Below are 144,179 nucleotides of genomic sequence, written 5' to 3'. Positions count from 1 at the left end.
TTAAAATATTAAAATAGTTATATGCTTCATTTTGTTAGACTCTGAAAATGGTGGAACGACCTTTAGAAAAGTACTTAACATCTTCATGGATGAATTCTTGTGGTAGGCAACGATCTCTTTCATTTTTTCTTTTTTATTGAGCGTCCATTTTCTTTCATTCGATAATATTTTTTCGGTATTGCTGAGGGATTCTCATTTTCGATACACTTAGAATAATTATAATTTTAAGAAAGCTAAACGTACACATACATGGCAGAATCCTTGAAAAGGATAAGGAAGTTCTATAATTAATATAAATTGTATCTACTGATAAAAATTTGTATTGCTATAAATATTAAGTACCGTTTATGAAAAACTGAATAAGACCAATATGTAAGTAGTTAAGAATTTATTTTAACTAAGAATAGCTTAAGAATTCCGCATAATTAAAAAATATTTTTATAAATAAGTTTTAATATGTCCGCATATATTTATGTTTACTGTGGTGTGTAAATTGACATTTGTAAAGGAATTGATGGTATCCGCGTTGATAAAATTCTTCAAACGCAACGGGCAACAAATTAATATCTACCGTAAAGGGACAAAAGCCAGGGCGAGACAGTGGCATACATTATATTCGCTCTAGTATCTGATTACCGAGTCACCCTCCTGTTTAATCTGATCTGTGGTAAACGTGAAACACTCCTGAAACGTGCCCAAGCAAAGTGGAGCATAAAATTGTTGCCCATTAATAGCCATTGTCTCGAAATTATTAATGATCCCCTCAAGTGCCGAGCATTTACTGACAAGCTGAATGGTAGAAATTATCTTTATCAACGTTATTTTCTTCCTCCATTTGTCTTCATTTCGCTCGCATCAATTTTCCACGGAAACTCACCCCCACGAAGAAAGAAACCAACACATTAACTCCATTAAGACGATGTATGAGCCATAGAATACAGTTTCTCCACGTTATAGATTAAGTTTATTGTACGGGCCTCGTGTTTTCTTCGATACCATAGTGCTTTTGCGTGGGTAATCTAATGTGTGATAATAAAATGTAATATATAACGATATAACGAATGACAATTACGGTACTCTTATGAACATTTTAACGCCGATATTTTAGATAAAGAATATATTAAGAATATATTAATAAAAATATTAAGAACTTCAATTTTTGGTGTATACATAATGATAATATATGAAAAATTGTGCAGAAATACAATAAAAATAAGCTTGTTCCTAAACTGACAGGGAAAGTCTATTTTTAAAGTTAAATATCTACGTTTTAATATACAAAAATAAACCAAAATATATATTAGAATTTCATTAAAATTATTAAAAAGAATACTACATATTTACTTAATTTTTTTTTGTTGACGGTTGACATAGAGAGTCATGATTTGGAATCAAGAGCTGCAGTCTAACGATCTCGAAACATGACGAATTACAAAATGAGAACAATATCGTTATAGTCGCTCAACATTTGGCTTAGTAGATTTCCAAGAATAGTGTAATATTAGAATTAGAAGATACACTCTTAAAATTAAGAAAGATTTAAGCTGAGAAAATTAAAAACTTCATAGAGAGAGCGTTAACGATTTGCAAACAAGACAACAGTAGAGCCTAGTATAAGGCAACAGTCTAGCGATATTATTAAAAAATGAAATGTTTCTAAGTTTGGCTTAGCCTTCCTTCGATTGCAGTTGAAAGGACTGAAGCACGCTCGATGTATCGTCGTGGAATCAATTCGATGCCGTGTCCCTCATGAAATACAAGAAAATCGCACACTAACCCCATTCAAGCGTCGCGTGGGTCGTGGCAAGCTGTTTGTTCTGTTATAAGGACTAAAGGAGAGCACACGTTTCGATAGGAATGCTGTCTGTTAAAGATAAGGGTAGCCACCCCTCGACAGAAAGGATCCTACAATATGCTAGACACCTCACTGGCATATACTGGGTGCTCGTTTTATATCAATCGCTTTTATGATTCGAGTATAACTTGCTTCAGAACATTTACCGAAACTTACATAAAAAAAGAAAGGAAAAATAAACAAATGATCAATTATTATAATTTTGCACGATTTGGTCACGTTATTCTAAAAGTAACACATACCGTACGATGATATTTTCAAGAAAGAATTCGTCAAATGATACTTTCAAAATTGCACTACACTGTATCGTAATTGAAGATTTTAGTAATAGTTTGGTACAAATAGAAATAATATCTTGCATGTAAATTTTTGAATTTATCATGTACAATAAACATGTAAAATGTAATTTAGAATCTTACATGTTTGTGTATTTTTAATCCAAATTGTTACAAGTTAAATTCTCTGTTGTCATTAGACAATATTTCAAAACAAAAATAATATCACTACAGATCTTGTTAAAAGTTTGCATATTTTTATATTTTGTATTAAGTGCTTTAATTTAAGCTATTATTTTATGTATTTGCATCTTACAATATCCATTTATAATATTCAATGTAGATTTCTATATTACAATATTTGCATTACAATAAACAAATACGCGAAGAATGACATATTAAACAGAATGTATTTCTAACGATCTGTCTCTTGGCTACCTTAATTTGTTAATTTATACCATTTGCGTGAAAGCATCGAATAATGCGGTCCCACCAACGCGGCAGATAATTAGGAACGTAAATAATCACGGGCTAGTCAAACATTTAACGATCAGTATCAATAGTCAATAACTGTTTATCTACATTGATGTTTACAATAATGGAAACACACGGAGAATTAATTATCAATGTTTGTATATTATGTATGGACGCTTGTGTACATAGAATCGTGCGCGATGAATATTCGAAGCTGGTATTCATAACAACAAGGATAGCCAGCTGTATGTTCTTACTAGAACAATATTGGTACAGAATATGCGTGTAGTCATAAACAAAGCAATTTGCGAATCCTCGGCTAAACTTCATTAAGTCTCATTAAAATAGAAAATTCTTTCTGAATGTTTTAATAAGAATCTCGATAGTCCATAATTATTTGACAATAATTTTTATATACTTCCACCCTCGAAAAACGAAATTTCTGACAAAAATATAACTTGACATACCTTAATTACTAGATAAAAGACTAGAGAATCAAGTAACAACATTTATATTTGTTTTCCACAATTACGTCAATAGTATAAGACACTATTATTTAAGATATTAAAATATTTTGAAATGATTACTGATTAGTTAACAGTATTATCATGCTACTAAAAATTATTACTGATTATGTACGTAATAGTATTATTATATTTCGTAAATAATAATAATATTAAAATAGTATTAATGATTATGTAAGTAATAGTACTATTATATTTGTTATTTAAAGTTAGTAATGATTACAGTGGAAGTGGTGTATCCAGTATAAATTGTACGTAATAATTATTTTTGTCCAGAATCTGGGGAAATGGATGAATTATAAAATTTAAACATCATACCCAAGTTACAGATTACGCCTTTAATTTCTCCTTTCCTGTTCCTTCTTTCGTATTCCCACACTTCATTTATATTCCATCCTCCCCCTAGTGTTTTCCACTTTTTCTGTCTTCTTAATTGTCTTTCTATTTCTTCCTCTGTTATGTCTGGTATCTCATTTCTATTCCCTCTGTTTTTCTTTTACCGTACTTTTATTTTTCTTTCTACTCCGCCTGATAAGCCCGCGCAGTATTTTCCACGGTCATTCAATTTAATGTTTTCTCTTATGCTCCCGTTTTCACATTCCCGTTTATAAATATACGTCTTTCCCATCTTCGTTCTCGTAATTTTTTAATACTTCATTTGTGTAATTATCGTATGCTCCGCTGGCTGTTAAGATAAACTTTTAAGCTGTGCCCTCTCGTATGTACTGTGATAAATGACGTGTCTGAAGTGATGAGACGAATTTGTTAATAAATACATGTACTGTTAACGCAGCATCGATCGCGCCAATAATCTCAATAATTTCATAAAATTAAAGTATTTTATTCAATTAAATTAAAATTAGAAAACAAAGGCATTGCCATTAGTTTACTTTTTCAATATTCTTATCGGTTGGGAATCTTAATGAAATTAAGAAGTTATTGTAAAAATTAATTTTCTAAGATTAAATTCCAAGTAATTCTGTCGAGGTTATGTCAGTAAACTTATAAGAAAGTGTCATTATGTTAAAAGTGTGATTATGGTAGACTTTTTTCAATAGTACAATAGTAATACACTTTATTAATATAAATAGGATAAATTTTGTTAATAATATAACTGTAACATATATTTTATAAAACTGCGCTAAATCGACTTTTATAATTCAAATTTTCGAGAAAGTCACGTGCACGTGACAGCTGCTGTCAAAGTATTAAAAATAGTATGACAAGTGTTATGAAAATTAATTTAAATTTAAATAAAAGTTGAAAGCTCTCAAGTAACCTATACTATTTAAGAAAAAAGTATTATAATGTCGTGTTTTGCAGTTCTCTTTTTAGATAGTGAAGCGTTTAGAGTCTTCGTTTTTTAATACAAATAAAAACAACGAACGTAAAATTTTCATAGTAGTGAATTATGAAAATTGAAAAAAAATTCTTCCACCTCTTTTTTCGGTACCTCGTACTGAAGTAACGTTTGTTTCTAATTATTTCTTCTTAATTTTGCATTCCTAATTATTTATAGTATTTTACAGTTTGATAATATTTTCGCTGTTATTATTTATACATAAAACTAAAGAGCTTAGACGCGACAACGTCGTGAAAAAAAAGACGACTGCAAAACGTGTTGCTGCAACGTATATTGATTGAATATAATTAAAAATTTCAAAGATTGCTGACGTTAAATGGATTAATTGATAAATGTCAAAAATTGCAGATGCCAATCCTTTTTTCTTTTTTGAGGAGGAACAATTTTTATCGACCAATTTTCTAACTTTCTAAATCAAAACCTGCAATCATTGGTTAATCCATATTTATCGTTTTCAATTAACAACATTAAGGACTCATTTTGAGCGGTACCATTTTTACAGAAGTAATTTCCATAAGTGTAATAATAATTATAACTACAAGTGTAATTCTAAGAGAAAGAATATGTAAGAAATTATTCTATTCCACAGGCGTCCTTTGATTCGGTAATATCTATACAGAATTTGTGCTCTAAATTCTCGCTTCTGCAAGTTATATTCACCTTTTAGCACGTAAAATTAATTTTTTACAGGTATTATTCATAATTTGGCAAATGAAATTCACCCATTCTCAAATTAAATGTACTTATTTGTAATTATTTCTAACAAATTCTATATTCAATTTAAACTTTGCATAACATTTTATCAATACTACTTGAAGACCATTTATTTTATAAACAAATATACCAATTCATCTTGAATGTCAGAATTGAATAAAAACGTTCAGTTTTAAAAAGATGAATATAATCTACAAGAGGATTAATTTAGATTAATTCTTTTAATTAATTATAGAAACATACAATGAAATTCAAAATTTCAGAGCAACGAAATACAATTCTATTTTCATTAAAATAATTTAAGAAAATAATCTGCAAGTACTTAAATCGCAAAAGGCTCTCTTTGATCTGTGAAATGATAAACTCAATTATCGAAATTCGGTTTGCACAGAAATGAGAATAATTCACAAAGGATGAATTTATAATTTAACTGGCTTTGACAGAAAGATCAGCACGACTTCGTAAATGATGAATTCGGATTGCAAAATCTGTATATCCGGTGGAGTCGGAGACGTTGTCATTCGCGAGCGGAAGACTTGTAAATCACCCTGTAGAGGCGTGTAAGCGTGCCCAGGGGGCAGGTTCGAATCGCGGACGCCTTATCAGTTCGCGCCACATTGACTGAACGACGAAATACGATTCCGCACTTTGTTTCCCCCGTGCACCGACTGATAATTGTACGGAAGCCGGGTGGCGGCGGCGGTATTGCGTCGCTTAGATTACGTTCGCTCGGTGCCTTCTTTGAGACCGGGCACGAATGGCCCGCGGCACGGGCGAGGAAATTTGAAGGCGATGAGCGGGAATAATTACTTCGCCAGCCGCGGAACGAAGGGGCCGAGAGAGAAGGATGCTGGGGGAAGCGAATCGGATCCATGCGTGCCACGTAGCGAAAAAATAATTCCGCGTTTGAGAATTCATCCCGATCGCCACGCTCTTTCCACCGCTAATTATGAAAATTGTCTCCGCGAAAATTAACGCCGTCCGTATATTCTTTCATTGGTCTGCACAGACTGATGCGAACGTGCAGTTGCGTAGGAAAGTATGTTAACATCTTTTTAACATATTAGTCAATTTTAGTTTGCAAATGGTTGAAATAATAAGAAAATTAAAAACTTATGTCTTCCGAATTTTTTATCCGTAAAGAAAATTAGAGAATTGTAGTTTGTGAATCTCGGTGACCTTCCACTGAAAAATCATTAGAAGAAATTGAAAATTCCATCAAAAAGAAGTAAAACGATGTTGTTTTCTCTATTGGCTTAGAATATTGGATTAGAGAAAGCTTCGTTTGAGAAATTAATTCATTTATTAATAAGTGGATATTACTTGTCAAATCGTTTCTTAAAATTTTGGTATTACGATTTAAAGTCAGTTCATAGTTAATGAAATTCTATTATAGAAATTCTTTTGTCTACCTAAGTGCCTGAAAAATGCTATACAACGTTTCGAATAATGTCATATTTAATCATATTAATATTATACTCCATTTTGTACTGTAATTTTATACCACATTTTCATAAATCAATATTTTCGTAGGAAAGCTTTCATTTTCTAAATTAAGTACTTTGAATTGGTACAAGATAAAGATATTAATAATATAGTATAAAGGTTAGATAGTTCTATGCTACACATATAAACGAGAACATTTTATTTAGTAAATGATTTCATACATTTGTGTAAAAAATAAACTTCCTTTCATCTAAGAGTTTCTTTCTTCTACTGAATTAAGCTGATTGAAAATATAGTTATATGTTAATAACACTGCGTCAATTATAAATAATTATTCATCATATTACCTTTGTTTCATATTGCTTCAGTATACTTAGGTCATTTTAAGGAACAAAATTTATTTATGTCATTATCTGTTATCATAATATACGTTATGATAATATTATTATTACGATAATATTATTACTATAATAGAATCATTATAATTAGCGACGAATTTATAGATTACATTCGAAGTAACAATTAGGTTGATTATTCGACAAAAAATGTATAACTGTTAATAATGTTTAATAATGAAGTGAAGAATAATCATATTTAATAATATATATAATATATATAATAATATATACAATAATAATTTATATATATATAAATTATGATTATATAAATTATATACATTATAATAATAAAATTGTATTATTATTATAATAATAATATGATTATTCTTCACGAGTGTACTATAATAATATTATGTTATACACTCTACATTATGATACCATCAATACCTATAAACATAATTATTCATTATTAACAGTTACACATTTCTTGTTGAATAGTCAACGTAAATGTACGATGTGACACATGTAAAATCACCGTTACCATATTTTCGCAAAATCTGCGAGACTACTAAATTCAAGCATGAACACTGTCCATCGTGCCTATAAAGTTAACATGGATTCCAGATACCAGGCGATTTATGAAATCCATGAAACCCTGTAATTTCTAGTGCGTGCCATAAAATTCTGGGCAGGGATTTTCATTGTTTACGTTCATGAACGCGATCATAAAAAAAAAACGAAAAAAGAAAAACCGTATTCCGCCGTGCGCCAAACTAGCAAAGCTGCTTGGATTAATGGAAACTTTGAATTATATACATCGTACGTGTCTAACTTCTGAGTGAAACTTTCGAATACGACACTTGCAGTGTTCCACTATTCGCATACAAGCGATGCTTTCAACTTCTGATCCAACAGTTACGCTCGCAGTATGAATATTCCAAGTTTTATGAAATCCTCGTACTTGCGTCTCTTACGGAGGAAATCAAACAGTTTAGGTACGTTCGAAAAACTAACCAGGAGACGTTATAGTATTCAACCTTCTATTAATTAATATTTATAAGAGCGTATAAAAAAAAGAAAGTGTTACGTATAAATTGATGATCCTTTGTTTTATTATGTTGAGCTGTTAATATGTAAGATTGCTAGAGGGATATTAGATTTTTCATATGTTAAGATGTAATATACATTATTTAATTGATACTACAACAGTTCAGAGGGATTTAAGTAGTATGCCTTGTTAAAAATTGTAAGAAACGCTTGCTGAAGATTCTCGTAGAAATTCATTATTTATGATTTATATTAAAAATGTAAAAATATGCGTCATTAGTGTTTTTGCATTTTCGTACCCTCGTGTATATTACATCGTGTAATCGAACCTAATTTAATTTCAATTAATTTTAATTGCAAAGCTCCTGGTATGGTCAGAAACATTTATTTTGTTAAAAACATGATTACATTACTAAATTTTATTATGCAGAAAAATGTTCTCTTTTCTCTTTTCTTAGAGGCATCGCTAACGAGTTATTAACCAGAAACATTGACCAATGGGAGGCGAGTATCGCTAACGCAAGACCGCCTCACGCTAGAAGAGCTTGCTTCATATTGGTCAATGTTTCTTGTTAATAAGTTAACGTTGCCTCGGAGGAAAGGGCATAGCCGATTAAGATGGTCAAAACTGTCATTAGAGGTTTTCGAATGAGTCATATACCGGTCGATAGCTGACCAAAAAAAACCCATCTGTGCAAAATTTTAACCCTGTAACTACTTGTCCGTGAGGGTAGTTGCAGGGTAAATTAGATTTCGCGGATCTCCTGCATTCTTCCCCCTTTAGCGGCTTTCTAAAATTTTGAAAAAAATGTGGCTCATTTTGGACATCAAGCCGCATGGTATAGAATTTTCTCAGATTTTTCAGTTGCAAGTTGGGATTATCAAAAATGGAAAACCAACAAAAAATCGGAAACTAAAATATAGGCTATTTTTATATTAATTCCTGGATAAGGTACTATCACGGCTAGTGTACTCAATTTTTATCAGATTTTCTGCTCGCCTGCAACATTGTCAGATAAAATTAAAACCGAATGTGTCGATGTTTTTGCTGTCAGAAAGAAGCTACTACTTGTCTAGTTTACCGCAAGTGTGAATTAAGTAATTTTAAACGTTATTACATCGAAACAAACAATTTTTTAACCTAGAAAATGAAGGAAAAAATTGCTTGAAATGATCTCAGACGTCCATCGTTGCTTCTACATTCTTTATCTCATATTGCTGTATTATTTGTTCTATATAACTGATCACTTGCCTTTAATTTTACAATTTCATCTCAGTACGAGACATTCGATTGTTTTTAATCTCTTACTTGCGGACTACATGTATCATTATTGTATCAATCGCACTGTTCCCTCTCGAAGGAACTATCACCTGGAGTTTCTGCCGATGGAGTTTATGACACGGACGCGAGGAAGGTTATTTTTGAGAAGAAGACCCTTTTTACATCTGGCGACCAGAAGCATGCTAATTTAATTTCCGTCTTCCTCAATAACCATTACGTGTCATAAAGTTAAGATTTCTAAGAGAACTTCCTGATAGCATTTTTGAAGCCCACAGCTGGGACGAGCCGTAAACCGGGTAATCTGAAGAGTCACACTAATCGAGTACGCGACGGTACCGTAACCGTCGAAGGCTGAGCTGGACGATTTCCCGTAGCACTTTTTAACGCCATAAATTCCATACATGCAAACATCTTCGCACGCGACAAGAGGGTGTCGCCAAGTCAACGAAGGCACTGATTGGTACTATGCAGCAGTAGATAAAACCCAATCAGTGCCCTTCTTACATATTAATTTGGCGGGTAATATATCCCCGACACCGGCATCACGCGTCCTCCAATGGTTCAATCCGGGCCTTACAACCCCGGAAGGGTGGAAAAACACCCACGCGACGATACCGTAGTGTTCGCATCGCAATTCACGCACACAACTTATGGGATATAAAGACTATGTAAGGAATGTAAGGTTATATAAGGAATTATGTAAAAGAATGTATAAGGTTATGTAAAGAATTATGTAAAAGAATGCATAAGGTTGTGTAAAGAATTATGTAAAAGAATGCATGAGATTATGTCAAAGTTATGTCAAGGGCCCAACCAATGTACCACGGGCCAGGCTCATACTAATCAATTTTGGCCAGAATCCCTGACCACGAGTCTATAGAACAAGGGGTTAAAGTACAACTCGATTGCGAGTGCGGTTGTCTCCCGATGCGACCGACGCGGAATTTATTTCGTTGTCATCTGGTAAAACAATTGGCACAGCAATTGTAACTTATAATGTTCGATTTTAAATCTCTTTAATTAAGGTGCATTAAATGGTGCTCTTTTATGTAATAATAATAATAGCTCTCGTAATTAGCAAAGAATTTAGTTTACAGCATCACTGACTTTATTAGCGTAGACTGTTTTTAATTGCAATAGGATCTCCAACTTAGTTTCCAAGAGGGAAAGCAATTTGGTATACGTTCTGCAGTTTTAAAAATAGAAGATTTTGACAATTAATTTTTCAGATATAAATATCAATTAAATTGTATAAGACAGTGCTTAACTTCTGATGTTTTCTCTTAAAGTTATTGTAATTATAAAAGTGACCTCGCGAGAAGTTGTTCGATGAATTTATTTATTAAGCCTTTGTGGTCGTATGTCTACTTTCAGCCACCAAAGCAATTTTTTATCTTTTTCATTTTAACATAAAATTAGAACATATTCCTGTTACATATGTCTAAACATTAAAACGGAGTTAATAAATTTTGTTTTTCCTTCTTTTATTATTGTTATCATATTACTGTCCACTGAAAGAAAATTAATTACGACCAGCATAACTTTTGTATAAATTTAATACGACCGCAAAGGGTTAAAGCACACATCGCAACGTAGATTATACCAAATCTACATAGATGCAAATTTGATATTACTATGTAACAATTCAAGTGTTTTTAGGGTTGATTTTCAAAAAGATAACATCACTATCAAGCATAGAACGAATAAAATTGAACGTTCGAATTACAATCTGTTGCGAAAATACGATGCAATCTAAATTCTCGTTGAAATATGTGCGAACTTTGATAGTGAAATTAACAGAGCTAATTAATTTTAAGTCGGCGAATGATTGAATTCGAATGTAACTAGTTTGTCATTTGGATCTTAAATCCTATAGACCGTGACACCGTGGATACTAGGATTATCGCCTAACAGTTTAATTATGTTTTCGTCTTGCGAATTAAATCCCTTGCGAAATACTCCGGCAAGTTTTCAAGGATTAAGAGACTCCTGCTCCCTACTGGCAGTATCCTTGACATCGAGGGCCCTTGACATGAGACTTTAAACTGAGGGTCCTAAGCTATATCGATTCTTTCGACGAATTGAAAGTGAAACGTCGTAATTAAAATTATCGACTGAGAAAAATATAACGTCGGTCATTTTTACAAACTCGTTTAACAAAAACAGCCTCGAATTACGTAAATTTGAAAATTCTGAAATATTGAAAATAATTCAAGATTTTAATTATTATCATAGTCCTAAACAATACTTGCCAACTTATAAATATTAAATAACTGTCGAACGAAAGATAAAGTTAACGCAAACAAATTTATACCATTTTATCTATAATATATTTCTGTATAAGAGTTTCTGCTGGCTATAGACCATTAAATATAATATTTTCTTGTTTTCTGATAAAAGTCATGTGTATTGATCGTCGTTTAAATAAATTTTCTCTTATTATTTGATTTATAGCTTTGACATAATTTTTTTATAATTAATAATACTAATAATAATAATGATGGAAAAAATGAATGTTATCATGCTTTGACGAACGAGTAACAAAACAGGATAACTTATTACAGGAAAACAATCAAATTGATGAGGAATAAACACTGTAAAAGTCGGAGGAAAGAATGATAAACTTTATCGTCGTAGGAAGTTCGTGAAACCGGATAGAATTTTCCAGTAGACGAAGCAAAACATTCGCGAACTTTGATAGTGAAATTAGACTGTTCGGACAATAGTCACGCGCAGCCGTTCCGGACAATAAAAATGGAACGGTCCGTTTGCATAATGCGCGAGTTCATTCAATTTCGCCGGGGGAAAAAATATGTTTCACCAGAAGTTTCGCGGTACTTTTTTTTTTCCACGGCGGCGGCGGCGGTGGCCGCGTTTCGATAGAATGAAAAGCGAGCGAAAAGCGGAGTAGTCGGCACTGCGAATTCGCGGATGGTTCCGATATTTTCTGGTTCGACGAGCCGAGGACAAGTTTCCGCTGTCGCATTGCATCACGAAGTTGTTTAGAGGGAAAACAAAGCGATCTCGCGGCATTAAATTAATAGATCCGACGGACGGGGAAGCTGTTCGTGACTTAAGCCCCCCTACGTGACTTTCGTTAAGACCGTCAGCTCACTTTCTTCTCTTGCCGATCGCGTTGGACAAACAATCGCATTGGAATCTCTCGGGAATCGCTCCTCTCTATGTCTTCTTTCGCGCGATGCTGTTAAGAAAATTTTACACGCATTAGCTCGTTTAGAGAATTTAATACGTATCAGCTGGTTGAACCTTTTCATGTTTCTGGCAAATATAATTAATGTAAGCGACGGTCGTTTATTTAATGGCAAGAATGCCCATGATTGCAAGGTGATAATTATTTGTTCAACTAGGACTATACCTGTCAAAAAGTGAACAAATCGGACTTTGCTGTTTCAAGTAAAATTTACGGGAAACAAAAAATATCTTCGCAATTTTGACTAGGTTTCATATGATAACAGATTAGATATTAGTGAACAAAATGAGTACATGAATCATACAATGATTATGTATATACATAACCGTATAATGATTATGTATACACGGAATCATACAATGGCTATGTATACACAAAATGACACGATGATTATGTATACATCAAATAATGTATAAAATAATACCTGAATTTGTTAATGTCTGTATTCTCTTATTTCCATGAATATGTACTTAAAAAAGGCATTAATGTCCGTTAAAATTTGACAAATTCCGCAGTAAAGTAATCCTCTAATTAACAACATATTATTGTCGAATACTCAAATCGATTTATATTTGCAAATAATAACTTCCACTATTCCCTCAAACGACATTATTTGTGTATCTTTTATTGTCTCCCGTCCACCGTTAGAATAAATATATCCCTGGACCGCGGCTAGCGGTTTGTTTTGTAATGCAATCGACATCGTAAAATAGCTTTCGTACGAGAATAAACGTTTCCAATAAAAGCGTGCCGTTACGGAAAACCGAATTGAATGGCATAATTCCTATACGTTTTTATGCGTGCATAAAGTTTGCCGGAGTGCTTTACCACACGCCATCATCGGATACGTTTATCTTCCTGGATATTTGTCCGCACGATGGGGGAGACGGTCTTTTATTGTGAAACTTTCGGACTGGTTTTGCAGCGAGTTAAAAAAAATATATATATATCGGAAGACGGGAGTAGGGGGGTGAATTTATTATTAGCTTCGAGCCAACTAGGAGGCAGACTATTGGGCAAAGTCCATTGAAGCTATCCTGCCTTCGGGGGTAATAAAAAAATGTCTGGCAAAAGAAAGAGAGAAGGGAGAGAGAAAGAGAAAGAAACAAAGAGGGAGAGAGAGAGAGAGAGAGAGAGAGAGAGAGAGAGAGAGAGAGAGAAAGAAAGAGGAGGAAGGAGAGAGAAGTCAGGGCAAGAACTAAAAAATGAAAGGGAAAGCTGCACATAAGAGACGGGAAGAGCTCGTACAGAGCGACGTTGGAAATCGCACGGGAACCAAGGTATTGTTCTGAGAACGTTTCGGATAGATATAAGCAAGGCTAACGCATTCACGAATTTTCCCTCTGTGCACCTAAACTGCAAAACGCAGATAGTAAATGGTACCGCGTTTGTTTTAATATTATTTCGAATACCCTACAGTTGTTATAATAATACTATTTTTAAAAAATCGAATGAATATTGTTGAAGACATCGTATTAATTGTATGAAATAAAATTAAGACATTGTATAAAATATTATTAAAGATATTGTATAAATTATATGAGACGTTTCTGATGGCATAACAAATGTCGAATGTAAAAAAAAGAAAAATTCACTAGATTGATCGATTGATAACAGAATGTTTAATATTCTACTTAGTTTACAAAACAGATTAGTAAATTATACAAGTGGAAATCGAATTGATTAAACATTGATTTTAGAGTTGCAAGATTTATTAACTATTTAATAAATGTATGGTTGGAAGATACCGAAATTTTCTAAAAAATCAACGATAGACAAAATTCAGATAATATAAATTTGAATTTTAATTGGATTAAAGTTAAAAAAACAAACATTAATTGTTGCGAATTTGATATGTTTATGAACTTTAACTTCGTAAAGTTAATTAATTAATTCGTCATTTTTGAAGTAAACTTCTTGTTCTTTTAATTCCAAATAAATTAAATTCTAATGTTTACCAAACAGAGATCATTTTAACCAAAGATGGTACGAAAGCATTTTCATCAGCATTTTATGAATGACGGTGCAACAAATTACCGAACAAATATGTGTTAATATAAAGACACGTCTCATCCGCAATCCAGTTTTTATTTCTAAGATGACGTCAAACAATCTCGTAAGAATAAACTAACGTCTGGCAAAAGAAAAAGAAAAGGTAGAGAGAGAAAGAAAAATAGAGGAAAAGAGAAAGGGAAAGAATGAAAAATAGAGGAAAAGAGAGAGAGAGAGAGAAGGAAAGAAAAATAGAGGATGAGAAAGGAAAAGAAAGACAGAGAAAGAAGAAGAAGAGAGGAATCGGTGCAAGAATTAAAAATCTTCCTTCAAACATTAATTTCCCATAGACTTTATCTTTTACACAAAGATTCAGTTCTACGGTGAAACCGCAGTACGATTGCAGCGACGTGGTCATAATTGCGAGAAACATCGATGGAGCCTAGGTCCATCCCCCCACGAGATTTTATTCTCCCGTGTAAAGGTGGAAATGGAGTGAAAATGGCGGTCGGCCAAATTTTATATATTCCGTACGCCGGTTCGTGGACAGCAATTTGCAGCTCTTTACGACGTCCGCAGGGCCGAAGCTCGCTGTTCCAAAGAAGGTACAGGATTGGGCCAAACACGTTGACGGACACCCCCGTCCCCGTGTCATTGAAACACGCCCCGCCGGATCACATTCACTCCCGATGGGCTTAGATGCCAGGGGTTGTTCGGATAGCAGGCCCAGCTTTTACGAGCTCTTGGCTCGCTGGAAATTTGTCTGGTTGCCATCTGACTACCCCGAAGGATTCTCCTTAGCCCCGTTCTGCCTCCCAGCGAGACTAAGGGGTAAATCAAGAGACAGCCGGCAATAAAAGCGTTGAGTCACCCTTTCTATCGTTCGTCGTTCTTTTATTCCTCGATCTGTCATCCTTCGCGAAAGTAACCGTTCCCGTTTAGCCTCCCGTTCCACCGTTTGGATAACTAATTATTAGCGACATCGTCGAGTTTAATCGCGCGAATTCGGATGCAGGACAAAGGGCGCCTATTACTGCGGTGACTAATTTTACTCGCATTGTTTTCAACTATTTCTATTTTAACCTCAATTTCCTTAAAATCAATTTTTATAATAGGGAACAATATATTTAATTGTTTCTTTTTTATTTATTATCCATCTCATTTCGTTCGATGAGGTTTTGTTAGTGCTGCTGAGGTATTCGATGGCGAAGATTCTGTAAAATAATCATCATCTTAAGAAAATTAAACTAAAGACATACGTGGCCAAGGGAGCAAAGAGGTTAACTGTTACATACAGTTTTTCAAGCGCGTTAATTTAACATTAAAAATGGTTAAGACGAAAGTTTATCGATTTCTTGTTGGAAATATTTCTTTGCTGGATAAGTAGAAGCGCTCGAAAAAAGTGAGCAAAAATTAGGGGAACAAACTAAATATAAAAACTCCAGAAGGGTAAAAACGTAGAAAACTGATAAAGATAATGGAATGGAACAGTTTTTAACTGCATGCTAGATATAAATTGTTTATTGTGCAAAAGTAAACACGGAATATTAAAGTCTTTATATTCTTATTAATTATTTATCACATCATTAATTAATTGTCATGTTTGTAACCAACACAAAGTTGTTTATCACAGAAGATACGTTCTCGATTTATTGTTAATTAACTATTAATTTTTTAATTATAAATTAATTGTTTAAAGTCTCTATTTATGACTCACTCCAACCTCCAAACCAATATTTTCTATACATTTGCTTCTTTAAATTTCTATAATTTTTAGTCTACACAAATGGAAAAAAAGAGATTTCTTTACGTTCCATAATTTATGATGACGACTCTGTGAACTCCGATTCAGTTCTGAACATAAACAACAGATAATAGAAATTCGTTTCATCACATTTTATCGTGAGCTTCACTTCTCTGTTAAAGTTCAGTAACATTTTCGCTTTCTTGCATAACCGGGAATTACCAGACATTAACCTCTTTAGAGATACTTTTTCTTGAAATTATAATTATTCTAAGTGCGAAGAAAATAAGAATCAGTTGAAAAACTATTCGCTACAGAATACTTTAGCAATACTAACAAAACCTCATCGAATGAAATGAAATGGATGATCAATAAAGAGGAACAAAATTAAATAGATTATTCCGTACTACATATAAATATTCATCCCTGGCGAGGTTAAGTTGATAAACGGGTAACCTACAGATGTAGGTAAGAAAGTTTTACGCTAATGAATCGGATTGGTAATTGGTCCGAATGATCCTCAAGGAAGGGCCACGTGTATTTCTACGAGCGGCTGAGGAAGACAAAGGGATGTCCTTACTCCGAATCGTGACTTCTCGACCCGAAAACGTTTTGTCATAGTGACGACTTCTGAAACATTTATCACCGGGCTTTTTTCCCCTCCTTCTTTCCCTGTTCCTCGGCCCCGGAAGTATTTCTTCGTCTTCGCGAACGCGCAGGAAGGGGAGATCCACTCGAAATCCTTTCTTTTGTCCCTTTTATCCATCTCTTTCTCTTAGTCCGCTCTCGTAGAGACCATTTCTTTCGACTTCTCGGTGACAAGAAGTAAACGAGAAAGTACATGTCGCAGAAATATGAGCCGGCTGGAAATATAAGTTCATGAGCGTATTGTCAAATGCAACAACTTTCATTACGTTCACCTTTTACGACTAGAATATATTGCGGACTTTCTGGAATATTGAAACAACGGAACAAAATTGTGTCTTACTTCATGGCAAATGTCTAAAAACGACAAAATAACTGGAATAACGAAACAGATCGTATAGTTGCTAAAATCGAAGCAAATCATGTTTAAATAAATCCTGGGAAAGAAGCAATTCATTTGTAATTTACTTACTTGTATTATCGAAAAGGAACGATGAAATAAAACGTGAAAATTAGTTCTTGGATAATGTTACCATAGTTAGCATATTTCATTTTGAATGTTAAAAAATTATTTCGTAAAAATATTTTTCAATGTTAACCTGTTCAGAGTAATGATTATCATGTGAAAGTAATAATGGGAAAAATATCTATTGTATTACTTCTATTCTATACTATTATAAATATCTATTCTATTACTTACATTTTAGATCATTTCTATGTACTATGCTTTCAGATTACGTCACTTGTACTCACAATGTATTCATATTAAAAATTACATAAACAATATGATTAAATTGTTGAGTCTTATTAACACTTTACCAACCGGTTATTCAGTCATTAAACATTTACATTGTTATAGGGTAATAAAATCTACTAACATTTTTATATTTCCATAACATTGTCGTCACACAATTCATTATATTTCTCTTTTATTCATCACGAAATACATCTAAAATTTCTAAAATTATATAACAATATTACAGCTCACAGAGATAAGATTACGTAGCTAATAAATTATTGGTTGCCAAAATATAATGCCGATTTATAGGCTACCGGTCAGTAAAGTGTTAAAATAAATAATAGAACAGTTTATTAAATTGTTTGTAGAATCTGACATAAAATTATTCTTTTCCCAAATTGAAGTTTTAGAGGATACCACTTTATAATTAGGATGAAGATCGGCAAAGAAGACGCTGCAAACAGAAGTGATAAATAAACAAAAGATAAATAAGAAATAATACAAAGCCGCTTGAGACTTTATCAGTAAACCGTTAATCTTTATGCTAATAAAAATTCGACCTCTCCGGTGCAACAAATAGAAGTTAAATAAAATTTCATTCTCAACAATTTATAGTTAAAAAAAGTCCAACATTATTAAAATTGCATTTACCGTCTCATACACCGCTTACATGCCTTTGTCGCAAACGCATCAAATCCGCAATCCGATCAGAAAAAGTATAAATGATCTCCAATACCTTCGGCAGCATAATCTCAAAAGCCTGATTAATAAAACTGGAAAGAAACGCCTGAATATCTGGAGCAACAATGGTTCCAAAATCGAAATTGCGGGGAGCTAGAAGTCCGAGATTTACGTTAATGGGCGTCGTGGCTCGGCGTCGGGACCAGTTATCAATAAAATTAGGTGCAATTAACGTATCGATTAAATTATCGAGCGATGAAATTCTCGTTGATTTACAAGCACCTGGTCCCGGGGTGTAGCCGCGCACAATCGGCCATTGTTCCGGCATAAATATTGCGCCGCTAGTTTGGCATAAACGGCGAACAAAACCCGCGGATAATCGGCGTGCCTGCGACATTATCAAAATCCATGATAATGACGCGCGCGGCGGTAATTCGGCGGCGCGTCCACCGCCGATAAAATTAGCATGAACGAGGCTTTCGTGCTAGCGCGTTTCGCACCTGCAGTTCAAGAGTAACGGGCCATGAATGAGCGCGCGGCCAGAGACGCGCGGGAAATGGTGCATGAATGGACGCCTCGAAAATACGGTAACGACGACGAGCGCCGCGTATTCCGTCTGACGATTCCCGGCGAATTGAGGCAAGACCGGCTCGACGTCGTTGCTCCTTTAAAAAAATTATTTCGAGCGACTAAGTTTTATTATCTCGTCACATGCACGCTGCGTCCACCGGCGCGCCGGTACGTACCGATATTTTCACATAACTTCTCGATTATATTGCCCGAGATAAATGAAATAAATTTCTGTTTGAAGCAGGTGATATTTGTTAATTAATGCTATTTGTTCGTATCGACTTTTTCATTATACCGAAATTCAAAGTACACTTGCGCAAGTGTACGAAAGTGCACTTAAGCCAGTGTACGAAAGTACATTTAAGCAAGTGTACGAAAGTGCACTTAAGCCAGTGTACGAAAGTACATTTAAGCAAGTGTACGAAAGTACATTTTGCGAATTTATTATAAATAGAACGTTTAAAAGATACAATTGTCACGATTAATTGTGTTTACGACAGAAAAATGCGAAAGGAACGACAGAAGTTATAGTCTCGAGATGTGGAGCGCAAATTGCAAGCCTCGTGGTATACAGTTTTAGCAATAACATCTGCGTGTGCCGTGCTTTTAAGTTCTTTATGTTTCCTCTTGCATTTATGAGCGCTCTTGAGCAAACGGGGCCGCGTAATGAGAAGATTCTTAAGAATGAACAGCTTTTCGACTATGTTATCAAAGCAAGCGTCAAGCACTGCATTTGCAATTATACTTCTAGCAGCAATTCCAGTGTTTTTATTTGTTGCCGTTAATATTTCACCGGTTACAGTCGTTTTGCCAGGAATGAAAGTTGCGTTTACAGTTGTTAACAAGATAGTCCGTGTCGGACTTATGACAAAATGATTGTGAAATTATTATCACGAATTTTAAATTGAATTGAGAGATTATGAAATATGTTAGATCAACATCATAATTAAATTAAATATAAATATATATATAATTATGTACCTGCATGTTATAATATTTATATAACTTTGTTAACTAACTATATTATGCTAAAATATATACGATATTTCTAAAGTACGTGCAACATCATTATCATTTTGTAATTAATGTACAAAATACTATTGTAAGTATACATAAAGGATGTCAAATGATGCCATCAATTTATTATGATACTCATTGGAGATAATTCAACTATTTTCGAGCAACATTTATCAGAATTAATAGTAATAGCTCGACGGTACTGAAACTATCCAGGTTTTTACTATTGTTGCAATATTATTTCATCAACAGTATCATTAATTTCAACTAATAGAATTATCTTTTCAATTTCTGTTTCGGAAAGTTTGACTATAAAACGAGTGGAATATATTTCAATTCAATCTATCTTTATTAGAATGATATATTAATTACTGTTCCATCTCGGAACAACAATTCTGCACAAATATCATATTCTCTCAATAGAAAATATTCGACACGAAGACTCTGCGAGTACAAGAAATGTTAAAGCCATAAAACGGTCGAAGACGCTCCTCCTCGGAAAACCCATCGGGCGACCGACCGACCGACCACCACACGGGCCTACAAGCGCCTTTCAAACAATCAATCGTGATTGGTTCTTTACCGGATCACCAAAATCATATAAATATGAGGCATTTTTCAGAAATCAGTTAGTCAAGAATTCTTCATTCGCTGTCAAGCGTTCATGCGTGACAGTCGGTTCGCAGTATTTTGTTACGATTTGTACTCTACTTTTCGGTGTTTCAATTTAATTTTTACTCTTTTACCTTCTATTTTCTATTTCTTACTTTTATTCTAAATTTATTGAGTAGTGTGGTAAAATCGTCTAGCCGTCCTTCTAACCGTGTTTTTCTGTATCGTCTGTTATTGTGCTTCGTCCTATTAATGTTCCGGTTAAGGCCTCTCCTTGAACAGTGCGGAAAATTCAAAAATTCATAATCCTGGAGTCCACTACCAAACAGTCAACCAGGAAAAGAAATTCTACCCAAAGGAGATCTCCAAGCTTGGAGGCCATCGAGCACTTTCTGGGATCACCTACGTTTAAGGGCCCTGGTAGCCCCCCTCCCGAGGACTTTTCCGATCCTCCGGTTGCCGGCGCTGATGAAGAGGAAGACACTGAAGGTGCTCAATCAGCACGGTGAGTACGCCATGCTGGTCCACTGAGCATAATTTAAATTTTCCGGTCAGGATGAGCATGCCGGACCTCGGCCCAGCTACCTTGCCTACAAGACCTTCAGTCTCGCTAGGGTTAAAACCGTTAAAAACTCCCAAACTGGGACCTCCAGCTGCGTCAAGTAAAACTCGCGCGAAACCTAAAATCGCGTCCGACGTTGTTCAAGAAAAGAAACTAAAAGCCAAACGAGCGAAAATTTCCGCTAGCCCTGAAAATAAATCTCTTAAATCCACCAAGATTGCAAAAATGGCTGCAGCCGATATTGCTATTACAAATGATTCCAACAAATTTCCAGCTCTTTCTGTTTTTCCCACAAGAAATCGTTTTGATTTTTTTTCGTCCTTCACGGCTGATACCGTTGACGCCTCAACAAAAACAAAAGTCCCCTTGCCCGAGACCGCTCCCGTGGTCACTCCAGGCATTAGCGCGACGGGTAAAATAGTTCCCACTGCTGGTGTAAGCAGTGGGATCCGTTGACACCGGACACGTCAATGATCCATTGCCTATCAAACCGCCACCCATATACATTCACAACTTCAAATATTCCTTACCTAGGTTCCAAAGGGAACTCGCAGCTACCTATGGAAACCGCTTCCAACTTAAATTCAACAATAACAATGTACGGATTCAGTTATTCAATTCAACTGATTTTAAGGAGCTCAAAGCTGAATTGGTCGCCAAAAACATACCTCATTACAGCTTTTCCCTTAAAAACGAAAAGACATTGCCAATGGTCCTTAAGGGCTTAGTCCAGGTTACTTCCGATGAAGTCCTATCTGAGATCCGGGCGTGCGGCCTGGATCCTGTTTCCTGCTTCTCCATCAAGGAGACTGGTCTATTTAGGGTAAACTTTCCCTCAGGCACCACCATATCCGAGGTCAATAAAATCAGATTCTTATTTAATACCAAAATATACTGGGATAAGTTCATGTCGAGATCTCGACACACTCAGTGTTTCCGGTGCCAGGCATTTGGTCATTCCTCTGCAAACTGCAATTTACCTCCGAATTGTATTAAATGCACGGGGGCTTACATCTCCAGGGACTGCACCAAGCCATTCAATGTCACTCCTAAATGTGCGAACTGTAAAGGTTCGCACACAGCTAATTACCATGCTTGCCCTGCTTTGGAAAGATATTTGAATCGCAGAAACAACGTAAACCATCCGGGCCTGAAGGACCCATTCTCCGTTGACTACATCCCGGGTGCATCCAACACCATGCCCCCCAGGCGTCCCCAGATACGGCGGGCTGATCTAAGCACAGGTCGAATCTCAAACATACGTATCGAGGAACCTTTAAATATCCCTCCCCCTGGAGCGATGCCATAAGCTCGTGCCGCTTCATCTCAGGCCGAACTCTTGTCCCGGCCTCCGCAGCCGAGTAATAGCGAATGATCTCAACTTTCTTAAGGTTGAACAAAGCGCTCAGATCCTGTACATCTGACTCGGAAAAATTTCAGGCTTACCATCAAGTCCTGTCCACTCTTGACTAAGCCTTCCCAAGGATCTTAGTCTGGAACGCAGGGTCAGTTGTCCAAAAAAGGGCTGAGCTAATTCACATTCTTCAAACCGAAAAAATTCACATTGCCCTTTTAGCAAAAACGTGGCTGAACAGAAACATTAATTTCTCTATTCCTGATTACCACATAGTTCGCAAAAATCGACTCACACGGGGAGGAGGAGTAGCTTTTTTTATAAAAAATCCCTACTTCTACAATGTCTTGGACACGTCCCAAATATATAATATAGAGTCAGTGGCTGTTACCATCCCTGACTTAAATATTACCTGCTGTGCAGTTTACTGTCCACCCTCCACAACCAAACTAGATTCGACTGACTTGGATCGACTCGTCAGGATTGGGGCCGGCGGAACCTACGCAATCGGCGGAGACCTAAATGCCTGGCACCGCGTTTAGAATAATTTCAAGGCCAATCCTGCAGGAAACAGCCTATTCAGGCACATGCTCGGGTCATCCTACAGGAAACAGCCTATTCAGGCACATGCTCGGGTCATCCTACAGGATCATAACCCCGCCTAATCCAACCTGCTATGCCTCGAACCGTTCGAGACCATCCACCATCGACATGCTGCTCACTAACTGCAGCCTTGACTTGGCTAGTTATACTACGGATCATTTCTCCACTATCCACAGACTGGTGATAATTTATCCCACCGCAGCTCAACATGCGACCCCCTACATCTCTGAGATCGACTGGAAATTATACCTCGGCCTTGCGTCCAAATGTTTCCTGGAAACAGCTCTGACCACCCGTCCCTCAATAGACTCGACCCTAGAGGCCTTAAACGCCTTCTTACACGCCTGTCGCAAAAAGGCCACGGTGGCAGTCACAAAACCTTGTAGGCGCAACCCTGACTTGTCCTTAGACAAGCTCCTACAAGCTTTAATGAAGCAGCGTCGAGCCTGTAGGAGAAGCTGGCAAACCACTGGATGCATCACCTTCCGCAATCAAATCAAGTACCTGACCATAGAAATAAAAGCCCGGATTCACTTACTCAGAAACTCCGCCTGGAAAAGAAAAATTGCCAAGTTTAAAAAAGCGGATCCTACATTTTGGGCCACTTACAATATTCTGTCTCGAGGGAAATCTCGCCTCATTCCTCCCTTCGTGGACGGGTCATCATACATTAATGATGATCGTATCAAGGCCGAGGCGCTAGCCAACGTCTTCGAGAGGATACACGCCCACACCTCGACTCTCAACTCTTAACGTAACGGGAAATATCATTGTCTCTAGGATATTTCCCGTTACGTCCTCAGCCTCGAGGGTATGAACGAGGTTGAAATCCTTCTTTTCCGTCATAAATCCCAAATTCATTTATAACACCATAAAGGGAATGAAAAATAAGAAGGCTCCTGGCCCGGATCGAGTAGCAGTTCCTATGCTGAAATTCGCAGCTCCCAAGGTCATTCTGCAAATTTTCCATATAATAAAATCAGCTTATCTCCTCTCCTACTTTCCTGCAGACTGGAAAATAGCTAAGGTAGCCCCGATTCACAAAACTGGTAAACCAACAGATCTCCCGACCAGTCACAGGCCGATAAGTCTCCTCCCGATCTGTGGCAAAATCATGGAGAAGTATCTCTTACGGCTTATACTGAATCATATTGAATCAAGGGACATAATTATTAATCAACAGTTTGGTTTTCGAAGGGGCCACTCCACCACTCTCCAAATCCTACGCATCTCCCAACAAATATCTCAGGAAATTAACACCAAAAGACTCACCGCCATGGTTCTGCTCGATCTGGCCAAGGCCTTCGATTCGGTGTGGCATGATGCACTCCTCTTCAAGCTGCACAGCTACGGCTTCCATTCCCATATCATACGCTTAATACAATCTTACCTACATAAACGTCAGTTCTTCGTCAACCTTAATGGGTCTCATTCTGAGATGCATCTCATAGCTGCAGGAGTCCCCCAAGGCTCAGTACTTGGCCAGGTCCTTTTCAAAATTTTTATTAATGACATACCTTCTCATCCTAGCTGCACCATAGCCCTATTTACCGATGACACTGCTCTCCTATCCTCCTCATGGCAACTTCGTACTCTCATGGCTAGAATGCAGGCGTACCTTAATATCACTGTCCAATACTTTCTCTCTTGAAAGCGCCAGTTAAATCCAACCAAAACACAAGCAATTTTATTCACCCACAGAGTAGGATGTCCTTACACCAAACTTCCTCCACTTCACATTAACCAATCACCTATCCAGTGGTCTGACTCGGTGACCTACCTCGGGATCAAACTCAATACCAGACCGAATTGGAACGTATCGGCAGAGGATAGAATCCAAAAAACTCTCGAGGCAGCTTTTGCCATTCACTGTATTCTTTCGCCTAAATCACTCCTCTCACAAAGCCTAAGAATTACTCTCTATAAAGTCTGTCTCCGCCCAATAACATTGTATGGAGCAGCCGTATGGTGGTCGGCTTATCCAAGTTCGCAAGCCTTATTTCAAAGGCTAAAAGCTACCCAGAATAAAATACTTAAAACTATCACTGGTTGTGGTGCAAGGTTTCCTACAAGCGAACTCTATCGTCGCACGAATGTTCCAAATATCAACATATATATATATATATATATTTAATAGTATAAACGAAATGCAAATTGCGGGTCATCGGAACCCTCTCGTTTCCCAAACAGGCACCTACGATAGGTTAAAAATGCCCTATCGAACTAAGGTTGACTTTCCTCTCTCTTACATACATGATCCAGCAGCCAGGTCGAGATTTACTCTGGATAATCAATGGGCTGCATATGTTTAACCCAGAAGCTTGCCGAGGTCAGGATTGTCGATACAAATTTTTTTGTTTTATTTCGTGGTGTTGTCTCCTCCTCAGCGGTTGGCAAACCTTAATTTTTTGATCGAGTGACACTAAATGTGGAAATGTTTCAGCTTGGCCCTCAATATTGGGGGCTCTCCTGTACGTTGTGATAGCTGCATCGGCGCTCACACATCCTGAGCTATTCCTCACTGTGCAACAATTATTAGCCTTATAGCGGTGGCACCTAGAGGACTGTGCCCCTTACGTCTGGCCCCCTTAATTGTAAACCTCTTGCCACTGTGAACGTTGCCCTGCATTAAAATCGTGATAACTGTTCTGTGTTTATGTTTTCCGTTGTTCAACTCCTCACACGTCAACGTTTCAGTTCCCCTTCCCTACACTTGTCTCGTACTGTTTACCTCATTGGTCATTACTCCCTGCTCATCACAATAACCTCATGTCTGCTGGCATAGCTTAAAATATTACCCCCCTTCTCCTTTATAAACAAGTTCCTCGTTGTATTGTCCTCGTATTGTACCAGCCATATGTCCTCCACCTCTCAAATTTCACGAAGTTTTTTGCAACTTTTCTTCAAAGACATCAATCATTAATAAAGAATATGACTTCATGTTGTTGACGACAATTACATTGTTTGCCCGGTAAGCCAGTTTGTTCTGGCAGGTACGGGCCTCCCCTACCTCATTATTAATAATATAAAAAGAAAAAAAAGAAATCAGTTAGCCAAGAATAAGAGTCAATAGTCAACATTCAAAAGGCAGTTAGCAAGGAGTTGGCGGACAAACAGTGACGCAGAAGGAAACAAAGGTGATCGGCAGTGACGGAGTGACGAACGAGCAGTATCCAAAGGAAACAACCACCAAAGGCAACGAAGAGCAGCGGGAAGAAGGCATCGCTACAGCCCATCTATCCAACATCCGCTCCGTCACATCCGAAACATATCCCATATGAAACATCATTAAATTTCAATAAATTGTTAATTACAAAAACCCGTTGATTCCTCAATTCTCACTACATACGCGCCCTTCGAGTGATCTGCGGCAATTGCGTACGCGGACTCGACGCAACAATTACCCTCTATTAAAATATTTTTATAATTCTACATAAATAGTTATGAGGATACATAAATTATATTATATTATATTATGCAGGTAAAAAATGTTGCTTCAAGGTTGTATATTTTAAGACTTCAAGTTAAATCAATCTTTTATTGCATCTGTTTTTATTACAATTATTTCGATACACTATTAAAGTCAATAAAGAAACAGGCTTCTTCTTTTCTGGAAAAAATATTATAATACACAGGAAGAACAATAGGGAAAATATACATATATTAATTACGATACGCACTTCAAGCAACTTTTTATTTACGCGTTCCATGAAAATTGTTGCATACAGAAGTCGCACGGTTTAAAATATTGCAAATGTACCTAACTATAGTAAATACTCCTCAGTATATACATATCACAATAAATATATGTATCAAATATGTTTTTAAATCTTATTTATTATGTATATATATTTATATATATAAATGTAGCAATACACGCAAACGTTAATACGTACCTCGGCTGGCGAATCAGGACGAGGAGACGACATTATTTACGAAATAACTTGACTCGCAACACACTTGTCGACCATGATCCCTTAATTCATGCTGAAACGTGCCACAAGCAGCCGACGATGCGAATAACCGGATAGCGGATAGAAAGTGTAGCCGATAGCGGGTGAGCCAAAGAGGAAATACGAGGGAGGGGTTGTCTCCGCTTTAATAAGACGCATCGCCCGTTGAACGGTTTCGAACTTTGGATCGACTTTGATTAGAGCATCCTGCTAATGACAGGGGATCGACCGGCGTTTAATCTAATATTCAAAACTGTCTGGGTTAACTCATCAGGAACAGAATATTGGCCCGTCGGGGTTCGAGGGCGTCGGCAAACCTATCCGTGGTTGAATTCACCGATCCTTGACGCGATCACGCGCGTATCGCCGTTCCCAGGCGTTAACAATGTTAAGCGGAATATTAGAACGATTCACCGATCCTACTTTCAATTACAGAAAGTCACGGCTCGTTTCGCGAACTTCCGCAACCGGAAATGGAAGCTCCGACACCATACAGCTCGCAGGGGTAGCTGGGGTATGGCGAGCCTTTGGGGCGCACAGAACTTTGTTGCACATTTATTCGTACAATTAAAATTCGTCCGATATAAGGTTATGGATTAAAAATGATTTATCAATATATTATAATAATATATTTAATATAATATAATATATATTGTAGTATCATACAATACAATGCAATACAACACAATATAACAATATACAACACAATACAACACATATATTATGCAATATATATGTTATAATAATACTTTTATCTAATAAATAAATAAAGTAACAAGGTATCAGTATCTTCGATTAATAATTGTCTAGAAATTGGGTGTTGATAAATAAGATATTTATTTGAAATTTGACTATAAATCATTATAAATAGTAATATATTTATTAGTAAATGTAAAATGACTCAAAAATGAAGAAACTGGTCATTTAATGAGAAAAATTACTAAAAAATAAAGGAAATAAAAGAATACAAAATTGAATATATGTATATCATAATGAGACATATTCAATTTTTGTATTCCTGTATTTCCTTTATATATGGATATTAAACCTTTATATGTATATAATTAATATAAATATTTCCTTAAACTATAATTAAAGCCTGAAAACTTACTACCCTATCCTAGCCGCATTTTTCACATAATCCCAATGTGAGCTATTTTGTATTTTACAAACTCTCTTTCACCATAAATATATGTATACATGAAATCCATAGTTCGCTAATATTATTTCACTGCTGATAAATCTTATCGTTCGAGGATACAGAAATCGTGGCTGACTGTCGACAGCCTTTTACCCAAGCGAACGCGACGGTAGAAAGCCAAATTTTCCATAAAAATTACAGAGTAATTCAAGAGCGTCCTCAACTTGCATAGAGGGCAAAAAGACCTGTCGGCGATCGTTTTTTTCAGCATCGCCGCTGCGAGCTTTCTCCGGCTAAATTGCAGAAAACTCGAGGAATACGTGGGTTTATTAAAACTATTCTCCAAGCACGGCAAAAGAAAAATATGGCGTCCCCGCGGCGGGACGCAAACGTGTTTAATTTTAACGGGGGCTGCTCGCGCAATTTTTCGACTGAATTTACCCGGTCTCCTCCACGCGAAGACTTTTTTAAATTAGATCCTTCAAATTTGCATCATCCGTTGCACTTAGTTATCAACGGTCTCTCTGTTCATGCCGTTGAACCGTGAATCACTTGAAAACGACGCGGCGCTGTGGGAAAGATATATTTCCGAAATGAAGCTTTAACACCGTAGAACCGCCGAGATCAGTTAAACTGACAAGGGAGATGCTCGCGAATAATAAGTAAGACGCTATTATTAATAATGTACGAAATATGAATACACTAACGCGAGATAGCTGAGATCAATAAATCTTTACCTGACTTCGGTGGAGTGAAATAAAAGTGTGAATGCTGTATCTGGATAAAGTTAATATGGAAATAAATTTTGACGAATTAACGTACTAAAGCGACGAGTAAATGTAAAAACAGTTAATAATTCTATAATGTGAAGAAGTTTAATCATCGCAACCATGTGTTTAAAGATAATAATTAACGAAGAGATTTTACTTCATGAAATCTTCGCAATCATTTCTTTAACTCCTTGCCGTGCTATTTTTTTTAGAAATTGCACAATTAGAATTTCTTCGATCGCACTAAATTCTTAGATAAAAAAGGAAATTTTATATTCATCGTGTGCTTATATCTACTTGAATGTTTAAATATTGGTAATAGGGGAATAAAATTTTATTCCCAGTTAAAGGAACGGATGAATATTCATACCTAAGGGATTCCCCTATCGCGAGAACGGATATCTCGGTTGAAGAATCACTCAATTTAATAAATAAAGGAATAGATATATTTAAATTAATAACAGTATAAACGATGTTTAACGATTCGGAAGACTCGCGATAGGGGAATCCCACATTTGGGGGCTCGTCCGGGATATATTGAATGAGAGCTACCTCTTCGATATTACCTTGAGCCGCGATTTCTTGCATACTATAAATATACTTACGACTACTTTCGGTCTGTTGTTGTCGGCGTTTGGATAACTGCGCCTGAACCGTTGCTGAATTTACCTCGGTTTTAAATTCTTTAATTACGCTACGCTTTAAACTGTTCCATGACTTTGCTTTTCTTTCAAAGGTGATGAACTGTTTCGCCGATCCTCTCAGCATACGTTTCGCATAGATGAATTTCTGCAACTCGTTCCAACCCAACAATGCACTGGTATCTTCAAAGTCGCCGATCCAGTGATCGATCGATAATTTGTCATCTCCGTTAAAATGGGATAAGCTGTCCTCCACATCTTTTATCGTAAATGACGCGACTGTAAGCTCATAATTATTTCAGATAATTATAAAATAAAATAATATGTTATTTCGGAAAGAACTACAGGAATAAATGTAACGATGAAATAAAATATCATGCTGTTTGAAACTATGACAAATTTGCCTTATAATATAATTCTGTTTACTGTAAAGATTGTCTCTAAAGTGCAGTTTTCATTAAAAAGATGCTGCAAATAAAACACAATCTTGTTTTTATCTTAATTTGAATCACTTATCTAGCGATGGTTACCAAAAATGTTTATTTTTGGCATGTTGTAGTTTAATACTACAGAAAATGTTTTGGTGAACATCTATGAACTTTAGTCCATGTTAAAACAGTTCATTTGTTTATTGTTGACTTTGGTTTTCTGATAATGTTCAGGTTATTGGTTTAATGATTCGTGAGACTTAAAAAGAAGTTAATGTAGAGGCTCCCTTATCTAAAATTTTATGTTTGTACCATCCTGATACTAAACCATTCTATTCTCTAAAAGATATTCAATATATCAAATTCAATTCTCTAAAAAATATTTAATAATATAAAAACATCTATTCTCTACTAGCTGATAATGTTTCTAACAATAATAAGTAATATAATAATTGCATAATGGAATGTTTGGTTACTGCAGTATCGTAAACATAAATTTTATACACTACTATAATTTTACCAGTTAACTATTTGTTAATAGTATAACTGGTATAACTTCTACACCACATATTTAAATAAATATACATTGAAAGGAAGAAACCTTTTACGCTATATTAAAGTAAATATATTTTGAAAGGAAAAATCCTTCATCCTATATAAAACGTTACCTACATAATTAAAAACATATAAAAAAGCTTCGAATCTTTTATGTTTCTATTTTACACAATTTCATGATTGGTTTATAGTATGTATTTTTCTTGTTACAATTTATGTTACCGAATTCACTTTATGGCGATGAATAGTCAAGGTTATGTCACGGTGAATTCGAAATTTATACACGTGGCGTGGAAATCTAAGTTATACTTGTGTCTGGCAGACACTGTACATAATTTATCACAAAAATATGAATCAGATGTCATCTTAAAATGTTTAGGTGAAGTTTATGATAAATAGACCGATTATGCAAAACACAAATATTGTGCATCAATTACAAGAAACAGAAATTCAACAGAAACGTAATCATTTATTTTCACCCTGAATAATATTGATAACTCATAAACAATACAATCAAATCGTTCTGCAATATTGTTACAGCTTTGTATGCCATTTATCCATTTTTGTCGTAAACGCATAAAACCCACGGTCTAATAATAAACAATAATAATAAAAAGAGCATGAATTTGACGCTTTTGACAGGTCAAGAAAATATAATCGAACGTAAACAATAGAAACGTTTCCTTCGGGATCACGGCTCGCATTGTCTAGTTAGGCTTTCCAGATGCTTTAAGCATCTTAATAGCTCGCTGTTACAGACAAGTCCGCGACTCCCATAAACGTACCGGTTATAGGTAAATCGGCGTGCACCAAGGGAACAATGAGTCCGCGGCATATGTCTCGGAATGGGTCACGTTCGGCTCTAATTTGATGAAAAGCGATAAAGGCGACCAGGATTCCGTGGTACATGTATCTCCGTGTTATTCCGGAAACGTACTCCGACGTGTCGGGATCTTTGCAATTTTCGCCGAAGCTTCCCGGCCCGCAAAAGCTCATCTCGTGTAAGTGCTGTCCCGTAGCTTTGATGTTCAACCGTACGGTTCGCATAAGTGTTCGCCGCAGGATCCCGTTGAGAAGACCGCGGGAAAACTGTTCAGCCCGACAGTTAGATTTTACGTTTACCTTTATCGAGACTGCCGGCCCGGGGTACGTAGAATTGCCGCCCATTTAATCGGAGACAAATCAAACCGACCATGTCAAAGGATTTGCCGCGGCAAGTGGGGGGCGATTCGTGTAACTCCTTTCTGGCGAAAATGACGCTTATTCGACTCATCGATCTATCGATCGTTCGCTTTTCTATCGACGTTCGCAAGTACAGCAAATATTTATGCCTTAACCGTTGAAAAATATATTATTTTGTAACAATACGATTGACGAGGTTTGCGATCATTTACAACTTTAAACGTTAATTTTCGAAAATATCTTGTAATAAAACTTTGATCGTCGAGGAATGATTAATTAGACAACGCCGAGTCAAAATGATCAGGTACCTGCAGTCTGAAGGTTAATATGAGGTACGTTAACTAATATTTAAATCCAGCGTATAGATTATTTCTTCTCTTTTTAATAACGAAAGTAAACAGTATACAATATTATTATATTACACAATGCTTTTCTGTGTGAAATTATGTTTAACAAATACTTGAAAATTAAGAAATTCTTGTGACTGTATTCGTTCATTTACTACGATCACTTCAAATTAGGGGCGAGATTGACCTTAATTACGCGAAGCGAGTTCACGTTCTTTGTTATCTTTCGATATAAATAATAGCGAAGTGAAAGAAATAAATGGTCGCAATATAGAATAAACAAACATAAAATGGATTATTCTTGTCGATATATGACAAATGTAGAAGTCCAGTTTTCGATGAGAATGCGTTACGCAGTGCAAACACATCTTTATTTAACTTATATATAATAATATATATATATATAAATAGCATAACACGTCATATATCATCTCTCTGCCGATAAATCAATAAATTCGATTTCTTCCTAAATACAAAATAGGTAGGAGCACTTACATTAATCACGAAATAACAATAAATAAATAAAAGTTATTAAAAAAAAACTAAGGAAGTTAAATAAGAAAATTAATTTTCCTTTCGTTTAATTATAAACAAAATTATCCTTTGCATTATCAGTGGCACTATTATCGTTTTACAGCTAATTTATAAAATCCTTATTCAACTCAATTTTACGATTATGAAATTATGTATGACGTTTACGAATAAATATTATAAATCAACAGTTTTGTTGAAACTTTCTTGTTTCCTGAACATTCAAAGAGTTCACAGATACCGTTTGTGAAACGACACTGATATTTATAGTATACCAAGCGTAAGTTTCTATTTTATTAATAATTATTCATATTATTGCATTAGTTTGTATTCATTTAACCATCTTCGCAGTTGTGTCAAGTTTGCATTGTGATAATTATTAATGTAATTGCATCAGTTTGTACTCATTTAATCATAATTCCAGTTATGTCAAGGTTATGTTTGGATTATATCGAGACTGGGTCATTAGATAGATTTTTTCGAAGACATATTTCTGCATTATTTCTATTTAGCACGGCGTGAGGCGAGGTCCATTTACATCCCCGTTTGGCGCGGCGTTTAAACACATCCGGGGACAGAGATACCTGCAATCAGGGAGGGAATCAGGTTCAAAGAGCCGCTCGCAGAATTTCCTCGCTTTCAGAACGACTGGCTGAACACCCCCTGAGTCGAGCAACGACACGTCCTTTATGCGTCAACTTCTGGGGGAGGGCGGAATTTCTCGGGTCCGTCACCGTTAATTGCTGAAAGATTCAAGGCGAATCATTCTCAAAGATACCCAGAAGCAATAACCGACCAATTTACGCGGCCTTAAACGCATTTTTAAATACGAATCTCCCTGTAATTACGATGGTCTGGAGACTTCTTTCATCAGGCGCCACGCTTTAAGGGATTAGGCTTTATTAGTTAATTAGAAGTTCTTTCTTAAAGAAACTACAAAACTGTCGAAAAGATATTTTCAATAATATGAAAGAATTGTTTCAAAATATGAATCATAAAAGAAATTTTTATGTTTCATATTTTGTATCTTCGTTTGTATGTCGTAGTTCATTGAGACCGCTAACGGTATTTACTTATTTATTTATTAATACTTTAAACCAGATGATTTTGTTACAAAATACAGAGTTGTTGCATGTACACGTGTTCAATATTACTAACTGTTGGTTTTTATATTCTTTCAGAACATCGTTTAAGAAAATTGTAAATTATTTGTAGTCAATTTATTTTATGTTTACACATAAATAGTAGTATTTGTTCTTGAGATCCTTTGATCTAGCGTAATATTAGCATAATACATACATTTCTTTTTATAGTGTGGACCTTCCCGCGTGACATGGTTCAGTTCTTGGCATCTTATTCAAGTATTTAAATTGCAATGTGAATTATAATAGTATTTACAGTATTTTTTTTATATTTATTTTCTACGGAATCAGTAAATCTTTGGAAATCTCTTTAATTAGCCTTAAAATGGGATAGCATGATTCTTGACATTGATCCGATCATTCAACGAGCCTTCAAATTTCGAGGAAACGTAATGAAATATTACAAGTAATATTATGAAATTATCTATTATATAAAAATAAGTCGGGTTTTCCTTCCTGACGCTATAACTCCAGAACGCACGAACCGATTTCCACGGTTTTGCATTCGTTGGAAAGGTCTCGGGCTCCGTGAGGTTTATAGCAACCAAAATTCTGGAAAAATTTCAACAAAAAAGCAGGAAAACAGGGAAAATCATTTTTCACATACAGCGCCATCTCTGATACATAGCATGTACTACAAACCAATATGGTTTATAAAACGAAAAAAATAACTTTTCTTCATCTTTTAATCCCCAAACGAAATGTTACAAAAAACGAAGCCGAAAACGGTGGCGAAACGGAGTTCGCCGGGTTTGCTAGTAGTATATAATTCTTATAAAATATAGAGAAGTCGTTTGAAGACATTTACATTAACAATGAAAATGAAACCGAACTTCGAAATATTTCTTGCGATAATGAGTCTATGCCAATTAAAAAGAAAAGGTAGATTGTCTTAAATTGTAGTAATGATGATGACATTCTTGATTATTTCACTCTTATTGTATGCTTTTCGCGGAGACTATTTTTTATTTTGCTAGCTACGATCGCAAACTTATAGTGTTCGAGTCTATAAGTCATCATGAGTCATCAAAACGAAGAAGGCGGACCCTCCAGCATATAATTATCCAAAATAGTAATCATATTTTAGAGTGTCATGCATTTTCATTCAAAAATTATAATAACACAATTTTGCATGGAAGCTAAGTTAAATTTTGAAGCAAGCCTAGAGTCTAAATATAATTCTACCAATTTTTTTAATTATTATTATTTTAAAGCTGTCGCTGAATCAATAGCATTGTCAATCACATTGAATAAAAGCCCTAATAGCACAATACGCATGTTAGAAGCAATCTACTATAATTGAGAATGCATTAGAATTAACATACGTTCGATTAGTGCATAAACTTGCAGCAGCCTTTCGAACAGATGTGGTTTTGTGCACCTGCAATTACTGGATTGGTTGCTGATTGGTTTAAAGGAGGGGATCGATACGGGACTAAAGAGTGAAATACATACATAGAGCATTTCAACGACTCATGTCAAACGTTTGAATTCAACAGTGCCATAAGAGGACCAGTTAACGAGCCACTTTGTATTTAATGACATCAATACTTTTAATTACGCGTAGTTTGATACACACGTTTTATTTTACGCTCGGGAACATATTCTACGTTCCTGCGACCGGCTGAATTCGTATTTCTTCGTATGAATCGTGTCGGAATTCAAAGATATTCCTCCGATACTCCGCTTTTACACAAATTCAATATTTCTATCAATATGATTCAAGAGCTACGAAAACTATCACGTTCAACATGTACAAACTACTATGTGAAATTCTAATCAATATACAGTATGAGTCACTTTTTTATATCAATGTACAGTAAACTACACGTATAGAAAATGTTTTAAACGAAAGTTGTTTGGTATAAACAGGAGCATACACAGAGTTAATTATTTTTTTGGTAACTTGCGTTGCTTAATCGTCCGCGTACTTGTTTTTTTTGCAATGGGCAATATTTTAAACATTTCTTGAATTGAAAATCAACTAAAGAACCTTAATACTTTTTATTTTGTATTTTATTAACTGTTGTATGATAAAATTAAACGCTCTACACATTATAGTTATAAAACTGAAGGTGGCCTAAATATGTCGATAGAATATGTTAGAAACCTTTTGTTGTTCAACAACGTGTGGTTAACGAAAAAAATTAAGGTGAAAATGTTTGATGCAAATGTATAAATGCAAACTATAGGAAGTTCTAAATATATATTTGTAAATATAATGCATTACATTAATATTTACGTATCCTCGAAATTGTGCTATAAATTATTAAATCATACAAAATTGTGTATTAATATGCCATAATAGTAAATGAAATAAATCTTCAAAAACAGTTAGACTCGAATAAAAGATTGTGCATTGGTGTAGAATATTATAGTCTTCTATCCCGTTGCTAATACTGAAATATATATTAATACTTTTCTTAAATTAAGATTCGATCGATTACATCAGCGATTCAAATACTTCCGCTCGGGTGTTATGCTAACAATTTCAGTAAATATTTATTGGCATCTTTCCGCGTGAAGTAAAGAATCTCTTTGGAATACTTCATTGAAAAATTCTTTTTAAACGCTCTGTAGAAATATTCATCGAATCTTAGTTATTTAATATCCATGATATTGTAAAACTATGACAATCAGAAAATTGATCATATTGTGAGGTAAATACACGACATCGTTACGAGGACGTACATCAACTAATTATTTATTTCATATAATTTTACAAATTGTGTTAGAAAAATATATCGATCATTACATCCGGTTTGTTAAGTAACTAATATCTTCATTTATGATAAACCCTTAAGTCAATATAATAATAATCACTGCACTAAGAATGTTACGCAATTTACGTCAAATAATTGAAACTTTATGTGTTTACTTTAATGTACTTATAAGGTAATATATTTACAACTTTAAATGTATTATAATGTAATGTATTTATAACTTTAAATGTATTATAATATAATGAATTTATAACTTTAATTGTATTTAAATAGACGAAGGATCGTGAAAGTTGAAATATTGTCAATATATTACTCTTAATCCACTAGAATTATTTAAAAAAAGATAAAGAACATACAATTTAATTTCTATTTCTCGCAGTCGATGCAGACAATTTGTATAATTCACAAAAATCCACACTGTAACGATCATAATTATATCACATTTCATCATATTGTATCATCTACATTTTTTTTTCGGAAATCAATAATTCAATTATCAAAAAGCAATCGACTGGCTAACAATGACAGCGCTTAAGAAAAAGAGAGCGCGTGAAAGCCGCCAGAATTAATGGTTCGAGGACCCCGCCTCCTCGAAACAATCCATTAAAACGAATATAATCCTCACCGACGCGAGCCACTTTGTCACCAACAAGATTAGTAAAATAGTTTCATAAACATCGCCGTAGCGCACTCCCAGGAAGTGGGGAGGACGACGGGGTGGAAGGTTGGGGGAGGGGCTTCTGGAGCCGAACAAAGTCACTATTTCAAGCCCGATTGGACGTGTAATAAAGTCTAATGCAATTTCATATTCGCGAAGAATTACCCAGAAGCCATCAGTTCGTGAATCTAATCAACTGGTGTTACTCATCCTCCGTAGCCGGGCGCGTCGGGGAGGGGGGTCGAAGAGGGGTCGGCGGGGGACTTATCCAACTTCTGGCAAATCTCACCGCGGCTCGGAACTTGCTATTCCGTGGTGTCCGTTAACCATATTCGCGGCGCACAGTGTATTATTTCGATAATCCTGGGGGACTTAATTCTCAATAACTGTCTTTTTGGTTTCTTCGGTGCGTATTTGTTTATAATTATTTGGTAGTAATACATACATTTGTTATACAATATATTATTATAATATATACATTAATTATTTCGTATGAGTAAAATTGTGTTATACTATAATTGTATTATTTCGATAGTCTAAGTAACTTAATTCTCAATAACTGTCTTTTTGATTCCTTTAGTATGCATTTGTTTATAATTATTTGGAATGGCAATCCGGAATCATTTTTAACGTGACTTACTAGCTTTCTGTAATACATACATTTATTATTTTGTATGAATAAAATTGTTTTTTCTTACTGCTTTAAAACTATGATATAAATGATTTTTTAAGAAATATATTCATCCTTCTTGTTTTAAATCTCCAATTTGATATGTAGTCAAGAAATACTAATAGTCACTTTGCACTAATAAGCACGTTGTTAATAACAATTTATAATTAAAGTTTGAAAATTACAATCAGGATCGACCACAAGAGATTTCTAGACATAATTTTCTTCACCTTATGATTTAAATCAGTATCTACGGTTATCAATGTTAACTACTAAATTTAAAATTGCTACAATTTAATATCCTAATTAAATTTTTAGAATGCTTCGCACACAAATTAGAAAACCTAATGAAAGATACAAAAATGGCTAGGAATCTTACAGCTTCCCATATTTCATTGATTCTTTACCATTTTCATTAATATCCAAAAATTTCAGATACGCATAAATAAATAATATCAGATAAGAGATTCGTCGTCGTTGTAAATACAATAATTATCATTATAAATACAATTGTTTATATATAATCATGTTCTAAAATGAAAGAATGCGTAATTCACTAATTTTGTACTCAGATAATTCTTCAATCATTTTGTCACTCTTTTACAAATTAGACTTCATACCTAAATGTATTAATTAATCTATCCAAACTTGCGCGTTTCTTAAGCAATACAAAACCTTAAAACTGTTTATATTGCAATTCGTATAAATCCTTAATGTGGCAACAACCAGTGCATCTACCCTAAGTTAGAAATTTTCTAAAGGAACATTGAATTTCGAAATAAAATTCTCCTATGTTGCCGAAGTATCACACTCCAGAACGAAAAGAGTAATGGCGGGAACAGAAGGTGAGGGGCAGGGAGGGTTGAGATGTGTTCCGACTAAAATTCAGATTCCCGATGATAATGCCCCCTTCTTCCTCTGGCAACGGTATTTGCCTTAAAAACCGGCTGAGCGTGGAATATTTAAATTCCTGCCGTCGGAAATTGTTCCAGCATCGCATACTGACGCGCACGGTGCCCTGCTTCGTTACCGCTCACGATTATTGCGTGATGGGAAGGGGACACAGCAGAGACGGCTCATATGGCGCATACCGAGCCGCTGCACACTCGCGACGATATTAATATTTCGCGACGCGGTGTTATATTAATACAGAGCACGTATGGAGTGCCGCGCTCCCGGGCCTACGCTGCTCCTCGGAAGGATATCGTAAATCGTGGACAACTTTCTCCCGCTGTTATGACCAATCCCTTCGTCCGGGAAGGGCAACACGAACTTGCCCAGTCGCGTCGAGACGCGCGACGAGGAAACAAGCGGAGGAGTCTCGAGACGGTTGTCACGTAAAATGATGAAGTAAAAATAAAATAAAATGAGAGCTGCTGAACTCGTTTATTATAAAAAAAATTGTGCAACGTGTGACACTCGTAACTTCACTCACTACAGACACAACTCTTCGGTACTGTTACACAGTATCCCAAACGTTTTCCGTGAGTCACCGATTAGGCTGACCTGTGTGTCATTTTTAGAGCTTCCGTAATATTCTGAGTAGCGTTCGAAATAATGGACAAGGAGAGAATTTTGACATGATGTGAAATAATAGCTTGAAATTTAAATATTTTGCCAATTTATAGTCAATTTAATATCTGAAAAACCAATCGCCACAGATATACCACCACCAACCATGTATACGACCACAAAATCAAAGTCAACTTAATACTTAAAATAAACCCATCGCCACAGCCGTTAGCCCAATATAATCGTCGATTTCGAATTAGTTGCAAACGAATTTACAGCTGATTAGAAATCGAAAATTACATCGATTGTCCGAGTCTCACCACGTGGATGTTGCTGGAGTGGAGACCCGAAAGGGAGTGAGAACGAAACCAAAATTTGTTATGGCTCCCTTCCTTTTACCGATGAAACAATATGTCGAGTATTATTGCGGACCAAAAGTGGATCAATGGAGAAACCACTTATCCACGGGGACCAAAATGAATCAGAGCAGAAGACTCTGATTCTTTGAAAGGGAGACTCAAAAACGAGCCGGAGCAGAAGGCCCCGACTCGAGAGTGACGCGACGCGAACAATACTTGCGCAAGTCTCAGAGCCTCGCAGATCTCAATATACGACTTTTTATCAATTGGAATGAAGATCCAAAAGTAACACCCACACCTACGCCCGGTTGGACACTTCCTCTCTGCGCCTGCCCCCCTCAGTAAGGAGGTAGAGGACGTCTTACATGCCGAAAAGCAATAAGGAGAAGTGTCTCCCGTTGCAGGAGGGTGCCACGTTTGGATGCCCACGCCGCATGATAATTCGCCGAATATGAGATCTACGAAACTCCGAGAGATTGCGCAGGCAAGACCACCATGGTTGATCCGAAAATTGACAACGAATAACGAACAAGTGAAGCTAAGGCAATAATATTCGACATACTCTTAGCGATTCTGGTAACTCCGGGACGCTACACCCCGTGCCTCCGATGGCGAATGCACCCGTGGGACGGAGACCCCTGGGTGATCTTAATACTACTTAAATAAGACGCACTTATTAATAAGTCGCACGCATCCCTTGGCGAACGATGATCCCACGGCAGCTGATGATCCTACGGCAGATGACCTGTAATAATCTAAAATAAATTATTAATTAGTTAGAACATATACAATTATACAAGCTAACCCGCACACGAGTGCAATTTGAAAGGGAAATCCAACGCTGAACAACCGAATCACATCGGAAACCGAACCAACATTCAAAAACCAACCGAAATCTAATAAACTTAAATTAAGAACCCTAACGAACTATAGACGCCTCGGGTACTACGGGGACGCTACGTCCCGTACTCACTCAAGGGCCCCTCCCATGAGTGAGTCCCTGAAGGACTTCCCGATCGGAGGTATACCAAGTTCGACAATCTTTGAAGGACAAATTATTTCCAATACTGATTTAAAGTATTACTAAAATTACGCATCCATCGATGAACGAGGCGATGATATTCCTCAATATAAGTCCAATTTGAGAATCATATAATATATTTGTTACAGCCTTATACACTACTTTACGATTTAGAAAAGAATTTGTAATCTACAGCTTTTAGCTCGACAACATTCTCGACTGAAAACGCATTACAGTTCGTAAGGTATCCTGAGTCGAGGATGGTACCGATTGCCCGGGTCTCGCCACGAGGAGGTTGCTGCTTTTAGAGACTCACGAGAAAGTCAGAGCGAATAATTATATTTTTCATGTAGAGAGGAATGGAAAATCAATAGGGTGAAGGTAACACAGATCATTTGTTTCTATCACTGATTTATAAAATTTTATGTTAAATATCTCAAATGAAACGAGACAGTACACTGTTAACGTCGATATTAATTTCTTAGATCCAAAAGTGACGATTCCCGTGCACTTTGATCTTTTCGTACGGCTATTCGAAGCGTGGCATTTATTTATTTCGCAACTCTAACGCAAGATGCAACGTGTTGATAATTTTCGCAAAACTGATATAACCATCATTAATTCTTTCTGCAGCAGTAAGAAAAATAGCAAATGCTACACTGCGAAGGGTTGCAGTTGCAGCATGGGCCTTGGAAGACGAAAAGCAGACGAGATCCAAAACGAGTGGATTTTAAAAATCTACAAAATTTTCCAACCCGATACGCGATCGTATTTTTTCGCTACGCTATCTTCGAAACAAATGAGCATCAATCAAAATGGGATCGTGATTATTTTATTCGAAACACTATGCTTTAAACAATTAATTTCAATACTAGCGATAATCGCGTCTTTTTCATTCGAGAAGTATTCTAGTCATTCTTATACAGTGAATTATAATAGTTCCTCTAATATTTCCAAAAGGATCAAGTCATTTAGATCGGTTTCAAAAAAGTTATACCATTTTAAAAGGTATGTGGTCATTTTTACACCTTCCTGTACATATTTACACAATCTGGCAATATATTATGGTGATCTCTTTCATGTGAAACAACTTGTAGTATAAAACGGTTTTCGGGTGCGAGAACGACAAATGAATCGCTATAGTAGCGTATCGTTCAAAAAGGTGACATAAATGGAAGACATTACAGCGGCACATTTTATAATCGATTCGAAGTAACCCCTTAAAGTCCAATCAGTCTTCTCCAAGCTATCAATCGCGATTTATCAATCTTTCGACATAATTCCGAATTTCCCTTCAAACTTTAATGGATCGATCATACATGGCGATTCTTCAGCTCTCCTTCGAACCCTCGACAGGTCAAGAGCTACTACAGAAAAATATTTACAAATTAATTCGTAACAGTATCTCATAAACCAATCATTATACCTCTTTGTGGTCTTAAATCTTTCTTCAAACATTAAGACCACTACGTCAGTTGTATATGTTGTATCTACCTTTATTCTGATCTATGCTGTGAAATCAAACTTTGTTAAAGCCTACGAAGTATAAAAAAGATTACGAAAGCTGATGCTTTAACAAGGTTTATCTTTTTCATTCGAGCATAGATAATTAAGCAGACCTGTACTTGTACTTTGTTTTATGGATACTGGTATGACAGTTTTTATGTAAAAAACAGTATATTTTTGCAATTTATAGTCTGTAAAATTTTGTTTCAGTTTAGCGAAATTTGCCATACCTTATTTATTATTGGGCTTACATCATTTCAGTTGTATATTGAGATCTTTGTTCGTTATTGTTAATTTGAAGTTATGAAACACGTAAGCATGTTATTGTTAACGTTTTATTACTTCCTATTATAATTTTTCGCTTTTACTTGTTTAAGATACTATTTTCTATTTGCATTGTATATCACGTATCAACCAGAAACAAAGCAATGTTTAAATAAAATATTAATCAACTTGTTCTGTTGATATCCTCTGATTGGTGATATTCTAACATCTTTGCAAAGCTTGTACAATATTTGGCATCAGAAAAAATATTATTATTGAATATCCAATTTTATACATATTTCTAGTACAGCTATCTTAACACATTAAAGGCGGGGGATCTTGACGAAAGTATGCTAGGTAACGTTTCAAACCACAAAACATACTAAATACAAATGTAAAGTGGCGCATGAATTGCGCGATATGGTTGCAAACCGTACTAATACGACCTCCGCCTTTAAGCTACAGTCGAGATAAATCGTATTACATACTACGACTCCCGCCTTTAAGCTACAGTCGAGATGAATCGTAGTATTACGACTCCCGCCTTTAATGTGTTAATATGTTCATATTCAAATTAATGAAAGAATCGATCACTTCTATTTCCAAAAATGTTGTTCTAGTGATCTATTAGATCTTTTCTAATAAAATCGAATAAAATCTAATATCGAATCGCTCAAAGAGAAGAAAAATTGTTTCCTTTTATTTAAATGAACATTTTATTGACTAAAATATAGCTGATCACTTAAACAATTAATTTGTAACCGTTAAGGAACCCAACATATTAGTTAGCGAGAAAGTTCTGCCTTATTTTACTACCTGCAGGTAATTTTACCTGCTAGGTTATGTCACTGTGAACGTTATGTCAAGATCATTTCATAAGTTCATTACGGAGGGTGAAAAGCGGATCTTTTGCCATAATATAAAGAGAAAAAAAGTTTACTGTAAACCTGAAACATCCACCACAATTATTTCAAAACAAGATCTTCATCAATGAAAGACAATCTCTGTTCATGGTGGTGGATGGAAGAGGTTCAGCATATTACGAGCTACTTAAACAGACGCAAACCATCAAATCGGATACTTATTGTAACCAGCTTGATGAATTGAATGTAACTATCAAGGAAAAGCTGCCGGATTAGAGAACGGAAAAGGAATTCTATTCCATCAAGATAATGCAGAACTACATATTGCAATGGTGACGCAAGAAAAGTTGAATGAGCTTGGATGGGAAGTTCGTAGTCACTGATCATATTCACCTCATATAACTTTATGGGATTACTATCTATTTTGATCCCTTCAGAATTATCTGGCGGGAAAGAAGCTTCTTTCGAAGCTGTGTCCATGGCAGTTGCTAAATATTATGAGTCTATGGCAATTTCTGAATATTTTGGGTCTACAGGTGAGAACTTCGTTAAGAAAATCAATAAGTTATTGAAAAATGTGATTGAGTGATTACAATTAGTGGATATTATATTACACAAATTGCAATAATTATATTACTGAAATATTCAGTGGGCCGCATTAATATTCGGAAGTCATCGTATTCGAGAAATTTTTACTCTGTATCTTTACTGTTTGTTGAATTAATGAATTTATAGGTTTTTAATAAGTCAGAACACTTACTTTAGATTCTACAAACATAAGTTTTATTTACATAATTTGTATAGTTTTATTGTTAATTGATATTAAATGAACTAGTGCTTAATTTTCACGTCGCAAAAATATTCGGACACTTTACAAATTATAATCTGGTCATTAAGGATATACGTATACTGTAACAAAAATAAATCGATGTTAATACTTTGTTGGATTGCCCTTTTGCCGAATTACATGGTTTAATCGTTTAGACATACTAGAAATAATTTTATTTAAATATTCTAATGGAATACGTGACCATTCTCCGGTTATTCGCAATTTTAATTCTTCTTCAGACTTAATTGGCGACATTCTGATTCGAAGATCTATGTAATCCCTTAAATTTTCAATTGGATTTAGATCTGGAGATTGTGGAGGAGTTTACAATACGTTTGGGCAATTAATAAATACTCTTGAACTATACGAGATTTATGTTTGGGGTCATTATCTTGGTAAAATTTAAAATTGTTACGAATGTTCATATTAATAGCTCTTTTTAGTAAATTTGGTTTCAAAATATTTAAATATTTATTTCTGTCTAAAATTCTATCAAAAACTAATTCACCCACTCCAGCAGCTGAGACACAACCCCACACTATTACACTTCCTCCACCGTGTTTCAACGTTGGTTTAAGATTCTTAATAAGAAGTTCTTTATTAGCTTTACGCCATATATGTAAGTTTGTGCCCATCAGACCCGAAAATATTATATTTGCTTTTGTCTGCAAAAATTACATTTTTCCACCATGTTTCTTCTTTAGAAGTGTATTCTTTAGCGAAGGGTAATCGCTTCTTTCGATTAATATCGTTAATACATGGCATTTTTCGGGCGACTCTGCCATGATATCCATTTTCATGAAGCATCCGACGAACTGTTTCGGGATGAATCTTCTTGCCGGTCTCCTCAAAAAACTCTGCTGTCAATTTTGTGGTACTTAACACGTTGACGACGGCTTGACTCACCGGTGGGTCATACGTGTCAGACCCGTGGGCTGCGGTACATTTGTTTATTTTCCTTGTATTTCACAAAATAGATACTACAAAATAGGTTCATGTTATTTTATCTGAACATTATAAACAGATATTTAATAGTAAAAACATAGAAATTCAATATTATAAACTTAACATAATTATTTAATTTTTTTAAATTTCGGGCGCCAACTCACAGCGAAAATCGTGAATATCGGCGCCGGCGTCAACGCGTTAAACTAGGGTCTACTTTTATTTTCCTAATAATATTATGTTTATCGCGATCGTTAAGTAACTTTGAGCGACCTTTTTGAGGGATTTCTCTATACGATTTTCCTTATTCGCGATGATAAATAACAAGTTGGCGTACATTAAACGAGGTACTATTCCCTTTACGTGGCACATTCGCAGCTAATATGTGCAACACGAACAAAATTTGAAGTGGAACTAATTCTATGAGGTAGTGCTTACATCATATGTTTACAAACGTTGCTATCAAGCGAAGTATTCATCTTAACAGGGCACTTAAACTACGAAGCGTATGGAACATTCGAATATTTTTGCGACGTCAAAATTAAGCACTAGTTCATTTAATATCAATTAATAATAAAACTATACAAATTATCTAAATAAAACTTATGTTTGTAGAATCTAAAGTAAGTTTTCTGACTTAATAAAAACCTATAAATTCATTAATTCAACAAACAGTAAAGATACGGAGTAAAAATTTCTCAAATATGATGATGTCCGAATATGAATGCGGCCCACTGTAAGTAAACGTTATTAAAACTGATTGAAATGTTTTATTTTGAAATACGGCGACCTAATACCATTTCACGCGGCTTAATGCTCATTTCCGTCGCATTATTGCAAAATGGTACGCGGAATATGTTCTCACGCGAAGATTCACAGTCCGATGGTAACGAGATTCTAAAAGTAGCGTTTATAATGCCAAGTCGAGCGAATAAACTTTTTACAACGTCTGAAAATGGACGACGCTCGTTCCGGAAGTATGGTCGCGCGAGTAAAAAGACAATGCGGCCGCCGGTAAAGTGTCGTGAATATTGGCATGAAACATCGATGGAAGGCGACTCTAACGCTACATGCTACCCATGCTCTCTGCGTGTATATCTCGTGTAACATAACGCGTGTCAGTTGTTAACTGTCGGCCATGCGATGAAAACTGTCAGGAGCGCTGATGATTTACCGCAGCGCTTGATGTCGGCGCGCATGGAAACAAATGGACTGATTCTACAAAGAGATTTCACGTGCGAGGTGTGATTATCGAAAGTGCTTAAAAATTTATCCGGTTCATCGAGCACCATCATTAGCGATTTCCCCCGGGGGGGAGGGAGGGGGGGGGGGCTTTGACTTCCACGCTTCTGTTAATTAAACTGTTTTACCCACCGATTTAAACACACCGGCCGACCGGCGTTCCCTCTACACAAACTTTCGGCTCGCGATGTAATTTTGTGAAACACGCACCGAAGAATCGAAATAATTGCTTGTCTGTCTAATGGCTCGTGCTGGTCGGTTCTGTATCGCGTATCCACGTGTACGCGGAAATTTTCAGATATTCTGAAACAAGTTGCAAAAAACCGTTGATACAACTTTATTAAAACTTTCGCAGTTTGCTAACATCTACCTGTACTGAACGTTTCGTTTTATAGTAATAAATGATTAGAATTTCCATTATACGATTAAACAATTTATATGCTGTCGGATAATATCTTTTTAATTTTCCTATTCGCGAAATTACTTGAAATAATTTTAACTCGTAATTATAATGGGATATTATTACTACTCTTGATCTATGAAAGGAAAGTCTTAATAAATTCATAATCAGTTTTATATTACAATAAAAATTGTAATGAAATAATATTTGAAGAAAGGCATAATCGAGCTATGGTCAAATATTTCAGGATTCATCTAATTTATTATAATTAATCAAATTATTCAAAATTCCAACTCAAAGATATTTCATTCACCGTTTAAATAGAAAAGAAAAATCTAGATTATTTACGCCGAGTCTGATTATTTTAGGAACTAAATATATAATTGAATTTTAGGGAGGAGATCAGTAATCTCCATTACAATGGCAAACAGGACGTTCTGCGTGCGAACAGACGAATTAAAGGATGACGAGGAATGGCTAGGCTATTCCTTGGAGATCTTCTCGAGAGCTTTTCATTTATTGAAAAATTTTACGGAGCTTTACAAGTACGTTTCACTTGCAATTAATTACTTTGTATACAATATAGAAGCCGCACAACATTACCATCACAATTATGATTAAATATTCAATGAGAATTAAAATTGTATATGATAGTATTTTTTAGGACTGTGATACAAATGACGATTATGTTTAGAACTATTTATTTTGCACGATAAAAATAGATCGCGTATGGGCAACCGCTGTGGGCTAGATCATGATAGGATGCATCTGTTCGGAGCATTGAGCGTGGTAACCGGCGCAATGAAATACAAACGACCTGATTTATTTCGCGACATCTGCGGCTGTGTACGACAAGATGAACAAAATGTCATACCTGATTGCATAATTCAACACGTAAGATTTGTTACACGGGCGTGAAACACATCTTTATACGTCTACAGACAAATGAAACAAAAACATATGTTTAATCTATCATTAAAGAAATTCTTAATTAAATCAATTTTAATTCCGATTCATAGAATATTAATTTCGATTAATATTTCTCTATTCCTTTAATGCCGGATCACTTAATACAAATCAACTTGCCATTAAATCATTCGACTTATACAGCACGAATTAAAATGATGTATACGTGCATTAGGTCGAGTCATAAATAACTTCCAATGCAGCTAGGTAGAATCTATTGTTCGTTTCTATGCACAATGAGTCACCGGGACAAATGAATTTTTGCTTTTACTAAATAGAGGATTAAAATTAAAAAAGGGTTTCAAGTAAATAAAATAAAAGAAACAAACTAGATAAATAAGGGGAAAATAAAATAAATGTCTGATAAAAGAGGAAGTTATTTACGAATCGACGTAATGGTTAACTGAAATTTATTAACAATATTTTGTTGTTTATGGTTGAAGTATGACTAAGTTTCAATACAAAAGATGTGAAATTCATGTACATAGAGTGGCTTCAGCTTTGTCATTAAGCACAATTAATACTAAAAATAATGTTTAGTAGAAAATGACTATCGAGTGGTATAACTGGTTCTTCAAATAGATAAATAAAGTGTTGACCAACCTGCAAAAATGTTGCGTGATCGAAAACATCGTCGGCGATTTGAAAGGCATGATGGGGGTCCTCGAGGAAATTCTGATCCATTCAACGTCGGTAGAGCTAGGGATATTGTCCAATCTGCTCCATGAAATAATGAAAAAACTGATATCTTGTCGTGACACTTCGTCAGGTAATTGCGCAATGACTGCGAATAACAAACAATGTATTCGTTATTCATTTTCAGATTAATTACTTGAGCGCTCACTGTAACGAAAATGAAAACTAGAACGTTACCTACGATTTTACAACTTTTATTGCAGCAACATTTGTTTATTTGCGCCGAGTATATTATTTTTATTATAGATCAACTCACCCACGCTGACGCAACCGGGGTGCTGCGCTCTGTAAACAATTTCATTCGAGATTGGAGCATGAGAAACTCGCTTTGCAGATTTTGCGGCCGTGGTGCTAGTAAAGTGGCTCAGCAATGGGTAAGCAATATCTACAATAATTTAGCAAATCGTCGAATATATCTAATCAAAGTAGCGCAACAGAATTTTTTTCAAAGTCAATTTTTATATCCGATTTTTTTTCAGGGTACATACTGCTGCAAAAGTCTTGAATCGTATTACAATATTTGCGAAGAATGGTGGCAACAGCAATCGATATCTGTGAGTCTTTTAAAACTATGTCGTTCGAGCGTTATTAATTTAAAATTTGCAGTGTCATATTGCGAATTTTAACGTAAACATTCTTTTTATTCTGTCAACACATTCCATGATTTCTCAACGCTTCTCATAACCTTTTTAATATTTTAAAAATTATATATTTAATTTAAATATATAATGGTATGAATGTAAGCTAATATATTTTAATAAGAATTTCGTGAAGAATAATTTTGCAATTTCTTAATTGATATGTTGGGTAATTTAATTTGTAACAAGAAATATTCGACAATGTAAAACCATGTTGCAATACATCTCGAATGGATTGTTAGCTCCATATTATTTTTAATTACAACAAATGCCTAGAAGCAACCTTCTTTTGTATCAGTATATTGAAAGAGTACATAATTAACTATATTCAATAAATCCAGTGTTACTTCTAAATAAAACATCGGAATAATATTAGATTGCAGTAACATACATTGCGTAAAAATTTTTAGCCTATATCATTACTAAACTAAATTAGTAAAATGTTTCATGAACTAAATTAATAAAAATGTTTTATTCTTAGTATAATAAAAGGCCACACAATCCGCTATAGTAAGTTGAACAAATTAAATGTTACATCATAATCAAAGATAGTACAAATAGTATTTCACCTAAATATCATCTAGTATTCCACCATTAAATGACCAATTAATGCTGAATTATTATAAAAATGATCAATTCATGCTGCGACTCTATTAGAAAGCTACGCCTTAATTAACTGCAGTAGATACAACAAATCAATTGTTACTTTCTAAACAAAAATTTGATCCACTCTAATAATCAGTACAGACAGTATTTCACCTAAATCATCGCTTATTTCATCGGCACAAGAATTCCTGAAAATATTCTAATTTATTTTCGCTGCCGAAACGTCTGATCGACAGAGCGCTTGGAAAGCAGAACACAGCGACGCCCGAATGAAGCAGTCGAAGAGCGACGGCGATTGCACGGGGTTCTTTTCCCGAGTAGCCGAGGAGAGACGAGTTGCGGGTAATGAATCCGACGTCGAAGACGTAAGGTGGACTGCATGTGTTCCGCGGAAGCCCGGAGTCGTCGACCGTACCGTAAACCGCTGGGACGCCGATGGGCCAATCTCGACGTTTGGAAAAGTGGCCGGATCTTCGCCGAGGAAAACAGAGGCGGGAGATTGCGGTGGTGCAGCTGGACGAGGACCGGATAAATTCGAGGGAATCGAGGGCGGAGATTTAAGAACGGCATCGTGCCGTACGATCGACGGGGACCGTGCTCCGGCGAGGTGTCGCAGACGGGTGAAACGTGACGGTGCTCTTTACGAAGAGCGCGCCGAGTCACGGGCAGCCTTGGACACGGACGTAGAAGGAACAGCTGTTGGAAAAATGAGCGAAATTAAAAGCGACAAGATCTCGGCTCGCGACCGTAGAAGAGACAGACTGTTCAAGAGAGACGGCGAGGCAAATGGGGTCGACCAATCACCCGGGAAGAAGCCCGGGGATCTATCAAGGTCGTCGGAGCTCGAACGAGGCTATCGGAAAGCTGATTCGCCGAGAGGCATACGATCGAGGAAGATGAAGCCAAAAGCAGGAGATTATGAGGACGGTGGTCGATCGGACCGAGACGAAAGGACGCCGAAAGGTAAGAAGTCGAAAGCGAAGAAGCTGAGCTCTAGGGATGACGAAGAGTACGAGGAGCCGTCGCGCAGCAAGAAGAAGTCGAAGAGGGCGCAAAGTTTGGAACCGATCGACGAGGAATATGATAAAGGTGCTAGTTCTAGGAAGCGATTATCGGGAAGGTCGAGAGAAAAAGGAGATACGAATGACGAAGGGAAAACCGAACGGCGTGGCGCGAAGAGGGTGGGAATAAAGAAGAACCACGAATTCGATGGGAAGTTGGGCGCTGGCGAGGACATAAGCGCTCGGGAACAAAAGATGAAAAAAAAGGGTGCACTTGACAGCACGGAGGGAGGAGAAAGTGTTCGTAAACGTGATGGGAAACGGAGTGGTCGATCGAGCGACGACGAAGCCGATTCGGACGTAATGAAGAGGGGCAAGCCCGGTAGGTACGATTTGTAAGAATTTGATAGTGTCAGCGGGGGGTGCTGGGGGAACTTGAACGTCCCTGCGACGATTTTTAATGACAAATGGTCCGGGTACTCGGTATATAGTTCATTGTCTCTTTTTATGGAAGGTTAATGTGATTTGAATTTCGCGCTTCTTTTTACCAATTTACTAAATTAAAAATGACACGTGGTATGAGATCGATGTTACATATTTCTCTGTTTTAAAGTGGGAAGATAATATCCGTAATAATTATTAATAAATTTAAATAGTTACAGGTAATATATCATTCTGTTTGATTCTTTATACAAAATAAAATGCTTCTCGAATTTTAGTATTCGAGATAACTAGTACGTGTATATAGATTAAAGATTAGAAATATGATTGATTAACTTTTATCATAATAATATGTAATACATAATATTGTTATATAATAATAATCCAATAATACGTAATATAATATTGTTATAGCATAATAGTCTAATTCAGGCCTATAGAGAATACCTTTCAAAATTTAAAAGCTTGGTGAAGATTACTTATTGTCGTTTAAATCATTATTATTGACTAAGTTGACTATTATACGAGAACTAAATTCACGTTACATATAAAAAAATTAATATCGGATAATAAAAGTAAAGTCTCCATAATTGTTATGCCAAGATCTATGATTTTTAATAAACATTACACCTAGAAATAAATATATAAATAAATAAATAAATATATATGTACATATATATATTTATTTATTTATTATGTATATATGTATATATATAAATGTTATAAAAAAGTTATTAACCGTAGCATTAAAAGAAAAGGGCTAACATTTATTTATTTATTAAAAGCATAAAAGATTCGTATTATCTAAACCATAAAGTGATTAAACATAGTTGACAAACAACTATTATGCAAGTAAATAGGTGTATTTTGAACTTAGTTTGTCCAGAATGAACTTTCCAGCCATCGGATGAGATTTTTCCCTGGAAAATGTAATTTCCATGATAATCCACGGTATAATAATTATACGAAACAGTAATCTACAAAACCAATGACGGTTTGTCACGAACCCAACGGCACATAATAACAACCCGTCTGCGTTCTCGTCGCGAAACAGACGTCGAAAAAAAAAGATGAGAATTAACGCGATACCAAATTTGTTCGCGGTGATAGGAAATTATGTGCGGGACGCGCAGAGTAATAAGCAGAACGTCGAAATAAAGTTTTTTCTCTTCCGTGCAAAGGGAAAATACGTGGCGGCAGAACAAGAGATAAATCAACGGCCGATTCGGAGGGCAAAAGTAAGAAAGAGACGAGCGAAGCCGGCACCGAGGGACGCGGCAAAGGTGGCCCGAGTAAAACGGACGGCGATTACAGCAAGATAAATGGATCGCGTTACCACGGCGATACGACAAAACCGTCGGATCTTTACCGAACAGGTAAACGAAAAATATTTCAAATACTCAAAACCGAAAACAAATCGATTCCGTCGATTCTTCGTTCGCGCGTCGAACAGTTAACTTCCGATTTATGGGAGCATCGATGCAAACATACGAACGACGGATCTTTTTTTGACATGTAACCGAATATGAGTGGGGATCGTTTTTGATCTTATTTAATCATTCTTTTTAACATGGTGTTTTGAGATACTCTTCTTGTTTTATACCTTATTTTTTCTATGAATTTTGAAAAATATATAGATTTTAATTAATTACCATACCAGGTGACGAAACAACGATCTTTACGTTGTTGGTTAAAATTCGTTTAGATCTCGATGTCAGAGTTTTAATTATACTTTATATAATGTTTATTTTATTGTTGTTTATTTCATGTGCGGAAAGAGTAAATTTCAAGTGTAGTGTAAGAGCATAAGATCCGACATAAAAATATATAGTATATATAGCAATAAAGTCAGATATCAAATTTTGGACATAAAAAGCATAAGATCTGTTTTGTTTTATTAAACTCATAAGTTGTATACGATTTAGTTACTGCGTTCTTTCTGAAATTTGTTCACATTGTACGAGTTATGTTTAAGTACTGTCTAGTATTAAAATACTGCACGTGATCTTACGAACTTGAACGGTGAAGTAGAACAAAATGGAAATTTCTAAACGAGGTAATTGATGCTATTTTATTGTTAAACACTAGTTGTAACGACAACAAATGCTAGGAAATGCTCTTTCATGATGCTTATTCATCTAATACAGCTTCAATTAATTATTGTTTCTTTAAGCTTCAGTTGAGGATATTCGACGAATATTCAACGAATTTATAAATTAAACGTCGTCGATTGAAGTTGCCACAAGCCTTTCTAATTAGTTTTTAATATTTAATTTTAGTCTTTTCATATTCTAGTATATAAAATCAGAACTGCATAAAAAATTTAGTTATAAATAAAACAAAATTTATAATAAAATTTCTACGCATCGTTACGTTCGTCAACAATGCAGAAAAGAATCCATACAATTTCTAGACTGGTTAATAACTACTGTAAATATCCTTTATAACCAACATGGTATTAATCATGAAATGATAAAAAATCCTTTAATCGAACTGTATATTTATTTCAGTCTAACAAATATTATATTTAAAAAGCTGCTTCACTAAGTCAGAAGAATACTTTTGACTTAGTATGGATAATAATCCATACATTGTCAATTTATAATTTTACTATATATTCTTCAATAATTTCGTAATGAAATGAAACTGTTAAAAGTCAGTGAACTTCAACATTTTACTTTTATATTATTTTGAAGTCGGTACAGTCTATTATTTATTGTTATACCCGGACAACAAGAAGAATAAGAAACAGTCGAACAGGTTTCGTTCGACCAGTTACGTATACATATAGCCAACATGGAATCATTATCGAGTCCCCTGTGATTCCACAGAGGCTGACTGAAACTCGATATCAGATCATCATTAATCGGGAACACTTGAAGCTCGGGAATGTTTGGTCATCATTATCGGATCGCATCCAAATAATGCGGTCTACGCATGTACGCCAAGTTAGACGTCCTTGTGAAATTCCTTCGTTACAGAAGACCGCCGCTTGATCGAGTACCAATTATCCAACCAGAGCTTTGTGAAGCAGGGCTGGACCACGATGCCGATCCCTAAAACCATGAGGAAAGTCTCCCACTATCAGGCCAAGTCGGCAAAACCCCACATGAATTGGTACATCGAGATTGCACATATTACGTAATGGTTATAGCTACATTTTAATTATTATATATTAATTAATCGTCAAATCAGGTGTTGAAATAACGATTTTTACACAGTTAGTTAAAATTCGTCCAGATCTCGTTGTCGTAGTCGCTAATTATACTTTATATAATGTTTATTTTATTGTTGTTTATTCCATGCGCGGAAAGAGTAAATTTAAAATTAAAGAAGTAAGAATAAGATCTCACATAAAAATATGTAGAATGGATTACGAAGGCAAAGTCTGCAACACCTCACGTGGATTAGTACATTGAGATTTCACATACTACATAATAGTTATAGTTACATTTTTATTAATATATTTGAAATAATCGTTAAATTAGGTGTTGAAATAATGATATTTATGCTGTTGATTAAAATTCGTCTAGATCGTCTAGATTATATAATGTTTAATTCATCGTTTATTTTATTGTTGCTTATTTCATGTGCAGAAACAGTAAATTTTAAATAAAATAATTAAGGTCTGACATAATACTATATCACATATGCGGCTGGACCATAATGCTTAAAACCACGAGTTGTATTATGCATGAGACAGTTATATTTCATATAGGTTGGAAATAAGCCGATCACTTTTATCAGTCAAACAAACTGTGAATGATTAACGCAAATTACCATACAGAAACTTCGCTCCTTAGATTTCAGTCCGTATTCCATTTAAATACTTTTGTTACAAAAATATACAATTTTGCAAAGATTTTATCTTATTTTTGTGAAATACGAAATTCATGTTTAACAAAAGAATTCAGTAAAAAATAAACGGTACTGATTACTATTATTATTAAAAAGATTTATCGTTAACAACGAAACTCCATATAACAGTATAGGAAGTTTAAGATAAGGAATTCGAATCACTTAAATAACAATGGACTGTGCAACCAACTTTCTCATTGCTAAAAATATTTTTATAATAATTATTTTATGCATAGCTTAAGAAATGTTGGCTTCTTTTATAAAGTAGAATATAATTTATTATTATATTTGAAACATTGAGCGATAACCGAAAAATAAGGGAAGCTTGCGTGTTACGAGGAAATGTTTATGCGTATTTTTATTCGCGCGTGCCGTATGAACGATAAGCAAAGTGGATTAGTTGGATGTGCATAAATCCTTTACGTGTTCAAAATTGCGAAGCTGGGCGCCTTAATTGAATTAGGTATGGCGCATCGACTATAAAATTGGATCATGTAAAGTAGCTCGTTATATTTCATGCATCAACGAATCGTCGACCCGATACTACCATAGGGTTCTCTCCTAATGGTAACGGTATAAACGCGCGTCGATTTTCTAAGCAAATAGTTCGTGACTGTTAAAGCGAATAATTACCTTTTCGTTTGCAACACGTTCGAATTAATAATTCGGATAATATTTATTTATTGTTGTTTTATAATAAACCGCTGAAATATTTTTTAGCCTTTTTTCTAACCTATAATTTAATACTTTTGCTAAAATCGCTTATTTAATGTTTCTGTTCATGAATTTTTGTACCACTTTCGTATTCATGTTTATAAATAATTTCGTATTCACAAATATATTCATATTCTTATATTTTTTCATATTCTCAAATGTTTTTATATTCGTAGATATTTTCATATCGTCAGATATTTTTATATTCATAAATATTTTCATATTCTAAAATATTTATATATTCAGAAATATTTCTATATCTTCATATATTTTTACATTTATAAATATTTTTATATCCTGAAATATTTATATATTCAGAAATACATATATCCATAGTTGCAAATATTTTCATATTCAGCAATTATTTCAATACTTTCATATTCTTAAATATTTTCATATTTTCATACTAAATTCAAAGAAACTATAATATTTCCTCAATTCGTGTAAACTGTTAGATTCGTTAACATATTTTAATTAAAACTTATATATAACTAACTATAATAATATAGCTAACTTATATTATTTCAATGTAATATTTGGATTAGTGTCGTATTAGATAAATGCAATGCAATTGTTAAGATATCTAAATATATCCGATCGCTAAGATACGTGAATAATTACTGCGTGTCGATATTACAGAATCCCTTCGTAGTAACGTGTTATTAAACTGAACTCGCGCTATAAAATATTCGTTAGTTGGCATAGTAGGTAACGGAAGGGCAAACTTCGAGATTAGTTGCTAACAAGCTAACGATTAAGTCGAAGCGTAAAGCTAACAAGACACTATTGTAGACGGTGTCGTGTTCTAGTTCGCCCCGGAAACTAACTTATATAATTTATTACGCCGAAACATTAATCTCCTTGAACGACCCCAGGTTCGAAAGGCACAAGCACCACGGAAAAATATATTACGACGACGGCGCCAGTATATTCGTGAATTTCCATCCCGACGGAACGGTGGACGTTTTCTATCCGAACGGGAAACTGGCCATTGCGTTTCGCAAATCATCAAACCGAAAATGTAATCGTAAAAGCCGAATATCAATTTAATGTAAATGCTATCGATGCTCTATTTCACACGCCATGACAGAACCACCACGGACAGTTGCTATCGCCTTTACAACCGATTTAATTTCAAATCAACAACATTTGTGGTTGATCAAATTTTTAATATAATTAAACGATCGATGTTGCGATATTAATATTTCTCTTATAAGGTCTTTATTTTATATAAATTAATGTTTCGTGCAGATATACTATCGAATATTGCATGTTATTGTCTGCAATTGCATCATTAAAATTAAGAATAAACGCTAATGATATAAAAGTTATTAAATTTCATTTTTTTATATTATCTTTTATGAGATAACCACGACATAACTTCTTTATTATTCATTTCATTTATTACACCTTATAAATACTCCCGAGCTCGTAACATTTTAAAGTTATTACATCTAATTTTTTTCAATAATTTATATATTACTTAAAACTCTTTTACAATTAAATTATTTAATGTCGCGACAGTAAAAATTCATCCAAATGCAAATATTAAACGACACGATTTTACGACTGCTTGAAAATAAGATAATTCAAAAGACATATTTCAAATTCCAATTTCATTGTATTATGTATATATATGAATTACACTTAAATAACAAATTCACAATTATTAAGTTATATCTTTTCTCTTAAATATTGAAATATTATTCTATATTAACAATTGTTACCTCAAAACTTTGCACAAAATTCTACCGCACACAAAATGTATCTGTCTCGTACGCAAATTAGCGATATTAGTGAAATAAAAATTTCATCAACCTTAAAATTAAATAAGTCGACTGCTATGCCAGAGATCGTGTTTGAATTTAATGAAACGTAGTTTTCCAGTTCAAGTATCTGACTGTTGTTCGGAAAAATTTCTTGTTCGCGTCTGTCGCCGAAAAAGTCGATGTGACATAGTACTGAAAGCGTTTGCAGAAAACAATTCACAGTCGTCGCGGGCCCGGTCGAAGCATGTAAAAATTGTTCGAATCAATTTCAAGATGGTATGTATACTGTGTTCACCCCAGGAGGCAAAGATTGCATGGGAGTGGAAAGAAAGTCGCAGATAGTCGGGGTGTTCGACACCGTGGGCAACGGCGCGGTCTTTGACGAGGACGGCGCGACAAGGTACGTGACGGAAAAGAATTTCCCAGGAATTTTTAATTACTGTCGCCGCCCCGAGACACCTCCAGTTCAAGTTTCCAATTATTTCTGCAGGCTGTCCTACAATCAGATTGGAGGAATTTGGGGGGATAATCCTGCTGGCCCGTCGCTGGTCTGGAAATGGGACGCCGACGAAAAGAACTTGCTCGTGGAAACTGTATATCTGGTGGGTCGCCAGTGTTCATGTCTCCCCTAACTTCGCCATTTGAACTTTTCGAAAGTCCCGGCTGATTTCACGTGTACTCGAAATCTGTCTAAAATGACAATAATGTTAAGAACTGCATTATTAGATCTTCATGCGCAGATTTTTCGAAAGCAAGGAACCGTATGAATTAATAAAGTCTGATAGCATTTTCACATTACTTTCACTGTGAACAATATTTTAATTATCCAGGAAAATTGTTCCTTAATTCTAATTTATGTAAAGTTATTTTTATACGTTATTTGTTATTTATTATACGTTATTTGTCATTTATCATACGTTATTTATCATTTTTTACCAAATTTCTAACAAGATCTTCTTTTTTCTAACAATTTTCTCATTGTGAAAAATAAGAAATATTATTGTTTAATAGCATGTCTTTTTATCATTTTATATACATATATGTATATATACGTATAGATTTTTCTGTTATCACTTATTCTGACTAAAGTTTTATATTTATTCTTTTATATATTTAACCCTGTTAACCGGTGATTAAAATGAATTAATTTACGAAATATTTATCTTTTATTTCTTTTTATAATTTCATACTATATTTTTATTCTACAAATGTCATTCAGATAATTGTTTTTCCCGATTCATTTCAACGATTCTGACATCATTGCAGTTTTGAGTGAATTTAGTGATTCAAATTCCGATTATCACGACTTGTTTTATAAAAATCTAAGAGAAGAAAAGATTCCTAAAAAGTTCTTCGCGACAACACAATATTTATTTATTAATATGCATGTTTCGTTAAAGTTTGCTGCATACCATAGATGCATAAAAATGTTCCACATTCATTGAAGTAATTTTATAGTCATTTATTTCTCCTCTTCGTAACCTTGTTAACCTTGTATCTATATTATTTTGCAATCTTTTCTTAACAGTATTTCTCGAACGTAATTTGGTATCGGATACAATAAAAAAATGTATTCATTTTATAAAAACTCGTCGATATATTTTCTTCAATATCATCCTATATTATACCTATATTATTTTTTAATCTTTTATTAACACTATTTCTCGAACGTAATTTGGTATCGGATACAATAAAAAAAAAGTATTCATTTTATAATAGCTCTTCAATATATTTTTCGTCAAAATCAACATCTCTCTTCGTTTAAAGTTTCCTGCCCAATTTTACGATTTTATTGATTTTTGCCGCTTATGCGGTGGCATTCTGCCGTTAACCGAAGGCCGATTAAACTGGGTTTATTTTGCCACGAATTGTTTACGTGACTCGAAAACTTAAGAGCGACTGTAACTTCTGTATACAGCGAGAAGAAGTAATATAATAGTTATGTCTAAGATTACTCCATATTCACAAATAGATCACGTGATAAAATTAACGTATCTTTTGTTTCCTTTTCATCCATTCACTATAATATAATATCGTACTTTTTTAGAGAAGAACTTACATATTCAAATATAAATCTGACGAAATGTTTGATGCACAAATAAAAAAAAAATTTCTTCTGGGTGAATTATGACCCGGTTTCGGCTTTCGATCACTAAATCTACAGTCACACTGCGATTATGCGTAGTATAACTACGCCTAAGAGTTGTGCGAAATTACATATAAATTGTTTAAGAAATTATAATTACAAAGTAATTCAATTGCATTGTAATTTAATTATATTATAATTCGTAATTCAGATCTCCATTCAATTAAATTACTGAGTAATACAATTCTATTATAAATTACAACGTAACTGAATTAAATTTACGATTCAAAAACTAATAATAGATAAAAGGAGATTGAAAACGCCATCTAAAAGTTTCAAACAGATAAACATTATATCATAATAGATCAGAAGAGATTGAAAACACCATCTCAAGGTTTCAAACAGATAAATATTATCAGAATTGTGCCAATTCAATTACACAACTCGATTTCATTCTACTTCAATTACATTGTAATTCAACTACAGTCCAATTCAATAATAAAATTCAAACCTATCTGTTAATTTAATCACCAACTGTTTGAATCTTAAGTTATATGTTTAGTCGTGTAAAAAATCTAATTATTACTTGTAAATAAAAGTTAACTTTTAATTTGTTACTTATGAGTGTTGTTGCACACAGTGCGGTGATTTTATGTTTCAAACCGATTGAACGTTTCAGGAGAAACCGGTAAATCGGATAGAGAGGTTCCTACCACGGCCGACGCGATCGTTGCAGAGGTAAGAATGATTTTCGCTCGTTCAATTGATTCGTTCGGCAACACCTGTAACGCACAACGCGCCCATTGTCAGTTCCGGAAGTGGAAAAGCACCGGCGTCGCCGGCGAGCTCGCGGAATAAGGAGAAGAAGGTCGTGGAACAGAAACCTGTTGTCGCGGTGCACGACACCGAAGAAGAGGCCACGTCCGGGTACGCCGATGAAAAAAGTAGTACAATTGTAACCCGAGCGAGGGTTACTAATTACAACGGGATCGTCCCACTGCGCGTAACGTTAATAATCAGGTTTTTCAATTAACGACCTCGGTGACCGCGGGCCGCGAAGCCCGCCGCGTCACCGCTAAATAGTTTAATGAACGCTGTTGCGCCGATGGCCAGCGATTTGTTTCGATAAACTAATATAACCATGCGCTCCGAAATTCGACGCTTGACAAAGGATTTTCACAATTGAAATGCATCCAACGTGATTTAAATCACCGATGCGATATCGATTCTCATTACAATGAAACTCTGTTTATTTACCCCGTTGATGATATGTTATTAAATGTACTGTTTCATATTCCAGCCAATGTACTCTAATAAGTGATTCGTTTTTTTTTTTAATCATGTTTCGAATTGTAAAAGGGTTTCGTGGAAAAATGTTGAATCCTTTACCACGCTTAATTTATGAGTATACATATGAGTATATCACGATTATATATTAATATATGATTAATTTTTCTTCCTTAGTGTATTTTATCTGCTATAAAAATCTTTTTTAGAGAAATTTGGGTCCACGTTTCGATACAATTTTATTATAAAATGCAGTAACGCAGAATTCACTATTTTTTTTATTTATGAACAATGTAGAGTAACGTGTGATTATTTTCTCCTGAAAATAATGCTTTTTAACTGTAACAAACTATTTCAGTAGACTGTTTACTTGAACACAAGCTGATAGAGGCGATTTACTATTTCTCCACTTATAAGTAGAACAAATAAGCAAAGTATTTTCCATGCATTTTTCGTAGAACTAATTAGGTATATTTCAAGAATGAAATAGAATATTGCTTTTAATGGAGTGTCTGAGAAAATGAACAATTCCTATATTGATATTGTTGTTCGAAGACTTATTTGATAGTACATACTAGTTCATTAATAAGTCACTTTATTGATAAGACATTTTATTCGATTCATTAATAGTTATTAGGAAAATCCACAGATATTTCAGAATTAATTTGGTATTTGGTATCAGAAGAAATTAGCGAAAGTAATTGTTCTTTACGAATATACCCGGTGCAGTTTCATATATTTTTACGTACGAGATTGGTTTCTTTATTCAACTTACAAAGTTTAATTTATAATGATCGTTTGCATCCTATTCGTTAACTCTTTCAAAGTCACTAAGGGAAATATTATAAACAATATATTTCAGATACTAAGTTCCTGATATTTGTTTCAGTTTTAAACGACACGTGTTCATTTCAATATTTCCCTGGTATCTTTTACAGTCAAGACTATTAACCCTTTGCACTCGAGTGTTGATTCTGAGGCTCCACTTAAATTATTCCACTACATTCCAAAATAATTTTTGTAACAATAGGGTTTAGATTTAAAATATTGTCAAGCAATAAAATTGTTGGTAGGAGTCGCAAGAATAAATTTTATATGCATAAAAATTTATTTTGATAAATAGAGTGGAAATACCACGAACCAGAAAAATTAATTCAGATTTACAGTTAAAATTGCTCCGAGTGCAAAGGGTAAAAAATTATAGTGTGCGCACATATCAATAATTTCGTTCCCGCTTCTAAAAATGATGTTCAATTTTCATAGGTTAACAATAACGGTAGCAAGAACAAAATATAAACAATAAGAATTAGCTTTAAACGAGTATAAAATTGAATGTTTCTCGTGCAGCACTTTCAGTGTCCAAGACGATTATGCCAAAGACAACCCACTGCTGAAAATGATCTGTTTAAAACTGACCAGCAACGTCAGCTTGAGGCTATTGAACCGAAGGGAGATCTCTCTACATTTTTTTGCTGCCAGGAAAAATATTAGGTATTCGGAACGACGCGAGAATAATGGATAACAATCGTTAACGCGCTGACAAATTTGTTCACAGATTAGAGATAGGCACGGTCCTGAATCTTGAAAAGAAAGTGTCGTCGCACTTCATAGACACGAGCTTGCGCAACGGCATAGTGAAGTAAGATTATATCAATCATCGCGAACTACATAATTCGAATGATTCAAATCGCTCGAATAATATTCATTTTCTTCCGAAAAACATTAGATGCAAATACGATGACCTGTTAAAGTCGGGCGTCAAACCAGAAGACAGTTTGTACGATTTAGTGAACAAATTACGGGAAGTTAGGAGATCGTCCAGACATCGTAAATTTATGATCGCGAAATATAAACCGTATATGTCACCGCCGAAATCTACAACAAACAGATGTCGTTTGCAGCAATAAAGAACATTATATTAACTACCATCAATCAACGCCTGTTTTTTCTTCTATGAAAATAGAATAGTTTGCCTTATTTGCTAATAAATGTATCCGCTTACTTCGGAAACAGCTGTTTGAACAAACGTGATGACGTTCAGAGTTTAACTGTCTAGTTTTTCGCGTCATGTAAATACAGAGTGGCCATTAACTGGTGGTAAGACCGAAAAGAGACATATTCTACTGGTAAAAACAAGTCGAAACAAAAAAATTACATTTTTAAATCCAAGGCTGCAATTTACGAGAAAATGTGTTGGCATGGCTTGTAGCATGACCGGAAGTAGAAATAGCATGTTATGTCCAGACGCGACAATTTATTTCTATTTCACAGTATTAGTTCTTAAACTAAATTTTGCTCGGGAACGTAGCTTGGGTGAAAAAATATTATTCCACATTTTTACTTTATTTTTGTATGTAGAATCGCACACGCGTCTCGGCCAGTTACCGACCACCCGGTATATTTTCAGTGATCTTATTTTCGATAGCGTTGTTTTCAAATTATATCAAAGAAGGTAAAGCCGTTGTAGAAAAATCTTTAAAGCTTCAATAATATTCCAAAAATTATAAAAATATCGTTGACCAATTTTACAACGCTAGTTTCCTTCTCACAATCTTTTTTATATAAACGATCGCCACGATTCCCTTCAAGCAGAGGAATCGCGAGCGACCAGTAGGATGTCGAAGGTATGAAGAAGAGTAACGCCGGATTGTATAAATAAAAATGAATATGTAATTAAAATAATTATCAGATAATGAAATCTTGCCTTAATGTATACATTCCTCGTACCAGTGTAACAATGTATACAATTATAGCTCGCGCACGTACGCGTCTCGATGTATACGGATCCGCTGTCTGATTGCGTCTCCATCACGTATCCTTCGTATATGTGTTACATGTGTTTACGTGTGTGCTTCAGACACATACTTAAGATTCCCCGAGGTTCGGGGAATAATGTTTTCTTGAAAATCTTACAGGCTAGGTTCGCAGGATGACAGACGAGGAGAAAAGTGGTTTCAAGAAGGCGTAGAAATAAATAGGGAGTACAAAGGAAAGGAAAGGAAGAAACGAAGGGAGAGTAGAATAACTTAAATTTTGATAAATAAATTAAGGTTAGATTGTTCGAAATTAATGGGGGCATGGAGTTAGAATGAGCGTAACAAAGTGAACAACAGAGAATAATACAAACAAAAAAAAAACGTAGAACAAAGAGCAATAAATAAGGTCGCTTCGCGAGCGCGTGAAGAACCGACCAGGAGCACCGTTGGACGCCGCGACGTCGTGTGACGCGGCGTCCGTCGTCGCGACGGTCTTTCCAACGCGACAGACCGGCCGCGACGGCGGCGGAGCTGATGGCCACGTGGCATGAGGTAAAACGAAGTTTGGAGAACGAAAGGGTAAAGAGGAATGCCGTTCGGAGTGTACGAAAACATATAAATAAACGCACTTCGCTGATCGAGGACGCGGGCACCCGTAGGAACCCGCCGGTCTTGAAGGGCCGTCTGACTACTTCCGGCTTATTTACAATGCCCTCCGAGACTACTCTGGCCGACCTTCGACGAACACCAGCCGCCGTAGCACGCTGCGACGTGCTCCCGCCGTCTGATTATGCTACTCTTCGGATCCGTCGCGGTCGCAACGTGCCATCGAAACGCGTCGGAGAACGTTCCACCGCTGCCCGGACTTCGGAAAACCGACGTCGACGCGATCGACTCTCGCGGCAGGACTAATTTCCTGACGGAACTCGGAACTACTATGATCTGCTCGACGGGTCGGGTCACCAGGGATCGGCGATATATCGGACTCAGCACACGTCTGCGTGTTGAGCTGCTTGTTTTGCTCTCGAGAATCCTGCCTACCATTTCTTCGATCGCAGACAACTCTAGCTAACAAACTATAACAAATGATATAACTAGAGAACTGTCCTTTAAAGTGACATGAAATTAATGCGGTTCAATTTTCGGAGAATTTAGATCAACGGCGATGCTTGTTCGCGTTGGCGCAACGCGTTACAACTGGCAGCTATACATATATGTCGGCTGCGGATACGTATAGCTTCATATATACTATATATATCCTTCACTCGTAGACAATCAAGCTACTAAATACAACAAAAGAAGATAGCCAAAGTACAGATCAGCGTAATTAAACTGGTTTAATTTTCGTAGGACCTAGGTCAATGGCGAAACTTGCCAGTTATATGGCTCTAATTGTAATCCCTTAACTTGTTGACGTTCAAGCTAATAAATTATTAGAGGGCACAACTGGAGTACAATTCTTCGGATTTATTCGCATATGCTAGTGATCAGATTGAATTTTCGTAGGGCTAGACCAATGACAGAACTTCTTCATCTTGTAGCAACACTTTAAAACTGGTAGTTTGTTGGTGTTGCCTCCGGGTAGTCTTGAATGCCGATTCGTGAGTCGCAAATATTAAAGCAAAGAAATTACAACAGAAGGATATAACCAAGGTTCATTGAAAATTCTTGTAGTATGTTCAATGTTTGTATGACCTAGATGGATACGAAAATTGTTCATAATGTAACAGCAAATTTCAAGAGCCAGCTGTTTGCAATTACAATAAAGCATCCGACCTACTCCTAGAATATCAGACCTACTCCTTAGTTTCCAAAGAGGATATTTGACGTCATAATAGCAGTCCATTCGACTCGTGTTACTCGAAAGTAGCGAGTTAGGAGTCAATTGGATATCTATCTTGTGTCAAAACGGAAACGATCGCCTAATTACCGACCCATCCAGCCCACAACGAGGTACCGTCGAATGTATCGATCGAGATAAAAGTGCATGTCGTTTCGAAGGGTACGATGATACGCGCGCTGGCCCACATAACAGTGAAAGGATCGAGGAACGCGGGCGACGCTGGGCGGAACGTGCTCCGACGACGTCGTTCTTTGATTCGTCCTCCTTTTTCTCTTGTTCTCTCTCCTATAGAGTCGCGTTTCTAGGGCACTTATTTACACGGTGCTCGAACATTCTGCTCGTTCTTTCGTTCCCTCGAGCGCGGCTTTCGTCGATCGAACGAAAAGCCAGTGCTTGTTTCCGCGCGGCGAGACGGCGAGAAATTTGTAAAAACAGACTGGATCCCGGTGAACGGGATCGGGGATCGATGACGAGACAAGAACGAGAAGAATGTTCGAGGTGACACGGGCGCGCGAATTAAACGTCCCGGCACACACGGGTCCGGCCACGAGACGTCTTCGCTTTCCTCTGGCTGAGCTTCCGTTCGGTTGTCTATTTGATCCGCGGCCCTCTCTCAGTTGGCCACCTTCACGAATTCCGGATTGTGCACGACGCCAGTGTCCGGCGCGTACGTCGGATGCACGAAGCTGCTGCCGGTCATGTTGATGTTCTTCCGGTCGACGGCCCGCACCCTGACGAACAGGAACGCGGCCACCAACGAGGCCACCACCACCACCAGCAGGAGCATCACCAGACCTCCTACGAAGCCTGGCAGGCTCATACAGATCGTCTCCGGGTCCGACGACGCGCTAGCGTTCTGGATGACCACCGTGGTGTCGTTGCTGGTGTTCGTCGTGCCCAGAGCGAAGTTCACGTCTCCGGGTGCCACCACCTGGATCGTCCTCGAGGTGTTTACGTCCGTCATCTCCTGCGCCGCTCGCTTGAACAGCATGTGGCTCGAGACGAGGGTCACGGTTCGGTAGATATTCTGGAAACGGTACATGGCTCGTCAGATTTCGCTCGTACGATTTTACGAGATCCTACTACTCATGATGTGTGATGGGAAATGGCGGAGGAGATATATTGGATCCTTCTCTTCGGACCAGTTCTACTATCTTCGAATCGAATTGTGCAACACTATCATAAGCTGCTCTTAGACCGCAATAATTTGTAGCTTTAGCGGAGACATTAACTTTTGAAGTGTATATCAACGTGAACCCAAAAGATGATTAATATGCCTCGTTACATTATGTATATAATATACCTCGTTACGTCAATATGTAACATTGAATAACATCATCTCTCCTGGATACTTTTAATTGGTGTTTTTCATCCAACTTAAAGATTCGCCGATATTGAGTTTTATGAAGAATCCCAGAAACCGTGAATCATTTGAAAGACAACAGCATCGATAACGAAAACATACATACATGCGTGTGACTATCGATATTTTTCACGGAAAAAGTTGGAAAAGGAGGAACTACGGCATTGGAGGATGGTATTCGGATGACAGTAGTTTGGAGATTTATTGGAAGTACGGGTATTTACTGGTACTATGGATATTTATCGGAGAAGCGATATTTTTCACAAAAGTGATATTTATTGGAAAAAGGTTATTGATTACTTACGGAATCATCATCTTCCAGGTGTTCATGGCTGTCGGACCTTCGCCTTCTGGCACCCCTAAGCTCGGCTGGAAAACCTTCAACCGACCTCGGCCGACCTCCGAGGGTGGCTAGGTTACCCTCGAGCTCCTCGGAACCGGCGGTTCCCTTTCTCTTCACGGTCTGGTAGGCCGCTGCCGGGTGGCCAGGAAGAGGAGGTGGAGGAAGGTGAATGTTATCCTGCGGACTTTGTGGCGAGCTGCTGGCCGTCGCGTCACCCGGCGTCGAACTGGGTGAGGAGGATGAGGTTTGCGCTTGTGGGGCTGGTACTACGTCCGGATTCGGCTCGCTGTTGGCGGACAATATTGACTTTGTATTCGGAATAAAATTGAACTTCTGACATACCGAATGCCGTAGCGGGCTACATAACTACAGCGTCATAGAAACTATCAAATGTTCCGAGTTTTTCAGCAGGAACATTTTTCGTAACAGTTCACGAAGCATAGTGAATCATACGTATCGCTTAGGCTTATTTACGATAATTGTACAATTTATGATAATTTGCTGACTGTAAGATAATTGTAATATTACGTTCATTATTGTTATATTATAATTAGTCACGGTGCTATAGTTATGCAACAAGGAAATCATATGAACAAGATTTGCCAAAATTCATTGTTCACTATATTCTTTCAAAGCGTATGATTTAGCGTTATTCAGTTTTACCAAAAGTCTAAAATATTACAAAGTTTGACGTTACTACAGAGCACAATGAATCAATGTTTCTTTCATTCTATGAAGTAGCTTATATACACGTGCAATTGTGATAAATATAGTATGAAAAATATCGTGCTACGTATTAATTCAGAAGACATTAAAAGAAAGAATAAGTCGTAATCAATATCTAAATAATCACTACGTAAATATAATTTGAAACAACGTTATATAAAGATTTAAAGAATTTATGTCAATCATTTTGAATGTATTCTATCATCTAACCTCCAAGTTATGGCCAATGTTTCAATATCATTAGTGGTAACGTCATATCGACTTCGTATTAATAATGATGACTTGATGTCAAACTAATTCCATATGAATGGTAGTATCGTTGATGATACGGAGTTAATTTGATATAAAGTCATCACTTGAAATCATCAGTAATGATGCTGAGGCAATTTCTCATCAAGACTCTCTAAGGTTAATAAAAGTACATGCAATGTTAATAAAGACGTATAACCGCGACAGAACAGTAAATCTATAATAAAGGAGAGAATCCTTTAATCGAAATCCTAATCGCAGTTCTAGAATTAGTAACGTCGAAATTTAGTAAATAAATAAAATTCAGATCAGAATATTATATTACGATATTAATATAATATGATAATATTATTACGATATTCGCAGGTCTAATAATTAACAAACACGACCAATAAAAAGACGACATACGATTAAGAAACATTCAGTCACTGTGTTAAAATCAACTTAATGCTCGACTCAAACACGAAATTCACTTTCGTATCTCACCTGTAAGCTCCGGCAGGTCCACTAGGATGCCTAGGATCCGCGAATGCGGGTGGGACTCCGTATTCAGGTACCGGGGGTGCACCGTACTCCGATCCAAGACTCTGGTGCACCGCCGCGCCGTATTCCTGGCTCAAACCAGCAGCCGGAGCACCGTATTCTAGACCAGGATGTCCGCACTTAGGTTCCGGACAATTGTAGCGACAGACTTGGATAACACACTGGAAGTGAACGTTCATGCTGTCGGGGAACTTGAAGGCTTGGAAGTATGCGAAGCTGACGACGGAAGCGCTTGGTCCGAAGTTCTTTATCTTCTGGAACCTGCGAAAAGTTTCGAAACTTGTTAATCTTTCTCTATCGACATATTATTTTAAAAATGTGTTCGTCCAAATTCTTTGGTTTTTATACTATAGGGTGTTTCAAGGGTGTCTAACAATCCGCAAATGGATACCTGAGATCATTCCCAGCGAATTTTTCCTTTACAAAAATTTTCTACGAGGCGTCGTTAATGAGTTATTAACAAAGAACGTTGACCAATGAGAGGCGCTAGCGAAGCTCGCCTAACACCAATGTAGCTCGCCCGGCGCCAACAAAGCTCGCCCCTCATTGGTCAATTTTTTTCATCAATAACTCGTTAACGACGCCTCGTAGAAAATTTTTGTAAAGGAAAAATTCGCTTGAAATGATCTCAGGTATCTCAATTTTTTGGATTTTAGGACATTTTTAAGACACCCTGTATAGTAAGTACAATCTCGATTTAACTGCCAATGTTACGATAGTGTGCGGCTTTAAACAATTTCGTGTTAGTTATAGAAGCGGATAATTAGACGTAATCGGTTCTATCAAAAGATCATTTATCATTGTCAATACGCTGAATTCAAGGTACTAAATTAAAATTACAAATATGTTTAACCCCCTACGATGCTTCGCGTTTATGTAAATTTTTTACTTATCACAGGATTTTATTCATTCGCAACAAAATTGAGTAGATACAAATCTTAGAACTTATCAAAATTATTTTAAAAAAATTCAATTTATATAACTTTCCTTGCTCACAGTCAATTTCAACAATCTTTTTTTGCTTATAAGTCTCTAGTCCAATTACGATCTTATCGGAGCCCACATGGAAACCTGCACAACAATTTTACTCTTTTCTGTACTTTTATATTAATTATTATATCCTTTCATGTGAGAAGCTTAAACTCATTGTACTATAGTACGCCTTTCGAAGATACGCATTCTTTAACCCTTTCGGTACGAGCGCTCTGTCCACCGTGACACTTTCACTGTACTGATTTTCCTAAGCGTTAATTAAAAACTGTGCTTGATAAGACAATGTTTTTTTAACAAAAAGTGTTGCTTGTAGCTTTAATATTAAAAGATACTTATATAAAATTCTGTTATTTATACCGGTCATCGCATGGACGCCGGATACATCCTGCACTCGAAAGGGTTAAGTCTACGTGACGCGCACATTATTAGTACAGATTTTCATAAACACTGTAAGTAGTAGAAGTTGCGACTATACATCATTCAATCCCGACGAAGCAAGTTTTTCAGGATAACCAAGGTGGAATCTTGTTTATTCGGGTTAAATAAAGTGACACGAATGTTCGGCTAATAAAACGATTACTTAATTGCAGTGCCGGATTTAATTTTTCTTAACATGAACGGTAAATCGTTTTTAACATGGACAGTAAATCGCTTTTAACACGGGCAGTAAATCGTTTTTAACACGGACAGTAAATCGTTTTTAAAATAAACAGTAAATCGTATTGAACACGAGTTACTTTAAATGGAGCTGACTACGAGTGACACGCGCTAGGATAACAGAGTTTCTACCGCGTTCCTCTAATATCTCGAACATCATCGGTCCCCCGGCAAATGCACATCGACAGACCGATAAAAAATAAGACTTTCTAATAAAACGTCCTCGATTTCGCTTACCTGGACATAATCTTCGGCCTAACGACGCATCCATACTGATCGACCAGCTGAATCGGTGCCCTCTTTCCGTCGTGAGCGACGCAGTTCCTCACGAGCATGTCGAATTTGTTCTCATCGTCCTTGATGGCCAACACCATGGTCATGGTCTGCCCGATCTTAACTATACCGGACACCTCGCTGGCCCAGGGTCCCTTGCCGACCTGTATCTGCATCCAGCACTGCAGGTTGTCGCCGAGGAAGTTTGCGGTGACCGCGTGCAGCATATCGACTTGGAACGGCCTGAATGTCACCGCTTTCTCGTAGAAGTCGTACCACGTGCACCGCAGTTTCCTCGCCTGATCCCAGACCTCCTGCACGTACGGGTCATATTGCACGATTATCGTGTTCTCCACGTAGCTGCCGGACGGCGTCGGGGCGCCGTAAGCCGCCACATTGTGATTCGCCGAGGAGCTCATCCCGCACGAGTTCAAGAAGATCTCGAACGTCGCGCTGAGATGGCCTGTGCCGGGCTTCAGGTGGACACAGTGCGGATCCGAGTAGAAGCCCTTGCTGAATATCATCCCGTAGAAGGGACGGTCGAATTCGATGTTCACTCGCATGTGCGTCTTCTCGCATTGCACCTGCAGATGCTTGATTTGCGGCGTGTCCGGGGACGCGAGCGGCCAATTCTCTTCGGCGCCGTGGGTTGCCGGCGGACCATACTGTGCCGGAGCCCCGTACACCGATCGGTGCTCCAATGGCAAGGCACTGCTGTCTACCAATGGCGCTTGGCAGTGCACTCTCTGTAACATCAAATCGGTGTTTATTAGTATTTCACACATTCGACTGTCGATAAACGGGCTAGCAAAAAGTAGATCGCAAATCTTTGTCAAACGTGTCAGGAGTTGTCTTTTTATCTTAACGAACTTATCTTTATCTTGTTCTTATTATCGTTCCATGTAAATTTTTAAATTTTAATTCAAAATGTAATTTTCTCCTTCATTATCTGATAGAGTTTACCATCTGGTGACTATCTTAAGAATATGCACAGGTCAATCGTTAAGCTTGGATCGCTTTCAACTTATAAGTGACATAATTCGATGATCTATTAGATCCGGCAAATCTCTGTCGTCAGATTTAAATTTCGATACCATTCGATCGAATGCTACTATACATAAATTACTATATCGAATTCTGTTATGCACTTGATCGAAAGAACCTAGTGTATAATGCTTTAGTTGAACATCAACGTTCGGAGCTTGATAGAAAATTAAACGTCTTAAGAAAATAAAGTTAGTGAACGTTAAAAGAGAATGAATCTGAATGAAAGGAGGCCTTCGAACTACACGCGGCATTATATACTGCTTCGAAATTCAAGTATGAAATAATAATAACCTAATAACAACCATTACAAGGTTATCTATGGTTACAAGGAAGAACAACGCATACCAAAGTTTTCATTTTCAATGTACAGTAGAATTCTATTTGCATGAATTCGGCGAGAAACAACCAATTATATGGACGAGTGAGTTCACATGATGAGAGTCTGTTTATTTAATTTATTAATTCTGTTTATTGAATTTCTTCTAACTTTTCCGTTCGAGTAACAGGAGTTCGTATACAGATAAATAGATTTAACCAAACGCTTCATTCGTTCCTCAGTTGGTAACAGTAGGTGTTCACATAATTGGAAGTAACGCGAGTTCAGGTGAACAAAGTTCCATTGTATTGTTTATAGTTCTGACCACTTATTCTTCACACTCGCGTGAACACGTCCCGTACCATCTGCGCAATTTTCAGTGCATGCTGAAACTCGTTTCTATATCAAATGGATTCTGTTTCGCTACTTTATTTCTTTATTTTTCTTGCAATTTTTCATTATAAAATAAATTCACTCGTTTACTTACTTTATATTTAAAAGTAGAGAAATTTCGCAGGTATAATAAGCCATACACCATTTTAGAGAAACATAACGTGGTAATGACAATTCGTCAAACGCAGTTTAACAGGAAATGTATTAATTAACAATGTAAGAATTCTAATAAAAAATAATACAACGATGAACGTTTATTATATACACAGATTAATTTCTTGTCTTATAGTGTTTTATTTTGGTATTTTTATGTAGCTTTTTTATGTAAAACACTTTATATGAAAAATATTATATAATAATGTAATATAACGTTTACTGCATCGTTTAAAAAAAAGAAATCATGCAGACTATTCATGTCAAGAAAGTATACTACATATAATAAATAAAATTATATGTTTATTGAATAATTTTTCCTCCAACTGCATAAATGTCTTTTCGAGTTAGTTTATAATTAAGATATAAAAATAAAAGGATCATTAATATTTACTACAGCATAATCATAAGCATTTAAAAAAACTGCTTAAATAAAGTATTTGTAAATTAATTTTGCTGCGAACGATGTTATCCATCGATGACAAGATGACCACCTATTTAAATTTCTAAAGCCCAGCGGGAACAAATGATGTGCATTTACCACTATGGCTAACAACAATCGATCGTGGCCCGAGAGTCGAGTCAAGCTCAAAATAGTTGTGGTCGCTTTTGCGGTGCCGGGCTGTTCAGGATGGCCGAAAACGATTATGGCTACGGTAATAATTTGAGAAATATTACAATAATTGCAGCACACTTCCGCTGGGAAGCATCTATACAATTGTTGCGCGCGGTTTAATTATGTTTAGATTAAATGCATCTGAATTCGTAATTCGCAAACCATGAAACCACACCGAAGAGTATAATGATTTGCCGGCTATGATTCAAACAGGCCACTCTGCCCCTCGATATATTCCCTAGTTTCCTAATAACAAGAAATTATTTATACGCTTTGCGTCAATTGTTTTCGCTAAATTTCAATTCAACACGGCAAAGGGTAAAATGAATACAAAATTATAAATAATGTGCTCTTAATTATATTAATAATATATACTGTGTTTTGTTAATTTGCAAGATTTTATAATTTTCATATTTTTCTTAATGAAAGTTTTATAAAAATGAAGTATGCGATGAATAGAATTATGTGAAAATCGTGCAAATATAGACGAGATGATTTGATAAAACAAATTAAAATTCTTACGATTGAAACATATATCTTAATATATATATTTTAATTGTACATGGAAGCAATTACACCATACATATTTCAAATAAATGAAAAATATGTTCGTTTGCTTTCTAATAACAGGGCATTGTTTCTGTACTCATGTTAATTGTTTACCTGGACTTTTTCAATTTCCAATTTGAAAATAAAGACGCGCAGTAAATACGAAATTGTCATATCATGTGCTGTTGATTCTAATGTTAAAACGTTTTTATTAGTTTGCAACGTTAGATCGTTCTCATAGATTTTTAATAACAGTTTTGCAAACATTGGGCATATAATAAACTACATTTATGCAAAAATCATAGAAACATAATTGAGTGTGGACACTGATACAATTCTTCGAATAATACCACGAATAAATTTATATCACCTTTTTAATACTTCGAATAATTTATTTGAGTATGTATTTGAATAAAATTTTATTCGAAATGTTATTCAAATAAAATGTTATTCGAATAATTCCCAACCCTGACTGCGATCATCAGTCACGTTGTTATGGTGTAATCGATTATTCTAACGTCGTAACAAACCTAAAGCTCATACCGGTATTACAGCGGTAAATATTTCCGTATTTTGAACGGTATAGTCCCATACCGATACACATATGTATATTCCAGTTCCATTCCGGTATTAAAACCGATTTTTCAAATAGCCATAACGGCACGACAATATGGAAACAAACACCGGTATAGTACCTAACTCTCGAAAAACTTCAATTTTCAGTCTCCGAGAAGCTACGATAAAACAAATTAAAATTCAAAATATTTATCCATCCTTTACTGTTTTCTAAAATATGATCGATTATTTCCTACCTGGGTGGGATTATTCCTAGATGATTAACAGAAATTATATACAATGTATCTACTTCTACCGAAATTATTGGCGTTCACTTTTCAAGACCTCTTAACCCTTTGCACTTGAGTGGTGACTCTAAAGCACCACTAAAATTGTTATAACACGATTAGAAATAATATTTTAAAATAATACATATTATCAAAGTACAGATCTAAAAAAATGGTTAAACTTCTAATATACATAAAGCGAACTTTGTCGTAGAAAATAGAAATACTGTAACTCAGAAAAATTGTTTTAGACTTACAGTTAAAATGGCTTCGAGTGCAAAGGGTTAACTCTGTGGGAGTAAATGAAAGTCGAAGGACCAGTTCGTCGCACTCGATTCTAATTACTCCGTTCATTTGTTCAAAGATACAAGAGGGGACATTCAAGAACGTAGGAAGTAACGTGCATATAGATTGACAAAAAATTCGACTGTTCCGTAATTAAATGCCGCAGTTTCGCGGCTCGTTCCGTTTCCAAAGCGCCGCCCAGAAACTCGGAGTGCCCGGGAGCGGCGCGGGGACGTTGACGAACGATGTCGCAATCGGATCTGAATTTAATAGAAAGGAATCCCCGACAAGTCAGGCTTTAACGGAGAACGTACGAGTTCACGATCGTCGAGTGCCCTTTTCAAAGCCCTCTGCACGTATGCGGACAGGCAATTCAACCGGCTGCATTTCGAAAGCCCCCCCTCCCCCCCGCCGGTAAGAGTCGTAACGGCGAGCCAACCGAAAATTATGGACTCGCAAGACGGCACCGGAAAATGAGAAACGCTTTGTCGCCGCCGCGTTTTTTTTTTTTCTCCCCCCCCCCCCCCCCCAACAACGTTCCTACGTTTCCTGCTCCATTTTTCTTCTATCCTTTTTCGTTTTCATTTTACGACGACGACCACGGAACGAAACCGTCGGCGTCGCGCTCTCTTTAGAGGCACCGCGGACGACGATTAGGGAGGACATAAATACAGCTAAGCCGAGTCTCGGTTTCACGTAATATTTATAGATAGGAATATTTATAATATTTCCGGATAGGAATTCGAATGCCTTGGAAATTCAGGTTTCTCTTAGACGTGGCTAGAGCAGCTGAACCAGTCACTGTGCAGCAAACAACAACCGTGCCATCTGTTTATTTTCAGGAATGATTAACTTTCTTTTGATCGTTTACGATGTATCACAGTTTTGTATTCACATTTAATTATTTATTTATTTGATAGAATCAAATATGCAAAAGTCAGAAGTTCATAAAGATGCTATGAAAAATTATTGCAATTCTTTCGAACAGAATTCACGAGATTTTAATAGATTGTTAAGATTGTACGATATTAATTAAATTGGTAAAACGTATTAAAGTTATGGAAGAAATAACAGTGTTTATTTGAATTTTTGTATTTATATTTAGGTTACTGCGCGCGTTTACAATCAATTACAACGTCGTAAGTTGATTAAAAGTTCTGCAACAGTTAATGGACCACGTCGCGGCGTATTTGTTGCAAATATTAATCATAGAGAAAATTCCGTTGTATATATTAAAATTGTATTATACACATGTATTAATATTGCATAATGATAATATTATATTAATATTATATTATAATAATATTATATCCCTACGAATATGTGACACTGAACCAGTTTCACCTAATTTACAATACTATAAGTTTCACGCAATGGTTAAGCAAAGTTCTTGGAATTAATATGAGTTTTCTCTCTTTCCTGGCTTTGCGTCGCATCTACTAAGTAATTAACAACGATGCTATGTTTACATTGGGTTGTATAACCTAGTTTCCTTTCACCAATTGGAGATCTTTTTCTATATGATCCTGCAATGATCCTGTTTCTGCCATAAGTTTCTTCCTCTAGTTGTGGAATCATCTGGGTTTGCAGATATGCTACGGTATATTACATAGAGTGCAGTAAGAGCTTCTGTCCTTTCCATTAAATAATCATACATCCTCTGTTCGGAGTCGTGGAAGTATGACTTTGTATTTTCTGCTGGCATTAGTATTAAGTATCAGTTGGCATAAGTCTTGAATTACTTCATGCACTTTGGTTCTATTTGTAATGGATCGTCGAATTAACATAAAAATTATCATAATATCGCTGTTTCTGATTGTTCCTTTTACAATTCAAGAAATTATAAAGATGCATGTATAATAAATTTTTAGATAAACTTTTAAGAATGCGTTACAACGGAAGTTGTACGAAGTCCAAATAAATTCAATCTTATCATTGTTATAACATGATATGCGAGTTCAAGGCTCGGTAGTTCTAGCGTTAACATTATAAAACTGTACAATTGTTATTCGCTTAACATTATAATCTAAAAAGATTAATGTTGTCAAACGGAGGCTGTTATTTTTACGCAATTAAACTTTGATACAAAACAGACGTTTGTCGACACGCATCCAAACGCATACGAGCAACGATTTATATCAATTCCGGCAGCTTCGTTTTTAATTTGCACGTGCTACTCTGAAAGACTTAATCGCACGTCTCGCGAATATAGTTAATGACAAAAATACTCGAGTTTTAACGCGCATTCTCGCGCCATTTAATTGGAGAGAAGCGATAAAACAGCGGGGCGAGCGTGCGACTCGCGCTGCACTTTATTTCCGTCTTCCTCTAGATCCTCGTTCCGCGGGACGGTGTGCAGAAGCAGCTTGCATTAAGCACGAAACCGAGCGGGATTCGGAATGCGAATCGAACGCGAGTTACGGTGCTCGAGATTCCGTGGAATTGTAATGCGAATTGGCCGAGTCGGCTCGACCTTGGCGATCCGCGCGGCGCCCCATCGAATCGATATGCAGCGCGCCGAAATGGAAAGGATGTAAAAATCATCGAAATAACATGTAATTGGCGCTGTGCCGTGGAGCGCTCTAATTGGATCCTCGTAGATCGCCGGTATCGATTTTGTCAGTTTTATTGCACTTTCTCCTTGAATGGCTCGTCGATGGAAATAATTAACGCCGGGGCTATCGAACCAGTCGAAATTGATTGCTTGCATCTCCTTTCGCGGTTACTGAGATTATACATGGGTTCGCGTGAGGAGAATCGATCGATTCGTGTATTCTTTAATATTAAATGATTTTAGAAAACGAAAATTAAATAAATGGTTCGTGCTAATCATTTTGCACGTTGAAAATAAGGTAATGATATTATTAAATTGTTTTCGCGATTTTATGTGTCAGCTACTCATTATTGTTATACTTTTATACAGTTCTGTTTGTATATTTAGACGGCTGATCATTACGCGAAATAAACATTTAGTTTCATTTATTTAATTATTGTCACAAGTGCATAAAATCCGCAATCTATTTATTACATTTTGCAATTAAACCGTGAATCTTTACGCAAAAATTTCTGTATCAATCGCGAAATGCAGAAATCAAACATTCGTTTCGTTAGTTAATCAATTTAATGAGTTGATAACAAGGAGACATTTTAAAATTCATCCGACGTTTATGTCTGTGTACGCACTACCCAGTTTCGTCACAAATATTTACATTTACATCTACAAATTTTCGTCGCTAACTATGCAATAGAACACGTACAATGTTCGAATAAATCTTGTCATTGTTACAGAACAATGCACAATAGCCGACGTTCGGGGCTCGGTCGGTCTGACGTGAAACAGGCGAAATTATTTAACGTTCTCGCTCCCTAATTAATATTTCCCAAAGTCTCTCATTAAAATCTTCATCGCGGTTAACGAGCGTTATAAAGCGAAACATAAATTGGACGCGAACAAAAATCGCGACAAGATATGAAAATTTGCCGTTCGCAACGATGATTCCGCGGTACATACCTGTTTCTCGTATCGAACAGTTAATTATCGTGTCGCAGGTCGATTGAAGAATGGGCGGCGGCGATCGCGTTTCCTGGCTTATTATATTTTCGAGTATCGAGCCGTCTGCGATAAAGTAGAGCGGTTTAATTATAACGAATAATCAGTTTTTCGGCGTGTTTCGGTTACCGCGGTCCGATTCCTACCGGCTCGCACGATATTCGTGTACGGCGCTCTAAGCGACAGGCGGCCGGTTATAACGCATGCGAGTCACAAATCGAAACCGACGCACGGCCGGCGTCAATTACACGGCACAGAATTCGTATTAATACGGCTAACTGACTCGATTAAAAGCAACCGAAAACACAGGTACTGTTACTGCACAACAGACGGTCCGGTCTACGGTGCAAATCGATCGGTCCACGCATATTGCGGACGTCGACGGTGCTGACCAACGCCCACGGATTTTACATTTCAGGTTAACGCGATTGACATACGCACACGACCGAATTATACTCTCTGTAAATCAACTTGTTGCCGCCGATTTCACGCTCGAAATTAAGCGTCGCACACGAAACGCCGGGATTATGGGAAGCATTGCGACGATGACACCGCTATGGCACTACCATTGGTGCACCACCATTGTTCCGTTATCGATTTTCCGGAAATATTAGGCGCCGTTTTTTTTTTAAAAGCTGTTCGCGGACTTGTAATGGAATTATATAGAACTCCATTTTTCCCTAAAGTTTCAGTTGAATGGAAATTGCGAAAGGTACTCAATTTTGTTCCAGATTTTACACTGTATGTAAAGGGAAAAATTATTGTTTCTTAATTATTGTTAGCGTAGGTAGGGAACTTAATTTTCTTGAGACTTTCTATCGAATGGAGATTGTGAAACAGTGTCTTTCACTTTTAATTTTTAATTCTCTATGGTTTTGAGTGGCATATGGTTACTGGACGACGGTTATTCGTTGTAAACTGGTTAAACAAAAGTTTCAAAATTAGATGAAATTGTATAGATCGAACAAATTTTTTATTCTAAACCATTTTAAAATGTGATTTTAATGATATCTGTTATTACTATTAAATGTAATAATTAAATGTATAGGTTATGTTACTCGAAACAATTTTTATGTATGTACTCTCGCTTGATTTATATTAGGTCTACCAGAAAGTTATGTCGATGATGTTATTTCAAGTTCACATTCTTGATATATTCTTCAAAAAGAATATTTAGAAATTTTAATCACGCTGGCAAGAGAACATAAGTAAAGATGGAAACTATACAGTATAACAAATATTATTAAAGGCATATAAGATTTATTATTTTCTGTCACATCAAGAACAGACAGAACTTTCCGGTAGACCTAATATTTACATGTACTAGCATATGTAATTTTAAATAATTACCGAAGCTTTATCTAATTGAAAATTATTATCACATCTCTCTTGTTCAACGTGTATCAGTAATACACAATTAGGAACCGTATCAATTTTCTGTTAAAAATTACAATTATTTCACTTCTGAAAATACTTCTAAATATCGATAGAAAAGTGGAAAGCAAATTGTCACTTCAAAAAAATTAATTTCAAAGCTTTTATTAGTTGATGAAGCCCAATTAATTTTTGTTTAAGGCTATTCAGTATCCTCGACATATTCTACAAAGAGGAATTATAATTTAAAAATTACATCTACTCTCGTTTATCCTAAAAGAATGTTAATGAGTAAATAAAAAATTTCTACATCCGAATATCGCATCTACCGCTCATTCAATTGCAAATAAAAAATACAGAATTGCCCATTCCTAATTCGCTTCTTATAAACAATTTTTTAAATAAAAATTGTAAAATTGCGAAGTTTGAAATAAATTTTCCGGAAACTGTGGATAAAAACATGTGTCCCATCCCATGAACAGCCTCAACGGCACTCTGATATTGCTTTTTTCATACCGCTAGGTTGTACTTTTTTAGTAAAACATTTCGAATTCAGGAATGCGACCGAATGTTGTGACGCGATCACGTATAGGCCAAGCTAGAAGTTAACTGTACAGGTATAGTGAAGTGCCTGAAATTACAGTAGCTCCTGTTACTAAAGTTACGAAATCCAAGCTGCTTTTTCAACCGGATACCTCGTATTCCGCTCAGCAACATTCTGTTAGACGATGAAACCGTAAATTATATGATGATACGGCGGGTGTTTTCCAATTTACGATCGCAAAACGCGGATCCAATTTCACTAGTCAATTACTCTTCGTTAGAACCTCGTAATTGGTTCAATTTACAACGGCGGATCTAATTTGAAATTCCTTTCACCTACTTAGAGTGCGAACGTTAGAATGAAAACGCGAGAAAACCGGATGAAATGTTAAATAAAGCGTAGCGCTGTACTTCGAACGCTGTCGCGACTTCATTAAAAATTTTTGTTAAAGTAGATTTATAGAACGCGGCTCTCTGCAGAACAGACGTATAATGTTAATTAAACTGTGCAACTCGCGTGTTTATCGAATGCGCGGCTGTATAAACTGCATCAAATTCGATGCTCGAACCAGATCGATTCAGCCATCATCGCATTCATAATTTGGTAATTAACTTCGCTCAGAATGATTGACAGTTTGTTAATAACTAGACCTGCGGGCTCTTGTACAAAGTAACAATTATTTTCGTCGCGGCGAACGTGAACGAAACTCCCGGTCTCCGAACCATAATTTCGGTGAATTGAAAACAACGCCTAAATATCCTTAAAGTCGCTTAATATTTCCGCAATTATAAATAATTAAGAAAACATTTAACGCTTCTCTTAATTCTCATCGATATACTTTCCGTTGATACACTTTAAAAGAAATTCGAGAGTTTTCTTTCAGATAACAATTTCAAAAATGTTATTATATAATATTATAAAAATAATTCACTGATTTATTGTGCAAAATCGCTGTTATCATTTTCTAAAAAATTCTGAACGTTGACAAAAGGAATTGGATAAAAGATACGTGAATCTATGTTGAGACAAGTTCGTCGCAGTTACGACACAGACGACTACGTTTCTTCTCCGCGAAAAGAAATTTCTGTTTGTCACCAAGAATAAAGAAGACAGTGCTAAAAAGTCTAACACGGGCTCATTTTAGCAGACGCAGTTTCGTTCACGTTATTCGACGTTTCTCCAGTCACGCGAGAATTGACAGAAAACGCCGATTCAGAATCAACAGGAAATACACGGTTCTCGCGCCTGACCGATAGACAGGCAGACTCTGTACGCATACCTGTCCGCTTTCTTGTTCTACTTGCACCTGCACCCGATCTGGTCTAAGGACTTTCTGGACAGAAAAGTATCGCGGAACCGGTCGATGCGTGAAACGAAATCGTAGAGCGATCGTCGTGGAAAAAAACGGGCCGTGATTGAATACGCTTGCTCCCCCGGGTGTTTCCACTTGAAGAAGTTGTTGTCGAAGAAACTCCTCGTGAAACGCTGCCATAATTTCTGTTTTCAGTCCCAGTTATCGATACACGCACGATTTCCCTGCGAGTCCATTTTCGACGAGCTTAATCACCTCGCTAATCATTCTGTGTATGCAGTGTGCTTTGTATAATTATAGACGCGAAGTAAATTTTACATTGTTACAAATATCTAAACGAAAACAACAAAGTGCCGTACTGCCATGTTTTTATTTCATATTATTTGTATCGTTTCTATTTTATATTATCTTTAATGTTTCTGCTTTATATTATTTCTAATATTTCTATCGTCTATTGTTTCTATTTTTATGTTCTATTACATCTACTATTATTATTTTCAATCGTTTCTAACATTTCCAGTATCTACGGTTTCAAATATTTGTACTTTCTACTTTTTATTACATCCAATATAGAAATATAGGATTATAAAATCTTCGTTTAGACATTATTTATAACATAAAAGTTGCATGCAGTCTGTAACTGTCACGTTAATAAATGATATCAATAAGTATCCTAAATTTCTATTTCTACTTTTCATTATTTTTAATATGGAAATATACAAGTATAATATTTCCTTAGAACGGTGCGAATAATTATAAACTCACAGCAACGTTTTCTGTTTTAGCGACGTTTAAACGAGAACCTAACCTAACACCGTATCTGTATATTTCCATATTAGAAATAATAGATAAAGCTGAGATTTACAAAAAAATTTATATATTAAAATAGAATAAAAATCTTCAGCAAAGTTTACTTTAATCTACTATAGCTAGGAATAAGATATAATTATAATTTTTTACTATAAAAATCGATTTTCGTCAAGGATACTTTTTGGACAAACAATACACATTTTAAATCTATCAATGTTACAAATAAAGAACAGACATTTATCAAATCTTTTACAGTGCTCTTTACAATGCCAAATAAATGCATAAAATTAGCACTAAAATACGAAAGAATTCTTAGCAAAACTATTTATTTCGAGAAAATAACTTATACGTACTTCACCTGCGTCGTAAAATTATCAATTTTATTAATTTTTTCTAAATCGAACAAAAATTACATTCTTTTGATATCAAAAACTATGAATAAAAATGAATAAATGCATACAATAACCAACAACTGTCTCCTTCTATTAGAGAAAGCCCATTAACCCTTTACCTTACAATTTATTTTCAAATAAACGTGCGTATGTGTTGTCACAAAATAATACAAAAATATTTTTGCCCGTGTTTAATACATTTACAGAAAAGTTGACACTATTTAATTTTTGATAAACTAGATTACTAAAGTAATGTTAATATTAAATGAAAACCGAAAAGTATGCTTTTTAAGGCAAATATTGTTGAACACGAGTAAAACTGTCGTATACAAAATTTACATGCTATTTAAATCCTTTTCAACATTGCTTATTTCCCAACAATTCATTATAACCAGACACAATTTTATATAGAAAGAAAACAAAGAAATGGGTAAATATAATAATAATAATAATCTCTTTTTAACTACTCTAAAAACAGGTAGACGGTAACACTAATACAAAAACATGAATTTCGAAAAACCCGGATACATGAAATCAACGTAAATAATTTGATAGTTTATAAATTAAAATTATCGTGGTTCATGAACAATGTTTCAAGAGTTGCGCAGCTGTCGACCTTCGATTATAAAATAACGTTAAAAACCTATTGATAGATGAAACATTAAGAACAAAGAAGAACTAATCAACGTAGTAAAAAGTTGGAAGAAAGAAAGAAACTGTATCTGGAAGAGTTGAACAATTCTGTGGCACTTGATGTATAGTCAGAACACGCGAACCAGATAACAAGAACACGCCGAATAATCCTGACACGACTAAAATTTCTATGCGGGCTGTAGGCGCGCAGCGTCACTTTCGACGCTCCTCCGAAGCTCTCCGCCTTGTCCCACTAATGAAAGAAGCCAGAGGAACACGCGAGTTTCCGGTCGGAAACGAACGGGAGGCGTCGCGGCGCAGCCGAAGACAGATTTCATTTTTCCAGAGTGTCATCATGGTGCTCCATGGTTCGCGTCTGGCGACGTGTCCGATGGCCGGGGACAAAGGGCGCTCGTTAATTGTCCAAGCAGTCGATTTCGTCGGCCATTCGGTCGTAATTAGACGGTCCCGGGTCCGCGGGGCGCGGCGACGGCGGCGGCGGCGGCGGTTCGCGTCGAGAAATAAGAACGTTCGCCGTGAAACGGAAACCGTGGCTGTGTGTGCGTGCACGGCGAGCGCCTCGTGGAACGACGACGGAGAGTCCATTAAACCGGGAGTTGTCGATGAAAATGGGAAAACTCGGAGGAGGTCGTGGCATCGGCGAGAAAGGGACGGCCGGCAGAGAGAACGGAAAAACAGAAAACGGTCCGCTGTGAAATAAAAGGCAGCAGAAGCGAGAATCGAATCGAAGCGGCCGAGTTTCAGCCGTTTAGAAAGCTACCCGACGATCCTGCGGGTCCATCCGCTTCCTTTGGCCGCTATCGAAAAATAAGATAGCAGATTTTACGAAGAGAAAAGCCCCATTCGGCCCCCCTCGGTGGCGCGGCGAACCTCTCGCAATACCGCCGGCAGAGTCTCTTTCTCCGTATATAATGGCAAAAAGTGGGTCGGGTCAGTTTGCACGAGCGACGGTACCTACATGTCGCGGGTTTTTCGATAACGCGGCTGGTCTGCGGTTATACACGGCACACGGGAGAAAGACTGCCGCGGAGAAAATTCGATGACCACTGGTTCTGTCAGTTCGGAAAGGTAACGGTGCTTCGAAATAATATTTGTCGTTTTCGGACAGTCTGTCAGCAGCGGAACCGCGCACCGATGAATGCGACAGAGACCGTCTTGAAACGAAAAACCATTTAAGAATCGATGTATATTACAAAATATCTTATTTCTTTCACTTTGATCTAACATTAAAAATGATGAAATATAGTAGAAGTTTTACTATATATTCTAAAATAGACTATTCTATTTTAGACTATATAAGAATTTTTAAATGTTAAAAAAAGTAGAATTGATTTTTTTACATCGGGGTTCTATGTAATAAGATAATTATAAATATTTTGTTAGATATGAAATGTAACTTCATTTTATTAATTTCTAGCTTTTAAGAATAAATTTAATTTGTATATTAAAATTAATTAGGAATCGATGGGATTACAAAGTGTTAATGGAATCTATTATTATCACACGGTAATAAATTATACGACAATAAGAGATATTAATTTCGGTATAATAAGACGATTATTACTGATTGAGACTATAAATTACTTCTTGCAAACTGATTGAAAGATATGTAATAAGTAGTATATAATATGTAGTATGTAATAGTTCATTCTCTGTAATTGGACGTCTTCATTCGGGAGACACGACAAGACTCGCATTTATTATTGCAGTTTCAAGATTCAACATTTTTTTAATAAGTTATATACCCAGATAAACTCGTGCCAAACTCTGCTTAATTACGGTATCTGTTTATAACTTTGCGTCATTTTATATTTTTTTCTAACGTTATATACCATTTTATATATTTTATTTATATATTTATATATACCATTTATATATTTTATTCGTTGGTTATCACTTCACGAATAAATGTGTTGCAGTTGCTGGATATTGATCTGAGATAATTAAACGAGTGCAAAGGGATAATCTTAACAAAACTGTATAAAACGTTTCCATGTAAAATGGTTGCAACAATCATGCAATTGGGGCTAAATCTCGTTATTCTGCACGGATAGGTTAATGTCGCTAAATTATGGCTCTTGTTTGTGCATGCTCGGACTTAGGGTAGTTTATGAAAACTGTAAATATTAGGTTGTAATTGTAAATACTTCCGGACGACTCGATAAGCAAGGTATTTATTTATTATTTGTAAATATAAATTCATTTCTTTAATATTCTCGTCTCGATTGCTTGTCACTAATTAATAGAACTGTTGTTTCGACTAAAAAATACATAGAGGTTGTGTCACTAAATTTTTAACAATGTCTTTGTATTTCATACGGACAGGATGTATGAAGTAACTTTATTATTTAGCTGATTGCATAGTCCGTATATAAATTTACACAATACGTTTGAAGAGGACTTATTATTGCAATTCGTACGACTTTCGCTTTTTCATAATTATTTTTCTCATTAGTCCACATCGCGTGCAATTCCCATTCATTATAAACAACTTTCTTAAATGCGCGATATTTTAGTAACAACAATTTATGAAATAATGAAGTCCGTAATTGTTAATTAAATAAGTATTGGTATTTGAACATAGTTACTTATGTATTGTAGTTAAGAAATATACACTTTGAAATTTGTGTGTTGCTATAGTATATTGCACAAGATCATATCTTATTAATTACGAAAGAACATGTTATTCAATAAGGAAAATGAAATATAATAATTAATGTCAAAATGTGTCGAACTTAATAATTAGCAACGTTAGTTCTTTAAACTCTCAATTTGCGCTTGTAATAATAAATTAGTCATTAGACACATAATTTTAAACAGACATTGCGAAATTGTTGGATTAAATTTTAATACGTTTGTTTAAAATATGAAATTATGAATAACTACAATCGGATAAATTAAAGTGGAAACCAAAATTCTTATAAAATAAAAAATGGTTCTCTCTACGCATCTATTTTTCATTATATAAGAATATATTTTTCAACATATAAGGATTTATTCTTATTGCAGTACAATAAAGTTCACAATAAAAACACCTTCATCTTCAACATAAAAAATTAATTGCATAATTGCATACAAATTTTTTCGCACGCAAAATATTCGATAAAATGATACGAAAATTTGTGGTGGAAATCATTTATCTAAATGTAATCAATAAATTGGCTGCGATTTACGGGAACGATAGTTGAATGTACATACGTTGCATTATCGTTTATCAGGAGAAGCGCAACAGCGGCATTACAATGATAATAGGAGTATAAACAACGATCAGCAATACACCATTAATGAAAATGGAAAGCGTTTTCCTATATTCGCCGCATGAAACTATAATTAATGCCTCGGCAAACTTTCGATTATGACAGCAGATTGGCCTAATGCGTGTCTTCAGTCGACTCTCATGACAATTGCAGGGCTCTTCCTATTGGCTGCATTTTTGGAGATACTCTAATCATCAAACTTTATGTATACACGACTATAAATTGCTAGTATAGCACTGCAATAATTCACAGAGTTAAGAAAAAGTTGAACAATGTTTAAGAAAAAAGCATTTCTAGGAAAAAGCTGTTTTTCTCTACAGAATATTTCAAACTCGATGATGATCATTTTAATGATTCTCGTTTTTATGAAATGCTAACAATTTCTATCAATTTCCGGTTTAATATTTTTAATTAATTTCTATTGCAATCTTGCCAATAAATATATGTATCGTTGTTATAATATAGAATTAAATTGTAATGAAATGACTGTTCTATTTGTTTGATTTTATTACCAATAGTTATTTATTTACTTAATTTAACCTGATAGCTATTTTCTAACTAGTTCAAAGATACCTTGAGCAATAACATTGTCAATTTGCGTTTGAAATGAACTGTGTAATACTTTTGTTTTATTTTAGAATCTAATACATAATTTCAAAAACTATTATACGTATAAACTATATAATACTTTTGTTCTTTTAAAATCCAATACGAACTTTTAAAAACTGTTACATCTGTTTTTACGGTTTCGTTTTTTAAGAAGACATAATTAATTACTTTCAGTTTTATAATGTAGCAAATAGGCCGTGTATAAAATAAAAAATGTTCATCTTGAGTATAGTGATGGTATACTTCATTTGTTTCTTTAATCGCATCAATTATAAACTAGTGTATAAATATTACGTACTGCTCTGAATCTTTCTATTGTTCTAACACTGGCACTGCCGAGCATTAAAAATAAGTTTCGAAAAATAATCTAAAATATATAATAAAATATAAATATATAAATAAATAATATAACTATAATAATATCTATAATTGAGTTTCGTTATAAAATAAACACGAATGCATTGACTAACAGAATACCTTTTCGAATAATATCTTTATAAATTATAATAATCGTAATATAAAGAATAGAAAATCGATGAGATTGATTATTCTGATGGTTCTAATAATATCTCTATTAATATCAGCAATAATTTTTCATAGAACTCTATGGTATACTGTAACCACGATATACTTCCAATAATAATCACAAAAAAGTGTGTTATAAAAATTCAAGATAAACATTTCATCGATAGTTCACTCTTAACCAACGTGTCTATAAAACATCAAAAAACATAAAAATTAAACTTTCCTTACGAAAAGAAATATCAATGCAATATTGGGGTTACTCGTTGCCCCGATATACCAGTTAACAATTAAATAAAAATTACTCGCTTTTGTAACAAACGCATTTTACAAAATAATTGTAAGACCAAATATTCGTTAAAATTTACTTTAATAAATACTTCGCCGTTTAAAATGATCCTCTTTCTCATTTATAATTCTATACGAACTATAAACAAAATTTTCGTAAAAGCTTCTCCACTAAGTTCGGAAGAAAGAAAGTTTCAAGTTCGACTATTGAGGAACACGATCACAGCGGATACACGCCCTTATTCGAAATAACTGTTCGATTGTAAACAACTGGGAAGGGTGTAATAGCCTCTGGAGGCCGAGCTTGTTCAACGGCTCGAACGTGATCGAATAATGGCGGTGGTAGTTTTCTGTTTGAGGAAAGCGGCCGCAATGAACCTGGACCGCGGAGCAAAGCGGGCTTCGACAGCGGGATTATCCGTCCTTCTCCGGCCGAAAACGTGATTTCCGGAAAAGCGGAGACGATCTAATTACAACGAGACGATTAGAACGGAGTCGCGCGGGGCTCCCCAGCCGTGAGAATCAGGTTGAGAACCGTGGTAAGCGGGCAGCCTTTTGTTGAAGAAAACTCGCGGGGCGGGATTTTAATTAAAGAAGAACAATGCCCGTTGATACTGCTATTCGAAACGACTGCGTATTAAGCGCATTAATGCTTGCCCCGTTTACTTAGTCGTATATTATTTATGTTTACTTCCGCTTGAAATGGCTCCTCCGATTTGTTTCGTTCGACGCCAATGTTGTCGAAGTTATTTACATATTTCGTTATAGCGATGATAACGTTGTTATTAGACCCGCGGTGCCGGATCATTTCTGACAACAAAGTCTTTTAAAAAATCAAAACCTTTTTTCGTAATGTCTAAGGTACGCTAATTTATAGGTTAGGTCAAGTTTGACTCGCTTTTGACTGTTAATCAACTGAATCTTCGTAAAAGTGTCGTATGCGTAATATTGTAAAATGCAAGTCAATTTTAACAAAAGTCGCTAGTATTTCTACTGTATTTCTGCCACGTGACATCTGTAGGTTAATAAAATGTTTTTCTATTCCAATTTTTATAAAGTAACGCACGAAAACTAAAGTTTGCTTCTTGACGAGATTCGCAGTATAATTATTGATTACGGCTTTCATGTAACTGTAAGAAAAATATTCAAAAACAGAGGAGTGTCTTTATACTTTTCATAGCACTAAAATTATTAAGAAAAAAAGACATTTTTTATATAAAACGTTTTAATTTATTTCGTGCTATGTAAAAGTTATAAGCAGTTCTATTATATTTATTTTGTGGTGTATTTGGCAGTCAAATATCCAGTGTAATAATTCAATATGGACGATCAAGTGTGCCATTCAATGTATATACGTATTAGCGAATTTATTTTACTTGCACGAAATGTAAATATCAACACTAGATGTTTAACAAATATATATATGTATATACACTGGGCTAGTAAGAGCCTCTTTAAACGTTCAAACGACAAAGTCGGAACGTCTTCGAGACTGCGCAATTTCATTATATGGACTGTATTCAAATAATACCGTTTTTTGTGCAATACAGTCAGCCGACCGTACAGCATAAACGGGTAGCCCAGAAACCTGCCCCGAGACGCGCTGCAGCAATTAACAGCTCAGTACTCTGTAATTAATTACAGAACGCTGTAATATTCTTCGACGCGAAGCATTCTGTACAGAAATTCATCCGGCAATCTGATTATATTTCCCAAGCTGCTGCTGGATATACGAAACGTACAAAAAAATCTTTTCGCAACATTCTCCACCCGGAAATGATTATCGAACAAAAAAAACATCAGCAAAAACAATAAAAATGACAAGCTATTAATTGACACCTTTCATTTTATCGTTATCTTATTATTTAGTAAAAAGTACAGTCTTTTGTTCATCGCTGACATGTTCATTATTTATTCGTAAATATAATTTACTTTATTTTAATTAAAACAATCTTTTACATTACGTCTTTTATACTATTGATATAAAAGAAAACATTTCAAAGGGATTCATTTAAACACATAAGCACTGTACTATAAGCATCGAGAAAGTTATTAACAATTTCTAATAATTGAAGAGATAATACAAGTGGATCTATTTTTATGAACAATTTACATCGCTGAAATTGATGATTGCTAAAACTGCATCAGACGATAAAAATGTAAACCTCGAAAATTAATATTTCGTATCAAAGATGAAACACAATTATGGTATCTGAAATTTATAATTAAGCGGTCTAGGCCAACCGTCTGCTAAAATTACGCGAACGATCTCGAATTACAAGTTCGAGAGACGAAACAAGCACGGCGGAAAGCTCGCGGTCATCCGCAAGATTACACGTTGCAAAGAGCCGCGCGATGAACGAAAGTGATTTTTAGTGTCCGTCGAGAGATTCATCAATGGCGGTTTGATGGTAGTTACGAAAACTATCCAAGATCGTTAGTTTTCACTCTCCTTCGCACTTTCCTTTAATATTAAACGACAACGGCAGTTCTTGCGATTATATAGTATTTAGTATTCACCTTTAACCACGGTTTCCACGTTTTGAACGCGATACGAAACCTGTTTTGCACGATGATAACAAACAGCGTAACAATTATTGTCGTTATAAATGCCAAGTTTATACATTTCTAGCGCTCTTAGTTTATTCAGATTAGAATAATGTGATTAACAATATTGAATTTAATTTTCAATAATTACCAAGAAATATTCGCAACGATAACGTTACTACTATCAGTCAGAAAAGCTGCAACGAATATTGTATTTAACAATTGTTGAGATATAAAAGACGCTTTTACGAGGAATTATTTAATTAATTGATTTATTCGTACATTTATTACAGACTGTGAGGTTTATGCTTTTATGATAAAAATGGTTAGATCGCAGACAAAACGTTGAAGACATTAAAAGATGCTGTTATATTTCTTTTAATTTGTAAAACTTATGGAAAAGAAAAATACCTGTATAGTAAATAAAATTGTACAGTATATTTATAAGAAAAGACTTAAGATTAAAAGATTATAAAAATATATCATTAACGTTGATGTTAATGATACCTGTAGAGAACTATTCTTTCAGTTTTTTAATTTATAGCATCGATCGATCGCGGGTGATAATAATTTAACTCCGAAAGTTTACGCCTTTACGCGGCGAAAAGGTTGGAGGAATTTAATTTTCCGCTATTTGGTTAAAATTTCCAGGCGCCTGGAAAGCTTTTAACGGTGCCGGTGTGCAAAAGACTTTTCCAATTTCCCGAAAAAGGAGCCGCGCAGGGGGTTCCGCCACCTGTCGCGTGACGTCCGCGCCCATGGCCAAATGAAAATATGCGGTCGGAACATTTTTCACGTTTCGCGCGGACTGTTTTGGTTGTTTACATTAATTCCCCGAAGCATATTTCAGCCTAATCTAATTTCGTCGGCGACACGTCTCGAGCCCGGTTCGCGTTGTCAGGAGTCAGATTTTAAATGTGTTTCATTTCACGAAATTGCGCCGCGTTCTCAAGCGCGTTACACACCGACGATACCTCACCTTTCGTAGTAATATCTGCAGTTGACAAATGGACCGTGGCTGCGGTTTAATACGAAACAATTGCGTTCAAAACTCTCGCCGCGCACGAGCCGTACAAAGTATGTATTTGCTATTGCGCGTGTAATTTTCTGCGTTACCGTCCCGCGAAAATAAAGTGGCACTGATATCCTGGTTTTCTTAAGAAATTCGTCGAATTATTATTTAACGATTCTATCATTTCTATTCTTTTGTAGTATGTATTGTTGCTTTACTTTTAGTGTTCCATTTACAATGTTTCTAGACTAATATTGAAATTTTGTTTTTAATGTACTTTTCTAGATTCTTTTTGTTATTCGCTTTGCGTGTTAGTGAATCTATTAGAAATAGGTTAGGTTAAAAAAATAGCCATAATAAGAAGAAGAATAAAAAATAAAATATATATAGAAATATATGTTGTACTAATTTATATAATTTTTGATTGTTGATTTTATGATCAACCGTTTGTTGATCAACCGATAATTCCGTTTCCTAGTGATCAAATCTAATAAACAATTATCTTTTATTTTATATAAATAATAAATTAACGTTCTCCAAAGTGCGTCTGACATTTACAAAAGTAGATTGCGCTGTCAATAAATAGGAATATGAAATCCTGTGAAATCCGCTTACACCAAAGTTCAACTTTCCAACAACAAAAGAAGAATCAATTTGTATTTGAAGTAAATGGTAACTCAATAACGAAGTTCAGTCTACATGAAATATTAGTGGGAGATCTACAAAATGCAATAGAACAACAATAATAAAAATCAACATTACTTCACAACTATCGTCAATTTGACTGGATAACAAAATCCTACCAATAATTTTTATAGAGATCGAAAGTGCACGTTAAAAAATCACAGAAATGTAAATTCAAAATGGCACCAATACCAAATCTGACTTTGAGAGATCAACAAAGAAGGAAGAAAAGGTGGTAAACCGTCTATCCAAATGTAATAATCTTTTCGTGTGAAATTAAATTATAAGACATACATAATAATAATATATGAATAACATTAAATAAAAGTCACTATATACTGAAACAAATAAATCTAATCGAATCCAAACAAATGTCAGCATTATTCTTTCTGCCAATTTTATTGATTACTCAGGATCAGACCAGTTGTTAATTCACATCTTTGGGATCTTTGCAACGTACACTTTTGATCTGTATAAAAGAATGGATGCGATTTTATACTCAGTAAAATGGTGTTCCTTATAAATCGTCAGGATCGATCTCTGCATAATTCGTAAGAGCAAAAAAGAAAAGGTTAATCAATTTCGACAAAGCCGCGAGAGTCAGGGTAGCCGGAGGGTTGGAGTTAGGTGTGCCGGTGTCGGCGGCGCGACCAGGAGAACTGGTATCGTTTAGCGTGAAAAGTCCGACAAGATCGGAAGCGAGACAAGACGACAAGGCGGGTCGAGTCCGAGACGGAACCGCACGAAAACAGGGCGAGAGACGTTTCTCAGGAAAGAAAGCTGCCGATGGAAAAGAAGTCAATCCTTGGCTGGAACTCGACTAGAGTCTGACCTGCTATATATCGCATCGCGGGCCGTTTCCTTGACAGAGAAAGAGGGACGAGGGGGGCAACCGGGGGATAAGAGACCGAGACGCGCGACCAGCTGCGAGCGAAGGAGAAAGAGGATCCGAGTCTAGAGTCTTAGAGAGTATAGTCGAAAGAGGACAACGCGTCCGGCGCGCTGGCCTACTATCTTCGCTTCGGCTGCTCGCCGTATAGTTAACACTGAGCACCGTGTAGTTTTCGTTGCGGGACACATAGGCTGTGCCTACGTCACGCTGCCAAGTACATTTCGCGTTTCGTTCGTTTGTGTCTGTGCCAGAGTAAAGGTACTTGACAGAAGACCCATTTTTTTTTTCTTTAAATCATAACTTTCAGTTGTAAATACTTTTACTGACAATTTTATTAACACTGTGAAACTACCAAATAAAGTTACACGACGTCAATCAGTTTCTCAACATTTTTAAATCTTGCACATCTTAATAATAATAATAAGAAATTAGATTTTAAATAACTCTGTCGCCCGCATATGGGAGACGCAGCAGTCAAAGCGCTAATAGTGTAATTATCATACGCTTTCTTAATAGTGCTTTCTTAATATACTTTATTGATGACATAAATGGGATAAATTTTGTTAATAATATAATCGTAATACATTTTTTCCAAAATTTGAATTATAAACTTTGTCAGTTTTTCTAATTTATCGATTTTTCTAATTTAAATTTTAAGTTGTATTGTTTTGAAATCTACTGGAAAATGTAGAAGAAAATCCGCTTTTTTGCAATAAAGTAATATCTAGAATTATAAAAATTCACATATTTGGAGAATGGTGATCCAATACGTGATCCTGTTTGCTTTTATAGGAAATTTATTTTTCTTTGCATTTTTCACACATTGGATATGTAAAATTGATTTCTTCAGCACCACAGTCTTTGTGGACCAATTGGTAACACTATATAGTGTATCCTAAAAGTTATTCGCAATCAGGAATCCTGAGGTCATTTGAAATAACATTTTCCCTGGCGCAAATGAAATCCACGGCTTCGTTAACGAGTTATTAGGGAAAAACGCTGATCGATGAGAGGTGAGCTCGGTTGACGCGAGGCGGCCGAGTCAATGATCGTACGAAGTAAGGTTCATTCATTGAATCGACCACCTCGCGTCAACCGAGCTCACCTCTCATTGGTCAGCGTTTTTTCTTTAATAATTAGCAAACGAAGCCGCCGATTCCATTTGCGTTAAAGAAAAAGTTACTTTAAATAACCTGAGGAATAATGCTTTATAATAATTTATAATCATTTTCTGTATAATTAATTTTCATCATTGAGTACAAAAATCTTCTTCATCATCTGTTAGATTTTCACTTTCTATAGATTCTTTTTCAGTGATTTTTTTGGCATTGTATATTTTAATTTAGAATTATAATAAGAACTTCCAGAGGTCTGATATTTCGAAACAATAACATGTGAAATATTAAGGAATTTTGAAGATAACTCTGCAATCTTGAATAATATTATGTATAACTAGCAAATTCGAAACTTTATATCTATAAAAATTATTATACACTTACCATCTCTAACGTATTTGTGATATAATCGAATTCTTTAAAAAACTTTTCGTTATGTATTTTACAAACATTGTTGCGTCAATTTTTATAGTGATTCTGTATAGTCAAAATCGAAAACCCACGGTTTCTCAGGGTGTTCTTCAAGGTGTTTTTCAGGGTGCAACCATATTCTTTTTGTGGAAATGTTTCTTTTTTCACTATGCTATAAAATATTCCTATTTTACAATTAACCCTTTGCACTCGAAGCTATTTTAACTGTAATTCTGAAACAATTATTCTGACTTACTGCATTTCTATTTTGTGTGAGAAAATTCACTTTGTGCGTGTGAAATTAAATCTTGTGATTTATAAAAAGTTATAGATTTAATGATTTTTTTAAATCTGTACTTTTATAATATACAAATACTATACTTACATTATCTGTACATTTTTTATACAGAAATTATTTTGGAACGTGATGTAAATATTTCAGTGGTGCCTCGAAGTCACCACTCGAGCGCAAAGGATTAACACTCTACCATGCTTTAGCGTTATAAGTGAAGTGATCTGATATATTGTTGTTATGTGTTGCTATTATTTAGAAACCAAACTTGCACAAGTTATAATATTTTTAACTCACTATTATACTGGTACAGATTATAATGTGACGCTGTCAATGATGGTTCTGTGTAAAAAAGTTGGCAACAATTAGTGAAGTATCTTCTTATGACTTTTTATGGTAACCTTTAAAGTGAATTACCTATTGAGTATCATAAGTCTTTTAATAAACTATTGAATTTATATACTATATCTGTTTGATTTTTGCGATTGTGATCCAAGAAGAAATTATCGTATCTCATTGTTCAACACAGCTTGTTTCTTTATGAATAAAATTGCTACGACTATTGAACAAATTATTTAAAAGCTTTCAATTATTTATTAATCTGTTAACTTGATCAGTTGCCATATATTTTGTTTCCAGAGAGGATAACGATGACACTTGTGCTGATTTAAAGACTTACTGAATTTTTACGTTGGGAATTATGCTAATAAAGTTTGTACCTTTCAGTAAATAATTACTAAGATTGTACATGCGGAACAATAAAAGACTCAAATGTTGAGATCTCTGCTAAATTTTGGCGAATATATATTTAAAAATTATTTGAGAATTCCATGATTGAATTTGCAACTTTTATAGTTCAATTACCCCTTTACGTACTCTCGGATAGAGTCGCCGTTAAGCTTATCAGAAAGTTTAAAGAAGGTAAAAGAAGAGAAATAAACAAATGAGTCACAACTGATGTCAGTGGCTGTCGCATGTCATTGCGAAGATAATCATAAAAAGAGAAATTCAACATTAATAATGAATAACAAGTTTCATTTAACGTGCTTAATACAATGATAAGTTGGCGCAACAGCGAAAGTTATTGCAGTTCGCAAAATGTAGAAGGCGTACTTAGTTATCAAAGTTATTAGTAGTCACTTGCAAAGTGAAAGAAACAGTGAGAAATGCACTAACATTAGTTGTTAATTTACTACCATTAACTGTAAAATTTTAATGGTTTCAGCTGTTTAATGCGTCGATTAAGAATGAATGAATTCAAACTTTGCGTTACTCAATCAGTGATTATAAAATTGAAACAGTGTATTATCGATAAATAATTAATGGATTTCACGGTGCGACAAGCGTAATATTAATGGACCAGGTATTTGATTTATTGTCGTCAAATCGAAACAGTAATTGAACAATTACTAATAATGGATGTTAACAGCGGAACAGACAGGCAGACAATAATCGTGAAAGACAATATCGCACACACGCTAACGCTGTTCCATGGAAACGTCTCGTCTAGATTTAACGGCATCATTGGAAAATTCAATTGCTTCCTATCGATTAGCGAAAACATCACGTGTTTCGTTAATTAAATTTGACCTGCAGCCAGAAGCGAGTACCGTGCAATCGCAGAACGTTTAATTGACGAAAAAGCCAATATTCAAAGAATTAAATAACCAAAAATTGCGACATTTTATATTGCAGATTGCGGAATGCCCACAGATACATAGAATTTATTAACGGGGACGACCGTGCATGGTTATTTGCCATAAACTTGTTAGAATGTCTAGCTGGCTATAAAATAGTTTACGACGCTTTATCAATTAGCTCATCCAACTACCTATTATTTTTTCTTGATATTGTTTCAAGTCAAAATCGGTATAAAAATTAGGATAGAAGAATTTGTAATAAATAAGTTTATTATTATTATTTCGCTCGAGTAAAAGATATGACACAAAATAAAATTCTACACATTTTTGCAAAATTTAGGATTAAGCAGAAATAATTCATATTAAATATAAAGTAACGTAAATAGACTCGACCTTGTTCTGCAAATACATAATTGTTGACTTTAAATGAAATACTTTTTTACATGGTAAACAAATTGCAACGCCACCAACTCGTAATCAGATATTACGTAAGACAAGAAGAAACTAAATTAAAGACAAGAAGAAACAAGTAATGTTTATTATAACTAACGCAATGTTGGCACAAAGTGTCAATAAAGGGTGAGTTTTGGGCAGGAAGATCTTTTATCTCTGTCCAGGGTGCAAAGTGTCAGATCAATAACTCGTCTTCGAACACGCGACAATATGTGGTACAAGTAGGGCCTGCGGCTATAGTGATTCCCCAGAAGCATTAACGTCGTGTTGTATCGAAACTAGCGCATCCGTAAATAGCGGTCCCAGACAGCGGACATTTAGGTGTATCAATGAAACGCGTCCGAGTATAGTCAACAAACATTTATCTGCGAGAGTTGAGTGAGTTAAAATCATAGCGGCGTAAGCCATCAAACATTTCGATTTACGTCTTAAACTGTAATTTAAACGTGCGAAAATATTAAAGAACAAATGAAGTTACTATAAATTACTTTAACTCTATATTTTATAACTCTAAACTATTTTAACTCTATATCTTATAACTCTAAAATATTGTAACAATGTATCTTTTAACTTTAAACTATTTTAACTCTATATCTTATAACTCTAAACTATTTTAGCTCTATATTTTATAACTCTAAACTATTTTAGCTCTATATCTTATAGCACTAGAATTTTTTAACTCTATATCTTATAACACGAAACTATTTTAGCTCTATATCTTAAAACTCTAGATTGTTTTAACTCTATATCTTATAACTCTAAACTATCTTAACAATAAATGTGCTCAGTAAAAAATAATACTCCTTTTTCCCGCAATGAGGAAAATATAATTAACGCCACTCTGATTCTAATCCGCTCGATTACGCTAGTACCATTAACTATACAACTTATACTATCCAGAATTCATTGTGCGAACGAAACAAGAAAAGGTTGAACATTTATATCTCAAACGTGGAACGAAATCTTTTTATATAAATTTTCAAAGTTTTCACAACGAAGATGTTTAACAGAAAATAATTTTATTTTCAGAAATTGAACGAAGTTATTACTATTCATGTAGGTGCCTATTGAGTCTGTCAATGAATCGTAAACAAAATCAGCATACTTTTGATACAGAATGATTTAACATGAAAAAATTATTCAAAATTGAGACTTAAAAATTATTTAAGCGATTGACATGTCCAAAATTAACATGCTCTTATTATTTACAATTCTACATTATTACATTTTTATTGTTATATAGAATTGTTTGTATCCTCTATTGGCAATACAATTTTTATTCAGTGTAAAGTTAGCCAAATGTTAGACTTTGTCGTTCGATTTTGTTGATAAAGAAACGTTGTACTCGTCAAAATTTAACAAAAGATTTAATAATTTCATTTAGAGATTTTACGTATCAAAAAAAAGGTTGTCTTTGCAATCAAAAATCTGATTGTACGCTGCTTAACTTATATTTCGAAAAAGAATCTCTTCAGCGGCGCAGCCAGCTGAGGAACAGCCTGTACACCGCGCTTTCAGTGGAAATCACGATCAACCTCGACAATGCGACACGAAACACAGACAACTGCATCAATAGATTCACCTGTTTTACGCAGAGCGACATAACGGTCGCCGTAGGAGCTGTCTGTCACTTTGAACGTGGAGAACAACCGTGTGTAGTAATCTCCATTCGCTCGAGGATGAATTGGAGGCCACGCGCGCAATAATACCGATCACGATAACACGACAATCGATTATTTGCCAGAGCGAAACCTACACTTCGACGACACTAAGCGATCATCGGTGATCTTCTACCGATGAGAGTTACCTGTTACGCTGATCGTGCCATTCACTCCTTCGTGGACAATGTGTTTTCTTAGCGCTCGATAATCGTGGAAAAATGTAATAAAATTATCGAGATCTTTAAGTTAATTAGAAACGCTCGTCTTTAGGGATAGATTTTGCAACAATTTTTGTAAAGTTATATTGAAACGTGTTGTAGAGGTAATTTTGAATAGGTTGGAATATTGTTATTAAGTTGAAAGTGTATGAGTTACTTCTACTATATTGCGTGTGCTTGATTTTCTTCAATATACTTGATATTTTGTTCATATACCATATCAACATGTTATAAAATATATAATTTATAAAGTATATAGTTCAATAAAGAATATCAGAATATGTATAGTTATCTATTTTTCACAAGTATACTTATGCTAACACAAAATGTTGTCATTTCTTTTTCTCGTTAAGAAGGATATATGTATTGTCTAATATTATTTGTTAAATTATATATTTTAATGAGACCAAATCTAGAAAATTGAAAATCATAATGGTTATTCGCATTAAGTATTCGATCACAGTAGAATCGTTTCAAATGTGTTTTGATTCAAATAAATTTAAAAATCCAGTTTAAAATTAGTGTCACTCATCATGTGTGACCGGCGTAACATTTAGCGCAAATTAACAAAACCAGCGTGATACTAACAAAACGATTATTTATGTAACCCGTAACTGGATTATAAATGTAATTATTTAAAATTTCATGCGATCGTCTATTAACTCATCGAATTTGAACTATTGTACCGTAAGTTTACTTCATAATTTGGAAATTATGCAATATTATAATGCAATAATATATGCAATAAAATAATAATGTTATATATGATAAGATATATAACAATTATATATAATAATATAATAGTAATAATAACATATGAGCTAAAACAATGAAAAAATTAAAATATTACTTTCTGCTTATTTCAATAAAAGCAGATAATTTTTATTTGAGAATTCATAGCTTAGTTATTAACCGCTTGTACTCGAGTGATGACTCTAAGGCACCACTAAAATTGTTATACCACTTCTCAAAATAATTTCTATACACCTTATCAAAGTTTAGATTTAAAAAATTATTAAATTTGTAACTTTGCACGAGTCACAAGATCCAATTTCACATTATATAAACTTTTATAAATTTTAATTATACTATAAAATTTTATATTATATAAACTGAACTTTCGTCATAGAAAATTGAAATCTGCAAGTCAATGAAATTATTTTAGATTTATAATTAAAATGGCTTTGAGTGTAAAGAGTTAAGCTATGTTGTAGTATCTATCAAGGTTTTAGAATGTCGATGGAAAATTCATAATCGAAGGAAGATAGCAGACATCTTCTCTTACGATGCAATTGGTTCAATCGATTGTTCATTACTATTATAATTCTTGAAGGGCGATCGATATATTTCGATGTATAGCTGCAGTTTACGAGTTAAGTCAACCGTTTATGAATTGTCTATTTGGAGAGTACAATCCAATTACAAGTTCGTAACTACAATTACGTTCAATATTCCGAATGTTCTAGCTTGTAATATTAATTGGCAAACAATACGATCAAGACACGAAGTAAGACTAGCAACGGAGACGTTGCAAAAGTTTTAATTGCCTGTGTAAACAATGACGATTAATTATTCTCTCAACAATGACACTGATAAGCTTCAGTTTAACGTTTAACAAAAGACTTTCTAATCCGTCAATAATTTTAACAAACTCTCCGTTGCTTTTTTCTATTATCCTTTAATCTATTTTAAATTATCCTTTATTAATTAGGTAGTCAAATACTATTTTTTGAGCATTAAGAAAACATTTTACTTCGTTCAGTATGCCTCAGATAATAATATAAACGTGACAAATACGTATTGTTTTATAACAGTGACAAGATTAGATTTATTTAAACTTTCTATGATTTTTATTATAATATACATATCTTTCGATCGGACAGCAGCCATTTTAACCGCTTTGGTAGTATAGTGCCAAAACGGCTCTCGAAAATATTTTGTATTCTTGATAGTTATAATAAAATTATCTGTCTTTGTATTTATAAACGAACGAGAAGGTCAACAATATTTCTATTTTTAACACTTTGCTGACCGATCATTTGGCTGTAAAAATTATTATACTTTCGGAACATTAGAATGAAACAATATTTATTTTATTCATTGAGAAAGTTATCTAATATCTCAAAAATTACATAATAGTACCTCAACAATAGATGGCAAATTATTGGTTAAAAGTGGACTTATAGCCAACTGATCCGTAAAGTGTTAACCCTTTGCACTCGAGTGGCGACATCGAGGCACCATTAGAATTGTTGTAACACGTTCCAAACTTATTTTTATAGATATTGCCGAAGCTTGGATTTAAAGAATTGTTAAAAGTGTAACTGTTATGTAAGTCGCGAAACTAAATTTCATATGCATAGAATGAATTTTATTGCACAAGATGGAAATACTATAAGTCAGTGAAATTATTTTAAATTTGTAGTTGAAATGGCTTCGAGTGCAAAGGGTTAATAAACAGAAAGCTGTTTCACCTTGAAGACACCATCATTATTCACACAGAGTCAACGCGTGTATGATTTTTAATACATGTTTTGTAAAACCAATAATATTAACCCTAGAAAGATAACCTACGTCGCAGAGGCGCCTGCGAAATAAACCGAAGACTGTTGATTTTTGTTAATTTTTCATAGAGGTCTAGTGATTTAAGTTTAAAATTACTTAAAATATAAAAAAATATAATATAAATGCATTTTATTTTTACAATAATGCCAAACCTTTAAAATGACTAGACTAACTTAAATAAATATCCATTGTTAGTATAAAATTGACGCCTTAGAAAAGCATGCGCCTCTGAAGCGTATGGTTATCTTTTACGTACGTTGTCATATGGTTATCTTTCTAGGGTTAAGTCAAATCTTTAGCTATTGAATTCCATTGAACATTCTGTAACTCTAATAATTGTATCGGCATTTAAACGTTACATTTAACAGCTGACGTCACTCATAAAAGTTATCTACCAAATGATGATAATAGATTTTGTCACTTTAGGCATTGTATTCCCTTATTCTGTCTTTTTTAATTCTAATTAGTTTTATTCGTTATCGATTGTCACTTCACTTTGCATGTTCTGGATGCTCGACGGTTGTTAAAGTAAAAAATATATGGATTTCATATTTAATGACTTAATAGCATTGAAAGCATTGAAAAAATTTAAATTCGCGGATTTACCGTAGCATTCAGTTTCAATGTGATGACGAATGACATGGTTGCTATAATATTCAAATTTATAAACTATATTATCATGTATTGAATTCTATATAGCGATTATTTTTTAAAAATATATTACGCGATTTAATTTCATCTGTATCGTCATGAATACTATAGCACGCATTATGCATAACTATCAGAATGTGATATTCTGACCACGTGGATAAAATGTGAATAATCAAAATTTGTAAATCACAATTAGTTTAAGAACAAATTACCTATCTATTTTTGTAGCTCGTTACAATTTTTTAAGTAAAACAATTGAAATAATTGTCCACACAGTATAAATTGAAGTTGACAATTTTTATTCCGGATAAAAATCCGCAGTCCAGTCATTATTTTCCATTTTCTCATTACAATCACTCGATGTATTGAGAATCAAATAGAGTAGATACTCAAACATGGTTTAATGATTTTGATCAAGACTCGATAAACGTCGCGAACGAAAAGACAGGGAAACCGAATAAAAAGAAGCAATTTGTACTCACAGCCACTAACAAAGTCAGCAACAAGATTAAAGCTGTCTTCCGTATACTTCGCCACGTCCTCTCCATCATGCGTGTATCCTCTCTGCAATAAAAAATGGAGCTCGCTATCAATCTGACCACACGCGAGAACACTTCCATCAGTGCGTCGATCATGGATCAGCCGAACGCAATCGTCCGTCCTCCGTCGAACTCGTTAACAAACCCGCAGGAGGGACGACGGTCTACGGACAGACTCGCGAAAAAAAAAAAAGAAGTATGGCGGAGATCCCGGAGATCGTTGTGTATCGCCGTCGCATGCACAGTCCATCCGTGAAACAAACGGGCGAACCAACATCGGGCCGCGCGATCTCGAAAGTCAAAACTTCTTAATTAAAAACTCGTCCGCGGCATCGCGCGACGCGTCTCGCCCGCGCCCCGCCGAAAGAAGAAGTTGCCCGCTGTTCGTCTCTGATGCTGCCCGAGGAATTCAATCTCGCGGAATCCAAAGTCCGTGCACGCGAGTAAAGACAGAGAGAGAAAGAAAAGAGCTTCGTTTCCGCTGAAATTGGCTGGGAAATAAAGTTTAACCGTAAGACGGGGCGAGAGAGGGACGCGAAGAAGGGGTTCGGACGAGGCGGAGGAACGAAAAAATAGAAGAAAAATTAAATTTCCCGCACGCCGCGGAGATAAAGGAAACGAGACCGAAAGTGAAATACTGGGTGAACACCGGAGCTCGGAGCCGAACGTCAAAGAACGAGATATTAGATCCGCGAGATCAACAAGTACGGAAAGGCTGCGGCGATCGACGACGAGCAGGGATCAGGGTTGTAGATGGGGGCACCAGCGACGTTATAGAGGTGTGCGAGTCCTAGATTTATTCGTGTACTTGATTGATTCGAATTATAGACTGATACGGGTATTAGATTGATTCGAGTGCTACAATCATTCGAATACTAGATTTATTTGAATACTGGATTGATTCGAATACTAGATTGATTTGAATTCTAGATTAATTAAGATACCAGATTGATTCGAGTTCTAGACTGATATGAATACTGGAGTAATTCGAGTACTAGATTGTTTCGAATAGTATATTTATTCAAATTCTAGATTGATTTGTGTTCTAAATTAATTAGGATACTAGATTGATTCAAGCACTTGTTTCATCCAAATTCTAGATTGATTTAGGTATTAGATCGATTCGAATATTTAATTGACTCGGGTAGTACATTAATTCAAATACTATATTTATTCGAATACTAGATTGACTTGAATACTATATTTCTTCGAGCACTAAATTTATTCAAGTACTACATTAATTCGAGTTCTACATTGACTAGGATAGTAGATTGATTCCACTTCTAGGTTAGTTAGGCTACTAGATTGATTCCGATACTATATTTCTTCAACACTAAATTTATTCACGTACTAGATTGATAAGAATACTAGATTGATTCGAGTTCTAATTTGATTAGGATTGGTTTAAGTCTTTGCTTGATTCGAGTAACAGATTTATTCCAGCACTAGATTTATTCGCGTACTAGATTTATTCGAGTACTTGAATTTCGAACCGAGTCCAGTTATCGAATCTTTCGAGTTAAATCGACAAACTGTTCGAGACTGTGCGAGTTATTTGAAATATCCAAACGGCGTGAATACTTATGCATTATTACTTCACAACGAGTAAATTAAAATACTTATTTGAGCCCCTCTTATATTTGAGTATATCGAGCAACTCGAATAATTGTTAGTCACTAGAGAATTATAGATCTATTCGAACATATTCGAGCAATTAAAAAAAAATAATAATAATTCCGTCATCTCGAACATGTCGGAATCACTGAAAAATTACAGATTTATTTGAACACTTCCTAGTCACTTGATAATTATTGAACGATTCGAACAAATTCGAGCAATTAAAAAAAATTTCTTCTTCGAGCCACTTGGATTTCTCGAGTGACTCACACTTTTTCGAACCGGTCGCCGATTTCGAGTAACCTGAAAAATTCAGACGGTCTCGACTCGGCTCGTAGTACCCGGGGAGTCGTCCTCGCGCGGCTCTACGAGGGTACCGGAAGTCGACGAGCGTGAATATAGATCGATCGATGCACCTCTGTCGAATCCTTCGTCGAGACACTGGTGTCACCTCCTCCGGTTAAGAGGGTCTCCTTCCGTTTGCTCCGTTCCGTTCGAACCGTATTTTTTGTCACCCCCGTTCGTGCACGCCGCCGCCGGTCTCACAAATTAACCCCGTGATCCACACGTGTGTCAGTTGTTCCTCATCGGGGCCCGCGAGCGTGACCGTGCCTTCCCTTGTCCCGTGGTGTAAAAAAACGAAAAAAAAACCCCGAGGAACTATGCCTGTCTGCCGCGACTCGACTCTACGGGCCCAGAGGTGGCTACCTTGGCCAACGGGGACTGACTGAAGGTGCAAACCACGCTCGTCTCGGCCACGAGCCACGTCCCAGTGACCTACTGACAATCTCGATCGTTCGTGCCGCACGCTCACCCCTCCCCCGGCTTCTTCCGCCTTCAACGCTCGGTCCCAAACAGGCCCACCGTGCTCGCGAGCCATCCCCTTCCCTTTGTGCCGACCGCTCTCTGCCACCGTTTTCATTCCTTCTTTTTCCGATCCTGCGCCTTTCTCGTCTCTCTCTCTCTCTTTCTCTCTCTTTCTCCCTTCCTCTTTCTCAGTTTCTCTGTCCACCGTTCCGGAGAACGATGCTCCCCAGGCACAGGTGAAAGACGCTCGGAACGAGGCGCGAGAGTCATTAAATAGGGAACGGGGAGGAGAGGGCCGCGTTTATTTTGGTGCTCGTTGTTCTTGCGGAGACAAGGGGGATCCAGACTTTCGGAGTCGATTGTTTATTTATTTATGAATAAAACCGACGATATAATGAAACACTTATAAAAGAATCGCGTTGCTTCTGAAAGTAAGAAGGGAAGTGAAGAAATTTAGAGATCCGCCAAATCTATATTAAGAAACATATTGAATGCTTTATGATTGTTATACTATTGCAGGAATATTGTTTATAATATATAATATTTATTTTTTAGTTCTGTTTCCACTACGATTCGGTTCTTTACATATGTAATGGAATAGATATACTATAATAATAATTAAGATATTTGTTGTTATCCAACTTTAACATGGTATTCTCTGTGAGGCGGCGCCCGAAATTAAAATAAATGAAATAATTATGTTAAATTTATATTATTAAATTTTTGTGTTTTTCCTATTAAATATCTGTTTGTAACGTTTCAAAAGAAAGTTTACGTCATGCTATAGCCACGTGGCAGCGGCTTTTTTTATATATGTATCGAAAAAAGATTATAGTCTCGAACTTAGTACAGTTTATGTACAGTTATGTACAGTTTATGTAGTAATGTGTCAATGAACTACGTGGTTATTGTAGTTGAGGGATTATGCCTTTACCTTATTAGTATTATCGTAATTATAATAATTAGAACCTTGTCGAGTGTAATAATCTCTTCGAAAGAAAAGAAAGTTTATATTCACCGTGTCTATATTTATTATACTTGTTCGTTCTTTCCTTCAAGTTTTAGTAGTAATAAATTTAACCACTGTAATGTATAAAATCAATTTTCTCAGACCATACAAATTCTAATAAAATTGGATTTGTACTGCCTTTTAACATTAACAAACACTTTATCAATTGAGTATGTGTATTATATTAATTATATGTGTATATAGTATATTATAATATTATATTAAATTACAATGTGTGTCTAAATAAATAGATGTATTCATTTTCTCATAAATAAATCCTCATGATTCGGATCGCAACAGTTAGTTATTATAAATTATTACAAATTAGTTATAGTAACTAATAAATTATAATCATTCATTATTAGTCAGATTATTTTGATCAATTATTATACATTAGTTGCAACAGCTAACGAATTATAATCGTTAATCATTAATCAGTCTACTTTTCGTCCCGTTATTAGGAATTAGTTATAATAACGAACGAATTATAATCGGCAATCATTAACCATCGGCTCTGGTGTCAGGTGTCGCTGTGAAATTTCAGTTAACACATCGATGCATTGTTGTGGCATGCAAATGATTTCTATGGTTGCTCACTCTTACTATTTAGTTTGCGGAGATGCATCTGTTTTGCGTGCGTTACGAAAGCAGCGTGAGAATTTAATCGGCGGTGTTGTATACTTCATGCAAATGAGGTAAACAATCTCGTGTCTTGTATTAATTGCAGATGGGTTTAATTGTAAGCATTTGCACCGTATTGAAATCTAGTTATACATAGCCATATATGAATACATTTTAAAGTAATTACGAGGTTATACTATGCGCACAAACATAATCTTTAACTATCAGAAGCTATTTAATCTGAAATTATCTTTACTGTTGTCATTTAACTGCTATTTTCAGCATTATTGTTATATAGTAAATACCATTTTATTATTATTAAACAAACCTGATGCTTTCCTTGACTAAATAAAATATTTTTAAAAACATATCGAATATATCATTCTATATGAGACGAGTTCGTTTCCTTGAGGAATATTATATGTGGATTGAAATCGTAACATGCACTGTATTTTTGAGCGACGGTGTTACGTGACCTGCTTGCCTTAAAGTTTAGTAGATTCGAAACCGCTTGTTTTACACCGGTATTATTATTTCTGTAGAAAACCATCAATGTCCACACAGATCTGCACGCACTGTGACAGAATTCTATCGGATTCGCAAGCATTTATGTAATCTCTTAAAAATAATTTTCAAACAATTTATACATTCCGTAGATTTTACCATGAATAAATTTATTTAAAAATAACTTTAAGGGCTGATTTTTACGGTAAATAATCTACTTTTTTCTCTCCTTTCTGCTTGTCAATTATTCTGTCCCTTCTCAAGACACAAACGATATATTTACACGTACTATTATTTTAAATCGTTAATCAATTGTTTCTTTCTTTTTTTAAATGTGAACGAAAATATTTTAGCTACTCATGTCATTAATTTATTCAATCATCGTTCACCTCTTTTTTGAAATGTAAACAAAGAGATTATTTCTACATGATTATTTGAACTAATACATAAATTATTCTTTTCCTATTTGTTTAATTATCTTTTTCCTATTTATACTCATTATTCTTTTCTTTTATAAAATATAAAGCAAATAATTGAATTTACGCGTACCGTTATCTTTATTCCAGATTTTAACAAATACTAGTATTACGAATAAGTGTTTCACAAAAATTCGTCATGAAACTTGTATTAATTGTAAAAAAAACCTCGTTCTCGGAGCTTATTGAATCATTGTTGCAATAATCAGTCTCCGAATAAATTTCTTTAATCGCAAATCGCATATTGCGACCAACCAACACTTTCCTTATCAACGCGCCATCTTTATCAATTACAGCACCGTCTCGCGGAATCAAAAGGGCCACAGCAATCTCCATCGCCGTGTCACGTTTCGTTTTCACGCTGTTCACGTTCCAGGGGCCTGCATTATTTATCAAGTTGCATTATTTACTGGCATTTGAGAACTGCTAGCGCGAGTTTATCGGAAAACTGTAATGTTACACCGTGCGCGCGCGCGCGCGCGCGAACACGATTTCGTCGGAGAAACTAATTCACGGGAAGACACGTAGCAAAACAAAGAACAGCAGAGACTGGTCCGCGTACGTAACAATATCGTAGCGTCAGCTGGCCGTCGGTCTGAAACGCGGCGGTAGCTCCGGAAAAATATTTCACACAGGTGAAGCACAACCGTGCGCCGATCGTGACTCGAATAATGGCGGACGCTAAACGGCGGAACGGCGGTGTAATCCGCGAATGACGAATCGAGTCCGACCCGTTCCGGGAGGTTCGATTTCAATAAATCGCTAGAGGAGGAGAAACCCAAAACGAGGGCGTGTGCTACTCTCCTACAAGTCGGAACCGTGGACGTCCAGCGATTTTTCACCGTCTCTGCCCCGTACCGGTCCGAGAGCAAAGCGAAAATCACGAGAGACCGAATCGTTTTCCCGGGCCAGATATACAAGCGGCCGATCTCCGATCCGGGGTTATCACTCGGAATGCGATGCCAAGTACTTTCTACGGTTCACGCGTATGCCCGCGATTCTTATCTATGCTATGCATTTTTCAGGAAAATGGAAACTTTAAAGCTCCGCATCTAGATCATTTTCTTCCTCGTTCGGTCGAATGTAGGCTGGAATTCTTGTATTAACGATCGTAGAATTTATGTCTGTCTCGAGTAAGTTAATTGCTATATCGTGCAAAAGGTTCCTTAGGATTATTTGCAATTAGTAAATTTGTTCAGCTGCGGCTTTCATCAAATGCGAAACATTTTCATTCAAATGTTAATATTGTTCTTTTCAGACGAATGTAATTTGTTGGACGTAAGAGTTTAATGAAAAATCGTAAATGACCGAAATATTAAAGTTCAGCTTGTAGATATTATTTTCTTATTTATATAAAGATTGGCTATTTAAATCTTTGAGAATGAAATTTCTTATAAAGGTTACTTGTAAATAAACTTGTAAATTATTTAGATGCGTTGTTAATCTATGTAAGAAGGTGACATTGACTGAATTCAAAGTCTCCGAAAAAAAACAGCATTTTACAAAGACTTTGACTTTACTTTGAACAAGTAAATCAATAAAAGTTATTGTGAAAGTAATATCTTTGAAGATGAACATGCAGATCGTTAAATTATTGTTAAATTTAATTAAAAATAATACACTCAATCGTATTTTATTATTACACGCTAAATCTGTAAAACAAAAAATAATGGTTTGCTTCTACTTCCTTAAATTTGATTTTGTATGCGTATTATTGCACATTTTATTTTACAAAAACGAAAGGTAATTCGATTCTTAAAGTGGTGGTAACACATATAAATTTTAAATAATCACAAATAGGAAATTAACGGAAACAATTGTCCTTAAAATTTAAACAAAATTCTGTTTTAAATCGTGCTTAATCGAATGAAATCGTATAATAAAAGAAATTTGAATTTATCTTTCTTAACCCTGTAAAACCAAAATTGGATGTTAACGATAAAATAAAGATGTGTATTTTTTTGATATAGATCATTGTTGGAATTCTTGTTAAAATATTACTTTAATTTAACCATCATGTCTAACAATTTTCCAAGTTCACCGTGTAATTTCATTTTCACACGACTTTTAAATCTCCGCTTCCCTGGAGCTCCGTTCATCTCGAGAAGCTGCTGTCGCAGCCGCGGGAATTTACATAGTTATCGTGTATCTATTAATTACAATGTCTATCGAGGAATCTGGTAGACACCTGGTTGCACTTATTATAAAACGCTCTACTTTCGTGGGTACGAGAAATGCCGGCTGCTGACGGCGAGCTACCTAAATACGTGCAAGCGGTATGTCACGCTCCACTGCAAGCGGAACACGAAACGTATTAATCTGAAATTGATGGCGACGCAACGAAGGATGCAATCCTATCTGAGCAAATATTTTTCTCCGTCGAGTTTGGTTCCGTTTCGCCTTAAACCCATAGCTGGATTAGTTTTCCGCTAACGAACCGCCGCAGGCGTGCGAGATAAATAAATCTGGCGAAACAAGAATTCCGACGGGGTCAAGGTGAGCATAGCATATTTCATAGCAAAGTAGAAAATTAAAGTTCTAAACTTTCTCTGATATGTCCAGATTTTAGTCATGTTATCGTTGTTAGCATTAAGAATTATACAGGATCTCTTAAAAACCACTCGCAATTGGAAATAAGAGTTTCATGAGGTCATTCGAAGTAACTTTTTCCTTTACAAAATTTTTCTCTAATGTCTCGTTAACGAGTTATTAACGAGAAATACAGACCAATTGGAAGCGAGCTCGGCCACCTCGCACTAGCCGAGCCAATCGGCGGAACTGGGTTTCGGAGCCTCGCGCCGGCCGAGCTCGCCTCTGATTGGTCATCGTTTCTTGTTAATAACTCGCGTACTAAGCCGCGGATAGAATTTGCGCTAAGGAAAAAGTTTCTTTAAATTGCTCTCATTTTCCGATTCTGAGTGACTTTCGAGACACCCTGTAGAATATTATAGAGTCAAGCTATCAGCAGTTGTGTAAACAAGTTCGTGTAATAGTAATAGTTATTATACGCGCGTAGACAATATAAAAGACGCAACATTTATTAACTATAACAGCAAAGAGTTCATTAGAAAATAATAAGTTTATTTTGTTCACAGGTTATTACGAATGAAAGTAATGTAATTTGGTTAATTTTATTGAATTTTATATGTTCGTTCGGATTCAATTCTTTTACAACTATTGTAATCGACGTAAAAGCGATAACAAGTAGCAAATTAGACAATGATTGGTTACATTAATTTTTCAATCAATGAGTCTCTCTTGTGACATTTTGTTCACCGATTGCGTATGTTTATGAAAAATAAAAGTTAACTAGCTCAATTCTTGAAAGCGAAAGTTAAATAAAAATATATTATTTTTTTTAATAATATTCTTCATGTTTTCTAATATCATCGTAGTTTTATAAATACAATACACGTCAATTCTGAAGAAAAGGTTAACTTCATTTTTACTTATTTTTATTGAATGTACAAGTAAATAATTTTACGAGAAAGATAATACTAACATTTTAATTCGACATTCATTGTAGCTTTGCATAGAAATGTCAAAACATTTTCTGTTTTTCAACAAAGATTATTAAACTTCGATAAATTAGCCGATTAGTATACTCAATGCTTGTTGTGCAAAATCGACGTTTTATATTTACTTTATAATGACAAACTCATTAATTTGCGTAACATGATATTCTTGATTACAGTATATGTTAAACGATCGGTGAAAATGGATAAAAAGATTCTCCAGTCGCATTTTTCGCATCCACGAGTTAAATGTTTCCACGCCGAAGAAAATAGGTGAAATAATATGCCGATATTAGCGTAGTATTACTTTCGGTTTCGACACTCGAAATTGCATTGCGAACCGCGATTTGCGTAATACCGCGACCGATAAGAACGAGACTAGAAAAGCCAACCAGCGGTCTGGCCCAGATTCCTCACCCGCATTGCTTTAACTCGTCCATCCGGAAGTGGATTATGGTAGTCGTTATACGCAGGGATAACGCCGCGCTGCAGATAATACGTGAAAGCGTGAGTGAATATTCCTCCTTTGTTCGGTTCATTTTCCAATATTTGCATTTTTCAACGCACCAAATGCCAAAATCAACATAATATTCTCAAAATAAACAATGATTTATCCTCTGCATCAGGAGAATTGTAAAATATTGTCTAAAATGTGAAAAATACTATAAATCCACATGAATAAGTTAGTAATAATCAATTTTTGAAAATATTATTCTGAAAACAGAAAATATTATCCAAATAAATCCATTTGCATAAATAGATAACAAATCTAATGTTAACTATTCCACAAAATAGCATCCAAAAATCGTAAAATATTATATGTAACAAATTCAATGTTATCTATTTCGGAAAATATTATTTGAAAATTGGGAAGTTTTAACTAGTCTTAAATTAAAGGAATATAAATTTGTATAGAATAATAGCTTAATAAGTATCGTTATTCGATGTATATAAAATTATTGTATCGATGTTTTATCCATTGTTCAGTCAATTTGGATTTCGGTAAAACGTTATCTGAGTATTCAACTATAGCTGTATCGAAAAATAGTTAATCCCCGTATCTGTTAAATTCTGACAAATAACATTTGTGTTCCTTTGAAAGCTCAATCTGTATATAGTTTACTAGATGGTGTTCGAAATGTGGCGAATTATCGAGCGACTTTGATGGCGCCTCTTTGCATGTAAATGGAATATGGAAGTTGATTAAAAAACCAATCACGATAACAATCGTATTATTTGGAAATTTAGATATATATTCAATGCATTTTCCAATAAGTAAATACGGACAGAGATCTTTTTTTGACCAGAGAAGATAAACTGTTATAACGCTTCTACACATATTTTACAATAATTTTACAATAGCCAGAAATTATTTCTTTTAAAATACTGATGATGATTATGCCATAATTTCGACTCAAAATCTATATCAAGCTGTTCAACAATAGTAGTAGAACTAGTATGAAACTTTTAGTTATTTTATATTATTACTAGCAAACCTGGCGAACTCCGTTTCGCCACCAGATGGCTTCGTTTTTTGTAACATTTCGTTTGGGGATTAAAAGATGAAGAAAAGTTATTTTTTTTGTTTTATAAACCATATTGGTTTGTAGTACATGCTATGTATCAGAGATGGCGCTGTATGTGAAAAATGATTTTCCCTGTTTTCCTGCTTTTCTGTTGAAATTTTTCCAGAATTTTGGTTGCTATAAACCTTACGGAGCCCGAGACCTTTCCAACGAATGCAAAACCGTGGAAATCGGTTCGTGCGTTCTGGAGTTATAGCGTCAGGAAGGAAAACCCGACTTATTTTTATATAATAGATTATGTATATAACTAGTATGAAACTTTTAGTTATTTTATATTATTATTATGTTATATTGTTAGATTGTGTTTTATTGTTAGATCGTATTTTATGATTAGGTACATCTTTAATATTGGGATATCATTTGAACGGTACAGTGTCGAAAAATTCTTAATCCAAGAAGAACGCAACGAAAGCAGCAAACAGATGATCATTTCAAAATTCCTTGCGAGGCACGACTTGTCTTCCCCGCAATTTTGACTCGCTCCGATACAGACAACTAACCATTCCGCTCTTCTTTCGTTTCCCTAGTTTTTCCGGGTGCGATAGTGCCTCCATCGACTTTCTCATCACGTTCTCTTTTCATCTGCGCGCCGAACGAAGCGAAGGCTCCTTATTCTCGCCGAAATTCCGAGACCTAACTAAACGTCGTCGAATATTTCGGGAAGTTTTTCAACCGGCCGTCACGGACCGACTCGATTTTCGGATAGTTCCTGTCTCCTGACTCGGTTATTGCGATTCCATAATGACATTCTGCACTTCCGGTACAAACGTTTCGCCCTCCGACTCTTAACAAACTCACAATATATTTATCAAAATACGGAAGAACTGCAACAGCCGACGCGGGACTTGAAACGAATTATAACGAAGAACAATATAACTATATGACATTATAACGACAAATAATTTATAACGAAGACGACGGAATCAATGATAACAAAGTCTACAAAATTTAACACTATACCATTCATTGTAATTAGATTGCGAATTTTTATGTTAAATATTGTCTGCAAGATCGATTGCAAGAAGTGGAGATTAAATAGCAAATACATTCTTTCTTTAATTATTTTAATTGATTAAACATAATAGTTTGGCATTTTAAAATTCCTTCAAATTTTATGCTACTTTAAATTACAACTACGTTTAATTATAACAATCTACTTATAAACTACCGATTCTACATCGGTTATACGATTGCGTACTTCAGCTAGCATAAATATTAAAATAGTTTTCTGTACTGTTGAATGTTTGTTAATAATTTTTTATTGAAAAATCAAGGAACGTCGCTTCATACAAAAATACAGATATTCTTTGCTTTACGATAAATTAACTTCCAATTGATTTACAATAGCTTTAAAGTATACAAACTCTTTACAAAATTAAGAGTCTTTACAAAATGAAAAGTCTTTATAAATTTAAAAGTCTTAACAGAAGATGAATATTCTGCATTATTTAGATTATAATATTCAACCAACCTACATTTAATTCGAGATCTCTGACAATCATCGGACCATGGATCGTTCAATTAATTAGCAGGCGATACCACGAAATGATTCCGCCGCGTGCCATTCGAAATTCTCCACCGACCTCCGAGCGACTTAAAAATGTTAGAAATTCCTTGCCTACGTCACGACAAAAGTAGGTCCCGAGCATCCGACTTTCTCAAACATCTCCGAGAGTTGTTCCTTTTAGTCGAAAAAAAAGAGGCTGCAGCGTGCCCATCGAACCTTATACAACCGCAAAAGAATTCTCGCGTAAAAACGGGGCGGCGCACGCGTAATCGCGGATACCGCTGCGTTAAACAATGCGATGTCGGAGACGCGATTGGGCCCGGTCGAACGACCGGCGAGGGTTATTAGGAGAGAAAGCGGCCCCGAAAATTAATCCTAAGCGCCGCGAAAGTTGTTCGAAAATCTTGCGCGCCTCCGTAGGACCCATACCCTAGAATCTCGTTCCCGACACCGAAATCTTACTACGGCTAGTCATGCGGCCCGAATAGAAGCAGTGCCACCTGTTCGCCTCCGGACAGCCTCCTTGTAGATTTTAGATTTGCATATGCGGACACGTACCGAAATCTTAACCCATTTCCAGTTACTAGCTGTATCTCGGCGAAAGAAACTTTGACTCTGTCGAGATACCTGGTCAACTCCTCGATATTATTATATTACTCTGAACATATCGGTAACGTGCAACTTATTGCGCGCACGCGTTATTTACGCTGGCGCGTAGACTGTGAAATAGTTCAAACAATTTTAGAACAATGGCTTTCTCAATTCATAACGAAGAAAAGCCGAAATATTATTTTATTTTATAATTATTTGAAATCCGAGGTAGTCTTAGAATTATTCTGAAAAATTATTGTACATCATTTCAAGGATAATTTCTTTCGTCTTGTTTGAAATGAAAAGTTAACGGAGTAATTGATTATTCAAAATTGCTATAACGAAGTAGCATTATTTTTGGTGTCAATATGAAATAAAATTTTCAGGGATTGTATTCGACGTAGAACTTGAAATGTTTTATGTGAATAAGAAATTTTGTAATTTGTTTGTACGAAACAAGAGTTAAGTGAAAACGTGTTCCTTCTTTTAATAATATTTCGTAATTGAGATTAATGTAACAACATTCTAAAAACTGTAGTCAGCGATTGTATGGAAAAGTTACAGGAGAACTTTAGCTTCGGCAAGTTGAAAGTAAGTTGAAAACTGTTTTCGAATTTATGAAGTTGCGCAGATTTTGGTGATGACTTCGAAATTAATTTCTCGGAGCGAAGGCTCCCGGGGCTAGGTTGCCCGAAAGAGAATGCTAACTTCTGGTGAATGAAACGGGGAAGTAAAAGTGTGTTAATCGTTAGTGAACCTTTTGCACCGGCGTGGTTTACACGATTACATCGCGAGGAAACGAGCGAAGTTTAATAAATGGGTATCAGAGAGAAACTTGTTCCCTTTATCAAAAGTTGCATTATGCATTGAAAGGATTCCGCGAACTTTCTAGAATTTTATTGTGTCCATTGTGTTGCACTGTCTTGTCCAATTATCTGTCTCGTAACGACGAAACCAAACATTACGCGATCGTTCCAACATCTTAAAAACAATTCTCATCAATGCGTTCTGTGCTTTTCAATTCTTCAAGCATTTTTTTACAAAATTAACTGTCTGTTTTTTACAAAAATGCCTGCACGTTAATCGAATCTCTAAGAAGAATTCGTGCTCTTGAAAATTATTATCGCAGAAATTATTAACGATTCTCTAAGCGAAAAACCTTTTGCAAACGGTGAATAAACGAACGAGCGGTTTGAATAAAAAAGAAAGTCAACGCGGCGGTGCTTAATTCTGTGGAATGGAAGGAACAACAACGAAGTAAATCGAAGCCCCTCGTTTATATCGGAAAAATAAATTCTCCTAATTGCGATACCTATTGTAAGAATAATATCTTTGAAGGTAGAAAACTTGCGGAATAATTGGGGGGAAAAGAATGGACACTGTAACGAGCGAGCAATAATTGTTTTCGCCACTTTAATGAACCTTATTAAATTGTCTTTGTGTCTTGAATTATTCCATGCGTATCTCTATTTCCATAAATTTTCTCTCGAAAGCAGGAAATACGACGATATGAGAACATTGATTCAACAATCTTTCCATAATTAAATCGTATTCAAAGTGTACTATATCAAAGAATTCAAGATATTTGTTTAACCCTTACGATACTTCGTTCTATAATTTAGTGAACATTGTTTTTTCAATATTTTTAATAAAAATGTTATAATTGGTATATATATAGAGAGAGAAAAATATTAAAATAGATAATTCATGTTCCTTTCTTGAATTCTCGTATTAGCAAATTTTACTAAATTTTTATAAACTTCATTCCTTTCTTTATCAAGCTGTGTTATACAGGTACGACACTCATCATTCAGATACACATAACCCTTTTAGTAGGCACCAAAAGAGTTAATTACCTGCGAATCTTTATGCAATATCTAATTTCATCTGTATTAAAAATCCGAACCTTGCAACGATTTTTGTTAATACTCATGCATTGATTCGGTGACTAGACCGTGGATGTTTACGCAAAATAAAAATAATTCTAATGCCAAAAACAAATCCGAACGCATTTTTGCTTTCAATTATTTAAGTAAAATAGTGTATCAAAGGTACTTAATCCGTCTGAAACACGTTCACAACTTTGTATCCCGCCTAGACCTGGTTGTCATAAATGCTAACCAATAATATTAACCGATCCTCCAATAAACTTTCATTCATTAATCGATTATTGATCTACCTCCGCCGAATGTTACAGGCGCGGCCAGAAACACGTGTTGTGCAAGTATTATCCAGATTAGCGCAACAGCGCTGTCGATTGTTCCTCGTAAGACGTCGAACCACATAACTAATTACACGTATTGTTCGGAGACGTTGAACTTCGCCGTGGCAGCATCCGGAAGAAGAGTTTCGCGAATATCCGGTAAAAAGAAAGAGAACACCGCCGTTCCCGCGGACGAATGCTCGATCACAGAACGCTAAATCCGCAAAAACCTCCTGGCGACTAGAGTTTTGACGACAATGAATCGAGCGCTCTTCCGGTTTCGTAGCGAATTTATTTTTTGCTGGAAGCGTCGCCGTTTCTCCAATTACCAGCGACGGCCGTTCCCGCACGGTTTTACCCGGAGAAACGTAGGAAGAATGCATGCGTGTCGAGAATGTGTCGTTTATGTCTCACGTCCTAAATACGGGCTGCGTAGACGCCGTGGAAAATGACACCCAATGGGATCGAGCTCAGTCGGATTCCTACGCGCGGGGAACCGTGGAATAAAGTTCCTCGAGACGAACTAGTCGTCTCCAATCGACCAGATGCTTGTTATTAACGATCGAACGTAGACATTAATCCGCGACCTCGCTTTTAACCATAGTTATCTATTTACAGCGAACGAGATACATTCTAGTCTTGAAAATGACATCGATCACTTTCCTATATGTTCACACCGGAGGCAATTACTCGAACACTAAATTAATAGGAAAATAAGGAAATTCTCGATCGCTCGAACTCTTTACCATAGGTGCTGACACGTTTCACGGGTGAACAGTTCGATTTGAGCTGAAATAGTTTCTCCATACGTCTAACTTTAGAACTGTAAATTAATTTTAAACATCTGTTCTCTTGATTACCGAAAGAAACTATTGGTCATGCGGAAAATGAAATTACTAAATATTACGGGGTTCGAAACTGTTCTTTGTTAATTTATAACTTGTTCCAGTGATTTAGTTTAACAGTAAATACTTCTTTCGTTATCAGACAATCTGTGTTCTAATAATGAGTTTGGATAATCTAGGTTCCACTGAAATATTGTTTTGCAATTAATCATCTGCTTTAAAATTATTGTCAACGAAATTGCATCAAGAATTACGTTTGGGATAACGTCGACGGCTTAGATCTGGCAGATTAACCATATGAAACAGAATTTACCACTTTTATTACCTTCCATAAAATTATCAAGCGCTTTTGCAATTTAACTAGCAATATTTTCAATTCGTGCAATTTCATCGTAACATTTTGCGGCGTTGTTTTCGTTTCAAGGTTCGCGAATCCAGTTGCGACAAATGTAAGATTTTAATTTAAGAGGTTATTACAATCGTAAACGTTTTGATTACTGTAACTGCGAAGATAACGGTGATGGAGCGAACGTGTAAAATTATAAATAAAATTGCGAAATGTTGCTGTGTATTCGTAAAAATGAACGTTCGCGAGCGGTCCTGAAACTCTGCGTTCGCAGCGGTGCGTCGCCCGGGTGAGTCGGTATGCGAACAGAAGTAATGGTTAACCGGTGAAACCGTGTTGCACAATTATCTCATGGCCCCTGGTACGCTTCCTATAACCTCGTTTTCGTCAATTCCTGGGACAGTACCCCGCGGAAGGTGGAGAAAGGAAAGTTTTTCAGCCGATTAATGCCGATATAAAAACGAGCCGCGGCTACGGGACGTCTCGGTACCCCACATTCGCAGCTTTTAATGAGACACGAGGATGATACAAACAGCCGAAAGTCGAGGCATTCGGAATTGTTCGTATACTATTGAATTTTTCAACGGACGACGCTATAATTGGAACAGAGAAGCGAACCTTGTTTTACTTACGGAGTCGTGTTACTTATATTGGAAATAATATGTTACTTTCGATCAATAGAACTGGTAATTATCAGACCGTGGATATTTAATATAAATTGATAATTGAATTGTAATATAGCAACACTTTTAAAATCTACTTATATTTCCATCAAAAACGCTTATTAGACTGCGGATATTTAATATTATATTTCATATTAATTGATATTATAATTATAATATAGCACCACTTTTAAATTCTATCTATATTACTATTGTATCTTATTTATTAATTGCATAAGTTATGTCAAGTATTTAGTACGCACAATTAATCAATAAAAATAAAACGCAATACAGTCGATACCAAAAACATTTATTAGACCGCGAATATTTAATATTAATTGATGATTTAAGTGTAATATAGCAACACTTTTCAAATCTGCTTATATTTTACTTGTTTTGTTATTTATTAATTGCATGAGTTACGTCAAGGAGTTAATATGTATAGTCTATATATCAAAATAAAACTCGATGCAATCGACGCGGCACGAAATATGAAACATTGTATAAATGTTCGAACTCGGTGCATGTATCTAATAAAGAGCAAGCGAGAAAGTTGCATTTGGTGTTCGATATTTGAGGCAACGAAGAGAATTTCAACTGTGGAGTACACTTGCAAAGAAAAAGTTGAAGTGGATCGCTAAATCCCGGAAGCAATTTCATTTGGAACGTGAGACGTTCTCTTCTAGCAACATAAGTTGTGTCTGGATCGTGTTTCGAGAACTAGGTGAAGTTAAAAATGGGACACTAATTGAGTCTTCGTCGGTGCGAGATCACTATAATATAATCTCAATTTACTCGCTTCCTAAAAGGAAGCTTTCCCTGGCATGCTATAAAATTTTGAATTTCAGAAAAGGTTGCCATCCAACAATACTTTCGAATTATACTTTGTAATCTTTGTTAATTAATCCGTATTTTATCTTTAAATGCCTAGATTAAAACTCTATTTGCACTGATATGCAATAAGTGCGATTGTAACAAAAAAAAATAAAATTCTGAAGAAATGAAATTGATACTCCTTTTTATGGGAAACACTTGATATTAATCCTTTGAACTCCAACGATGACTTATCACAGTATTTTTATTGAAGAATCTGTTAAATGTGTAATTGTTTCATGAATCAGAAAACTCGGTCTCGTCTGCACAAAATCAGAAAAACTATTTTAATAATATAATATAATATTTTAATAAATTTATTTTATTTAATTACTTTATTTATTTAATTATTTTATTTTATTTTATTACTTAAAAAGGTTTCGAATGTAAGGGATTAAATATCTTTTCAACGACATCATCGAAAAGAGCTCCTTTGTAATCGCAAACCTGCAGCTGTTCAATTAAATTTCAATTATCACAGTCATTTTAACAGATACCAGAGTAAACAAATATTCATTGCTTTAAATTGACATTTATTACACCCTCAATCCTATACAGTACTTAGTTTTTGAAATTATTATGAATTTTAATATAATGAGTATCTTCATTTTATTTTGTCTCTTCTTCGTGTATAAAATATATTGCTGCCGAAATGTGACATTCTCAGATTAACATGTGACTAAAATTTCACAATTATTATGAGAGTCTATTTTCGCTACTTTTATGTTTATTTTAAATACAGTCTGTTTAGCATAGACTTTTTAGTTTGCATAGAGTAACATCCTCGTAATTTTCTTTTTTATATCAAAATTTCTATCACAGCCATATCAATGTTAGTGCATCGTTGACGAATGCTGAAAACTGCTCAAGGTTTGCGCGGAAGGTACCATTTTTGCCAAAGGAATCGTGAGACACAGCTACTCTCTAAAAAATCCTTCGAAAAATGTTACGAGAAATGCTGCGAAAAATGCTGCGAAAAATGCTACGAAAATATAACGGCTCCCGTGGGACAGCGTTGATCGTGAACCAGGTGATCGAGGCTCTAACGCTTGTAATCTGAAATAATCAAGATCTGTAGACAGGACGTCGCCCTGGGCGTCGGATCGCTCCGAATACGCCGGGCGTCGTCGTCGCGTCGCGTCGCTCGACGCGGCAGACACGAAGACAGAAGTCCCAGTTTTCTCGTCACGGAAATCAGATATCGGGTGGCGGCGTCGCTTCCTCCTCCCCCTCCCTCCTTCTTCGTCTTCTTCTCCTACTTCGCCTCCTCGGCCCCGTATTTTTACCGCGCCGTTGTTATTATTATACGGGGGCAACCGGTGGTGCAACCCTTTGTCCGACCGAAGCGTGACAGGTGCGAGAGAACGCATGACGTAACGAAGTACCGTTATAGCCATAGCTGCACGCACACCGTTCGAAACCCCATAAGAATGCCGGATGCGACGCGGGAACACCATGGGGAACGGACGGAGGGGCGCCCGTTGCGCGAAATTCTGTCCTGTTGTGAAAGTGACATGGAGAGAAGGACGGGAGCGACTAAGGGAGGAAAGGAGAGAGACGACACCCGGTATGCTAATGATCGCGATGATCCACTTTTCGCAAAACTGGAAAGTGGATTTGAACCGTAAGCGGTGCGCTTGGCTCAGGGTGTTAGGGGATGGCATTAGGTTGTTTCGAAAAGTAATTTCGTTCCGTTTATTGGAAAATGAAAGACCGCTTTTATAATACTCAAAATTAACATTCCATTATTCACTGAACCCTTTGATCCATAAACTCTTGAAATCAAGTTGGTAATTTTGCAACTCCGTGTAGGGATAATACTCATTTTGTCACTAGCTATGGCAAGAAAAAAAGTCTTCTTAGTTTCGAAAATATTTCTGTCTTGCATTTCAGAAAATTTGCTTGTAGAAATGTTTATCAAATTTAAAAGTCATATTGTTGAACTAGTTTAATTAAAATTATAACAGTTCCTTTAAAGTGTAAAATGAGATTTCGTAAGGAAAGCATTTTAATTACGATTTAATTATTAATAGTAACCAGACTGTAGGTTTTATGCATTTATACAAATTAAATGTATGAAATATAAAACTATGAATATATAAAAATATTATATAGAAATATTGTAAAATTATTGACAGAACGAATATACTATTATATAACTTGTACTTTCCACAATTAACTCGAGAAGATTCTGTTTGGTATAAGGATCATATTTTTTAACAATATGTATTATTGTTAGTTAAATATTATTAAAACTTTTCGCTATTTATGAACAATACGTATGTTCTTACAGCCTCGTTTATAATATAACTAATTGGTGAAATCAAAAGATATTTTATCATTCTGGTTCAAAAGATCTCAAATGAGAAAGAAAACAATTCAAAATAATAATAATTATTAATAAACCAATTCTTGGTGGTGAAACTAAAACGGTGTCGATTAAACTAAAGTATGTTTGCATGAAAACAATTGTAATGTACTATTTATTCATCTAGCAATTATCGGTAGCAAACTGTAGTAGCAGTAGCCCTATACACTGTGTGCAAGTCTGGTGGAACATTATTTGAAACAAACAAATTAGTAACTATTTACTCATCTAGTAATTATCAGTAACAAACATAGAACGTAAATGAATATTTGAATGAATGTTCTTATGCATAGGCAGCCACAATAATTTCTTAATTATCACAATTACGAACTTCATTAACGAAACTGTTACACAAAGTTCTAATTTATCATTACTCTCAAATTAATCAGTTCTAAAATGGGCTCGCATTACAAGCAAGGCGATATTTACAAGAAATTAAGTGCTCGATGAGCACCAGAATACCGACTGTAGAAACAAATACGATTTTCAAAGGAATAAGCAGTTATTCGATCTAAGAACATTAAAACCTCCAAGCAGAGAAAACGTACAAGAAAGTTTCATTAATGCTAAACCTTCCTCCGTCCGAACATATATATTTCATTTTTCAAGGATGTATTACAATAAAAGTGGCACAGAATCTAAATAAATTGAATCTTGACATCTTCGAAAGACAGTATAAGGTATTCGATCATAAATGTCCAAATAAACATCTCGCGAATGGTTGAAGATTAAAAAACAGTTTAACAGGAGAAAACACGTCTGCAAGACACTTACTTGTAAATTACTTTTTTCTATCTGTGACTTTACCGAGTTATGGAGGTCAGCTTGGACTTTATTAACCTTTTCACGGATGGATTTTCATAGTTGTTTCTTTTTTATTTATAATCCATTTCATTTCATTCGATGACATTTTTTCTCGGTATTGCCGAGGGATTGTGTAGCGAATAATTTTTCAACTGATTCTCATTTTCTTTACACTTCGAATAATTATAATTTTAAGAAAACTAAGTGTATACATACGTGACGGTATCCCTGAAGAGGTTAAACGAATACATATAACTTCTTTTACGTAGTCGATTAGTGGAGATTATTTTTAACAAAACGTTATATTGTTAGAAACTGCTGTTGCGTGTCGTTTGAAAGAGCGACAAGCAACTCATGGTTTACGGGCCACATGTGACCCGTCAGCTGTTCGCACGCAGCCCTACAATGCCACACTGTTGTTAAAACAATTGGCGAAATTGTGGCCTACTGCAGATAAAAGATCGCTCGAACATTGGTTTAGATAATAATCGGCATCTGAGACAATAGAGACATTTCTAATAAGTAGTGTCTTAAACTCTGTTTACTTTCTCAAGCACTTTAACATTTCAAATTTACATTCCTTCAAATAAGCAATACAAATTATTATTTTAATATTTAAGACGTTGATTATCTTCTAAGCGATGTACAGTAGCAATTTTTAACAAGATTTGATTTTTCTTGCGAATCATTTGACGAAAACACAAAACGTTTATTCACGCATCGCTCGCACTTGCAGATATTATAATGAACAATATTTTTATTGCATCAAAAAACAGCTGGATGTTATCTCGATCAACATTAATTTCTGAACCCCTGCATTTTAATAATTTCCTATTCTGTATTTAATAAACTTTCAAATGACACAATTAAATGTTGACCATTACAGTTAAAAAATTACTACAATACATTGCAATACTCGCATTTTGATAAAACACGAAAATAGCAAGAAGTTTAATTGTTCGACACATTTTCTTATAGGACATTTAGTTTACTAGAAAAGATTAATATGAAAGGGTTGTAGGACTCAACCTTTATAGACTTTCCTGTATAGATAAATGGAAAAGAGTTCGACAGACAACGCTACGAATTGCTATTACACGGTGTTCTATACTATCGAACACAGTTTCCCCCGTGCAACAGCGATCGAAAAGTTCGCTAGACGTAAATTCTTTTGATCATCCAATAAAATGCACGACCGAAAATCGAACAGAAACAAGTCCACTTTCGTGGAGATGTCCCGGCGACGAATGTACGAGCAAAAATTTCACAAAGGCGCGTTTCGAATACCACGTTTTTCGTTACGGTGATCCTTTCTCCGTGGTTTCCTGCCGGCACGGGGCAGAAAGCGGGAAATTAAGGCGACGTCGCGCTGCGGAAAATTGATCTCGCGTGGACACGAGTGGTTGCCCAGAAACTTTCATGAATATTCGTCTCGCTTGTTAAAGGGGCGAACCTCGGTCGCCGATAAAATGCTCCCGATGGCGATCCTGCTGATTCCGTGAAACAGTCTAACGACGTTCTAACCGCTCCGAAATCGTTACACAGCACTGAAATTCGATGACGGGCCGACATTCACTTTGACCGGGTACTACTTTGAAAATAACGTCATCGCAGAAACGATTTACGATGGCTCCGCGACCGGAAAATTTCGTCTTTCCGACGAAATATGAACGATCATTCGCGGTAGGATGGATATAGTTAGACTGACGAAATTGTTAAATATTTTCGATCCTATTATTTTCTTCTCTCTATCGTTAATCGTCTTGATAAATTAAAATTAGCGGCTGCGGTAGAAGTTTACCTAGTTTTAGATACTAATATGTATACTAATATGTATGTATTGCTCATCCACGATTGCAAATGCAACCGCTGTGTAAGTAAATTTTAAGCAGATTTTCTAAATTGCAAGCCGTGCTCGTTCGAACTACGAAATTGCAAATAGAACGTAATTGGTGCAATTGAAGTATAAAACGAAAGTAGATAAGAACCATAACGATCGCTTTTTAAACAGCGTTGGGTACCGACCGGTACGGACTGGAAAAGTAGGTTCGAGTTGTTCAGAAAACGGTTACGGTGCCCCAAAAATCTTTATATGGAAGAATCCAATTAAAAGTTAATAAATCAATCTTTTCTACGTTAATCGAAGGACGCCTTCGAAGAGCAAATTAAATACTAAAAATATTCATGAATCGGAATAACTTGCTATGAAATCGAGAACAGCGGGAGGTAAGATTCCTCAGTGTTTGGCAAACAGTTATCTTATGAATGATCGGTGATTACTATTTTTCGCCAAATTGTTAGAAATTAGTTATAATAACTAATTGAAGAACTATGATCACTAGCGAAAATCGCATCTGTAACAAAATTGGATGGTTGCGATGCGGAGTAAAATTGAAAAAGTTAAAAAATGTCAACGTCTTATCTTTAATCCATTGAAGTGATCAAAGAAAGAATAAACTTACCATTCAGTTTCCATATCGCGCAACTTGCGCAGAGAATTTTTTATTTTGCACGGAAAATCGTGGATCAGCCACGTTTCTAAATATATTTGGTGAAAGCGAAACGCTTCGATTCGAAATTACGCGGCCCAGAAACGACCAGCCCCAATCGCGACGGATCAATGACCGGCACACGTTAAAATTTTCGGGAAAGGTGGGAACGCGAATTTGCTGTGGCACGGGACGGAAATCGGGAACGAAGCGAAGCGGAAAAGTGTCTCAGCCGTTGGTGAACATTCACGGTGAAAAGTCGACCGGCCGTCCTCCGATCGCATGTTTAAATCATCGGCATTTATCACGGTTGCTCATCTGGTATACAGAGATGAAGATTGAGTACGGATCGGCGCCTTGCCGCGCGCTCGCTCGTGAGATTCAGAATGAATTGGTCCTCGTCTAATGGCCGCGCGAAGCATCCACCTACATCTCTCTCTCTCTCTCTCTCTCTCTCTCTCTCTCTCTCTCTCTCTCTTCGTCGTCCGCGCGAGGATCTTTCTCTGCCTACACGCGGCCTTATTCTCGACATAGATCCGGAGAAGGAAGGACGCCGCGAAGAGAGACGTGAGAACGCTGACACACTGACTCGCTACCCCACATACCCTTTTACCTTTTCAACGTGTATTCAGCGGCGGCTTGGTGGGGAAGAGGAAGCGGAAGATCAGCGGGAGGCAGCTCGAGCCACCTTGCCCGAAAACTTTTACATTCTCCTTGGTGAACAATCGTTTGCGATAGGGCAGAGCGGGGTCGAAAGTAACACGCCTCCCCCCTCTCCAACCGATAGCAATGTTGTAAACGATGCAAAAACGGTGTCTTTAAAGTAAAAGTACCTGTTATGGAACGCTTTTCGAACTATAAGATTATCCTGGATTTTATTCCAACCGTGAAGCGGTACTGTTAAATATTTATGCCACTGTTCTATTGAATTAATTAATTGATTAAATTAATGCTTCTGGATACTGTAGTTTGAAATATTTATTTAATGTATACCTAATATGGAACATCTTTTCTCGTACCATGCCTTCGTGTTAAAAAATGGCATCGAAATGCACAATGTGGGCACCGTACGTTAAGCTTAGTTAATTATTAATCGTATTCAAATATTTATTTTCGTTTATAGCTGATGCCTTCGTAACAGTGTTTAAAGTGAGAGTAAAATTTTTATGATCGCTTTCATATGCTCCACCGATTTTTTACTATATTTTTTGTGCTACCATTTCAAGAAGTGATCACAATTGAGCGGTGTTTCATAATGGGTACTGTTACTTTATAGCGAATCTTGAATGCGAAATTATCGCTGATGTGCACACAGCAGGTCAGCTTTGAAGACAGCAGGTCTTTATACGAAATAAACATTGTCCAAGACGATTGTAAGAAACAGCAAACAAGTAGAAATGGTTCAAAGCTTTTAATAATTCCAGTAAGTACGAAATAGTATAAGAATATTATTAAATTCATTTTAAGGGATGCACAATTTTATTCATCAAATACTCATTTTTCTGGGTACTGAATAAAATAATTAATTTCTTTTCCTAATTACGTTAATGAGTTGATTTTAATACAACCGTGTTTTCAAGTTATTTGATTAATTTTGTTATTTTGATGTTTACAACAATTCTCTTGTTACTGTCGACACCACTTCAAAAGTCCATCTTGATAACGACGTTTGACATTTTTTATGTTCTTCCTGTCAATTATATTCGCAATACCCCTTGAATGATTTTTATTTTTAACAATTTGTATACACTTCAACGAATGAAGAATTATCTGGTAATTACATTATAACATTAATTATAATATAAGTATAACATTATCTAGTAGGTACTAGATAGGTTCTATCAGGTGATAGAAAAAATGATTGTATTATATGTAAAGAACATAAAAAATGATCTTGAAAATATATTTGAAAGAAGCATAGAAACGTACTTAAAAATGAAGTACAAAAATATTACAAGTCATTTAAGAAGTTCATACAAATCATATTGTATAGAAAAACAAAATTGTAATTAATCCGGTAAAAAAAATATTTAAAGTAGTCGTGTTAAACGAAACATCTTAGACATAATTACGGAGAACTAGTTTCAATCTTGCTTATTTCCGCCAGGGAAAATTTGTAATTTGAAATTAAAATCATTGTTGCGTCAATAGCAAAAATCTCCTTATTCCTTACGCCTTATTCCGGCGATGTATGGAAAATCGAAGTGCTTCGTCGCAAAATGAAATAAATCGGAGGAGTTCGTGCCAGAGCAAGTAAAAGCTTTCCATAAAGCTCCACTTCAAACACACTCGAATACAGGTGAGGTGAAAGGTGAGTCACCGTTTCTATACACAATTGTGGGAAAGAAAGGATCAGCGTATCGAAGACAAAGTGAAGAAGCATCAGGTAATCCAAATTTGAAAGAACAAAATTACGAAAACGAGGGCGAGAACAAGAACGAAAAATACAACGAAGAAGATTATTGTTGCTTCGTATACCTTCATTCATATAATGCCAGTAGGTCAAATGAAAAATGTATAGGGTACGTAGAGCATAACGATTGTACTTTCAAAAAACGCACGAAACTTTATGCCTTGGTCATAATTTAAATGCGCATATTGTTTGAGAAACATTCGTAAACAGTGACGACATTATTCTTCTATTTCTATAATAAGATTGTGTTTTGTAAATTTAATGAATTTGTTTCTGACCTTAAGTTTTGTCAGATAATATACGAGAATTCAAAAGTCTAGTCACGATCATGAAAACGAATGATCTATGCTCGACTTTTACAGGAGGTTACATTTTAATTTAATTAATACACACTATAAGTCTCCCTGTAACCTCTGGCTCAAACGAAAGTCGACTCTTCGCATTCGAAATCATTCAAACATTAGATAAAAAATAGATTTCCTGACTTACTTAGATTTTAATTTTGCATAACCAACTGATTGAATAAGGATAGGACTGTATGAAATTGATTAATACAGCTCGCAGATGCTTTTACCAGTTTCTTTAAAATATAAGCAAATTCGAAAACGCAGAGATGATTTTGGAACGTGACCTAACGATTTTCGGTAGTGACAAACACAAAGTCAAACACAATCCTTGGACCATCCAGCGTAAAATCACTTTTACGATGCCAGTGATAATCAACTGCTAAATAGAAACGTCGGGAGAAACGTTCGACAATCGAAAAAGCCTATTTTTCCATCTTCGTAGAAAGCAAAACTCTGAAGAGCTCGGAAACACGAACCACTCCAAGAACGATATACATAAATCCACCAATACTGTGCAGAGTAGTCTACGATTATTCGAAAGATGGAACAAATTGTAAATATTCCGACATACATATAGCCGGAGGATTGCTCACTAGCACATGGGACCGCGAAGTTCATGTACCACTGATCACAAACGTAGCTTCACAAACCTTTCTTTCCGCAGCAGTCCGGCAGGCTAATAATCCTATTGGCACACACACTTGGCACTTGTTGATTCCGTTGTTCGCAGCTCTGTTGTTGTTGCTTCGACGACGCGGCCGTGATCCTCGCGAAGGTGGGCCCAGAAAAAGGCGATAGAAGACGGAAAGAGAGATGAAACGAAAGGGAATCCGGGTACCCGAGGGACCAATTAATAAACGTGACGGGCAAAAGGCAGCGACGGGTTCGCCAAGTGAGTTCGTTGTGAGCCCGCCAGAAACGATACGCACTCTATATACTCTCCCCTCTCAGGGTCGTCGGCTTTCACCAAAAACCCTCGCCGGGTCCGCACTTGCCTGTCACCTGCCAGAAAAATCGAAATTCCTCGGAGAGCCGGCGAAATCTTGAACAACCGACGGAAAATGATTAGGTCGATCGCGGAAAAATTCGAGGAGACGAGATCGGGAGCGGGGGATCCGCAACGGGGACCTGGATCCGTGACCATTCCCGAGCATCGAGGTCCAGCGGACAATAGTTTAGCCGCCGCGGGGCCGCGTGGGCCCGACTTTCTTTTTCTTTAATCATCGGCCGAGAGAGCCACAATGGGACGTAAACGGAGCGAGGTTGAATCACGATATTCGTCGGGAATGACGCGCGATCGCGGTCTACCTACCGCGAATACCGGAAGTCTAGACGGGACCGGATATCAGCGAAAGTTCACGGCGGTGCACGGTAGAAGATTTGTCTCTGATATTTTCTCCGGAAATTTTATTAAAAATATTTCCGCAGCGAAAAATTTATTCGTTAGTAGTTTCAGTTGAACGAGTAGGTTATAATTTTTAGTTAGGTTAGAGTTTATTACGATAGTCTGTGTCGTTTGTTCACTTTTAACATGGCCACGCAACTTTGACTCATCTCTGAGTCACCTGAAATTTTTCGTATTATTTGTAATCGTTTTGTTCCATTTGACTTAGCTATGAGCGATATAATTCGATAACTTAATATGTACTTAAATTATACCAGAGCATTCTTTTCTATTGTGTACGCTTTGAACCACGTTATTTTTCGTTGTATGTAATATTGTGAAATTAAGGACAACGCAAAATAAGGTATTAGCAAATAAAATGTATTGTTTTCAAAGTATAAAAAAACTCAATAAACATTTGTAAAAAGCATTTATTATTATTATTTCGTACGAGCATAAAGGACGAGTTAGAAGGGTAAGAGAAACCTGAATGTTATAGCATTTATTTTCACGTTCGCAGACGAATGAAAAATGTCGTAAGGTTTTTTTTCTTGTAATCTCTGTGTTTGTAAAAATTTGCACTAATGACTTAACTCACAATACATAATTAGCACAATGTAACTGATTCATTATTTATATCTTATGACACGGCCTAGTTAGACAACTCTGTCATATAATATCCTACGTTCTTCTCCCATCGTGTAATAAATAAATAAATTAAACTAGAATTGAAAAATCATCAAATTATTTTATTTGCAAAACCGAAACACACAGAGACATAGGAGTGTACAGTTGTAAACACATAGGCGTGTTTGAACTCTCATCTGTTAACCGCGTTCAAACATCAAACTACAAGCTGCTCGACAAAATTGTGACAAGAAACGGTGAATCAGGGTTTTTATGTACACAATTAAAATAGCGATTTAAAGAAAGTAGCTTTTGAAGATTTGTTTTGAATCTCGATCTCTCACCTCCGCGTCTCGCCGCCGCCGCCGCCCCCCCCCCCCCCCTCCCTCTCTGCCTCCACCGTGGGCGTCGGAAGTGGAGCACGGTCAAGATAGCAGCGAAAGTCTTTAACGCGAAACGTTCACGGTCACCGTAGGTTTTTAGATACTACGTATCTTGGAGCTACACGGTTTTTTGTGCAGTTCTCTATTACGTAAAGAGCCGCGAGATGCGTATCAACTCTTTTAATTGAGGCGTGAACATGAAAACAAGTGACCTAATGACATGCGCGGATAACCCTCATGGGAAAAGGAAGCTCGCTTGATTGCTGAAACAAGCTGTTCGTGAAAGACTTATTATTATTATTACCGAGCGAGGAAATTATAAATTTAACTGTACTCGTTTTAACTACTTCCCTCTTGATTAAATACTTTTACATATTCGTCATCGTTTAAATATTAGTAAGTATGAATTCTAAAATTCTTTAAATATTAACGCTAAACCTACCGACCACAAACAGTGACTACGTGTTTTGCTTTAAAAGAATGGCAAGACTGTATTGCAATTTGTAATACAATTTCTGCGTCAATCGTGATGTCCATTTAATAATTTCGTAAGTAATAGTCTTTATAATCTAAAAAATTTCTGTGTATATAAAATTGAAATCTTTGTGCATTGCCAATAGAAATTGTTCAAAAACAATTGTAGATTAATTTATACTAAGCGCAATTTATATTAATAACGTTCTCGGAACGGCTTTATTTAAATCTTCATAGTTTTGTTCTATCGCATTATTTGCCCACCAATACTGATATGAGTAGGTTACATATTCTTATACACGTATGGTGTATGTGGAAGTGTGGGATTGTTCTGTGTTCACTGCAAAAGAATTATCTAGTTGATATAAGAAATGTTTCTCTCCATCAAATATTTATGAGACAACTAATTAAAAAAGAAAATTATATATCCCTTACGACTAAGCCAAAAATTAAGAAAAATTATACGTTCCGTTCGTCTACGAAGATCATCTTTAACATTTGAATAACATTGCTCGCTATACTGCAAATAAGTCCACAATTGTTTCTAAGAGTTTCAAATGGTTTTACTTAATTTTTCACGCTCTTGCACAAATTCCAGAATCGTGATTCGACGGTGTCCATTTACAACGTCTACAGTTTTATATTCGTGGTGTAGTCTACGTTTAACAAGTAGAATGTAAGTAACACTTTCTGATACGTGTATTACTATTCGAAGAACCGATTCGAACCATAATTGTAGTTTAATGTGAGAAATATTATTATTTCGTTTACAAATGGAGCTAAATAAAATGTTCCTGCGTTGCGGATGAAAATTAGGATTCGCTGGTAATCGTAACACGTATTCTAGTATAGAAATAACCGAGCATCTAAGTATGATAACGTGAGAAACGACTGAGTACGTTAAAACAGTAAAAGTATACATGTAATAAGGTTCACCGATGATCGGTGGACGTCAAACATCTCTCTTGAGCGCGGTCATGGCGAACGGCGTTTTTCAATGGAGTGGAAAGCGTCAACGTGCGCTTATAATAAAAGTGGATATGGGAAATAAATGCGGCCGGCGACCTATTTATTCCTGAATCTCGGAAACACGAAATAAACCGTTTATAAATTATATGTAATTTCATAATGGCGTTTCACTGATTCGAATCTGAGCCACATCGAATTCGGGATTATCGCCTCGGATACTCTACTTCATAAAGTGCTCATCAAACTGCAACACTATTTATTTGAATATTATTATTATTCTTTGTAATATTAAGTAATAATATTTTTGTTATTTAGTTGTTTATTATTATTGTTGTTATTGTACATTTATTAGGATTTATTCTTATTTATTGGAACTATTTGATGATGTCTGAAGCTGAAAGGAATTAGAATTCTATTATATATTTACTATATATATTTATATATAAAAATCTATATTTATCTATTATTATATTATTATATTAAAATTCTATATTTATCCACGTTCACATAAATTGTATTGATTTATCGCAAGTAGTAATTTGCATCTGGTTAAAAATATTATTCTGCTCTATACTCGCTTTACTAAAACTCACAGTAAACAAGGTGTCGATTTCTATGACAGACGCATGTCTATAAAAGGGCAAAATATGTAACTAGGTCACACCGCACGAAATCAATTCACATCTTGACACTGGCGTGTAGAATTCCGCTGAAAATCAAATATAGCATAACGTACGTAAGTCATTATTTATCTAGATTCGAATATTTTTGTAAATTAAAGGGCTTACATTAAGTTACATTAAGTTAAGTTTATTATTATTACAATTAAGTGGCGCCAACGAACTCGATAAATTACGCGATCTAATTTGATTTTCTCTCATTTTGTCACACTGTTTATGTGACAAAGTGAAGACACCGTGGTCTTCAAATCATTCTTAATTACTAAACAGTGGCCCGACGATTAACGATCGCTTAATGAATCCATGTTTCACCGTCACGGATTCGCCGAGCGGCAATAACAATTTTAATCACAAATCAAGATATACTTCCGAGCATCACAATCGAATAATTTCCATCGGTCTGACTTAAGACAACACTCCTAATAAAGAAATCTCGCGCATTAATTTGGACCGTCATTCGCGAGTCAATTAACAGGTTTCCGGCACACTTTACCTATCTCAATATATTTCTCAGTAACGATCTCAACTTCGTTCTTAACACTTTACCGACCGGTAGCTTATACATCGACTTTTTCTCTCTTTCTTTTCTCTTGTGAATCGGTTGTCATGGCAACCGAAAATTATTAATTATTATAATATATATATATATATATATTATAAAAAAAATTAATTATTGTATAAATCATATTATACGTTTATTTAACGTGGTACTATAATTTTTAAATATTAGATAGCTTTCGCAATGAATAAAATAAATAAATTAGGTGAAATAAATATTGTTCAATGTCAATGTTATGAAAATACAAAAATGTTAAAGGATTTAATTACTCTATAATAGCATGTTTACGAGCGAATGACTGGTCGTTAAAGCGTTAAAATAACAAGACATAATGTCCCATAATTTCATCGTGAAATTACGAGCTCCGGTAATAGATCTGTCGATTCTCCAACATCGAAGACTGCAGACGAATTTCTGTCGCCTAAACGTGTCGGATCGATGTGTCCTTTCGATCGGCCGCCGCCTGAATAGGATCGTTACCAAAAGTAAGCGATAAATTGGGGAAACATCGGCCGATTGTAAGCGCGAGCGGCGTTTTCTCCGGGGAAATTACGGCGGGCCGCGTGAATTACAAGGCAAATCGGTATCGTAATTAACGCGCATTCTAAAACAACGACCCCGTTAATTTCCCCGGATTCAACGCGCGTTCTTTCCTCGAAAGGCCCCGGTTCCGCGCGCAGTTCCGATTCCGGAAGAAAGCTAAGCAACCGAATTTCGCGTCCGCAGGAACGGTGAAATTGCGCAATTTTTCCACGAGCATTGACGTCAGCGGCCATTCACGAGCTCGCCGCGCCGGCTTTCACACGGATCTGCTTTGTCGTCCGCGTACCTACATACAGTGCCCGGACAAAAGTTTAGAATTGCTACGCAACCGATGGAAAGTTGGACTTTTCTTGTCGCGCCACGCGCCATTCTGGTCGAACGACAATCGTGTCTTTTTTTAACACTTCGGCGTTGTGTCGGTTTTCGAAACACCGCGAACACATGTTTTTTTTTTTTTGAGGACCAAATCGCTAATACGGTAGGGGAGAACTGGCCGTGAATGGGACACTTTTGTTTCGGATTAGATAACAAACGAATTAAACGAACTACAATTATTTACAAAAGTATTTGGACTAGTGATATAACTAGTATAACTTTGACCTCTACGCCATATATTTAAATAAATGTAGATCAAAAGTAGAGTATTAAACCTTTGCGGTCGTATGTTTGCACTCAGCCACCAAAGCAATTTATTTATCTTTTTTCATCTATTTTATTTTCACATAAAATTACAACATATTATTGTGTTACATATGTCTAAACATTAAAACGGAGTTAATAAGTCTTATTATTGTTATCTTATTACTGTCCACTGAAAGAAAAGTAATTACGACCAGCATGACTTATGTATCCGCAAAGGGTTAAAGTAAGTAGAGTAGTAGATTAAAGTAGAATATATAAATGACAAAGTGGTTTTTTAACTTAATTTTCTAATACATCTGAAGAAATTTGTAGAATCATAATACATTTTTAGACCGTTTATAAGCTAATGTTGATGTAATGTAAGAAAAATCTACTAAAAAAGCAATCTAACCTTAAAAATTTTGTCACATGCGTTAATAAGTTAAGATAAGAAATTACATTTACAAGTATCTTATACGAAATTGTTCAAAATGTAATAACATGTTATGAGAAAATGATTCATATAGATATTTATAGATATACGGATATTTATGCAAAATAAAATCTTTCTATATCAATTGTAAATAAGAGAAACTAGAGAAAATCATATTTCTTCATTTAATAACAATACATCAAAAACAACAGAACTATATACTTCAATTCTTTTAAACTCTTTACCGGTCTGTGATCTAATCTCAAACTGTTTATAAATGTTTAAAATGTTAAACACATTTTGATATTATACTGTTTGTAATGCAGTAATAAACGATTTCTTTTTAATTCTTCGCAGCCGTGCGAAAAATCTTGTAACAATTACAAAATTGTCTCTAATTTTGACCTATATGCATTAATTTCGTAAAACATTAAAACAACGTTTTCCACGCGACTTTATCGCATTTTTCGTTTCTCTTTCATTTATTTATCCGACAGTAAAAATGCAAAGCACCCACACCAACAGGTTTGGAAAACGTTTCCGCGATTGTTAAAGGAGTGAAGCGTTCTAGGAACGTTTTTTTCAAATTTTCTTTTCACCGTGTGACACCGTTTTTCACGTCAGGAGCAGCTTCGTAAAACCAAAACGAAAGGAATGTCAGAACCGTGTTCCACAGCTGTCTGTTAATTGTTGTCGAGTCTCGTTCCGCGACGAATGCAAACTATTAACGTTGCAGTTTCGAGGACGCGGGGGCATTGAATTTTCCTACCCCACAAGCCAGGTCGGAAGCTTTCGAAAATATTGGCGTAGCAACTTTTTCTGCGCTACTCTGTTATCCGCAGATCGGCGAAGATCGACCGTTGTTCTCGAAGGAGAAAAGCTGTGGAATGTTTAAAATAATTGAAACGCATTGGACGCTTTCGGTCTTCATTTTGCGTACCAAAGCTTGTTAGAAATGTACGTTACCGGTTGCAAAATATGTCTAAATAATTTCTCTTCATTAATAACGCGTAATAGCGTTAGTTAGGCAAATTAAATTAACTAAATTTGCAAATGCTGGCAAATGCAAAAACAAAAAATATGCGTATCCTCCACATTAATGACACATACAAGTTAGCGTAAAAATAAGTAAACAATTACTAAGAAGAATAGAAGAAAATGGTATTTTTCAAATATTGTTTTGAAGAAGTAACTTTCTCTGTCATTTTAGGCAAGGTATTTAAAAAAAATATGGTTTTCACACTCAACTTTGTAGTTATCTCTTTTTCACCGCTTCAATATGGATCATTGCAGATACAAGGAAATACGTATCAAATATTTTTCTACATTGTTTATATTCTTTATATTGTCTAACTATATTGGTCTAGCAGTAGACAAACTATACGAGTCTAACAAGAGTTATACATATAACCTAACCTGTGCAACGGCTTTTTACCCTGTCCAGTAACCTGTGAATCGATTGTCATAGCATCCAATAATTTGCTATATATTACTGAGATATTGTTACGTAATTTTTGAAAAATGTAAATAGATATAAATTAATTATATAAATATGTAAACAGATATAAATTAATTATATAAATATAAAAATAGATAAAATAAATATTGCTTCATGCTAATGTTACAAAAATATCAAAATGTTTGCAGCCGAACAACCGGTCGGTAAAGTGTAGAATCGTAAGTTCGAACGAGTTCGATCCGCAGCGAGAGAAAAGCGTTTTGGGAATGCTTTATGAGAACGCTCGATACGGCGGGTATTTTGAGACGGCTCAAAGTTTCCAAGGCACCGGCTGCAACGTACGTGGAAGAATCCAATCCGATCGAGCGTTTGACCGATTTCTCAGTACGAACCACCGAATCGTAGGAATTCGGGGAGCGTCCCGGGCACCGATCCGCAGCGTCGATTTCGAGACGGCAGCTCCAATCGGTCATTTCGAGTTAAGTCGAACGAAAGATTTAGTTCTGGCATACTTTCAACTGCCAAAACCGCATCGAGAATGCTGTCCTTACCGCGCGCGGAAATTATCATTACGATTCACATGATCGACCCCCGAAACGGCCTCGAAATCCACGTCTCACCGCCACGGAAAAACGCGATGCAAGTTTATTAACATAGTCGCCGCGTTACACAAAAGCTTACGAACACCACGGAAAGAAAAATTTTTAGTCGAACAATCTTTTAAATAAAATTAATAATAATAATCTTTCGAATAAATTCTAATAATAAAATGAGCTCAACTCTAATTACTACACATTGTACGTATTATTATACACAGTATTGCACAAATACGTATTATTATTATACATAGTATTGCATAAATAGTTTTGGAAATCAATTTTGGAAACGAAAAATAAAGTTAAATGGAAAAGCAACATTTAAGGACTTCTTTAAAAAATTATCCAAGGGGACAATAATTTCAATCGTAATTCTAACAATTAATCGGGAAATTATTTATACAATAACATACGATAAGATAGTAATAAAGTGATAAATATAAATGAAATAATAATTAATAAAAAATAAAACCGTTTGGCGTCAAATAACGTAAAATCGAGTTGCATCGCTGTAAGCGCAAGCGCTGTATTTGCTATAGTAATACAGGCGTTTGAACATTGTAAGCGCATTGAAGAGTAATTTACAATAATTATGCCATACTTGTTGCCATAAAGTGCTGCTCAATGCGGTCGCGGAACAACTATCATCAGAATTAATTGATACACGTTACGTTTTCACGAATAATTCGTTGAATAGCACTAGACGTTCAAACACTAGAGATATTTGCGGTTCATATAACACACGTGAAAAGTGCTATCGCTCCTCTAACAGTTAAAAGTCAATGGAAACTTAATGAGGGTTTAAGGAGAAGACCGTAATGTTATGCAAAAGCGGATTAACCCACTTACAGCGAGTCGTACATCATCCCGTGGAAACGATGAGGGAAGTAGTACGCCAACGTTGTAATCAACAATACGAATGCTCGTCTTTGGCGTTTTTAACGTGTCAACAGAGAATTAATTAAAATATTTATTATCAGATGAAACAGTAACGACGTGACGACTGTCAAAAATTCGACAAAGTAAACTATTGTTCGAAGACGAAATACGGCTGTGCATCATCATCTTCAAACATATCACTTAAAAATTCAGATTAATACACTGCCGCCGTTAGTTAAAATTATTTATTTCATTATTTGCTGTTTCTTCAAGATATTTTTAAATATTTGGAACATCGCGTGTTTTTTACCTTTTTAGCAAATCTAGAATATTCTATGTATTTCATAGACTTCCAAATATGATTCAATTTATGTATCTTCTCTTCTTACAAGCGATTTGATTAATTAAAAACTCTACTAATGAGAAATGTCAATCGAAACAATTTAAATAAAGAGAGCAATGCAGTCTTATCTGAAAATTAATTAACATTAACATTTACCTCTCGCCACCTAAGTTAAATCAACAAATCTGTGGTCATGTATCGTATCAACTTGTAGCGAAAACTAATTATTTATATAAATAGCAGTTTTCGTTTTATAGTAAGGTAAGTTGTAATGTACGCTAACTCTTCTCTATCCTGTAGAATTTTCGTATTCTTTCGATACAATTTAATTTTACAATACAAATATTTCTGCTTTGAACTCCTCTCTTAATTTTTCTATTGTTATATAATTTCTGCAAAATACACGTAAAATCTGCAATTCATTCCTGAATACATAGTTAAATTACCAGTGATTTTAGAAATGTAAATATGAAGTGTAATACATAGCATTCATAGAAAATGTAAATTTTTTGGTAACAAATTAATGTATGTAAAAAGAAATGTGTATCTCTTGCTGCCAAATTAATGTATGTAATAATAAATCTGCATCTCTAGCTGGAAAATTAATGTATGTGATTATAAATCTGTGTTTTTTGCTGTTAAATTAATGTATCTGATAATAAAGTTGTGTTTTCTGGTGCCAAATTAATGTATGTAACAATAAATCTGTGTCTTTTGGTGTCAAATTAATCATGTGTAATAATAAATGTATATCTTATAGATTCAAATGAATGAATGTACCAATAAATCTGTATCTTTCATTGCCAGATTAATGAGTGTAACAACAAATCTGTATCTCTTGCTGTCAAATTAATGTATGCAATAATAAATCCGTATCTCTCGCTGTCAAATTAATATAATATATGTAATAATAGATCTGTCTTTTGCTATAAAATTAAAGTATGTAACAATAAATCTGTATCTTTTGCTGCCAAATTAATGTGTGTAATAATAAATCTGTATCTCTTGTTGTCAAATTAATATATATGACAATAAATTTGTATCTTTTGCTGTAATATTAATATATGAAATAATAAATCTTTCTTTTGGTGCCAAATAATGTATATAACAATAAATCTTTCTTTTGGTGCCAAATAATGTATATAACAATAAATCTATATCTTATAATGTCGAATTAACGTATGTAACAAGAAATCTGTATCTTTCGCTGTCAACTTAATCTGTGTAATAATAAATCTATCTTATGGTGACAAATTAATATATGTACCAATAAATCTATATCCTTTATTGTCAGATTAATGGATGTAAGAATAGATCAGAATTTCATGGCGACAAATTAATCGATGGAATAATAAACACGGAACTATCGTTGCCAAATTTATTTATGTAATAATAAGTTTGATACGTTCGATACTAAATCAATCCATGCAACCATAAAACTTGAAACTTTCGGTGTCAAACGAACGCATCCATAAAGAAATATGGAAAAAAGTCGGAATGTGCTTTCATATTGACCCAGAAGGTGCTCGAGAGGATAATCAGTATGGTAGAGCAGGTTGCAAATGAATCGAATGGAAAAAATGCCCGTTAAAACCGGCACAACGTCCGGCGGTCTCCACAATATGCCCCGTGCGCGACATCGTTTCATTCTCACGGTTCACCTTGAGCCAACTTTCTCCTCGACGTGTAAAATCTGAGGCTTCTCGGTTGCTAATTAAGATGCGTGCTGCAAACAGGAAAAACCGCGCGCGAGGCATCAACGGGTTAATTGCGCGTGTCAAACCTCGCTCCAGGAGTACATTCATAACGCAAAACATTCGTATTGGTTCGGAAAATCGCGAAACGCTATAATAGGCGTCAAGAACCCGCTTACAAGTCACTGAAAAATTCTGACCAAAATTGAATTTCTGACTATAATTGAATTTTTAACTCAAATTAAGTTTCCAACCTAGCAGTCTTAATTTAGAAATTATATATATGCAGAGAGAGAGAGTGTGTGTGTACCAAAATTATACATACTCTGAGAAATGAGAGGTTCCTGAGACCATTTAAAGTAACCTTTTCCTTTGCCAAAATGCAAACCGCGGCTTTGTTAACGAGTTATTAATGAATAAAGTTGGCTGCACGCGCACGCGTTGCTATAATTGTCTTTGAGCAGAAATCGAAATTTGCTTTCCGAAAATTGTTATATTAAGTCTACAGATTTTTCCATTTTGGAACTTAAAGTAATCGTTTGGATTTTTGTTCGTCGAGTTTGTGTTTCGGCGAAGTAATCACGTTACACAGGCACATCGCGATGTGTATTATAACCATGCGAAATCAACTATCGCGACTTGTCTTTGAATTAATTCACAAAATCAGTGCTGCAAGAAAATCGCGTTGCAGTTCAGTCATTCGTCTTCCAGGGCCCATGCTGTAGCTGCAACCCTTCGTAGTGTAGCATTCGCTATTTTTCTTACTGCTGTGGAAAAAGTAATGGTTAATAATGGTTATATCAATTTTGTGAAAATTGTCAACACGTTGTATCTTACGTTAGAGTTGCGAAATAAATAAATGCCACGCTTCGAGTAGCCGCACCCAAAGATCAAAGTGCACGGGAATCGTCACTTTTGGATCTAAGAAATTAATATCGACGTTAACAGCGTATTATATTTAAATATAATTATTCGCTCTGACTTTCTCGTGGGTCTCTAAAGCAGCAACCTGCGCAATCTCTCGGAGTTTCGTAGATCTCATATTCGGCGAATTATCATGCGGCGTAGGCATCCAAACGTGGCACCCTCCTGAAACGGGGGACACTTCTCCTTATCGCGTTTCAGCATGTAAGACGTCTTCTACCTCCTCACTGAGGGAGGCGAACAGGGGGGGGGGGGGAGTGTCCAACCGAGCGTGAGTGTGGGTTACTTTTGGATTCTCATTTCAATTGATAAAATGTCGAATATTGAGATCTGCGAGGCTCTGAGACTTGCGCAAGCATTGTTCGCGTCGCGTCACCCTCGAGTCGGGGCCTTCTGCTCTGGCTCGTTTTTGAGTCTCTCTTTCAAAGAATCAGAGTCTTCTGCTCTGATTCATTTTGGCCCCCGTGGATAAGTGGCTTCTCCATTGATCCACTTTTGGTCCGCAATAATATTCGACATATTGTTTCACCGGTGAAAGGAAGGGAGCCATAATGAATTTTGGTTTCGTTCTGACTCCCTTTCGGGTCTCAACTTCAGCAACCTCCACGTGGTGAGATTCGGGCAATCGATGTAATTTTCAATTTCCAATCAGCTATAAATTCATTTGCAGCTAATTCGAAATCGGCAATTACATAGAGCTAATGGCTGTGAAGTGATGATGGGTTAGTTATTAAGGCGTTGCGTTATTTATTAAGCCGTTGCGTTAGTTATTAAGTTATTTGTTAAAGCGTTAGTAAGTAAGCGAAACTTGCGTTTGTAGGGAAGGTAACCATAACGATATAATTTTGAAACACCCTGTATATACAAGGCATGAATCATTTGACTATTTCTTCTTCAGTTTTCTTGTAAACTACATATATGTACTATCAAAAAATGTTACAGATAAAACTTGTGCAATTAATTTATTGTTATTTTCCTTTTTTATCAATTGTAATAAACAATATTTTAAACATTTCTCACATTAAAAGACACTTAAAGAACAACTCTATAAACGTTAAGTTCCTCTACATTAATAATTTTCTATTTTGTACTTAATAGCCTTTCGAATGACATGATTAAACTTTTGATGAAAAAGGAAAATAGCAAAATAGTAATCGTTGCCGTGTATGTCAACTCCTCTTGCGTGGTTCACGAGGCAAGTTAAAGTGAAAGAGTTGAATGGCTTAGCCTGTATAATAACTGAGGCTCGGATAGAGAGATTGGAAAACATAATTTGTTCGTCGTTAAAATGTTATTAGACATTGCCTAGCATTTGAAAAATATTCGAGTCATTTAATCTAGATTTTAAGAAATTGTTCTGTTAGAAAGTTTGTCTAAAAGATTAATGAGAGTGACTGTGCATGTAAGAATTTTATATTTGCTAGATATATATTCTTAAAGCTAATAAACAAACTGCGGATTTGAATGAAAAATTAATATTTAAATGTGACAGTTCCGAGATGCAAGAGTTACTTTAACTTTAATTAAAAATAGTGTAGCAGTTTTGAAAAATTATTTTATTGTTTCTACTATAATACACTTGATCTAATCGTTTATGTGATTATATAAAAATACTTAATGATGACGTTCACGCGTAAACTCCGAAATTAATAAATACATAATATATTAAATAATTCACACGCAAGTTATGAATTTCAAAAGTTTGGCTTTAGCGCATTGTTACATAATTGTCTAAAATTAATAATATTTTGGATTTCATAGATCCCAAATGGCCTTCTTTTACATGTATACTTTTCCAAAGTTTCGAACTTGGATAATTGATTTTTTCAACGAAAACCAAGATCCGTTAAATTATTTGAGCGTTATTTTAAGATTTAGGGTAGCAAATATAATATTATGATAAGGAAATTATACACAAATATTAAAAAGATCAAAACGACTTCAATCATTTATGACAAAAATATTGTTAAAATATATATTAACGTATATTAACATTGATTGAAAATTGAATACTGATGAAATTTTCTCTGTAACATTTTTTTGTCAGGAAATGTGTGAAAAATTACATGCATACGTGCTTAAGGTTTAAGCTTTTACAAAAAAAATCTGACAGCTAGCATTCTTAAACAGTTTTTAAAACTATTCTTAAAGTTTATATCGTACTTAACTTTATATCCTTCGTACATGGATTAAGACATTATCATTAAACAACTAAAGTGTGATGGAATTACGATAATAATTTAGAAAAGTGCTGCAATGTACATACTAATATTTAATTAAATATAATACATGATACATTATCTAAAATATAATAAGTAAAACATAATGATTGCTTAAAACATTTGCAAACGAAAACCTCCATCTTCATCACATCCTGCAACAATTCCAAATTTATTTATGCAAATTGTGAAATTGAATAATTAGCATTACAGACAAAATGTATTTTCCCACGCGTATGAAAATATAGCATAAAGCACTTGAACGTTATATACAGAATAATTAAACTATTGCATTGGAATTCCAATATCGTGGTTTTACGCTGATAATGCTTACATTTGTTCAGAAAATATCTGTATTTTCAGAAAAATATCTATATATCGGGGAAAAATCTAATATTTTAAACACCGGAATTTTAAAGAATCTTTATTTAAAAGAAACAAATTTTGTTCAAATATCTTTTTATTACAAGGTTTAATTACAATGAATTTCTAAGGAAGACTATAAATAATTTCGCTGACACGAGTAATGACACAAAATATAACATAGATTATTTTCTATTCACTTGTTAGATCTCACTGTTGAGATTGTACGAATACGAAAGCCGAGGAATCGAGTTTAGGCCATAAATTACTGTTTTCCGGAGCACCGTGCGCCTCGTAGGAAGCATCGGGAACACACCTGGACGAGTGGATCGTGGTTTCATTCGTGCCCGGACGAATGTCGCGCCGGTCTCGAAAACAATCGATTGTGGGCGTCCGTTTCATCGAAACTATAGAGGCGCGCCGATACCGCCGATAATTTTAGGTCACTGAATCGCAGACTTTCTTTCGTCCGTTCTTCGTGCATCCGCGGCCCGACGACTGTCAGAGATGTAAATGCGTTATACATATATGCATCAATTACGTCCGTCGACGGACCACCGCGACGCGTTCGTAATTATCGCAAGTGGGGTATAAATCCCTGTCGGCCATCGGCGGACGATCCAGATCCTTTTAAGTCTCGCGGCTCCTCCGATACGGCGGGGGTATAATTCGTCTGTGTCATAGCGGGATAGGGTGGATTTATTACGGTTAGGAA

At 35.5% G+C, this 144,179-nt stretch overlaps 2 protein-coding genes across 2 annotated transcripts; one reads left to right on the top strand and one right to left on the bottom strand.

Moving 5' to 3' along the window:
• The first annotated feature begins 47,150 nt into the window (after nt 1–47,150).
• On the top strand, nt 47,151–62,699 carry LOC144467689 (uncharacterized). Its single transcript, XM_078176604.1, has 15 exons — nt 47,151–47,275; nt 47,453–47,624; nt 48,279–48,465; nt 48,639–48,766; nt 48,872–48,946; nt 49,873–51,019; nt 52,260–52,454; nt 54,060–54,195; nt 56,526–56,671; nt 57,693–58,021; nt 60,185–60,243; nt 60,316–60,432; nt 62,140–62,283; nt 62,348–62,431; nt 62,519–62,699. Exons 1-15 carry the CDS (start codon nt 47,151–47,153, stop codon nt 62,697–62,699), a joined length of 3,225 nt encoding a protein of 1,074 aa, XP_078032730.1.
• A 3,254-nt stretch (nt 62,700–65,953) lies between these two features.
• Dyl (transmembrane protein dusky-like) lies at nt 65,954–104,827 on the bottom strand. The gene is made up of 6 exons (XM_078197562.1): nt 104,765–104,827; nt 102,675–102,756; nt 70,503–71,284; nt 68,559–68,876; nt 67,059–67,383; nt 65,954–66,418 (listed from the first exon to the last, which is right to left on the bottom strand). Exons 2-6 carry the CDS (start codon nt 102,741–102,743, stop codon nt 66,005–66,007), a joined length of 1,908 nt encoding a protein of 635 aa, XP_078053688.1. The 5' UTR covers nt 102,744–102,756; nt 104,765–104,827; the 3' UTR covers nt 65,954–66,004.
• Nucleotides 104,828–144,179: the final 39,352 nt, after the last annotated feature.

Source organism: Augochlora pura, chromosome 3, assembly GCF_028453695.1.
Source record: "Augochlora pura isolate Apur16 chromosome 3, APUR_v2.2.1, whole genome shotgun sequence".
Classification (NCBI taxonomy): domain Eukaryota; kingdom Metazoa; phylum Arthropoda; class Insecta; order Hymenoptera; family Halictidae; genus Augochlora; species Augochlora pura.
This window is presented reverse-complemented; position numbering and strand designations above follow the sequence as displayed.

Coding starts and splice junctions, on each gene's coding strand:
- LOC144467689 (XM_078176604.1), top strand. CDS start 47,151: ATGGCAAACAGGACGTTCTGCGTGCGAACAGACGAATTAAAGGATGAC. Junction 56,672..57,692: donor CAAATCATCAAACCGAAAAT/GTAATCGTAAAA, acceptor ATCAATTTCAAG/ATGGTATGTATACTGTGTTC. Junction 60,433..62,139: donor GAAGAAGAGGCCACGTCCGG/GTACGCCGATGA, acceptor TTTCTCGTGCAG/CACTTTCAGTGTCCAAGACG.
- Dyl (XM_078197562.1), bottom strand. CDS start 102,743: ATGATGGAGAGGACGTGGCGAAGTATACGGAAGACAGCTTTAATCTTG. Junction 68,877..70,502: donor AGGCCGAAGATTATGTCCAG/GTAAGCGAAATC, acceptor AACTTTTCGCAG/GTTCCAGAAGATAAAGAACT. Junction 66,419..67,058: donor ACCTGGAAGATGATGATTCC/GTAAGTAATCAA, acceptor TACCGTTTCCAG/AATATCTACCGAACCGTGAC.